The sequence below is a fragment of the Ursus arctos genome, unplaced genomic scaffold (assembly GCF_023065955.2).
Source record: "Ursus arctos isolate Adak ecotype North America unplaced genomic scaffold, UrsArc2.0 scaffold_13, whole genome shotgun sequence".
Taxonomy (NCBI): domain Eukaryota; kingdom Metazoa; phylum Chordata; class Mammalia; order Carnivora; family Ursidae; genus Ursus; species Ursus arctos.
The window spans coordinates 8,467,196-8,611,374 of record NW_026622797.1 but is presented as its reverse complement, the minus strand read 5'-3'; the positions used below and the strand labels follow the sequence as shown (position 1 = coordinate 8,611,374).

Below are 144,179 nucleotides of genomic sequence, written 5' to 3'. Positions count from 1 at the left end.
CCTAAAACACGTTACATGCGATTCTTGCCCAAGCACGGTTTATAATTAAATTTGGAGGAAAGACATGCATTCTTAAAATAACTGATGACAGCGCCCAGAGTAAAGTGGGAACCTGCCATGTGTCTCTTAACACTACTTGGCGTCTTTACGCCCCGCCGTAACCTGTCGGAAAGTCTCCCGGGAAGTGGAGAATGAAACCCAGTCCCCTTGGTGCCTCGGGTGCACTTGTCCACACCCTGGGGCCTCCACTCCTGCCTTCAGAAGTGGCCCGGGAGCATTCCTCAGGTCCGCGCGCGGGCCGGCCTCCAGGGGGAGCTCGGCCTCCCATGAGCACACTGCTTGCGCAGTCACGGAGTGTGCGAGGCTCCTCGGAAGAGGCCGGGTCCCTGCTGGTGGAGGGCCGCTGCCGTGAGCAGCGGCTCTGCCACCACCGGTCCACTGGGCTCAGCTAGGAAGGCAGCGAGCTCCTCCTGGGGTCGGCCAGTGACCCTTGTCACCAGCGGGGCTGCACATGCCCAAAGCGCCGCACCCACTAAGTGTGTGTGTGTGTGTGCGCGTGTGTGCCTGAAGGTGTGCACGCACATGTGAAGACGTGCGTTCCCAGGAGCTGGGGCCAGTTTCCAGGCAGAGTTTGGGTTTTTCTGGCCTCGAGTGATGCTTCATCTGGGGACCCCCAGCGTCATGACGGGGCTGTTCCTGACTCAGTGTAGACGCTCCAAGATGATGCGACTCCAATCAAAATCCCCAAACACCGGTAGGTGGTGTTTCCTAAATCTGGACTAATCAGCTACAGATCCAGTGAGTGTCTTTTGAAAGTGTGGCCTTATATCTCTGGGGCCTACAGATACAGGTCCTGTATCTCTGACATAAGGAAGTGTGTCAGCAAGGGGACAGAGTTTGTGAAAACTAGGACAATCCCCATCCTTTTCATGTGCAAATTATCCGTTTATTCTAAACAAGTACATTTTATTATTTTTCACCACTCTCTTGGGGGGATGGTGGTTAGGCCAGCTGGGCCTGGGTTGACAGTTGGATGATGTCATCCCTTGTCCTCCAGCTGGCCTGGGCTCCTTCAAGAAGCACCTGTCACTTTGCTGGTTTCCCATTGGCCAAGACGTCACATGACCAAGATGCTCTGGCAGGATTTCGAGTCTGGGTGGGCGGCAGGCGGAAGGATTATATGGACCCCGGGACCCAGTGTCAGAGTTGGATAAACCCAACAGAGGCCAGCAGTGGGTACCGCCTGGTGTGGGTGGGAAGGTGAATCTGCAAGCCCAGTGATCAGAGAGGTGAGGGAGGGTCTGCAGCCCTGAGCAGGTGGCACAGAGCACGAGGTGTCTGGGACGGGACAGTGGGCTGAAGTGGGGCTTGGGGGCCACAGGGAGGTGAGGGGGCAGACAGGCCACCACAACAGTAATTTGCCATTACTGCAGAGGATGGGTCCAAATTATTACTACTTCTAGTCAGGCTCACATTCTTGCTCAAGTGACTAGACATTTTACTTACAAAATTTCAGGTTTGCTGGAAAGTTGTACAACTCTGTTTTTGGCATTTATCGGTGCAAGTGACACAGCAGAATGGAAAATATGTGGATCAATTTCTTTGTGTGGATGAATTTATATCACCAGTCGAAAGATGATTCGTTTCATCTTTCAATTTCAGATGTGTGTTGACATTTCTGTGGGAGTTACCGTTTTTATCCCAATTATATGGTCAAAGGAAAAACACATTTAAAAATGGGTAGCTCAGGCGGTTGAAACTTCAACTTTTTGGATGAAATTTGGCACAAGGATTCTGGCAACATTATGAGCTGAAGTTGCTGGAGATGTATTTATTATGGCCTGTGGCCACCTCCGCAGAAGTGGAATTTTGTTTGAGGTCGTAAAGAAAAAAGGCTGGAGGATTTATGGACGCACAGGTTGCTCGGGTAGTAAGTGTAATCGGCGCTCCTGGTGATGAGGGGCGCAGGGCGGCAGCTCTGTTTTGCTCCCTGCTCCAAAACGACACAGACCTCTGTGAAAAGTTCCCGTCCTCCTCCCCCCTCCCCCGCTCTGCTCCTTCCACCCTCTTCAGCTCCCCTCTCTGTTCCTCTTTCTTTCTTCTGCCTGGCTTTGCCCTCCGAGAGGAAGTAGCCACTCTTGCGCCCTTGCAAGTCCTGTCCCTAAACTGAATGACATAGTGATGAGATCTGCCTTGCCGTTCAGCTGGTATGGGAAATGATGTGAGCCAGTTTTCCAGAGGGGGAGGCAGGGTTTCCTTGGGAGACAAGGAGAAAATACAAGGCATTTTTAACTAGAGTTTCTAATGCAATCTTTTCCTTCTGTGCGTTCGCCTCTCGCCCAAGTCTCTGGCATGAATTTTAGGGTTTGGCACAGAGGGAGGCAGAGTCCAGGTCCGTATCCTCCTGCGTGAAAAGCTCCTGCTTGGGAGAGGCTGAGAGAGGAGGGGAGGGCAGAGAGAACTCAAGGGGGAGCTCAGATGGAGAGAGGGGGGAGAGGGAAGGAGGGGAGCGGCCGGGAGAAGATGCAAGAGAGGGGTAAGGCAGTGATGACATTTTGTGCCCCAGCATGGTGGCTTACACGTGGAGGTAGGATTATATAATTTGGGAGAGAGATCTGCAAGACATCGACTCAACCCAGCACACAAAGGCGTTAGTACAGGGATGTTCATTGCAGCGTTGTTTATAATAGTTTAATGTTGGAAATAACTTGCACGTTCAGTGATAAGGCAGTCGTTAAAAATTGTGGTTTTCCTTCCGATGGGATACTATGCAGACATTAACACAATGTAGGAGGCCTCTACCTGTTGACATTAAAGAGATCTATGATATATTTTTATTTTTATTTTATTTTTTTCAAAGAGAGAAAGAGTGAGTGTGAGTGGGAAGAGAAGGGGCAGAGAGAGAGGAGAGAAAGAATCTTAAGTAGTCTCTACACCCAGCATGGAGCCGGATGCAGAGCTTGATCTCACGACCCTGAGATCATGACCTGAGTGGAAATCAAGAGTTGGACACCTAACTGACTGAGCCACCCAGGTGCCCCTCTACGATATATTTTTAGATTTAAAAAGTACTTTGCAAAAATTTACAAAACAACATGTCTAATATGATCCTTTATTTTGCTAAAATATATATATATATATATATATATGGAAAAAATCTGGAAGACATACACCAAAATGTTAACTCATTTTGTTTCCTAAGTGGTAGGATTTAAGGGAATGCTCATTCTTCCCATATATGTATGTATATGTATATAAAGAAATACATAATTCCTTTCTGTAGTGCCTGAAACTTTAAAATAATGAACATGAAAGTTTTTGGAATGAGAAAATCATTAAAGGTGTTATAATTTTTAAAATAAAATCTGTCTTGTGTAGCTTCAATAAGGTTAAGTTTTCTGAGAAATTTAATTCTAAGTTGATAGCGAGAACTCTTTCCCGTGTACGTTTCCCCCTTTCTGTATGGTAAACTTAAACTCAAATAGCTGGTTTTCTTTCTTTTTCTTTTTCTTAAGATTTACTTGAGAGAGAGGGGGCGGGAGGGGCAGAGGGAGAGGGAGAATCCCAAGCGGACTCTGCACTGAGCATGGAGCCGATGCAGGGCTCGATCCCAGGACCCTGAGATCTTGACTGGAGATGAAACCATGAGTCTGACGCTCAACCGACTGCGCCATCCCGATGCCCCTCGGAGGCAGCTTTCTAAAGCAGTGGTTCCCAAACCCCAGCGTGCACCACAGTCACGTGGGGCTGTGAGCTTGCAGGGGCCTGGGCCGCCCACAGATGCAGGCTCAGCCCCAGAACTTGCATTTCCAGCGACCCCCAGGTGGGGCTGCTGCTGCTGGTCCAGAACCACACCTCCCACACTTTGAGAACGATTCCTCTCAGTAAGGGGAAAGGTCTCCAAAGTTAGAAGTCATGATCTGTTTTCCAACTTTTCCAGAATAAGTGGGGCTCCTTTAAAATATCGTATTCAAAATAGAGTAAAAGAATTCCTGAATTTTCACAAGACCGTTTTCCCCATAAACTATGTAACGTATCTGTGTGGATAAATATCATGGACATACTGTGTCCAAGCACCTGTCGGTTGAATTTGAATTCTCTTCTGCGTCCTAGTGCGTGCCCGCTGCCGTTCTGAAGTGACAGTCACTGTCACTGTGAGAGTTGTGCAGCTCTGTTTGATAAATTCTTGGCCTGAAGCCATTGCTCAAAAAGTCACACTGCTGCTGACGTTACGCGTTAAAGAATCTCAGTGAACCGGAGGTATTCACACCCTTGTTTGAAGCTTTTTAAAAACATTGTCCTGTCCTGGTTCTGTTTGTCTTACAGCTACAGCCACTGTATGGCATGCACCAGCGTGCCTTCCCAGCTTGTCCTCACCTGTCAAGTCAGTGGGGGGCACTCCACTGGCCAGTGCCCAGGCTCTGCTCAGACCCCCTGGATCCTTTCTCACCATGTCTGTGTGCTCCCCAACCTTTTTAAAGAACTGCCCTTGGGAGTCCTGGAGAAGGGGACTTAGCTCCAGCATCCACGACTCCCTTGGGGAACACCCCTGAGGTGTTGTTTACCGGGATTGGGCTACAGCTACCCTCGGTGGGGCTTTGACCCGAGAGTGAACCTTTACTGGGCCCCCCATCTCTTCTTCCTTGCTTCCCAGTTCGCCCTGGGAGCACTGCTTTCATAATCAACACATCACTTGCATACAGATTATCACAGGGTCCACTTTTGGGGCGTTCTGACTTAAGACATGGGTCCCCTGTCTAGTGAAAGCCCCCAGAAATACCCAAGTGTGTGTGACCCATACAGGATTATTGTCAACAGCACAAGTGTATCGTTGGGAACCTCTGCTGACTGGCGAGCACGTATAGAGATTTAAGGCATAGCTGGTGTCCTGGAGGGATCAACTTCTTGCTTGAGAGATGGAGACAAGTAGAACAAAGTTTAATAATACGCCAGGGCCAGATGTTATTTGAGACATAGTAGCCCATGTTTTCATCTTCAGGGCATTCTTTGCCACCCCGTGGAGTGCTGGAGCAGCCAGATGGTCCTTTTGTCCTAAGTATGACACAGAAGCCACAGGAGGACCCACCAAGAAGAAGGACGGTATGGTCAGGGACATGAGCTGTCTCAGTGGGGACTCTTGTGGAACAGATGGAAGAAAGGTCTCATGGCACCTTCCCAAAGGCTCTGCACCCTCTAAAGGTCCTGCCCTTACATGCAACTCCAGGGAAAAGAGAGAGAGACTCTGACCAAGGTTTCGTGAGATGGCGTGAGTTTCTCCTCACCATGGCAGCACGAAGCGTCAAAAGAGAAATCCAGTTGCGGCACAGAAAACGAGGGCTGAGATCCATACCCCCCCAAACACGGGGCACGGGCCAGATCGGTGATGCCGGAGGTGGCCCCGTGACGGGGAGCACATGCAACTCTCTTGGGTTCAGGGAGGCTCTGCGACGCAGGTGTTTTCTTGCATGAAGTCTCTAGTATCTTAGACCTTCAGGGGAGTGAGAGAGTTGGTGAAACCAATAAATAAGAAAAACCCTGTGCAAAATCACACCCTCACTTTATGCTTTGCTTTGACTTGCTCTACTTTGAAGCTTGCCCAAGGCCAAGTCATTCCTAATTCAAGGCTGGTTAGAACTAATCAGAAGAGTTTTGTTTAACCAAGCAGAGGGAGGTCAGCCCTTTAAAAGCAAAACATTCAGAGGATTGAATTTTTTATGTGCACAAATGCTTCCAATTTACTGAATCCCTCGTGTGGCCCTGAGCTGAGCTGAGGTGGCCCCTTAACCTCTAACAGATAAACTAAGGTGGGAGACCTGTTCACCTGGCTAGTTACAATTCCCCTTTCCTTCGTGGTAAATTTTGGAATGAAAAATGTGTATGTCAGACCTTTTTCCTTAAGGGGCTTCTGTTATCAGTTTATTTAACTGTTTGTAATATGGAGAGAATGATATTTGCCTTCTAATTATTAAGGCAATAGAAAAGAAATGAATCCTTTTAAAGACTTTGGCTTGTGTAGAATATTACCTGATAAAACCAAAGCTTTTATGATTGATAACGTTGAGGATGACATTGACAAGGCCCTGGTAGCAGTTAGGGTTTGGTCAGAGAAGCAGGACTGCTAGGGGAGAGAACAGAGTTCCCTGTCTATCTATTCACCAATTATTCATAGCAAAACTCCAAGACTCCCAAGGAATTTGTATTTGATGAATAAAGTATCTCTACATTCAGTCAAGCCTTCTTTCAAAGTTCTAAATAAAGATTGATAGTTTTCCACATGTAGACCTCATTAAAGTTATTCTAAGGTAATTTATGACTCGATTGCTTTATAAATAGAATCTTTTATATTTTGATTGGCGATCAATTATTGCTGGTATATATGGGAAAACCATAAATTTTTAATTTACCATATATTCTTCATCACTTCACTTACTTTTTAAAAATTGTTAGGTTGTTGTTCATTTACTTTTTTCCTTTGGTTTTTCTTTTTCATCATGAAAACATAGGATTGCTCAGTACAGATTTGACTGAGCTTCGTAAATTTTGAGATTTTTGGTTATACCAAAAACTTCTATCAAGCATCCACGAATTGTGGGAAAACTCTGTTACAGGCTATGGATTCGAAGGTGAAGAAAATGCTCTTCTCGTCCTCAGGACTTCATACCAGTAGTCTGAAAGACTGGATTATTTGCATTTTACTGAAATGACGTGTGTCTTGTGTGTATTTGGAACAACATGCCTCAAGGAACCTTCGCCGGACTGAGCAGCCTGGCTGCTTTAAAGGTGATGTTGGAAGTAGGTAAAAACAGCCTTTAGGGCACCTGACCATTCTGCTCATTATTTCACCTTTACTTCCACTTGACATTTGGAATATTTTCCTTAAGTTACATTTCTCTGTCTTTCAAGGACCAAGGACTGAGTGCACTGTGATTCATGGTAATTGGCATTCCTGGCTATCTGATGTCTCAAAAGTGCCTCTGCGTTTCTAGTGAAGTTCTGGACTACACATTTTAGCCAAATGAAATCTGGCGACAATGATATTTCCTCTACTTTGGCTCTGAGTATTTAATTTCTTTTGGAAACCGAAGCGGATTTTTAAAACTCCCTTTCTGTCTTTGTGTCACCTGACTCTGCAAGTACTGGACTATTACCTGCCATGTGAAGAAGCCAAACACTGTCACACTAAGCGTGAGTGCCTGGGCTACAGTCTCTGCCTCTGCGTAAATGACAGAAGCTCTGTCTTTGATTTCTCATGCACATTAGTGATTATAATTTCAGAAGCATCAGATTAATGTCTCCAATAACAACTCTTACAAGCCATGCTGTAAACACATTCTTTCCTTTGGATTTTTTTTTTAGAAAAAAAGCATACCTTTATTCTGCAAGATCTGAGAAAATCATTTTAGGACAACATGAGCATTTGTGATTAAAAACTGGTCCTGACAAAAATTGACAAGGCAGGTAACAACAAATGTTGGAGAGGATGTGGAGAAAGGGGATCCCTCCTACGTTGTTGGTGGGAATGCAAGTTGGTACAGCCACTCTGGAAAACAGTGTGGAGGTCCCTTAAAAAGTTAAAAATTGAGCTACCCTATGACCCAGCCATTGCACTACTGGGTATTTGCCCCAAAGATACAGACATAGTGAAGAGAAGGGCCATATGCACCCCAATGTTCATAGCAGCATTGTCCACAATAGCTAAATCATGGAAGGAGCCGAGATCCCTTCAACAGATGACTGGATTAAGAAGCTGTGGTCCATATATACAATGGAATATTACTCAGCCATGAAAAAGAACGATTTCTCAACATTTGCCGCAACATGGATGGGACTGGAGGAGATAATGCTAAGCGAAATAAGTCAAGCAGAGAAAGATAATTATCATATGGTTTCACTCATTTATGGAACATAAGAAGTAGGAAGATCAGTAGGAGAAGAAAGGGAAGAAGTAAGGGGGGGTAAACAGAAGGGGGAATGAACCATGAGAGACTATGGACTCTGAGAAACAAACTGAGGGCTTCAGAGGGAAGGGGGTGGGGGAATGGGATAGGCTGGTGATGGGTATTAAGGAGGGCACGTATTGCATGGTGCACTGGGTGTTATACACAAGTAATGAATCATGGAACTTTACATCAAAAACTAGGGGTGTACTGTATGGTGGCTAACATAATAAAAAAAATATTATTAAAAAAAAAACTGGTCCTGAGGTTTCCATGATGGCTTCTGATCATTAAAATCCCTACAGGAGTCCATGTAGAAGTATGAGCTCCTTACCATCTAAGAAACAGAACTCCCTGTGTTAGTCGAAGCAAGCTCCTTGCTTTAGCAAACAGCTCCGATGTTTCAATGATTTACGGTAGCAAGATGTATTTCTTGTTCATGTCGGAGTGTAATGCGGGTTGGGGTGGGGGTTGTTCTGGGCCCTGGGGTCCTCTCACCTATCAGCTCAGCCATTTCCAAGGGCCTCAGACTCCCCTGCTGGATTCACTCCGTCCTCCGGGTTGACCAGCAGAGAGAGCATGGGGCATCCTGTGGGATGTTTCAGGGGCCAAGACTTGAGGTCACGCCTGTCACTTTTATCTATTCTCTGCTGGCCAGAATGCAGTCACTTTGCCCCCCGTCACTAACTGCAAGGGGTCTGAGAAATACAGGGCGGGACACAAAATTAGGTATGTGAGTTTCCGGTAGCTTCTGTAACCGGTGACCCCAGTCTTGTGGGTTGAAACAACACAAACTTACTATCTTTCCATTCTGAGGTCAGAAGTCCAAAGTGGGTCTCACAGAGCCAACTTCAAGATATTGGCAAGGGCATATTCCTTCTGGTGGCTCAAGGGGAGAATCAGTTCCTTGCCTTTTTCAGCTTCTAGAGGCTTCCTGGTCTTCCCTGGTTTGTGGTCACAGCACTCTGACCTCGGCTTCCACGGTTGCATCTTCTCCGACTCTCCTGTTGCTGCCCTCTTCCACCCTTTAAAGACCTTGTGATTACACTGGGCCCACAGATGACCCAGAATAATCTCCCTATCTCGGGATCTTGAATCACATCAGCGAGGCTAAGGTAGCACGTTCACGGGTCACAGAGATTAGCACGTAGACAGACGTCTTTGGGGGCAGTTATTGTGCTCTCGCAAAGGGTGAGCTCCGGCTGTTTCCATCACACTCCCCGTAGGAACGCCGCCGCGGTCCGTGCTTGGCTCTCGATATCACTGGAGTTTACTCGACTCTAAGTGCTAGTACGCCCTGATGGAGCGACTCCACGCGTCCCGAACTCGCTCGCTGGAAACTCATAAGCTCGGGAGTAGAATCCCTAAGGCTGCGCACAGCGCCACCGACCGTGTGAAATCATGCAGTCGTGACTATAACTCCATGGGTTCTTTACTTTCTGAAAACATTACAAAAAGAATACATCAAGATATGGTTGTTATAAAAAATTTAAAATGCACAATACGAAACTAGAAAGAATAAAGGGAAAAAGTCATCTTTCACTTCTCTCTCCATAGAGAGAGTGCTGTTAGCGTCTGGAAGGTGTGCGGGAGCCGCTTCCACCTGCCCTCCTAATCTCTTCTGCACCCTTCTCCACCCTGCCTCAGGGTGGCTGACCCACACCAGACTGCATGGGTGATCCTTTGCTCTCCGGCCTCTCACTGGACTTGGCCAAAGGGAGGCACTAGTAGGAGATGGGAGGGTGGGAGGCAAGGGATGTCAGGGTATTTATTCCCTCTTGTTCCCTCCCTGTTGGGTTACCATGAGTTGGTTTCATCTCCGCCAAAAGCCAAAGTGACATTTTCCATAAAGCCTCCTTCTCCAGGTTATGTCCGGCTTGGGGGTTACAATGGTTCCATGCTCTTATTAGTCTGGGGGCACTGCACTAAACCTTATTCTTTCCCAAAATTCCACCTGTACTTTTATCAAATTCTTTTCATATTATCCAGTTTCAATGCCAGGACCCTGATGGATACAGAGTTTGCTATGACTTCACACACACGCACATGCTCACGTGCATGAGAAATAAGATGGTAAACTGGATTTAAAGGGTGTGTGTGTGTGAGAGAGAGAGAAAGAGAGACAGAGAGAGACACACACAGGGAGACAGGGAGATAGAGACAGAGACAGAGAAACCCATGGCAACAGGGTGGTATTTGAAATATACCACTGTGCAGGTATTTTAAAATCGGTGGTCAAGAACTGGTTGAACGGCTCCCATGAAGGGTACGGTAGAGCTAGGTCATTGCAGATTAGAGAGTACCTGTCGGGAGAATCACTTTGAAAAGATGTAACTCCAGTTGCTCTGAATACCTGTCCTATCTCCTAAGGGTGGAAACACAGAGGTGATTCCCCTTTATCTCAAGCCAATGGGAGCTTTATTTTTTAAAAAAATATTTACTTATTTGACAGAGAGAGAGCACAAGCAGGGGAAACAACAGAGGGAGAGGGAGAAGCAGGCTCTCTACTGAGCAGGGAGCTTGATGTGGGACTCGATTCCAGGACCCTGGGATCATGACCTGAGCTGAAAGCAGACGCTTCACCGACTGAGCCACGCAGGCGTTCCCCCCCCCCCACCACGGGAGCTTTAGTGGGGCCCTTCCAAAGGCAGGGGCCGCCTCTGACACACAGTTAGGAGAGAAGAGGTTCTTTCAGCCAGAGTAGGGTGACCCGGGGTGCACTGTATGCATCCAGAGGTGGCTGGTGGGGAGGGCGGGAGGTGGGTTTATGAGTGCTTCTCATGGACCAGATGTGGACTGTATGGGAGGGAGAACTGGCCATTTTCAATCATGTCCAAGAGGGCCGCCTAGAGGGGCAATGGGTGTCAACCACGTGAATCCACCTGGCTCTGACTCCCAAAGAAACAAACATGAGAGGATAGCCACCTGGAGAAAAAAATGCAGCCAATGTCACGTAAGGTGCTGTTGCGTGTTCTTTACAGGAGGCCTGTGAGGCACTCCTAAAAGCACCCAGAAGAGAGAGGCCAGCCTACAGGATCCCCAGTCGGGCAAGAACCCTCTGCTTCTGAACCTGCAGGGGTCAGAATCCTTTAGCAAGCTGAGGGTTGGAAAACCGTACTGAAGGAAAACAGCACAAGGAGCCCTCAACGTCTGCAGGCTCCAGCTTGGGCAGGTTGGGAGAAAATCTACTTTAAATCAAGTTTGGGATTTTTATTATTATACAGGATTAGACATCTTCAGTTGCTAAGTTCAGGCTGGTTATGACTTAAAGCAAACCGTAGCATTTGTTTATTACCTGTGAGTTCATAGAGGCCGTGACACCACCTGAATTCTCCCCTAGGTAGAGAATGAACTTTTCTCACTGGATATATTTTGGTGGAAGACAAAAATACGGCAGTTTTCTCATTAGACCTTATGAGTCTTTCCTGTTCCATATGCATCTTTTGAAATTGTACGTGATCATTATTATACTTTACATCCCCTTCTGGAACTTCCTTGATCACTTAGGGATGAATGTTAGAGATCTTCATGTATCCTTTAACTTCACTGACCAGTGACAGCTAGAATTCCTGTCTGGATGTACAAGGATGTACAATACCTTATTTAACTACTCCCTTATTGATGGACATTCCTATTATTTTTATTTTTATTTTCTTACCATTAAGAACCATTTTTCACCATCTATGTGATGTAGAAGAATAGATTCTCTGATGTCAGGTGCTGTTGCAAAGAGATTGACCCCGTGTTGCTTTTGTCTGCCTGTCTGCTCTTCTCCTTTCTGACAACAGCACCTCATTTTCCTTTGGGGAAAGAGAGATGAAATAAGAATGCATCTCAAATTGTTGTCTTCCACTGTGCTTTTTTATAGCAAATTCAAAGTGGGGCCAGCCCGTGCCCTTCCTGGAGAGGGAGCTCTGTGACTGGCCCTCTTGTCATGTGATCTGACTAAGCCAATCAGATACTCCCTCCTGGGAACTTGATTCTCGAACAGAGGGACACAAAATTGGAAAAGGGTTGGGGATGACTTGTCCTGAAAGGGATCTTATAGAAGCTGGCCAAATGTAGGGGCGCCTGGGTGGCTCGGTCCATTAAGCATCCAGCTCTTTGTTTCTCAGGTCATGATCCTGGAGTCCTGGGATCAAGCCCTGCATCAGGCTCCCTGCTCAGAGCCTGCTTCTCTCTCTCCCCCTGCTCTTGTTCTTTCTCTCTCCTTCACATAAGTAAATAAAATCTTTAAAAAATAAATTATTATCACCTCATTTAGCCTGAGCGTGTCTCTATTGTTTGTGGATGATATAAACAATATGCACATTTAATATTTTGGCAAATATCTCTGGTTGCCCTCCAATCTGAGGGAGCAGTTTAAACTTCCACCAACAGTTGGAAGCTTCTGGATTTCTTTCTTTCTTTTTTTCCCCTTTAATTCGCTTTAAGCAGTTCTGTGGTGATATACACAGAGATTCTCCTTTTATTCAATTTTCCTGATACAATACCACTTTGATTTCCTGGTGGAGTGAGTCTATCTATTTCTAAATGAGCTAAATGATATTTGCTGCAAGGGGTTGGCCAACAAATAACTCATTTATTATTGCTAGAAAACAATTGGCTTGTACTTAACTTGCCAGAGGTAAAGTTGATGAAATTACCCAGTGTCAAATTAATTTTATTTATAAGTGGAGTGATTCACAAGGATATGAGCCACAAACTTGGACTCCAAGTGTTCTAAAACTGAGTATTCTCACATGATCACCTTAGCAACTCTAAACAATGACATAATCGTCAAATACCAGCAAAAAGAACAGTCAAGCATGCTATGAAAAGTTCCTCTAATTAACATCATGTTTGCCAATTACTTTATTCTTACTGAAATGTATATTAGAAAAACCAGCTGTAGAAGTAGAAGAATTCGTTATTTGAATTGAAGGCATATGAAAAAGAAATCAGGTTCTCCAACTGGGCGAATGCCATCATTAAAAGCGATACATACAGGGTTCATTGCCCTGCGTAAAGAGAAATGTCCAGGTTATTGATAGACGAGGGGAACCATACATAAGAATGAGTGATAGTGAAGAATCAATCACCAAGAAGTGTATGTACCAGGAAGAACATGGAGAAATGGAATCATGCCTACCACCAACTTCTTGAAATATTTCCTGCATCGTGAACGGGGGAGGAAAATGTACACATATGACTTTTATCCCCTCTCCTCACTCCAACTACTTTTGTTGAAATTGAAAGAATAGAAAATGTCCAGAGGAGAGAGAATTAGAATGTGGGAGCAGGGGCTTTGCAAGATTTTGTATAGGAGCTGGAGATAATTAAATCAATTACCACCATGTGTCTTATAGGGTCTTAGAAAGGAAGATTGCTTAAGTGAATAAAGTTGTGTTGTTTTGTTACTAAGATACATGGAAAAGATTGCCTTTTGTGTGCCAAGCAGTGCAACCGACAGGCGGGGAAATTGCCAAGTGCCTGAAATAAAGGCTCGTTGCCAAGGCCTCCAGTGTAGTGAGTGGGCTGATGAGAATGGACGTTCCATGCTTCCCGTATTTCACAATTAAGAAAGGTGTTGCTGTGTGCAGGTTCTTTATAGATACTATCAGTTTAAGGAGCCTCCCTTGTGTTTTGAATTTCTTAAGAATTTTTTTTAACCTAAAGGCATGCATCTAATACTTTTTCTGAGTTAATGAGAAGACCATATGGTTTTTCTCCTCTAATTTATTAATGTGGTTAGTTATATTTATTCTAATGTTAAACCTCCCCTGAATTCCTGGGATAGAGCAAATCTGGAGAAGATATATTTTCATTCTTATACTTGGCTGGATTGGATTTGTTCTGCTGTTTAGGATTTTTGTATCGATGTTTACAAGTTAGATCGTCTGCTTTTCTTTCATCATATCATCATTGCCTAGTTTTGGCATCGAGGCTCTGTTCACCTCATAGAATGTTACTGGGGCAGTACTCCCTCATTTCCATCTTCTAGAACACTGGAATGATCTTTCTTAGAATTTGCTCATAAAATTGGCTGAAGCTGCTATTTTGTTTTTGGAAGATATTTAACTACAGATTAAATTTCTTTAAAAATTGTAGGACCACTTAGACCTTCTCTTTCTTCTTGAGTCAAGTTCAGTAAGTTATAATTTTCCAGGAATTTATTTCATAGAAGTTTTCAAATTTAACATTATATTTATGAACAGATCAAATAATGACGATGAGCAAACAATTATGATAATCCACAATATTCTCTTTTCTTCAGGGACTTTGATTGGACAGGTGCCAGATCTTCCCGTTCTTTTTTTAAATGTCTTTTTCTTTCTTTATCTTTTCCATCTTCTTTTACCTCTGTTTTATAATCTTGGCAATTTCTTCTGACCAGTCGTCCAGTTACCTAATTTTCTCTTCTGCCATGTCTAAGCTACTATTTAACCATGGACTGAACTTTTATTATTCATGGTAATATTTTTTATTTGTAAGTTGTTTTGGCTATTGTTCAAAATATTATTTATTTTATTATTTTTTAGAAGATTTTATTTATTTGTCAGAGAGAGAGAGTGAGAGAGCACACAAGCAGTGGTGGGGGGGAGTGACAGACAGAAGGAGAAGCAGGCTCTCCACCGAGCAAGGAGCCCAATGTGGGACTCGATCCCAGGACCCTGGGACCATGACTTGAGCCAAAGACAGACGCTTAAATGGACTGAGCCACCCAGGGATCCCCAAACTGTTATTTATTTTTTATTCTATTTTTATTTCTTTAAACATTTCAGGTATAGTCATTTCATATTTTGTATCTAATAATTCTAATATCTAAAGCACTTAGGAGCCCGAATCTTGTTTCCGCTGATTATTCTCATGGTGTTTGTTTCTTTGAAGGTTTGTGATCTCCTATCTGATTAACTGTAAATTGTGGAAATTGAGAGGGCCTAAAACGGGGATGCTTTCATTTGAAGAGGTTTCGTGTTTGCTTCTGCCGGGGACAGAAGATGTCTCTGACCTGGGTCACTGGGGAGTCCAGGCTGATGTTGGGCTTGGGGGTGCTCAGATTCAGTCTCTGCCTCGTGGTAAGCCCAAAGATTGATCATGGGGCCCCTTAAAAGCCTCTTCCCATCACACATATACCATGTTCTGTTAATGCTATCTCCCAGGATCCTGTGAATGCATTTCATGCATCCTCCAGTCCAGCCAACCTGAACTTCTCAGAGCTCTCCTCTTCCTTCCTCATGTCAGTCTCTCTGATGAGAAGGTCCTGTTATCACCGTTTCCACTTGCAATATCTCTCCTTCATGTCTGGCTCAAATGCTCACTCTTCTAAGACACCTGTTTTTGTTTCCTTAGCTTAGCAAGCTCATATCTCCTGTGCATTAAGCATCATGTGCACACACACACATGTGCACACACACGCACACACAGATGCACACACAGACACACACGCGTGCACACATACAGGTGCACACACACAGACACACAGAGACACACAGGTGCACATACACAGACACACACAGACACACAGGTGCACACACACAGACACACAAGTGCACACACACACACACACACAGATGTGCACACATGCAGAGGCACACACACACAGGCAGACACACACACAGTCATATCCTTCCCTCAGGAATTAATTCCTTTGTGCTTTGTCTCAGAGTTTCTTTCCTTCTTTTTCCTACTACTTTGAAGTTGCCCTTTTTAGGTCAGGTTCTAGTTCATCTTTTTTTTTTTTTTAAAGTAGGCTCCCCATCCACTTCAACATAGGGCTTGAACTCACGACGCTGAGATCAAGATCTGAGTTGAGATCAAGACTCAGACACTTCACTGACTGAACCCCCCAGGCACCCCTATATGTCACCTTTGTAGCCAATCCCCTGTTTTTTTCACTCCAATCCCATCTTTAATAATTCTTCCCATAAAGATGAACTGTGTTTATAGGATCCCATGTGTTTTAAAGGGAGCGCAGCGGAGACATCCCTGAGAAGACTGTAGGGGTTGTAACTGCATAATTACACCCAGTGGCTCCCTGAAGGCTTTCTAGGCGGAGGGTTGGACTGAAGTGGGGTGTATTCAGTGGATGCTGTCAGGGGACTTAATTCTGAAGGACTAAAAGGCTAAGGGCTCTCCACTGATGTGTATTTTATATGGAAAATAGAGAAGAAAAACCCCAGAGATACAATTGTGAATGAATGATTCAATCTCAAATGTGTGCATGGAGCCCAGGGACCACATTCAGAAGGACATCAGAGCAAAGACAGGGGAGTGAGGGGAGTGGGCAGAGGGTCCTGCTTGCCAGAGAGATTCTCTGTCCTCATTTGGGGAACCCTGGCAGTCTCTCTTCTCAGAGAAGCTGTAATTTGGTGGCTCAGCAGTTTCAAGTTTTCCTTGTGATATTTGAAACTTTGCATATTTTCGTTCTTGCCAACAGTTATAACAAGACATCCTGCTTTTAAAAATACATTCCAGTGACATTTTCATGTTAGGCTCTGCCAACCAAGCAGACAAGTGCCTGAAGAGAATATCCAGCTGATTAATTAGCTTTATTTAGGAGTTTGCTAACTATTGCAATATGCAAAGTGACCACTTTGCTACATTTGAACTTCTCTTTGATATAAAGTTTACTAAACCATGCAGACAAGTCACGCATTAAAGAGAATGATACATGATTGGACCTTGTGCGATTTGCCACCAAAATATAATTGTTCTGAAAGATCATTCCAGACATTGTGTCTTATTCACGCTTGTGCCTCTGGTATTTATCTTAGTGCTTGACACATAGTAGGTATTCCATGCATGTTTGTTGAGAAATCAATTAAGGTATTTAAAAATGATTTCTAAAGCCTAGAATGTTCTCTGCATTCTTCATGCTTCCACGGGATACCAAAGAGGCAGAGGAGTTTGCCCTCAAGCCAGGAACAATAACACATGATTACGAATGATGTGATGCAAATATAAGTGCTAAAGGAATTTTCAGGAGAAAATTCTTTGAGGGTCTATTCAGGGAAGGCTTCCAGGAAGAGGTGGCATAAGATTTGAATACATGCTGCAAAAAAATATTTGTTGACGTGAACTGATTAGGTGAAGGAAAAATGGGTGGGGGCCTTCTAGGTTAAGGGAGGTGCATGAGGGAGTACGGAGAGGGGGAGTTGGCCAACGGGAGCAATGAGGAGAGAAACTGCGTCATTTCCATTCACAGGACGCTGTAAGGGGGCCCTGCTAAATGCAATGAGGCCGCAAATGGAATGTGTCCTGGATGGGCCTCTGCATAGAGTTTATGAGCTACAATATAGTCATATTTTATGTGCATACAACAAGGATCCTTGCCATAAAAGCAAACCAGAAAGTCATAACCTCGCAAAAAACATGCTCAGGGACACTGGCCACTGGGACATACTGACAAAGGACACCACAGGCACGGAAGGTAGGATGTCGTGTTCTGTGACCCCGTGGAGGAGGCTTGGGCAGGTGGTGTGCCTTTCCCAGCAGCACGGCCTCCACTGGAACAAAGGGGAGTGAGCTCGGAGTAAAGATTCAAAGAGAAACAAATCACTGGTCAGTGAACCTAGGCAGGAAAGCAGGGATGTGGCCACAGGGCCAACCTGCGGTTGCTAGCCTCCATGTCGACCCTCCGTGGTCTGCACCCCCGGTTTTCACCCTGTGTAGCCGCCCCCCAAGCTGTGTCAGGTTGGTCTGAGTCACCGATAGAATATGATGTAAGTGGTGACAGGTGACTCCCAAGGCTCACCACTAAAGGCTGTGCCGCTTCCTCGGACTCCTGCTCGGCTGCCGTAGGGAGTGCCAACCTCATGCTCTGAGCATCTGGGCTCCGCTAGGGGCGCAGATGGAGAGGAGCTGAGGCCATTAGCCAACAGCCAGCGCCAACCTGCCAGCCATGTGAGGGAATCCTCTTGAAAGTGGGTGCTCCGGCCCCAGCGAACCATCACATGACGGCCCCCCGAGCTGACGTTCAGACTGCATCTCATGAGACACCTCCAGCTAGAACTGCCTAACCAGACGCTTTGGGGTTCCTGCCTCACAGGAGCTGGGAGGGACAATATGTGAGCACGGCTTCAAGTCACTAATATTGGGAATAACTGCAACACAAGCCTTCTGAGAAAAAATACAAAAAAAAAAAAAAAAAAACGAAACCTGTCATATCTTTGGGTAATTATTCAGTCATGGACCAGAAGAGGAGGAGATCATGTGGAGAGTGTCCCCCGGTCTGTGCCTTTCTGATGTGACAGTGTTGGTCAAGGGGATCACCGACATTATGGAAGTACAAGGACTCCTCGCTGGCAGCAGTGGGAGTATTGAATACACCAAACCAGCTGAAGGGCTGATTGGAGAAATCATGGTGTCTGCAAATCCCAAGGCACTCAACACCCATCTGTTGAATGAATTCAAGAAACAGCAAACAGGATGTGTGTCACCAGTTAATGAAAAAACTGAATTGTCACACAACTACTTGCCTCTCATTCCTTCCCCACCTTGGAAACAATAAATGAGTATTTGCTTGTGATTATTAGACTCACAGCACTGATCGTCCAGAATGGGAAATCTAGTCTTTTTTTTTTTTTTTTTTTTTTTTTAAGAGAGGGGGAGAGAGAGAAAGAAGGGGAGAGGGACAGAGGGGGAAGGAGAGAGAGAATCTTGAGTAGGCTCCACGCTCAGCCCAGAGCCTGATGTTGGGCTCGATCTCATGACCCTGATCGTGACTTGAGCCGAAATCAAGAGTCAGACCTTCAACCAACTGAGCCACCCGGGCGCCTGGGAAATCTAGTCTTTCTAAACTGTGCTTGTGGGAGTGTCTGTCAGCCTGAGGACGTCTGCCCACTGGTTCAATGAATCCCTGGTTACGCATGCAGGGAGTTCAATACAGCCAGGATTTGGATGGGAGTGGAGTGGCGGCAGGGCAGAGGTCCAAGCTTACACTTCCTTCTTGCAGAGGCCCGTTCCACCAAGCTTGTACTACTGAGTACGGAATGTCCTCCGGCCCAAATGCACTCAACCCGTGTTTGCTGTGCACCTGTGTGAGTCAGGTCACAAGCCAGTTCCTGCGCTGGGGGGGGAGCAAACCCAGACACGGTCTCTGCCCTAGTGGAGCTTACAGTCGCGCGGTGGCGATGCACCGTGGATAAGCACACGGAGAAATGCAAGCACGCAGCCGTGAGAAGGGCTTGCAACGGAAAGTCATCTGGTGCTTTGAGTGGGCGTTGGGGGGTGGGGGACAGTTTATCAGCTGGCAGGGGTCGGGGGGACTTTGATATGAGCTGCTTTGTGAAGGATAGGAAGGAAAGCAGAAAAGAGTAGGGGAAGGATCAGCTGCTGCCAAAGCCCCTTGGGGGGAGGCGGCACGTCAAAGTGACTCCGGGACTGAAACACGGCCGGTGGTGGTGTGACAGTTACTGTAGCAGGAGTCCTGGACTAAGTCCCTTCCAGGAATGGAGGTAACCCATGAAATAGCTCAACTACACCTTTTCTTTTCAAGAGCACCATATAAACAATCACCAAGCATAGTTCATGAATTATGTCAGAGAATCATGCAGATTCGCATGGTACAATGTCATAGAAAGTTTCTTCTTGGGTGCACTTTGGTGCAGATTCTGAAGGATGTAAGAAAAACGGGCTTAGTTTGCTTCTCAAATGTGGCCTGAAAGAATTGGTTTTGAAGCAGATGCAAAAAAAAAAAAAAACAAAAAAAACCAAAAAAAGGTGCCTTTTCTAAAGTATAAATAAAAGACACTCTAGTCTTAAATGCCCCCCTGCTGATATTTTGTTGCTGGTAATTCACATAAGTGTTCTTTGTACTGGCCTATAATGCAGAGTGCTGAGTTTGCAAAGGAAGTAGCACTATTTGCTCCTGCCTTTGACACTTACTAACTGTGTATACATTGGCTGGGCATATAACCTCAGTTTGTACCTCTGTAAAATGGGCATAATAGTGTGTCTTCCGCCTTCATGGTTCATGAAGGTGAACAACATCACGCTTTGAGAGTTGAAAATCACCATATTCTTACAGGTAAGAGTCCCTGAAGCCGTATCAGTCACTTACATTTCAGCTAGAAGGAGGTAGAAGAACATCCTTGGGGGCGCCTGGGTGGCACAGCGGTTGAGCATCTGCCTTCGGCTCAGGGCGTGATCCCAGCGTTCTGGGTTCGAGCCCCACATCAGGCTCCTCCGCTATGAGCCTGCTTCTCCCTCTCCCACTCCCCCTGCTTGTGTTCCCTCTCTCGCTGGCTGTCTCTATCTCTGTCGAATAAATAAATAAATCTTTAAAAAAAAAAAAAAAAAGAAGAACATCCTTGAAGGCAGGTTTGGTGGTGGTAGTGGTGGTGGGGGGGGTTGGTAGGGTGCCCATGGGTGCTGTGTGCTGGGGTGAGTGGTATGAGAGGGGGTGCCACCCACGAGGAAAGGGGGTGGGGGTCACTGCTGACGATCTCTCTTCTTCATCCCCTTTGCCAGGGCTGGTCACGCTGGTAGCATGATACTACCAGGTATGTGTTCCTGGTGAGAGAAGGGTCTTGCGGGGCACCAGGATTATGCTGGGCCTTTCTGTGGCTTGCCCAAGGGTAGCCCACTGGGCTGTTGATGGCAAAGCCCCTGTCAGCTGTCAGCTGGCCCATGGCATTTCAGAGGTGACCACCGGTCTGTGCTGTTGAAGATAGGCTGGGTATGCAGTAGGAGCTCATTAAAGGCTTACTGAAGAAATAATTAGTTTTCCCATTTTGAGCACGAGTACCTGCCTACCCACATGGGGTCTTTGTAGGCCTGTGTAGCTGGTGTGACATGCTCCGTGCTTGGCAGCTCTGTGCCTCTGTCGTACCTACGGGATTGCAGCCCTGTTCTGCTCTCGACAGGAGGCGGGGCTGGGCCAGGGCAGGCTGGACAGCAGCCAGACGTGTGTTTTGCTAGCATAATGCCTCAGTCAACTTCTCAAACTGCCAACTGCAACTCGAAGACTGGACATTCTGAGCTTTTGTTCCATCCCGGTTTACTAATGCCTTCTCCCCAAACCAGACTTCTTAATTCTGCAGGGTTAGAGTGAGTGCACCCTGAGTGACGTCTGCCTACAGCAATTACATGCAGGGTTAAAGCCCTCCTTGGGGAAAAAAGTGAATGAAGTAAGAGAAGGGATAGGCAGCATTTAGAACGATGCCCGTAAGCTTCACGGCTGAAATAGCACGGTGCTCCAGATTGTCAGTTTTTGTGTGTTTCTGTCCTTGACTGTAAGTTCTTTGAGGCAAGGGGCTGCTTGAGCTTCAGTCACATTTTATCCCCAGATTCTAACACATTACTTGATGCAAAAACAGCTGTTCAACAAAAGTCATATAAAGGAATAGATTAATGAATGATTTCTCTCGACCTAGCCCAAGTCCTGTGCCCATTGACAAGTGGCAGGTGCTAAACTGGATTATCTAGCTGCTTCCATTTGCAGTGTGTCTGTCTAGTGGCCTGGGGCCACCAGGCAGAAACTTAGAGTAAGGTCTGTGGGCTTTCCTATCATGGCAATCAAAACATCAGAATCTTCGATGATTCGTAGGCTAGGTGGGGTATCTGACATTTTCATCCCTTATGTTCCACCAATTCGCAGTATTTGCACAGAAGAGAACTTGCCTTGGCATGCTTTGCAGTGGAAACTAGTCAGAACTGCGCAGAGGAAGTATGCTTTAGGCAATGATGGATTTACAGAAATGCAACCACCACTTCTCTCCTGCATCTTCCAAACCCCAGGAAGGTGAATGATGTAACATCAAGGTCTTGTGTAATTGTCTGCTAACGAGGATTGCTCACCATTTGGATGATAAAGAGGTGTCTCTGTTCATCTGTACTGCACACGGGGAATGCAAAACATACTTTTATTTGTAGTCTCTGCTTGGATCCTGATGCTTTTGCTGAAAATAGAATAGGAGACATCTGGTGGTGTCATAGTGTCGTGGAAAAGATATGTACCTGGAGTCAGACAGAGGGGGGGGGCTGTCACCCTTACTTGTCACTCATGAGGGTGGACAAGCCACACAAACTCTCGGAACCTTGGTTTTCTCTTTGTAGAAGCAGAGAAGTGCCTCTAAGATCGTTGTGGGATTCAGAACAAAATAGGTACCGCTCAAGAAAAGTTTGGCCAAGCATTATTTTATTTTACTGCTGGTTAGAAGCAATCTCCATCTTTTTTCTCCCTTGTCAAGCTGAAGCCTGCTTGCCTGCCTCTTTTTTTCTTTTTTCTTTGCCCCTTCTCCTCTGTTTATGGCGTCCTGTTTATAGAGACTGAGTCTCTCCAGCTGCCTTGTGCCTGCGTCCGTGGTCTCCTCCCAGTCACTGCAAGTGCTGTGGGTACTCCCCCTTTCATTCTATGCTCTGGGGAGTCTTTAAATAAAAGCTGTGTGCACATCACCGTTGTGGAATGGGGATTGTACCGCGTCCTGATGCTGTGGCAACATACAGATACAGTCAAGTGTGCTGCTTAAAAAGGAAACGAAAGAGCCATGTGAGCCAAACTGAAGCCTGAACCCGATTTGATGTCCGATGATGGTATGAGACACGCACTTTCAGAACTACACGGAATGTATCCTGGATGGGCATCAGAACTGGTTTCCGCTTACCCACATGAGAATAGCATTGTAATCTCCCCACCGCGTTGGAACGCCATGACAATGTGTATGGAGATTGCTCAACTCTTTGAATGTACGGTTAAAATTAACTAGAACCAGACATAGTGATGTGGACACGGACAGATTCATAAAGCTAGAAATAAGCCAGAGAAGCAACCTGGAGGCTGGTTAGGAAATGGTCACAATCAAATAGCTGATAATCCATCTGGCCCAAGAGTGATCTCTACTCTGTTTCGTTTTGATAAATAAAATAAAAGCAACAACCAGGAGCTTAAGAAATTATGTGAAAAAAAACCCAGAAAAGTCTATCAGGATGATAGTAAAATAGAGGGGAAGAAAACTTTGGAGAGCTTGTATTTTTGAGGTGCTCACATCCAGGATAGAGGACTATGACTCTTAGGTCAGATTTCTTTGAGGTCTTTCTGTTCATTTATTTGTTTTTGTTTTGTTTGTTTCTTGTTTTGGTCTGTTTGTTTTTCTGAGGTCTTTTAAACCTCAAGTTTGCTGTTTCCTTTTAGGACTTTTAAAATGAAATGGACTTCCAAATTTGTAATCAAATCAGAATCTAGACTCATAAATGTTAGTAATTTCATTTACTATCTCACAGTCCCTGGATGATTGTTCTGATCTAGTTGGAGGCAATGTTGCCTTGTACTTTACTCTGAAAGGCCCCAGAAGTAAGCTGCCCTCATAAGTAATATGCTGGGGAGGCAGATGCATGCACATGCATTTCACAAGGAAGGAAGGAATGTGCTGGTCAGGACTCAGTGGTTACATGGGATGGAAATCCCATTCCAATTTAGCAAAAGGGTATTTTTGTCTCCTGGAACTTAGGAAGTGCAGGGCTGGGGCTGGAGCCCAGGACTTGTACACCTGCAGACTCTATCTCCCTGTTGGGTTGTTCATGTGTTGACTTCATTATCTCTGGATGGTGCCTCTCAAGGCTGAGCCAGAGACACAGACACCTCCTGGCTACTGTATCAATGTCCTGTGGCTGCTGTAGCAGCTAAAACAACTGAAATGTATCCTGGCAAAGTTCTGGAGGCCAGAAACCTAATATTAGTGCCACTGGAGTCAAGGGGCCCAGGGCTGTGCTCCCTGCAGAGGCTCTCTGGGGAGAATCTGTTCTTTGCCTCTTTTGACTGCTGGGGGCTGCCCCCTACCTTGGCTCATGGCTGCATCGCTCCCATCTCGGCTTCTGTGGGCACATTGTCCTCTTTTCTGTGTATGTCAAATCCCCTTCTCCTTCTTGGAAGGATGCATGTGATGGCATTTAGGGCCCACCAGATAATCCAGGATAATCTCTCCATTTCAAAATGCTTAATTTAATCACATATGCAAACACCCCTCCTCCCCCAATAAGGTAAAATTCATGGATTCCAGGGATTAGGGCATGGATATCTTTTGAGGGGTTATATTTCAGCCTACCATAGATGCGGTCCTTCAACATCCCTGAATGACTGGAGAAAGAAGACTTTCCACCAGCTCGGACTCTGACCCTGCTTGGGCCACTACGGATACTTGGACCAATTTGGGTGGGGAAAAGTGTGGTTGGGAGGGGACAGGTCCCACTGCGGCCACTTGGTCAGAGTGGGGGAAAGGGCTACTATTCCCAAAAGAAGAGCAGGACCTGGGGTGGGGGGGCGCTGCTGGACAGACAAAAACCACAGCTCCATTACATGGCTTATGGAGGAAAGGGCGAAATACTGGGGAGTAATGGAAGAAAGTACATATTTAAACATTAAAATACTCGCAAACTACAAGAGCTCTGGGAGCACAAAGAACTCTCAAGATGAATGAAGAACAAACGGTCACTGGGAACCAGGAGAAAGCTTTCCCAAAAAGAAGGTTGAAGGAATTACGGGTTTCACAGCCAATCACTGGGCAAGAGGCACCAGCCAGGGTTTAAGGGCAAGGATGTGTTGTTGCTTTGTTTCAGAAGAGAAGTACTATGTTTCTCTTTTTCATCGGTCTACAATTCATTTAACAGTCGTTCCCTCTCTGCGGTATCTGGTCAAGTTTTGGGGTGTCCCGATGGAGAGCCGCCTCAGTGTTAGGTTGTGAGCTGGAGCGCGAGCAGCTTTGAACGGAAACCGCTGCGCAGCGGGCAGCACCGGCGCCCCAGCGTGGGCCTGCCTGGAGCAGGTGTCCTTGTCGCCTCCAGGGGCGCTCCCAGCCCGCTTGGAGCGGCTCGAGGCTTGCGAGGGTGAGGGCTGGCCACACACCGGTGGGAGTCCGGTACAGGGAGCCACCTAAGCTGTGTTCATACCATGGATACTGGAGGAAGCAAGGCCAATCAAGGCCTCGGGCTGGAGGCTTCCGTACTTCAAGACGGATTCCTTTGAGACGAGTTGATGCGCTCCCCAGAAATGACAGCCAGGAGCAGCAGTGTCTAAGGACATCAGACCCCCTCTCCCGGGCGTGCGGGGTGTGGGAAGTCCGGGGTGAGCCGCAGGAAAGACCGCAACGTGCAGACAGAGGTGAAGGGACGTGGCTCCAGTCCCCAACGTTGAAAGTGGGGGTTTTTATTCAAGGGATCCTAGGGCACTCTTGGGCTTAGCAGCGATTGGACGCGATGAGCCATTTCCCGAGCAGAAAACGAGAGATGTTAGACAATGGGAGGAACTTCCCAGTCCACTTTGCCGCGCATCGCAACCACGAATTTTCAGAACCACCAAGCGGGGTTCTGGGATGCTGGAGCACCCGGAGCCCCGACTCTGCACCCGGTGCCCCGCCCTCCTGGGCCAGCCGCCCCGCCGCCCGCCGCCCCCCGCCTCGTGGCCGGCAGGGGGCGCCCGCTCGCGGCTAAAAGGCGCGGCGGACCGCCGGAGGCCTCAGTACACAGCGCTGCGGCCGGTGCGCGGGCGGAGCGATTAGCGCGGGGCCAGGGCGCCGCGGGAACGGCGCAGAGCGCGCACACCCACACGGACGGCGGGGACCCGACGGCGGCGCCTCCGCGCTCTCCGACTCCCGCCCAGCGCCCATCCGCCAGCCGGCCCGCGCAGCTCGCCGCGTACCCCGGGCTCCCGATGGCGCCCGAGGCCGGGGCGGCCCCGCGCGCGCGGTGCCCGCTGCCCTGGGCGGCGCTGCTGCTCCTGGCCGCGCTGCTGCCCGTCGTGTCCCCGGCGGGGGCTCCAGGTATGCGCAGTCCCGGGCTCGCTGCCTGGCTCTCCGCGCCTCCTCGCCGCTTGTCTGTCCACCCTCCGTGCACCACCACCCACCCTGCCTGTCGCTCCGGGGATCGCCGTCCGCTCTGTGCTGTGCGTGTCGTGTCACTAACCTGTGCGTCCTCATCGCTCGCGGGTCGGGGCGCGGAGGGGGCGGCGGCAGACTCGGGGTCTGGGCACTTGGCGCTTCGCGCACGGGAGGCGGACGTGGGGACACCGTTGGTGCCGGGGACCTCAGTGCCCTGGTTTCAACTTTGCCGTCGAACGCCCCGGAGTCCGGAGACTCGAGCAGTCAGTCTAACTTCCCCAAGAGAGTCGGGCAAATGAAAAAACAAACAAGAAAAGAAAAAAGCGACCCTTCGGCGTTGCGGTGGAGGTGGGGGTGATGTTTCCCCGTGGGCATCCTTTCCTCCGGTTCACCTGCCCCGAGGTAGGGTTGCCTGTTGGAGGGTGGCACTCGGGAGGCCAGTAGGGAGGCAGGGAGGGGGGACTTTTCTAGAAGCGCACGGGGAAAAGCTTCGAGCTGCCCGGGGGCGGTCGGGTACCTCGGCGCCCAAGCATTGGTGGCGCTCGGACGGAGGCCAGTACCTCCCGGTGGGAACTCTGGAGCTGGGAGACCTTGGTCTCGAGAGGAGGGAGAGGGAAGGTGCGAGAGCCGATTCGGGAGAAGCTCGCCCTTCCCCGAAAGAGACTGAGGACTGGAGATGGGATGGATGCTTTCTTTCGGGGCTGAAGTGTGAGCAGCGCTTTTCAGAAAATGCCAGCGTGCTGGTGTCAGATTTTTTGAAGGTTTCCCGCAGAGAGTTAAAGCTTGTGGTGGGGTTTTCATCCCTAAGCCTTTGGTGGCCCTTGTTCCCACCTCCTGTGCAGGCATTTTCACACTTGAAACGGTGTGGCTTTTATTTATGCATCAGTTTGTAGGAATCCAAGAAGTCCACATTTTTGTTGATACTATTCACTCCCAGCTGGGTTATAAAAATTCAGATGTGATTCCAAGGAAGGCTACTTGCTTTATGATGCTATTTAGTGTCCCTATTGCCCTTTTGAAAAAGGGAAATGAGGGACAGTTGGGGGGTCGCACTGTCTTGCAGTGCTTTTTGGTGGGGACATCTGCATCAGGTTGATGCCACATGGTGGGATGCCGGAAGTCACTTCTTCATGCAAGGCAGTGCCACTGGTAGATTTTGTTTTCCTCTGTTAGCAATCTCTAGGAAAGCATTCACTGAGTATTTGGTGCAGTAGTTAACAAGAATAAAACTCTTTTAAAGCCTTTAACTTCCCTACCTACCACCCATGGCTTCCCCCCCCCAAATTAAATTTTCTGAATGTTGAAAGAGTTTTTGTTTCAGAAAATGGGCTGGCACTGGAAATAATGCTAAACTGGCTTCATGACAATTCCAGCTTCACTCCTGCTGGATCCCTCTGCCACCTGCCCATTGGGTTACATTTGTGGGTGCCTGGAGTCAGGGTGCTTTGTGGCAGCTGCGGAAACGCTGCCATGTTCCCTGTTATTCCTTGTCTTGCCTCCTGCTCTGTAAATCCACTGAGCTGTGGAATGTGGGAGCTGGAATGCTTGCTGGCACTTCTCTCAACTGTGTTGACGTGGGATTTGCAGTAAAATGATGATCAGACTAGAAATGGACCAGCACATTCCGAAATGAATATCTACTGTATTTAAATGCAATTAATAGAAGGAAAGAAACAGATATAATCTGCAGATAGCTCCCCAGTGCTGTGAAAGAAATCATGGGGCCCATAATTTATTTCATCTGCTCCTCTGGAAGGCTTCCTGTCTGTCCTGCTGCACATAGCTACAGTCACTGCTCCAGACTTGGATTCTGGGTCTGACAGCAAGGCCATGGACACACCACTCCTTCTCTGGCTGAATCAATGCACGGGCCCAGCAAGCTCCTTGAGTCAAGCCTTTCCCTGCCCCCCCCCAAACCTTTGGGGGCCAGAAACCCTATAAAGAAAGCACCCAGATCCACTCTAAATGGCAGGCCACCACAGCTCAGAGGAACTTTTCTTAAAACAGAGGAGATTTGCAGGGCATACTGAAGATCTAAATAAACCCTTTACCTTGGTGGTCCGTTGAAACATAAAATAAGCAAGTGAAGCCTCCGCCATCCATCCCTACAATAAAGTGCTAGGCAACCATTGAGATTATGGTGGCATTTGCCAGTCCGATAGGATACATATCTCTAAAAATGTGAGGACGCACACACTCACAGACATTTCAGCAGTTACCTTAGTGTGGTTATGGGTGACTTTAATTTTTTTCTTTAGAACTTAAATACCCTTTCAGAGAATCTACAAGGTCAAACTATTTTCAAAGAAATGCCAAGATACTATTTGCCTTTTTTTTTTTTTTTTTTTTTTGTACTGTGTTGACATTTGCAGCAAGGGTGGAAAGCTTGGTGGGTGAAACTGCTGGTGAATCGAGGCATTGGCACTATAATGAACTAGTAGTCATTGAAGTGAAGAAAAGATATGCCAGTTTCGATTACGATTGTCCTGTGCAGAAATTATTAATTTTACCAAATCTCTACCCTTGAATGCATGTCTTTTTAATATTCTGTGTGATGGAACGGGAAAGGGACATAAAGTACTTCTGCGGGCTGCCCAAGTTCAGTGGTAATCCGGAGGAAAAATCCTGAGGAAAATCCTGGTAATCCTGAGGTAGTCCTGAGGAAAAGCTCTTGTGTGATAGTTTGAGTTGTGAACTGAACTACCTTCTTTTTTCATGGCACACTGACCATATTTACCAGAAAGAATGACCACAGACAAACTTGGGTATTTGGCAGACATCTTCTCAAAGATGAACAAGGGGGCCTGTCACTTCTAGTAAAATAACTGATAGTATGTCTTGCCAGTGATAACATTTGAGCTTTCAGATGAAAATTAGAATTTTGCCAAGTCATCTCCAACATCATTTGAAAGCTTCCCAATGCTTAAAAACTTTTCTAACGATGTCGGCATTTAGATGACCTGCATAACCAAGTGAACCAGTAAATTCCAAGTGGCCAGTGCAAGTTACCAAATCTTGCCTGGCTAAAAGATCTAGCCAAAGTGCAAGACAGCCCAGTGGATTTTTCATGTAACAAAATGTGAAAAATTCTTCATATGGTTTCAGATTCTACATCACGACCACCCTTAAAGAACTGCTACTTGATGAGTTTTGGTGTAGTACCAAAGATCTTCCAAAATGATCCACAAGGCTGTTAAGATACTTCTCCAAGTACAGAGCTGTGTGAGGCTGGATTTTCTTCAGGCACTTCAACCACAGCATATTGTAATAGACCGAAGGCATAAGCGGAGAAGACGTCCTGCTGTCTCCTGTTGAAGAGATGTGCTGAAGTGTAAAACAATGCCACTCTTTCTTTTTGTTTTGGAAAACAGTTTTTTTTTTTCATAAAATACAGTTTTTTTAATGCCACTATGAAACGGCTTCCTGCTGCTATTTTTAAATGATTTAATACATGCACAGGAACACGTGCCTACTTTACATTTTGGGTCAGTAGATCACAACAGATGAAACCCACATAGATATAACTGTGAAATCCTCATTAATTTAAGAGTTGACAGGAATCCAGAGACTAGGTAGTTTGATAACCACTGAGACAGAAGGAGGTCCCCCATCAAGGGGCCTGGCTGGGTGTCTCAGTGCTGTGTCATTCACACACTGTGTGACCAGCCCTGGGCCAGCTAGTCAGTCTCCACTGGTCCAAGTGAATGGAAAGATTCCTTCCATCTCCAGAAGTCCTCAGGGGCTTTCCTGTGGCCCAGCCTACACCCAGCTCTGCAGGGTTTCCCTCCCACTTCTGTCCTCTTTGAGAAGAGAGGGTGGATATACCGTTTCCTTTTATCTTGAGCCCACTCAGATGAAAGCACTGTTCGATGCATGCACTTTGGTACTGTGGAATCAGAGGTCGTAACAGAATTGCAGAGTGACGGTTCATGCCCTTGGGGAGTTGTCCCTGGACGGTTCCAGAGCATTATCAATATGTCTTGCCAGGGCCATTCATATCTCTAGTTAAGTCATAAAGGCCCATTCCCTGAAAACAGGCAGGGGAGGAGGTGAGGAGTGTGTGTGTGTGTGAGTGTGTGTGTGTGTGTGTGTGTGTGTAGGTATATTAGTTTTCTATTTACTGTTGTAACAGATTACCACAATTTTAGTGGTAAAGCAACACAAGTTTTTTATTTTGTAGTTCTGGAAGTCTGGAGTCCGAAGTGTGTCTCATTGGGCTAAAATGAAGGGCCGTGTTCCTTCCGCAGGGTCTTGGGGAGAATCTGATCCTTACCTTTCCCGGCTTCTCGAGGAGCCCATGTTCTTCTAGCGGCCCCTCCCAGCAGTCCTATCACTCCACTCCCTCCCACACATCACCTTCTCTGACTCTGACCTTCCTGTTTCCCTCTTTCACTTATGAGGACCCTTGTGGTTCTCTTGGTCCCAGCGGGATAATGCAGGATAATCTCCCCATCTCCGGGTCCTTTACTCAGTCACATCTTCGAAGTCCATTTTGCCATGTGAGGTCACATATTCGCAGGTTCCAGGGATTGGGAGATGCACAGGGTCGTGGGGCTGTTATTGTGCTACTGCAGGGGTGAGGGTGGTGGGGGGAGGCTAGCAGCAAACATTTCAGGAAGGACCCATCTCCCTTCACTGATTGAGGAGCAAACCTCTCTTCATTGTTCCTATGGAACTGAGGATTTAAGTTACCATTAAACCTCTTATCAGACTTTATTTTAGTTTGAAAATATAGAGGTGAGTATTTAAAGGTATACAAATAAAGGAGAGAAAAATACGTATATTTACTTGTTAATCCATAGAATATTTATGTTAGAACATACCCGAACCTGAAATTTTAGGTGCCTTGATGAGAGCCAGGTAGCTGGGGGCAGGGACAGATATTGCTTATTTCTTTTACCAGTTTTAGTAAGCACATATCAGGGCATTTGGATCGGGGTATTGGTTATACATACGAGCTAACATCTTCTTTTCCTTCTAGAATTTATTCTTGTCTTGTTACAAAGAATATGCATTTAATTCTATTTTGGGGAATTAGGTTATTATTGATTTTTCAATAAGGAAATTTCTCCAATATGGGCCAGATGGTTAAAATTTAGAAATTTTGAACAAGGTATCTTTGTGCCACTGAGCGTTAGGTGACGTCACGAGGAAGACACATTTCGCCCCATCCCCCACTGCCTTTTTCTTTGGGCCCCGAGGGCGGCCGCGCTTGCGCCCCGCGGCCCTTAGAGGGCGCTGCTGGCCTTCTGGCGGCGTTTCCACCGCCCGCCGGCCCCTTGCGCTGGCGCCCCAGCAGCTGTGGCTTCAGAGAGATAAGCAAATTAGGATAAACGTGCAGTTATCTGCTTTGGGTTTCCCTTAATGTTTGCCTTGTCAACTTTGCTCCTCTTCGAAGCTTCCTTCAGACAGTAAGTCAGGAAGGACAAAGCGTGCGTTAAGAGTGGAACTGAGTGCTTCTTAGTAATTTTCAGCTGATCATTGGTGAGGAGGAGCTCGAAAGCCTAGAGCTAAAGCAGGGGCCGGCAGCCCTTGAACGCTGGGGGACCCCCCCGGCATCTCTGCCAGTCCCCCAGAGCTGCAGCAGCTGGAAGGTGGGGAGAGACAAGGGACACTGGAGGAAGACACGGGCCTCCAGAGCACCGCGAGTCAGTTTTGAGTGAGTTGATTAATCAGACACAGTTTCTCCCCGTTAACCTCCCTGGAAGCTTTTTGTATCTGGGGAGAGTAATGCACGTTTTAAGGCAGATTTGTAAGTCTAGCAAAATAGCTGGAGAGCTGCTCATGTTATTCCTCACATTTTTCTGCTGTGGTCCCTTGTATGTGGAGGAAATGATTAAATTATAATAGCATCATAATCTATATGGTATAACCTACACAATTCTGTTTTCATTTTTGCGTGGAGTTCTTCGGTGTGCGTTTTAATTTCCTTTTAATACTAACTGGTGATTAAAAGTGCCACAGAGTTTGTCATTTCTCTCTATGTCATATCATCTGATTTTCATGGCAACTTTGTGAAGTTGGTAGCATCCTCCCCTTACCACGAGGGAACTGGGTTCACAGGAGTTAGCTGATTTTCCCAAAGGAGTTAGCTGATTTTCCCAAATCATGTAGTCTGCAGTATCCCAGGATTTGGACCCCAGTTTTCCGGATCCACATCCTCCGTGCTTCCTGCAGACCAACCCAGCTCCTGTTCTAGTGTTTGCTGAATTCCTCGTGTTTTTTTCTTTGGGGTGGCGGTGGGAGCTGGTTTGCTCAGAACACCCTTCTAAGTCTACGCTCCAGTAACACTGCCGTTGGCTGTTGAGAAATGAGCCTGTCACGCACCAAAGCGTGTTGAACTCTAGTAGGGCTTAACGTCAGATGAAGTTGCAGGGAACCTGTTCCCTGTGACGAAATATATTTGGCATTGGGGCATAAGCACGGTCTTCATGGTAGGCAGTGTCCCCTCCTTAGTGGCTCCTGTTAAAACTTGCCCTTGAGATCAGTGCTCTGTGCCTAGCTGGTTACAGAAACCCTTCAGCGTTTAGCGCAGTGGTTCTCTGTGGAGGCCTGATCTGTGTGATGGAGCCTGTCAGCCTTGTGTTGCAACCACAAGGTTCCCAGAGTTGAAGTTTGTTTACAGCAGACGATTTAGATCAAGGAGCAGTGCTGACAGACATTAGTTTTTTTTTTTTTTAAAGATTTTATTTATTTATTCGACAGAGATAGAGACAGCCAGCGAGAGAGGGAACACAGGCAGGGGGAGTGGGAGAGGAAGAAGCAGGCTCATAGCGGAAGAGCCTGATGTGGGGCTCGATCCCATAACGCCGGGATCACGCCCTGAGCCGAAGGCAGATGCTTAACCGCTGTGCCACCCAGGCGCCCTCCTGACAGACATTAGTCATTAATCTGTGGGGTTGACAGATCCTCATCTCAGAGGTGGCAGGACTGTAAGAGCATTACCGTTTTAAGGTGTTTGGAACGTCTCAGAAAACTGTTCTCTAAATGCTTGAATTTGTTTTTTAGGGATTATTTTACAGCGTTACGTCTCTACCCATAGTGGCTTCACCTGACCCAGCTGCTAAGTTGCACTGCGTGAACTTGGGCAGGTCATAATTCTGCAGGCCTGTTTCTCATCTGCAAAGTGAGGGATCAGACGAGGGACATCGCTAAGGGCCCCTTCGGGCTCTAACTTTGTGTGAGTCTCCATTTAAAGGCCATCCATTCATTCATTCAGTCAGTCAGCCAGCATTAATGCTTGTCAGATGCAGGGATACAAAGCCTGACAAACACAGTCCCTCCGTCCAGAAGGCATAGGCAGAGGGGGTTGGGGAAGGGGTGCACACAGCGTGGTGCGTATTAGGACAGTCCCTTGGGGGAATCGGACTGGACATCAGGACAGCCATATTGGGGCTGGGTTTTGAGGAGGGGAGTGGGCGTTAGTTAGGCAAGGAGGGCAAGGAAAGACATTTCAGGTGGAGGAACACTGTGCCGTGTGTGTGAAGGCACAGAGAGGCAAGGAGCATCATGACATGTTTGATGAAACATGCGTTTTCTGGTGGCTACTGCAACGTGGCCCCCTGGGGGAATGGTGGCATTCAGGGCTGGAAGGGCAGCCCTGGTCATCAGCTCAGGAAGGTCCTGGAGTTTGACCATAGTCCAAAGTAGCCAAGGCCATTGAAGGAGTGTCCATAGTGGGGGGAGGGGGGCACACGGCTGCTGAGTGGAGGACAGTGCAGGAGTCAGGCCAGAGGGAGGGTTCTTTTATATCTGCTTATTTATTTGAGTAATTTTAGGAGTTGGTGGGGGCGGCGGCGGTGGGTACCTCGGAAATGAGGAAATCAGGCTCTTAGAGTCTAAACAGTGACACTCCACTGGGAAGGCCCCCCAAGCATCCACTAGCTCCGGGGTCTGAAAGCTGGTATGTGGTGCACAGGCGGTGGGTTAGAGCCAGCGGACCCAGAGAGAGGAGCCGGTGCCGTCCGTGGCAGAGGGTGGACGGCGGGTCCCCAAGCACCCGCGCTGCGGCTGTGCTGGCTAGCGATGCCCTCCTCGGGAGGCTGCCACGTTTGTCTGGGGCTGAAATGCCACTGGCAGTCACCGCAGCCAGAGCCCGCAACGCTGGGCAGGGGGAGAGGCCAGGGACCCCGAGAGTCAGGTGTGGTCTCCTAGGAGCTGGGGAGCAGCAACCACAGCCAGGCCAGGTGAGGGCGGCCCTCTGGAGCCCCCCACCAGGGGCTGCTGTTGGCGGGGTGACGGCTGGGCCGGCTGCCTTCTCCGTGGTACCGTCTCACGGGGGCAGCGTTTTATCAAATCAAATCCCTACGGAGAAGACTCAGTCTCTCCAGACCGTGATGGTGCCGCGTGGATGCTTCTCCCTAGGAGACAGAGAGCTCTGGGCGCCTGTCCCGCAGTGAGACCGGTGCGGTGTGCAGTGTGGCGGCTCGGATTCCGAGGCTGCTTTCGGTGATCGTTTATCAGGAGTCTGCCCTGGCGTGCTCTTTTCCCCAAGCACAGGGGGCAGGGTTTGGGACTCCACTGTAGTCATTAAACGGCTTTGTAAAGTGTCATTTTTGAGGTAGTCGTAGTCACGTGCAGTTGTAGGAAAGAGTGCAGAGATCTCCTGTGTCCTTCCCCCAGTGTCTCCCAAAGGTGACATCTTGCATACCCTAGTGCAGGGTCCGTCACGCAGCTGACATTGCTACGATCCACTGACCGTTCCCATCTCACCAGTGTGACGTCCTTGTGTGGATTTCTGTGTAATTTTGTCGTCTGTGTATATACGTTCACCTTCCTTCTTCCCCTCCACCTCGGCCCTTGGCAACCACCAATCCATTCTCCACCTCTGTAATTCCAGCATTTCAAGAATGTCATATAAATGGAATTGTTTAATATGTCACCTTTTGAGATTGGTAAAAGCCTATTTTTAAGAAGTATTCTCGCCCATTCTGCTCGAGATCACTAGTTAGCTTGCCAGTATTTTTGTATGTTCTGAGATATCATGGTATATAATTTGGCATAGCAGGAAAGTACTGCTTGCCACCCTGGTCCAGGTCACCTTACCTGGATTACTGCAAGAACCTCCTCATTGATCTCCTTGCTTGCATCCTCCCTCCCTGCACTCTATTCTCAAAACAGCAGCCACAGTGATTCTTATGATCCATGGAGTCACAGAAGTCACAGTAGCTCCCCATCTCTCTTGGATAAAAACCCAAATCCTAACAAGTTTTCGGGGCTACACATGATCATCTTCTATACCACACCCTCCCTCACTGTCAGCTGCAGCTCCTTGGCTTCCTTGCTGGTTCTCTGATGTGCTAGGGACCTTCCAGCCCCAGTGCCTTTGCACTTACTGTTCCCTCTGCCTAAACAACTTTCCATGAACATCTATGGGTACATTCCTCACTGTCTTCAGGTTCTTTATGTAACATCTCACGAGGCCTTATATGACCACTTCCTCCCCAGTTTAACAGTGTAATCCTATCCCTACTCCCAGCACTTCTTATCCTGGCTTTATTTTCTGCACAACGTTTAGCCCCACCTGATAGTTCATGTATTTAGCTTTCGAAGTTGATAATTGCCTGTTGTCCTCCATTGGACTAAAAGCTCCCCAAGAGCAGGACATTTGTTGGTTTTGTTCACTGAAGTCTCTTCATTGCCTGGAATGCTATGCCGCCTGCAGAGAGAAGATGCGTGGTAATTATTTGCTCAGTGATTGGATGTGTGCTTTCTTTGGTATTGATTACGTGTGGTAGACACCAAATATATTTATGTACATGACCTGACAAGAGCAGGATATGTGGGGGCTGCGAGTGTGGGACAGTGACCTGCCTCCCTCTTACCATAACCCTGTGAGGTCAGCCTGTGAGTTTTGAAAAGTGTCGGCTTGTGTTGGAAGTCCATCAGCAGCTGGAGTGAAGAATTATATTTACGTGGTATACCCATTTCCCAGTGCTGCGTGACTAAGGACTGCACACTGGGTGGATTTAACAACAGAAATTTATTCTCTCATACTTCTGGAGGCTGGAATTCAGAAATCTGTGGGGCAGGGCCATACTCTGAAGGCTCTAGAGAAGACTCCGTCCTTGTCTCTTCTTAGCGACTGGTGGTTTCCAGCAATCCTTGATGTTCCTTGGTTTATAGATGTGTCATCCATTCTCTTGTCTCCTTTGTTATATGGTCTCCCTGTGTGTCTTCTTATAAGGACAGTGGTCATAGTGGATCATGGCTAACCTGAAGCATAACGTCATCTCAACTTGATTACATCTGCAAAAACCCTATTTCCAAATCACATTCACAGGGATTGGGCATTAGCACTCAGCGTGGCTTTTGGGGAGACGCAGTTCAACCCACAACATATGGTATGCCTACCAACACGATTCCTTTTCAGTAGGTGAAAGAATTCTTGCAGCTTCCAGCAGTGGGCTGTAGTTGAGCCGTAGGAAGACATGAGTCACTGTGTCATGCGCTGTGCTCAACTGTCAACCCAGAGTTCCAAAGACCTACGCACGTTCAGTAGGCCTAATTCATAGATCAAACCGGGCTGAATCCTTCATTCATAAAGTAAGAAATTAAGTAATTAACTCAGATCTTCTGTGACCAGTGACTATGCTAGGCTCTGAGGCACAGGGCTACAGAGACTTAATAATGAAGTTAGGATTGATGTAGCAGTAAATCATGGCATCGAATGTGATATTTAGCAATATGGAAACATTTAGTACTTTCTAATCAACTTCTCCTTGTCAGGTATTGTGTTAAGTTCTCAGTGTTTTTACGTCGACATACATAAAATTGTACGATTAGCAAGAGAAATCAGCAAATTTGTGTGAGGACTCTGCCTGGTGGCCTCCCTTGAATATTCACTCAATCTCTATTTTTTTTCCTGTTCAATAAAATTTGGGATGCACCACTGTCCTTCTCTTATCTAGATTGTAGTCTCTAGTCAAGACTTCTGGGGGGGTGAGGTGAGGAGGCCTTGCTCTCTCACAGAATATCCAACTTTTTGACATTCTTTATGTCATAGAAAAACGTCATGTCCTTTTTCTATTGTAATGCATGCCTGGCCCTGCTCTGTCTTTTCACATTTTCCCACCCCACCCAACAGTTGCCTTCTATTATTTTCTGATAGACTGGGAGAATTGAAACCTCTTCTTGTGGTTAATAACTCTCAGAATTCGCATATGTACCTGCAGATATCTGAGCAAACCAGAGCCGAGGGGAAGAGAAAAGAGGGGCAAAGAACACTATGGTCCCCGACTTCCCTGAGTCCCAGGCTGATCTTATTTTATAGTTGTTGAATCAACACCACATTTTGACTCTAGTACCTAGGAAGGAAGAAGTCTTAGAGATAAGCCACAGGCCATTGTCTGAGCAGATTACATGTCTGTCTTGGAGAACATGAAGATTTTGGTTTAGGAGTCTCTGGGATGAATTTGGTGGGGTCTACTGGTGCTCTGAAATTATAATGAGTTTTCATTATAGGAAGCAATTCAGAGCAGTTTCAAGGGTAAAGGGCAAGTTGGGTTAGAGTCACAGAAACGACTTGATTAAATGTCCTCTCACAATTCAAGCTGTGAGACTGAAGCATAAGAAACAAACTGAGGGTTGCTGGAGGGGACAAGGGTGGGTGGATGGGGTAACTGGGTGATGGAGGGCACGTGGATGCAATGAGCACTGGGTATTATATAAGACTGATGCATCACTGGCCTCTACCTCTGAAACCAATACTACGTTATATGTTAATTGAATTTAAATAAAAATAAAATAAAATAAAAAAAGAATTCAAGCTGTGGAAAGCACTGGCCGGGTCTCCCACACATGCGGGAAATCTCTGGCAAAGGCCCTCCTTGAATCCCATTATTAAGTCTCTGTAGCCCTGTGCCTCAGAGCCTAGCATAGTCACTGGTCACAGAATTGTGCTTTGCTCTCTGATCATCCTGACTTGAGAAAGACTTCCTTTCCTCACCCTCTGAGCCCTGATAATGTTCATCGTTAGTAGCACTCGGTTGATATTAAACGTCTGATACCCTCACTCTTCTTTTCATGTGCCCGTACAGCGCTTCCCTCAGAAGCCTGAAGACCACTGCCTTCCTTACACGGCTGTGAATTTATTCACTTGTATTCCCAGGGCAGCGTCTTGCATACTAACTCGTACTAACGTCATACTAACTTCACCCAGCTGAAGTAAATATTCACGGAGATTTACCTTTGAAGAGAGGGGAATGTGGGGGAATTTGACTAGGTAGACCTGTCTAATCACGGAAACTATTGAAGACCGTTTTAGGCACAGAATTGTTAGGCAGATTGAAAAGGGGAAGTTGATCAGATGACCTAAATTTCCTTTCAACTCTTAAGATTTTAAAATTCAATTCCAAGACTATTTCCTAAGGTTGAATAAAATGAAGACCCCAAACCCACTCCTGCTACGTGAGGAAGGAGAATTGCCCGAGAGCCCAGGTACTGGGAATCATGCCCAGTCATTTTCTGTTGGGTTTTAATTAGTGACATCAGCCCTTCTGTGGCTCTTCCTCTTCCCACATTAGCTGAGTGCTTTATGACTTTCTTTCACATTTCATTCTTGCATCAATCCTTTGAGCACAGCTGTCTGAAAAGGAAGTGATTCAGTTTTATATTTTCCTAGAGAAACTTTGATGACCTATTTGCTTTGCTTTTAGGCCTTGAGTGGGGGTAGACCTGTCCTAAATATAAGTGGAGAAAAATGGGCTCTTCTCAGGCTTTATTTGACTTGGCACTGACAGACATTCCCTTCTTCCTGAAAATCTCTCCACTTCTGTCATCCATGATGCAACTTTTTTTCGTGGTTCACCTCTTTATAATTAATGGTTCAAATTAAAATGTCTTCTTTCCAGTCATCCTTCAGACATCTATGTTCTTTGGGTGCCACTGGAGATGTCACATACACTGTTGGACACATTGGAGCGCCAAGGAAAAGTCAGGGGTGCCTGGGTGGTTCAGTCGGATAAGCATCTGCCTTCAGTTCAGGTCATGATTTGGGGGTCATGGGATTGAGCCCCGTGTCGGGCTCCATGCTTAGTGTGGAGTCTGCTCCTCCCTTTCCCTCTGCCCCTTGCCCTGCTCATGCTCTCCCTGTCTCTCTCTCTCTCTCAAATAAATAAGTACAATCTTAAAAAAAAATAGGAAAAGCCAGGGCTGGAGTCATGAATTTGGGAGCCATCATTGTATGGGTGGTATTTGCTATCATAGGACTAGATGTGCTAAGGAGGGAGAGAAGACAGAGGGGGGTGCATGCAGAGAAGAGGGAGGGCCAGAAGCTGACTCTGGAGTACTCTAACATTTGAGTTCTGGCAAAGGAGACCAATGATGTGGAAGAGGTACCAGGGAGGGTGGTGTCCTGGGAGGCAGGTGATGGTGGGGTCAGGGAAGACAGGAGAAGAGGTACCTTTGGGAGAAGGAACTCAGCTGTTGTTGGAAGTAAGTAAAGTCAAGGACCAAGAGATGAGGGTTTGGCAACATGGACTCTTCTTGGTATTTATAAGAGCTCACTCAGCACAATGAGCTCATGTATCTTCATGAATTCTGGTGTCACTGATAACTTTTAGGGGTTTTTTTGTTGTTGTTGTTTTGGTTTTTGTTTGTTTGTTTGTTTGTTTGTTTTTCAAAGTAGGCTCCATGCCCAGTGTAGAGCCCAGTGCAGGGCTCAAACTCACAACTGTGAGATCAAGACCTGAACCGAGATCGAGAGTTGAACACTCAACCAACAGAGCCACCCAGGCACCCTAATAACTTCCAGTTTTATATCTTTGGTTCTGATTTCCCTCCAGGCCTACATTTATCCCTTTCAGTTATAACTGCAGCTGAGAGGCAACAAAGAGTAGTAGAAAGAGCATGGTCTTTGGTTTGGGATTGGTCTGGGTTTAACCATTGTAACTTACTAGCTGTGTGCCTTTGGGGAGAAACTGAACTTTATGAGACTCAGTTTCTTCATATGTAAAAGTGTGGATACCGAAGCACAGTTGATACAGTTTTTATGGCGATGCAAGGGCTGATAGTTACAGTAATCTAGAACTCTTTTTAATCACTTCTGGGTCCCCAGTGCCTAACTCAGAATCTGACACACAGTAGGTATTCAACATATGTCTTTTGTAGACATAAATGACATGTCTGGTTCTTACTAAATGGGTAAATAACAAATATTCATTTCCTTTTTTTCTTTACTTCCCTCTCTATTTTTTCTTGATCACATGTGGCCCCACTACAAAACTTAAACTCCTTGCTTATGAGGTGTGTTGAGCATTTCTTTCCTTTTCATTGGTAGATTATTTGCCTATGCCATTCATAACCATTAAGTGATTATCTGAAATATTAATTTTTTAAATTTGAAAGCATATTTTATTTTATTTTTTCAAAGATTTTATTTATTTATTCGACAGCAATAGAGACAGCCAGCAAGGGAGGGAACACAAGCAGGGGGAGTGGGAGAGGAAGAAGCAGGCTCATAGCGGAGGAGCCTGATGTGGGGCTCGATCCCATAACACCGGGATCACACCCGGAGCCGAAGGCAGATGCTTAACCGCTGTGCCACCCAGGCGCCCCTGAAAGCATATTTTAAAAGGTGATTATTATTAGCAGTCTGGGTTGTCATTGGGTCCATGAGGTCGGTGGCTTCTGGTCATATCTGTCTCGTTTACTCTGTTTCATACCTGCCTCTCCACAACATTTGCTTGGCTTGTCTTCTAAGGGTATTTTTCAGGGAGCTTTCTGAGTAAGATGAGTGGTGATTTCAGTGACAGTAATACCCAAGTGTTTAACATAGTTAGACAATGACTTTCACATTTTGGGAAAAGGAATGAATTTTCAGGGAGTTTTTTTTGGCTGGCATGTCAAGCAGTTTATAGTAGGCTGAGTTTAAGCTGGACCAGCAAACAATGGTAATTCTTTGAGAAACTATTTCTCAGTTGCGGATTGAATTTGAAGAATGTGCAAGAGATCCCACAAAAACCTGGAAAGTACTGGTGTCTAGTGGGATCTCTGCTGCCAGTCAACAGCAGGCATGAGTCCTGTATTCCTTTCCAATCCATAGGCATTTTCTCTTCCAGGTCTCTTGTTTTCTTGTTGTTTTTTTTAAATAAATATATCTGTCCAATCCCTCCAGTTCCATTTCCCTAAATCATTCTGGAAAGCTGGTGATTTAGATGGGGAAACATTCTTGTCTCTTCTCTGGAACAGTAGCTTTGCTTACATTAGTTCCTGAATAAAATGGCCAAGAGTTTAAAACTTTAAATCCTAATGATCGGATTCTGCCAGCTCTGTGGGTTAAGTTTACTCTAATTTTTGGCTGCATCATTTTCTGGACAGATGTACTGACTCAAGTCTGTGGCATACTGACAAATAAAGCATTGACATTGTCAAAATTAAATTCCCAGAGCAGGTCCTTTAACAACAACAAGAGAAATAAATTAAAGTTAAAACAAAGCAGCTCTCATTTAGAAATCAAGAGAAAAAGTGACTTGATTGTATGGATCCAGAAATGATGACACCAGTTAGCAATGGATTGAGTTGCTAATAGCACAATATCTGATGAACAGTGGCTAAACAGGTAAGAGAACTGCTTGTCTCACTCATCAGTAAACTCAGGAGCAGAGAGGCTAACCAGGATCTTTCCATTTTTCCAGTCTGCTGTCCCAGGCCACGTTGTCATACTCAGGCTTGTCACTTCATGTTCCAAGATGGCTGCTGCATGGCTAGGTGTCAGGTTGACATCCTGGAGTGGGGAAAAGCAGGAAGGTACAAAAGGTCAAGAGCACATGACAGTGGATCCTGACCCCTTTGTAATGCTTTCCTGGAAGTGATAGCAGTAACTTCTTCATAGGTGTCATTGGCTAGAATTGATCACATGACCACCCATAGTTACCGGGAAGGCTGAGGGGTCATGAATGTTTAGCATCTCAGTTTCTATTGCGGAAGAAGGCAAGGGAGGAAGAAGCTGGGAGTGGATCTGCCATGACACTTTCTGAATTCAGTGCAAGTTTTAAACTGTTATAAATTAGCTGAGAAACTGGCCATTCTTGAGTGAAACTAATAAAAATTCAGCTCAAAACATCTCAGAAGACATCTTGAGGAAGAAGGCAGATTCATTTTAAGAGTATTCTTTGGTCTTGAGAATTTGATTTTAGTTTTGCCACTTGCTGCTTGTTTTGAAACAATTCCCTGCTGCTTCATTTTGTTGTCCATTTTGTGTGTTTTTCTACTTTATAGATCTTCCCCAAAGTGGCTGACAGGGAGGAAGGAAGATAATGAAAGGGAATAATGTGAGGTAAACTATATTAACAGATATTCTGCCTGTCTCTCTTCACCCCACTTTCTCCCCAAATACAAATAAACAACCTAGAATCTAGAACATTCTAGGCAGAAATTTCCCATAGAAAGCCATTAACCCTTGAGGGTAAGGAGATGGCATTTGAATGACAGCCTTTGTTGGGTGCAGGTGTGGGAGCTTGGGGGACAATTCCTAAGGAGAAGGAGACACAGGAAAGAAAGTACAGCCCATGCGGCATTGGGGCTCTTTCTTTGGGAAGTCCCCACGCCCTGGCAGGAGTACTGGGCAGCCTAGGACATGACCAGCTTACGTGCAGCACTCCCCACCCCCTGCCCCGTGACCCAGGGGAGCAGTTTCCTGAAGCCACATATGAGGATGTGTGACATGTGGGCACCTGAAACTCGAGTTAAGGTGGAGGATGGCGGTGCTAGCTGTCTGGAGAGGATGGAAATGGACTCAGACAAACTCTACGTAGGTTTAGCCAGTGGCTTGAGTTTTGAGATTTGGATGGCTTCACCATTTGGCTTCTTTGAGCTGATGGAGAAAAAATGTGATTCACAATTGTATTCAGTGACCATCTAGTGCCCTTATAAGCTCATTGGCATGTAGGCCTGTGAATTTGGCCATTTAGTCTGAATAAAATGATGCTTTGTTGTGCTCAAAATACTGGAGTACGCCTGAGGGCTTGGGGACGAGGGCAGGGAACTCAGGTTTCGCTGAGGCTGGGAGAGGTGAGCAGAGCACACACTGAGCCTAGTGGCCTTGCTCACCCCTCTGTTCATTAGCAAACTCTGCGGGCAGCGAGGCCGGGGTGCTCCAGCCACACGCCAGAGCTGCCCGGGGCATTCTGAGTCTTCTGGTTTCTCACTCTACTTGTCTATGCCCTCAGCAGGTGAACGTGATGGGACACGTTGGGCATGGGGGTGGAACCCAGTAACATGGGGAGCATGTTGTGACAAGGGAAAATGGATTGGGTTTTGAGGAATGCGAACCAGGGATAAAGTCTGGAGAGCCCTGGCTGCCCTCGACCTCCCGAGGGACCCAGGACATCTGCTTGCCTTGGTGTTTCTCTCTGACTCGAGGACAGTGCTGTGTGGCTTCCCCAGGGTGGGGTCAGAGGTTCTGTTTGCAACGTTCTTTCAGCTCTGTGGAGTGTTTTTTAAGTTTAAAGACTCCAAAGACCTAGACTCCCAGACGTAGGTTTTATTTTTTTAAGCAGTTATCCATAGAGAACCATGCCAACTGTGGAAAACACTTTTATTGAACCCCATTCATATTGTGAAATGTCAGAAGAGGAGCCAGGCCATTATTTTAATACTCAGACTGTGTCTACCCAGCCCCCGTCTTCCAGGTGGAAAATGCAGTCAACCATATGTAGATTTGACTCGTAGCGGTTTTACTTCACACCGTTGCAAAACCACCTGTGCTCGCCCTGTTTTGTTGCTGTTCTTGTTTGTTTTTTAGGGGACCATCATAGTTATTTGGCAAATATAACTCCATTCATTTGACAAATTATTAAAACTTGGCCGGACGTTCCAGTGTTTTGCCCATGTGTTGCCAACCATCTGGATGTTTCTGCGTTTGTGACTATTCCTTTGCTGTCTGATATCTTATGGACAGAGCCAAATTTTTCCACCTTTCCTTGGAATTATAGTCTCAAAGTTGCAGATCATGTTGATTCCTACCCGCTCCCCCCCACAGTTTACATCCGAACCTTTTCTGGCTTATCGATTGGATTTTTGGTCAAACACTCATGGTGGCAGTGAGATCTGTGTTTTCTTCATTTCAGAGTCTGGGAAGTATTTGGCAGTTTCCAGTGGAAAGTAAACTTGCATTTCAAACAAAGACGAAGTAGGGAGACTGACATGAACATGAAGGTTTTGTTGCATTAAAGAGCAATCCTCAGTATACTTAAGAAATAATTTTAGAATTTTGGGGGTTTTAAGGGACTAGTTTATTTCAAAAGCTCTTAACATTCCTTTGGGGGTTTCCTTCTTCACCAAGGTTGTCCGCTTCTGCTCCCCAGCACCGACTGCCAGGCGGGGTGGGCTGCACGGAGCGCTCAGCTAGGAATGGCAGCCATCCCTGGCTGGTATTTGCCTTAATTTTTTTTGGGTGTGTCTGCACACTGGCAGCCTTTTGTGACTAAATGTACTGGCTACTGGGGCAGCTTCAGAAAGTTATTTTTGACTTTTGTAGAGATCTTGATTGATCCATCAGGGTCTGACTGCAAGTGGCCAAAAACCCAACTTGAACTCATTTAAGTCCCAGAATTCATTGCTTTGTGGAACTGTATGTTTGGTAGTGCAGGGGTTGAGCTGGCCTTGGGGGTTGAGCCCTAGAACCAGGTTCTAACAGCCCCCGGATTCTCTCTCCGTCGCTGGCGTCTTCTCCACGTGACGCGAGAGCTGTCACTAACAATTCTAAGATGCTCCCTCCACAGCCTCATGACTGGAAAGCAGAGGCAGTGCCCAGGGTCTGGCCCCAGTTACAATGATTCCAGTGAGGTCTCCAGAGACATCTGAGCTCACGTGAACAGAAGTCTGTTACCAGAGTTGGGGGGATCTTCATCGGATACATAAAAAAAATATGAGTCCTTTACACTGCACATTTTGGATTTTCTGCCTCACAGAGATTTTAGGGACTTGGGGCTCTTTAAGAACCTAGGCAGATGGAAGACTTTGGGTTTGATTATTTTTACGTCAGGGAATCCTGAAGAAGTCGCACCAGTTCCAGTGAAAGATGGCAGAGGCTGGAGTTGCCGAGGGAGCCCTGACCCCATCAGGACACTAGATGAATCTCCTCTGGCCGAGGCGAGACAGAACAGGAAGTAAGAGCGGAAAGAAACTTGGACTTCAATTTCTTTAGATTTTAAGCTATAAGACCCAGAAGGCTTCACTCTTGGACTCTGAATTTTTCATGGGAATTTCATAATGGGAAGGACTTATATTGAAATTGGGACATTTTTATTTTGCTGGTACTGTATTATCAGAATATGTGTTTGATATTTCAGCTCATTGCTTAAACTCTGGTGGGGTATTTTGGACATCATGGCCTGGGCAAAATAGGGGATTGGGAAAGGAGAGGCAGGAGTGGATTTTCAGCCTAGAGGTCAGTGTGGCTTTGGAGTTGGCTAAAGAACGAGCCTTCCTCATTTCTGAGCCTTTTGGGGGCTGGAAGGATCCCATCTGTCACCCCAGGAGGATACCAGTGGACAGTGATTAGTCCTGAAGGTGGGGCAAGTGGCCTTGACCCTCACTCTGAAGAGGCAGCCACAACTTGACCTCGGGTTAATGGTCATGCCCAGTGGGGCCAGGGAATAGCCTGCTGGAGATGTTAAAGGGACTTCCATTTTCCTCTCCTTGTGTTTCGCTTCTGGCCTCTGGCCTCATCCTGTGCTCCCTGTCCTCCCCGAGGCTTGCTGTCTCCGAGGGGTGAGTGGTTAGAGCCCAGTCTGTGCTGGTCTGCTTTCTCTACTGTGCGGCATTAATGCCTTAGAAACACAGACATGTGAGTCTCCTCTTCAGGTCTGCCTTCCTGCAGGAAGGCTGCATTTGGCTCCTCTCCGGCTTCCACTTGGGATGGCACTGGGTTGTGGCTCAGGCCTGTTGCTTTCCCCCCACCTATGAGGCAGCAGCCCTGACGGGTTCTGCTCTGTAGGCTGGGCTCTCCCCTCTGTGTTCACCCGAGGGTCTGGAAGTGGAGAGGGGAGGGAGACAGGAAGCATGGTGATGGTCCCACTTTAGATCTACCCTCTCTAATGTTTATCAATAATAAACCTGATAGTTTAATTTTTTGCCAATATGGAGAATATGATGAAGTCACTATGTTATTTTTTTAAAAGTAAAATGAAACAAAGAAACAAGCAAAAGCAACGCTTTGAATCCAGAAATATTCAGTTACTGTTTTGAATCACAATCTTCAAAGCATGATTTCTCCATGGATTGTGTCCATTTTGGATTACTTTTACCATTGATTCATTTTATCAACTGATTCTGAACTTTCCTTCCCTTTATTCTGAGGAAGAGCCCTTCACGGAATTCCCTTTCTAGGAATATATGTATTTGCATTCGTTTTGGATATGCCTGTATACTTACGGATGGGTGGTGATGTCTGAAGCAAGGCAATGAGAAGTGCGAGACTGAGTTTCACCTTGAACCTGTTCCACTTGGAACTCAACACGGGACTATCACATGGGCAGTGGGGACTGTTGGTCTGGGATGGTTAGGTCAGTGACAGACATGCAGTGGTCATCAGTTTTGCTAGTAGCCAAAGCCTAGTAGCATCCCGCTCTCCCCTGGGAAGCCATCTGGGATGGGCCTTCCTTTCTTCTCTGGAACCCAGGCCAGTTTTTTTCAGAGCCTTTATGCCTCTCAGGGGACAGAGGGAGGTCTGGCAGCGAGATATGGGTCCTTGAACAGATCTGTATCCAGGGTGAGACTAAATCGTGCCTTTAGACACAGTGGACAACACTCCTTAATATGTCTTCACTGTTTGCTTGATCTTCCTGGTCCTTAGAGGTGTTTGCGTTGGAAATCCTTGGTGGACCTTGTGAATCTAAAACCTCCTAGCATCCTTTTCTTCGATCCGTCAGCCATGTAAGTGAGCACCAGGTAGGTGGTCAATATCTGGCGTCAAGAAAGACGCCAGAGGGGGAAGGTGAGCAAGGAGCAAGTGGGTTATATGCCCCCATCTACTGTGAGAAATGGGCCCTGCAGATGTTGGTCAGGGCAGCCTGGCCCTGGGAACCTAGCTCTGGCATCTCGAGGACATTTGTCAGCCCTGGAGAACCCCTCGAGGTCACTCTGCAGAAGCTGAAGACCTTCCAAGGACAGACATTCCAGAGCCATTGGGATTTTGATATTCATTCTTGAGCAGAAAGGGATCCATACTTTGAACCTTGAACCAAACTGGCCTCCTAGAGCCCTCTTGGATAGGACCTGAAGTTTGGACCTAGACCAAAGTAACAACTCTAGGTGCTGTGTCCTTGTTGCCTGTTCCCAAACAAACCAGTAGAGGTCTCATAGGAGCCACAGCTCAGAAATGTCCATCCTGGCAGTGGCTGGGTGTCTGAAAGATCACCAAAAAACCATTGCCACTTGGTACCTGACAAAATATTCCTGAATCTGGATAATGTTTACTGGCATGAACTATGGAAGTGACTTTCTCATGGTATGAAATTGCTGGAGTCATAGGAGACTCTCCTAGCTTCCTTCTTCTGTCTGGAGCATCTTAACACCTGCTCCGTTCAAAGATGCCTTGAGTAGGGAGAAATGGGAAAAGACATGGACAGGAAATTCTTTTTACTTAGCCTAACATCCCTTAGGCTGCAGCTTTTGCTCATTTCATCATTTTGTATCTTGGGGAGAAGGAAAAAACAGCTTGTCATGGCCCTAACCTGTCATGCGGGCTCTGTGAGGTTACCACCCGTGTTCCCTCTGTTGGGCCATAGAATTCCTGTTGTACTGACTTTGGCTTTGTCCTTTTTTCTTTTTAGAGAGGCAGTTCTTGGGATTTATAGCTTTAAAGGATGTACCAGTACCATCTTTATCAGACGAGAATACGGAAAACTATTGCAAAAGGTTATGTGTTGCATTTATCTAGCAGAGAGGGTGGTCTGGTCTAAGTTTCTAAAAACAGTTGGCATAAATCAGGAATCACTTTGTCATATTTCATCCTTATGCTCCCAGAATACTGATCCCACAATACAGAACCAGAATGCTGTCTGCAGACCTGGAAACCAATCTCACAGCCTTTATGCCTTTACTGCACATTTAAGGAATGAAATCAGGAGACCTACAGAACGATGATCGGGAATAGAACATACTGTCACGTTTCTAGTCCCAGGAAGAAGCTTTCTGTCAATTCAAGTGCGTGCGCGTTGATTTGTGCCCGCTGGTTTGGTGAGTTCGCAGAGAGCTCAGGCACGAGGGGTGCTGGGTGGGGCTGGAGTGACAGCAAAGATTGTTTTCTATCCAGGCCCCCCTTCTCTTCCAATTCTTTCTGAGTGGGCGCAGATGATGTTCACTAGGAGGCACCAAAAATGACATCAGGTTGAAATATCGAAGTTGATAACAATCCAGGGAGTGAAACTATCTGCTAATCAGGCCACCATATGATTCGTTTAACGGACCCAGTTTGCGTGTGTTGGGGGGAGGGTGGGAGGCAAGGTCATGGTAGATTAGCCTAAGGCCTTTGGAAAACCGTAAATTCAGGAGAGATCTTCAGGAGATTGACCCGAAGGCTGCCTTGAAATTATGATTTCTAGGTCTCCCAGAGGCCTTTGTGTTCACAGATGACCTTCATTAGGTAACTCTCTAAGGCCTAAGATGTCACAATTAGAATAGTCTCTGGTCTTAGGTTTTGTCATAAGAATGCAAATGTCCCTGAGAGAGCACATCGTCCACTTCTTCCATCCCTTCCAGAGGGGGCAGAGGACGAGGACACCATGATGGTGTTGGGGGGGGGCAGGAGTGCCCCCCAGAGAGGAAAGTGGCATGGTGGCAAACCCAACCCTAGAGGCCTTGCGATTTGTTTTAGACGGGTGTTGGCTTCCTAAATTAATTAATTTTCCAGGGCAGTGCTCACAGGTCATATCTGAGCAGGGGTGGATTCTGAGGGTCTGTGAGCTGTGGGGAGAGCTGGGCTCTGGAACTGGACGAAGCAGGGCTTGCGTTTGGCTCCGGCTCTGGTGCAGCTGTGTGACTCTGGGTGAACCCTAACCTTGCTCCCAGCCTTCTTCCCTCGCCTGGAACATGGAGGGAGTAAATGACACCTCCCACGTGGTGTGTGTTCTGAGCACTCATGTGACGTGGGCTTAGGCTCTCAGAGCAGTGGGCAGTGGGCGGCAGACACTCCATAAACCCCCTCCTCCTGTCCACCGCCCTCTCCCGTTGGTACTGACTAGCTGCACACCATGTGGCTTCTCTCAGCGTACGAGTGCTGGCTCAGGCAATTATCGCGTTGAGACACACCGATGGTACTTGATCATTGGCAAGAGGAGAACAAACTCGTGCACAGACACTGTTGGAAGCTCCGATTGTGTAAGCACAGTGAAACGATAGTCATTAGGTTTTGGCAACCCAGCGGTATCTCCCCCTTGCCCCTCTTTACTTTGCGTGTCTCTTACTGGAGCCCCTTGAAGGTTTGCCATATCTCCCCACATGCTGGGCTGATGCACCCGTTTGAACGTGGATTCTCGTACGAGTTGGAAATTCTATGCTGGGTCCAAGGATAGAGGCAAGGCAGGGCTGGGACAAACAATGAGTATATTTATAAATTGTTCTTCTTTCCGGATGATCAGTAATGAAAGTCAATCATCTTCAGGCCTAGGCAGTTTTGTACTGATTGAATCACAGGTGCCCAAGAGAAAAACGTGACAGTGCTTAGGGGTCCGTGGCCTCTTGTTTCAGCTGTCTGTCTGGGAGCTGACTTTCCTTAAGGGAGATTTGGTACCAAACTAAGGAAAAGCGTCATTCCCATATTCATGCATTTTCTTCCTTGGGAGAATCACCCAACATGAGCATCCTTTTGCAGTTCGGAAGGGGAGGGGCCTCACTTTGCTCTTGCACACCTTGCGGTCAGTGTGAAATACTGGATTCCTGGGGCTGATTGCTGCGCTGGGGGAAACAGGGATCACACCGAGAAAGAGCTGGGTAGTCAGAGGGCAGAGAAGGAGGAGAGGCTTTTGTAGTGAAGCCTTGGGGGAAATAAGGGGAACCAAGAGAAGGGAATCCCAGTCCTCTGGCTAAGTCCTGGAAGGTTTCTCGTGGGCGAGGAGGGGTACATGAGAATTATTGAAGAGTAGCCATGATTGCTAGTAAATGCCCAAAAAGTCACCAACGTGCTGTGTGTACAATCTCTTCAACTCAAAATTGTACAGAGAGCCCTAGGTTTCTTGTCTGTGATTTCTCCCATTGTGGGTTTATGGGACCCTCATCCCTGGAACTGGGGAGGGGAGGCTTTGTGGGTTTTGCTTCCTGGCCCAAGTCTGACAGCATGCTTTTGTCTCCAAAGTAGGCCCCCCTTCTTTACTGCTTTGAAATCATCAGATTCATTCTCTTCTTTTCCATTCCTTGGATTTCTCTGAGTGAGACCACATGAGCTCTCTCCTTTTCTCATCATTGTACTCCTGAGGCAGTGGGGCAGTTTGGGGAGGAACGAGTGATGTATGCTAGCATCGTCTGTGCTTATGGTGTTCAGAATTTTCACCTGGTGTTAAATCACATACTAACCAGTCCACGTGTTGTCACAGAACACTCCTTCCCCTTTCTTCTTCCGTGAGGTTCCAAATTCATTTTTCTTCATGTTACTCAGTTTAAGGGTTTCTGGGCTGTTTAGATTATTTTTCTCTTTCCTGAGAGTGCCTTGCATCATTGAATAAACAGTTTCGGATCAGGTTTGCCTAAAATTTGTTTGACTGTTGTGTGAATGTTTAGCGTCTATATATGTTATGTAATGTGGCAGGATCCGTTACAATGTGAGCTGAGAGATTTTGTTTGACAAAATGTTATGTTTCATTTGGGTTATTTTTCAAAATCAAGAATACGTTTGTGGAACCTCATAACTGAAGATAAAAATGTAATTATGCTTCTTAATAACTTGTTTTTCTTCTTCTGGGACAAAGCATGGAAACAGTTAAATTAGCTCCATGCAGATGAACCAGAGGCTTACCTCCCTTTCAAGGTGTTGACGATCTTGGTTTGTTTTCTTTGTGGAAATGAATGCTTCTGTTATCTCACTGTGGATGCAATGGGTAGTCATCCTTATCATGACAATTTTATGTCGTTCTTCTTGGAGGTATTTTAAAGATTGTCCAACTGTACCATGCAAGATACTGAAAGCGTATTTGATATATGAATGCAAAAATTATGAATTCGTTATTCCTGCACTAGCGAGCAACATAATCAAGCCAGAGAATGCCTAGAGTCTGTTTTGATTTGTTTCACTTTTGTTTTAAATTTACCACCCACAGTTATCCAAAATACATGAAAGCTTGTGGGTTTGATATGTTTGTTTTGCTCTCATACTGTAACGATGTTCAAACATGACCGTACTTAATGTCTTTAGGACCAAATTGAAAGTCATTTGCTCTTTTGATAATAATATCAGAGAACATTGGGAAAAAATTCCTTTTCACAATCTGCCATTCCCGTAAGTTGATAGTTGCGCTGTTTGCATAGCTGACCACCCACTGAAGCCAAGGCACGTGAAACTGCTGTCCACTAAAATGGGCCTGAAAGTCACGTGGGACCCACCCAAAGATGCTACCAGTAGACCCGTGGAGCATTACAACATTGCCTATGGGAAGTCACTGAAAAGTCTTAAGTACATCAAGGTGAATGCCGAGACGCACTCCTTCCTTATTGAGGATGTGGGTAAGTGACACTCTGGTCTTGTTGCCAGTCAGAACTAACTGTACATCAACATTCTCGGTTCCCTCCTCGGGTAGGATGGCTGTTTGTGAAACACAGTGTGACCAGGCTCCAGCGATCTCATGGTTCTTTGGGAACAGGTAGCCAAGGTCATGAGGCTGTTGCTTAACCTTTATCTTGCCCCTGGGCTTCTTCATTCTGCATTTGAGCTCAGGTATTTCTGGATAGCTCTCCAAATGGACGTAGGAAACCGAATGTGCTTTTGGAAAACATGTTGGTCTTTTGTTTGTTTCAGAGAAACTTGACTACTTTGTAGCCTAATCTTGAGATGTCTAATTTATAAACCAATTAGAGATTACTCAAATAATATGTCCCTGTGAGGGTGTGTGTGATGTCATGCCTACCCACATCTGGTTCAAAGATGTGACATTCTCCCCGTTAAATTTGATTCTGGAAGTCTGTATTATTTAACAATTTCCCTACATATATTGTTTTATAAGTGCAGGTGTAGCTGGTTTTGAACATAGGCTTTGAGATGCCTCCTCAGGATCTTCTATCTTTTGCTTTTTTGATCCTACAAGCCTGAAACTCCATTTATTCTACAGTCCAACCTCAGGATGGATTGTAAGGAAGTAACAGAAGTCAGCATCCCTGCCAACCAGGTCTCCTTGTGCCAGGTTACCATTTCCCTGCCTTCCTTTAGTGAATTGAAATCAACTCACGGCTCCTCAGATTCCTGGCCATAGTCTGCACCCTTACTCCCTCTCCACCTCCTGCATTTTAATGTTAGGCTTTCTGAGTAACGGAGCAGAAAGCATATAGAAGGGACATAAAAGGAGCCAGATTTCCTTCTTCATAGTTCCAGCTAAACATATATTTCTCTGAATCTTTTCCACATCAGTGTGGCCGTACGAAGTCCAACAGTGAGGTTAAATGGAGATCCTGTTGGACCAAAGGCATGAGCAGGGTCATCTTTGCTTGTTCAAACCTTGGGTTGTTAGGATAGCTGCAGAGAAGAAAAACATGCAAGAAGAGAGCCCTAGAACCCACTGAAAAACAAATAGTGTCTCCCAGTAACTCGCTGATGAGTTAACGGGAATCAGAGACATGTGGATTAAATTTCTTTGAAATACGAATAACCTCAGAATAGAGAAAGTGCCTGGCGACGCGTGCTTTTGCATGCTGTCTGACCCTAGAGAGAATTTCCCAGTCAGTCCAGCAGGCCGTGCCAAACCCTGAATGCCACCAGGCCCTGCCGCAGTCGGACAGAGGTCCTACTGACCTTGAGCACAGCGGGGGTGCTAGATGGCATCACCGTGTCGCTGTTGCTGGGCCTCTGGCCCAAGAACTAAAGTTCCGTTACGGGGACATTCCTCACCTTGGGCAATGTACACATGCTTCTTGCCTTTGACTCAACTGACTTTTATCTCTCCAACCGTCCGTCCCATCAAATGCCCACAAACCCTCATCTTTCCAAGGAATTGGCGCCTTCACTTACCTTTCACAGTAATTCATTTTGAGGAAAACCAGCGCTATTGGAGTTTTCCTTTTTGCAGCTGCGAATTCAGGACTTATCACCCAGTTAACGTGGCCTCTCCATTTCCCTTCCTGTCCCACTGACTTCAGGAACTCGGCCAAAGAGATCATGGCTATTTGACCTTGACCCCTAGATTCAAGTCAGCCCAGTTATTTCAAGATTAGTATGTCCAAGGTTCCAACAGCTGTTTCTCTGGATTTTTGTTGAAACGGTCAAAGACAACATGCAGACCTAGTAAAGGGAGTATTTTACTGTCATAAGGAGAACATTTCATGAAGCTTTATGTGTTGCAATGAAGATTTCCCATGTGCTAAATTTTATGAGTTACACTTACATTTTCTTTCTGTTTTTTGGAGATTTCTGTGTGAGGCATCCAGGGGGAGATATTATTTGCAGTTACTGACGCTGTAGGCTATAAAACACCTAGTTAGTGGATAGTGCGTTCCTATTGCCTATATTAACTTCACATTAAAAAGCTCAAAAACCTTTTCTGTGGACTGCTTTATTAGACATGCCATGTACTTTGTACTAAATAAATGTGTTCTTTGGGTCAGGTGTATTTTCGTTGCACGAGAGGAATGTTAGTGATATTGATGAAAGAGAGAGAGAAAAAGCTGCAGTTAGACTTGTCACTTAATTCAGATTTTTTGTATTTGGTTATACATAAGGGAGACAGTTAGTGAATCAAACTGTCATTCTTGGAGATTTGAAATGGTGGCTTGATATAAACCATATGTTTCAGAGCCGGGGGTAGTGTACTTTGTGCTGGTTACTGCAGAAAACCACAATGGAGTGAGCCGTCCAGTTTACAGAGCTGAAAGCCCGCCTGGTAAGTCTTACCTAGCATTGGAGGCTGTATTTTTGTTACGTAGATGGGGAGAAACATCCCTCCTTGCTTTCTCAGATCTATACAAATTTAGAATCTTTAAAGAGTTCCTGAGCAAGAATGACTCGTATAGCAAGCTGAAAGATAGAAGACTAGGACAGTCTCATCCCTTCTTTTAAAGTAATTTTAATGTAGGTTGTTAGCGTTTTGTCCTACATTTTTTGAGTACTCATTAGAGTAAGCCATGTGCAAAAGGCCAAAAAGATGTGTTGTCCAGAAAGCTTAGGTGCCTCATTACTGATGTGGCCTGAGTGGCTCCTTTTGTGGACTGTTGAAAAGACCACTAAACGCATGTTAGGGCTGCACTGAAATGTGGAAAATCCAATCGTCCTCGTTTCTAACTATGAAGTTGCATTTTCCTCATTTAGGAGGTGAATGGATCCAGATTGATGGTTTTCCCATTAAGGGTCCAGGACCATTTAATGAAACCGTCACAGGTACTACGTGCTCCTTCGGTTCATGTCTTCACTGAAGCACCGTCTCGCAAGAGGGTCGTGCTTCTGTCACACACATGTGCTCACCAACCTTCATTCAGTTCCCATCGCTAAACTAACACACATGCCACACGGTTTTGGTCCATCTGCTCTGCACCTGATGACCCAGACTGCAGCCAGTGTTGCTCATTTCGCACTGTTCTTTCATGTTCTGGTGTGGGGACGTGTCTGCGTCTACATCTGGGGATACTGTTGCACTGTTAACAGGCAAATATGGTGGTTGAGATGGCAGCCCTGGCCTGATGAGGATATTTAAGCTGTTACCTGTGGATGGTATAAATGAATGGAATCCACCAAGAAGTGGTTTTTATTGGCTAATACGCTACATAAGTCTTTCTCTCTTTTCTCGTAAGCGTGGGATATTTTGTGATATGTTAGAGCACCTGCCTTCCATCTCTGCTCCATATTTGTATATATGTCTGTTTTATCATTTGGATGTTGATGTTGTCTAGTCATATTGTTTTACTTGTTGAGAGAAGTGTTTACATTTCTTGTATGTTTTTTTGAATATATTTAATTAATGGTGAAAAGATAGTACAAAACGAATGCAGTTATTTTGGAGTGTGGTTGGATACTATCCCAAAGGCAAAATGGTGAGGACCTGTATTCTATTTTCATGAACCATGTTTTTAAGTCCGTCAGTGTGGTGGTGGTGTTGAGAGGAAGGTGAGTACTTTGAAACCAATGACCATAATCTGCTTCTCAGATCAGATTTGGTGGGTGTAGGCACTTTCAAAGTCCCCTTTTCATAGAAAGGGGGTGGAAAAATGAAACCACCAGAGAAGGAAGGTGGCTTTCAAGGAAGGGTGATATGCTTTTGTTCTAATAGGCTGGACTTGCGGTGACCATGGGGTGTTGGAAGGGAGACATCTCGGTGGTGATTGGAGGTGGGGAGATGAAAGTTGGAAGAGAGAAGTAAGGGGCAGACATGGATTCCGGAGTCATGCTCCAGAGTGAGTGGAAACCGAGAGTGTATGAAGGAGACAGGAGGGACAAGAGCAAAGGGCCAAGGTCAAAACTGAAAGGATGATGACAGTGCAGAGTAGCCAAGATGGTAGTACACCTAGGAAATGTGCAAAATAGGCAGGGTTGTTTATTCCGAGACTGTCCATCCCTGAAGAGGTGCATGTAAACTTTTTACTGACAGAGGTTCAGTGCCTTATATTGGAATCTTGTATTTTAAATGACCATTTTATTTTTTATAATCTTTCCGATAAAGTATTCTGAATGACAGTGGTTTTAGAACAAGTAATTTTCTTTTGCTTTTTCTTAAATAATTAATTTCTTATGCCTTCTTTAAAAAAGTGTGTGTGTATATGTGTGTGACCTTTCTGAGTGAGCATGAGTTACAGAAACGCTGGCAATTGGGACTCATGGACAATTGTGCTCCGACATGTTATTGGTTTTGCATACTGTGAAATCATTTAACCTCTCTCTGTAGGAGACTCGTATGCCCTCATTGCCAAAGAGCACTCTTCTGTGATATATAATACTATGTTTGTTACACATTATGATAAAAAAGATACTGGAAGAAATTGCTAGCTGAAACCATTTCCAGCATATGATATAAAGCAGAACTTTTTCTTTTAAAAAAATGAATGCCAGAATGCACAGACTTGGTTACAATGCTCCAGAAAAAAATTACATTTCATTGGTAATAAAAATAATAAGAATAATTTATGAGAAGTTATCAATAAATGGTCAGCATGCATCTATGCCTTTTCTCTAAGGCTCGGGAAATACGCTGTGCTGCTGCTCTGAGGAATAGTTAAAGAAATGACAGTCCCATTAACCAAAGTAGGTATTCCGCGTTCCAGGTATCTTCATTCAAAGGAGGGGATTTGCCCTCAAAATGTAGACATTGGCATTGGTTCCTGGTGGAAGGCCCCAGAGTTCCCTGTAGTGCTTTGACTGGTAGCATCTCACTTTCTTTAAGGGTTTTATTTGAAACCAGAGGACAATCTATCTTTTTGCTCTGCCAGAAACAGTAGTTTCAGTTCAAATCCCAGAAGGCCTCCTTTTGGGGTGGAGACCTATCTTGACCTCCTTGTCTTTCCCTAATTATTAGATTCATTTATTCAGTGCCATTGGCTTTCCAGGGGCAGGTCTGGAGGCTACAGATACAATAGTGGGTAAGACAACCAAGGGTTTGGCTGAACGAAGACTGGATTCTAGTGGAAAAGAAAGACAATAAACATGTAAGCAAAAATAACGCATATAATCTGTATTAGTCTGTGAGGGACTCTGTAACAAAATACCACAGAGGGTGGCTTAAGCAACAGATGTTTATTTTCTCTGACAGTTCCAGAGTCTGGAAGTCCAAGATCAAAGTATCAGCAGGTTTGATTTCCCCTGAGGCTTCTCTTTGGCTTTTCTTTCCTCTGTGAGCGCACATTCTTGGTGTCTCTACGTGTCTCTGACTTTCCTTTCCTTAAAAGGACATCAGCCAGATGGGAGTAGGACCCACCCCAGTGGCCTCATTGTAACTTAATCGCCTCCTAAAAGGCTCAGACTCCAAAGACAGTCATATCCTGGGGTAATTGGGGGTCAAAACTTCAACATATGAATTTGGGGGGGACACAATTCAGCCTGTCACAGAATCATAAATTCTTTGAAAAATGAACAGCACTGAGATACAGACTAAGGCAGGTGGGCGAGCCGGGGAGGCTCTAAGATGGTGGCACCAGGCTGAGTTGGTATGGGGACTGCTGGCTGGGGTGAGAGTGAGGAGGAAGAAGAACATGGCAGGCAGACTTGACTAATTCTCAGACTAGTCACTCGTCCAAATCTGATAGCGCTCAGGACTCAGAAAGTAGGAGGACTAAGCAGAACTGTAATTTTCCCGGAAGTTCTGGCTTTGGCTTTGGGCAGCTCATCTTATATCTGTTAGTTAGAAAGTTTTCTTTGTATTTCAATGTGAAATCCCTTCTGTTGAGATGCCAACCCATATCCCTTTGTTTTGTCCCCAGGGAAGAGAGGTCCCAAGTCCATTCAGATATCGGAATCTTATTTACCTTCCCTGCAGACTTCTTTTCTGAAGTTGTTTTAGCTTTTAATCCTGTGACCGGCTGTGGGGTCATTTGGTCTGTGCCGAGCCAGACAGTGGGGTCAGAACAAGACCACGGCCCAGCTCTGCCTCCAACCAACCCACGGACTGGGTGTGCAGGTCATTCTGCTTTCACTAGGCTCTTCATCTGGAAAATTTTTGTTCTCAATAGGATCATGTGTATTTTTAATAAGGTGATGGTTTTCTAAAAATCTAGTCATTCGTGCTGTCCTTAAACAAAGGCGCCCAAATTAGACATAGTACTGAGATAAAAGTTTGATTTCTCCCTCGTATTTTCTTACATTATATTTTAATCCATGAAGTTTGCTCATTTTTTAGACAATTAAATTATAGCTCTGACTTGAGTTCAGTTCTCCTTGGCTGTTCTCAACCAACACTGGCATACCTGTGCCCAGCCATTCCCTGACCTCCAGGATGCTCCCCACATACAAATAACACGGCACTTGGCTCATAATGGCCGGTCCACACTGGTGTCCTCCATGACGGTGGCCCACGTGACAGCCTCACCTCATGGTTTCCGGCTGCTGCCACCTGCTGCCTGTGGTAGAGTTGCTCCTGTCCACAGTATCTCGCTTTTTCAACTCCCTTACTGTCCTGAGCCCCCTTTTGGACCTACTCAGGCTTTGAGTCCATAGACCCTTCCCAGTTCCACAGTCTGAAGTCATCTCCTGCCTCATTTCTTGTGTTATCCTGGTCCCGCTCATGTCAGCTCGGCCAACTCCCCTGACCGTGGGACAGCCTCAGCGGCCTGCTAGTCCCCATACCAGGGCCCCTACCTCCCTGGTTTCCCTCCTGCATGTGGATTGCTGGGCCTTGTGGGAGAAGCAAAGAGCTCAGCTGATCTGGACCTTTGTGACTCCTTACAGCTGGTCTGCTAACTCCAACTGGGTCCTCAGCACTGCTTGGCAATTGTTCTAAGTGTCCTTACTCAAGGTACTTCCTTCGTTCCATGGGTTGGCAGTTTCAAACTGTTGCCACTTTGCTCAAGCACCTTCCTCCTGTCCTCCTCTCGCTTCTAGCCTTGTCTCCTCCTCCTAGCAGAATAAAGGTCATCAGCATGACACCCCTCCTCTTATTTCCCATGACTTCCAAACCCTCATCTCCCTTCCCTCTTCTTGGCTCTGAGGGGAACTGCTGTCCCTGTGACTCTTCAAGGCTGACTTCGTACGTGTGAAGCTGCTTTGCATGCTGGTCAGACCCGAGGGCAGGCCCGAGGTCATGGAGGCTGCTACTCTCCTCAGTGCCTGCCTCAAAAAGGTGATAGTTGCTGTTGAATAGGTATCAAATTATTTGACGTAGAAATAATGAAACTAACAAACCATGCAAACCACAGTTTGGCATCTTTAATTCCTTCCCTGGTGTTCCTTTCATAGGAAATACCTATGGAATATGAGAAATGGGTATTTCATAATCTAGAATTATGAATTCTGGGATGCCTGGGTGGCTCAATTCGTTAAGCGGCTGCCTTCGGCTCACGCCATGAACCCAGTGTCCTGGGATTGAGTCCTGCATCGGGCTCCTTGCTCATCGGGGAGCCTGCTTCTCCCTCTGCCTGCCGCTCCCCCTGCTTGTGCATGCTCTCTCTCTCTCTCTCTCTTTCTCTCTCTCTGATAAATAAATAAATAAATAAATAAATAAATAATAAATAAATAGACCAAAAGAACTTAAAAAAAATAATTATGAATTCTGACCTTTTCTATCAATAGTTCATCAAAACGAGCACGGACCTTCGGGTGTATCTTCTTGCCAATTTATTTAAATGTGACTGATGTGGAGAGTGGAAATTCTAACCCTAGTGTCCTGCGATGGGCCCTTTCCTGACCTGTTGACTTGAGAGCACAGTCCCCATCAGGCTGTAGTCCCCACCCTGTCCACTCCGCATGGCTGGCTCGGGCTGCAGCTGCAGCATATTCCTGTAAAATCCTGCAGCTGTGAAATGCTGGGACTTGATGGGAAGGTTCTAGGTTCCTTTCTAAGAACGGCCTCAGGTTCTGAGTTTTATTCTAAGGTTCTGGGGTTCCTTTCAGCTGGGAAATTTTGTGAATTTAGGACACGAAGCAGATCGATTCCACCACTTTTATTGGGTGATTTTGAGCTTTGCAAGCAATTGGGAACCATCTGTAGTACTGAGAAATGGCTCTGTGCCTTTTTCTCCACCCCTTTTACTGTTTTAGGTCAGCAAAATAAAAAAATCATATTATTAAAGGGAGAAACACTGAGTTGCAGTTTCTAGGTGTTGAATCCGTGCCCGAGTGCACAGAGCTGCTCAGAATAGAGAATTGTCACCAGCGAGCCACTGGACACACCTGTCCCAATGGCCCCGTTGTCTGTGCCGCCCCCCCTTCTCTGTGTGTGACGGCATGCGTGCCACCACGTGAGCCAGGAAGAAGGCCCCATTACCATATCTAGACTGTTGGTGTCACTCTGGGTAAAAGTGCCGGTGTAGCACCAGTGGGCAGATCACACACCGTGCTGCTGCGTCCAGGGCTCTAGCCGACCATGCTGGAGCCGGGCCAGGGGGCTGCTGTGTGCCAGACTCGCGCTTCAAGCGTACCCCAATCCAGACTTCTTAAAGTAATTACAATCAGATGGTCCTCTTTTCACACACTAGTTTCAATTAACGCCCTGACCAATGGGGACTTAATAATGTCGGTGACCTGATTTTCTCAGTAGCTTTCTCAGGCAATCATGAGTTTTATTAAGTGCAGTTTACAAGGCAAAAATCAGTTTCCGCACCCCAGCCGAAATGGTGAGCCACCTCAAAGGCAGGGTGCTTTGATTTACTCATCTTTGTATCTCCGGGGCCTGGGGCAAGCACACAGTAGGTGCTCCATCGATGTGTGTTAAGCAGAAATGTATTTGGAGGCTGCTTCCCCTCGGTGTCTGTGCCTTGGCGGAGGAGATGGGCAGTGACAGGCGCGAGGGCAGTGCGAGATGCAGAGCGGGCTGTCAGAAGGTCAGGGTCGCCCCTGGCTAGTTCAGCCTCTGCTGCTGGGGGTGGTCCTGGGCGGGCCAGGTTGTCGGCCACAGAGGGGTGCTGTCCTCAGTCAGAGATCCTGATTCGTGCCTTCTGTGTCTTGGAATGACATGAGGGCATTTGTGGATTGGAATTCCTTGAGGCGGCTGGTCTGTGAAGACGAGGTGTGTACACAGCAAGACCTGCTGTGGGGATGCCCCTTCTTCCCGGGGGGCTCCCATCTTATCAGAGTGCCTGCTTCAAAGTTGCCTCTCCCATTACAGTGTAGACTTCCCCAACCTTCGAGCCCATTCTTGAACAGTGAAAAAGTAGGCAGTGGAATCTTGTGTGCGGTGCTGTGTAACTTCTCCCATAGCTGAATGTTCTAGGGTTGGAGCAAAACTCTCAGGGGTTCCAGCCCCCACAGAAATGCCTTGGAAGGGACTCAGGAGCTGTGGTTGACTGGAGAGGCTTCCCAACTCATTCTGTGGTGTTTCCTCTGTATCGATGGATGTGAATGTGTGCTCACAGATTTTCCCATCAGCGAGTGGCCAGGAAGCCGGCGACCAGGAGTGAGGCCGTTTCCTCGGGTGTGGGGTGGGTGCTCACTTCAGAGGCCGACGAGTGGCTGCTCTGAGCGGCAGGACAGGGCCCAAACGCTGGAGAGAGGAACTGTCCCCACATGTGTGGCCTTGAGTGAAGGTGCTGCTGACTTTGCCTTCACGTTCTGCACCTGTTAATAAACCCAATGCTCCTGACAAGGTCAGCATCTTGGGGGCCAGCTGCTACTGTCTGACTGCACAGGGTCTGTCATGGGCTTTTCCTTCCACGTCTGAGTGGAAAAGAGGGCAGGCATGTCCCTCATGAGGTCTCTGAAGAGGGATGTGGTCCTTATGTAGGATCCCTGCAAATGCAGATATTAGTCCTGAAAGAAAGCCCTTCTCTTTTAACTTATCAACCTATTCATATATCATGACTGGGTCTTCTGTTTGCAAAGGGCATGTTGGATCGCAGTAAAAAGTTAAACTAACCAGTTACCACTCAATAGAAACAAGGTCTTTCATTTCCGGAAAACAAGTGCGTTACTTACTGTCCAGCTCCCGAATGAAAGCAATGCAGAAGAGCTTTAGACTATAACAAATAAACCAAACAAAACAAACCTTGGAACTGAGACACAGTTTTCCTCAGAATACTTCCCACTCCTTTATCTTGGTTTCCATAGTCCAGGAGGCTGTCCCCATGTTACACTGAGGAGTGAAGAAATGCCAGATGTCTGCATCTCAGCTGCTAAGGAGATCAGGAAAGGGCTTTTGCTCCCTTTGCTTTCCGTGGCCCTCATGAGTCCTCAGGAAGTGCTTCTAGAAGTGACACTACCCCCAGAGGGATCTAGAGCAGATGCTTCCAGTGACTGCACCTGCCCATCTCGAATGGAGGAACCCTCCGCAGCTGGAGAAGCTCCCTGATCCCCTCATGCTAGGTCCGTGGGGCTGGGCCAGGACACCACCCTGCCGGGAGTCCATGAAGACATAGGATACATCGACCATGTCGACAGGAAGTGCTTTCTGGATGATCTTTCAAAATGTTACTTTCTACTTTAAGACAAACACCAAGATATTTAAGAGTAGTCTATAAAATTGAAGTGAGATTTTGAGATAAAGTTTGTGAATAAATTGCCTTGAGCCAGGCTTCTGGGACTGTGCCATCTTCTTTGCTATTAAATAACTTAGACGGGAAAGTTTGAGGAGCTCTCCTACGTGATAGAGGGATTCCACAGTCTTGTGCAACAGACAGCCGAACAAGACAAAATGGCCTCTGTGGCGTGAGCCCGGAATGGCTTACAGTATTTGCTTTGTTTCTGAGACAGTCCTCCTGGATTTTGAGGGCCACCGTTTAGGGCACAAGTGCTGGCAGCCTCGCAACAGCCCATGAGGTTGGCCTCTGACTACTGTCCTTTCTCTGCTCTGTGCTGAGTAGGATGCCCTGTGGCATCTCATCTGGGGACAGTCTGGACATTACTGTGTGATCCCAGAGAGCAGGAGGGAAGAGTCTGTGAAGAACTGGACAGGGCCAGGGGGCAGGTGGAAGCTTGACCGAAGACACTCAGGTTGGCTCGTTTTAAGAGTTAGTGTTTGATGTTTTAGAAAGGCTCTTTGGGTTTCCACAATCCATAACATCATTAGACATTGGCATTGGTGAGTTTGGGGGAGATCAAGGTTGTTTTTCTTTCTTTTCTCTTCTTTTCTTTCTTTCAAGATCTTGTAGACCTTTGAAGATCTACTGCCTCTAAGTGGGCCGAGGGCTGCTGTTCTAGTGTCTCTGAGGGCAGAGAGATGTGTGTAAGTTGCAAAAATTCTCTCCTTAATGTCCTGACTGCTTCCCAGGATGAGTCGGGCAGCCAAGCCATCAGTGTGGCTGCCCAGGTGCTGGGCTGTTCATCACATGGTCTTTCCTGGAGTGTTGAAATGTACAAATGTCAGGGGAATCGTGTGATGAGTGGCTTCTGATGGAACAGATGGACTGACTTCCCTCAAGAGCAGCTACGTCCTTGGGGATGATGCTGATGTTTTCTGTAAGTGGGTGTACTCGTGGCATGGAAGTCATGGGGTGATTCCTGGAGCAGCAGACCAGATCCTTCACCCCAAGTTGTCTGTGAGGCACCAAAAGGGACCTTCTCCCAGGGCAGGCATCATGCTTATGCCATAGCGTGGCTGCTGGTGACACCAACTCTGCAGCCACCAGGAGCTTCTGAACAAGAGTGAAGAGAGAATCAGGGCTACAGATCCAACAGACCGCAGTTCCAGGCCAGCTTCGTGCCCCTGCTATCTGGCTTCGAAATTCCCCTTTAAGCATCCTGAGCCTCACTCTGTCTGTAAATGGGGCATTACTGGGTGATGGTGAGGACATTTGTCAAATGACTTCTACCTGGTAGGGATCCAATGACTTATGAAGGTTGGTGACATGGTGACAGACACTATTCTAAATAAAGAACTAAGATACCCATTCTCCTTATTATTAAATAGCTAGGCATATCCAAATATCACACAAAAACCCAGAAGTCAGAGTATTGAGGATGTTTATTGGAAAAGAAAACAACGGCATTCAAAAGACTTCAGTGTAAGTGTTGCAAATGTTGGTGTGTGGAAGGAGAGTTTTGTGAAGCATTCATAGGTCTCTAAGGAATGATGTGTCAGAACTTGCTCAGGAAGGAGCCCTTGGCAGACATCACTCAGTGCCAGGCCTGGGCCTGTGTCAGTGGCAGGGAATCCATACTCCATGTGGGGACAGCAAAGCCCATGTCCTGTCTCTGTTCTGGCTGTCCACAGTTCATCTTCACCCCCTCTAGTGCTCCTTCTCTCCCCTTTTCCTGCCCTCCCTCCTCTTCCTTATGCTTATTCATCAAAGGACACATAAGCTGGGGCGCCTGGGTAGTTCAGTTGGTTAAGCATCTGCCTTTGGCTCAGGTCATGATCCCAGGGTCCTGGGATCAAGGCCCACGTTGGGCTCCTTGCTCAGCAGAGAGCCTGCTTCTTTCTCTCCCTCTGCTGCTCCCCCTGCTTGTTCTCTCTCACTCTCTCTGTCAAATAAATAAAATATTAAAAAAAAAAAAGTACACAGAAGCTTTGGACTCACCTGGCTCTGATAGAGCTGGGGGCTGGGATGTGTTTTCACAAGCCCTGCAGGTGAGTCTGATGCACACTGCGGTGTGAGGGCCACTGCGCTGGCCTCACAGGCCAGACCCCTTCCTGCTGTTTGGACCAGTGCCCCTCCTGGCCTTGGGGTCTGATGTTTGGGATTGTGGGGAAGCTGCTGGGGGCAGAGGATGGGTGAGCGGAAGGCCAGCGAGCACACAGGCCTGCCCTCTCAGGCCATGAGGATGAGGGTCGGGACTATTGATCTCTGTGAAGCCGGGAGGTCAGTGAAGCAGGGTGTCAGGTTGCTCAGCGGAGCTGTGTGCTGAGTGACAGCTGGCGTTCTGCTGGAAAATGAGAGTGTCCTGTTAGCCGAGACCAGGCCAAGGAAAGTGGTCACCAGACAGCAGTGGCCGTGGACCCTTTTATGCCAACAAAGAGCCGGGGCTTGCTCAGAGCAATTGGTCATTGTTAGGTGGTGACGAAGAATAGCGCTGTCAGTTTATGGTGCAGAAAAAGGGGTCTGGATTAGACCACCTCATAGCTGAGAAGGTTTTCAATGTAGAGAGTCTTTGACAATACTGCGTTCTTCTGCTTATGTCTGGTTCTTTGAGACACGTTTTTTTTAGTGCCCCCTATGTGCAGGGCATCACGGTAAGCTCTGTGATACGACCGTGGCTCATGTCTGGAGGGGGCGGCCCGCCCATCCAGACAGTCTGATAAATGAGGGATTTCATTTTTATCACAGTCACAGACACAGCTAGCACCTCATGGGTGCTTAATGTATGCCGGGTACAGTTTTAAATGCTTTACATGGATTATATTACAAAACTCGATATGCTGGATATACTTTACAGAGGAGGAAACTTGAGCTTCCATGAAGGTTCTCAAAGGCACCCAGATAGCGTTGGATTGTAGACGGGCACAGCATCATGGTGATCTTTTGATTTTTTAATTTTTTTTCTTTGTGAAGAGAACAGATTTCGATTCTGTATAATTTCAGGATTTTTGCCAATTTGCGTAGCTGGCAGTACAGATCAGGAGAGGTGTTCTAATCCTGTCTGGCTTTCTGAAGTCTGCTGTAATCCAGGTGCTAACTGTTGCACAGCTGACCGGCCAAGTGGACAGTGTATAATTAACCGCTGTGGGTCTCCTGTGATTGGTCAGTTCTGAGTACGATCTACCTGGTTCTGTTGTACCAAGAGCAATGGAGGGAATGTGTCCCGCCAAGTTTAAAATACACTCTGCACTGGTCAATGTGAACGTGATGACTCATGGCAATTATGACTTCCTGTTTTCAAGATAAAAGACTTACAGAGGTTTATCAGAAAAATTTCACAGGGCTTCTGTGAAGCTATCACATACAGCTTAGAGAAAACACTGGAATAATTTCATGGCGAGTGAATTTGAACCATATGGATAGGTTTTTCTTAAAATGTGTGCATCAGCTTAAAAGAGGACTACCAGATGACCTATAAAAGATCTATAGAAGATGTTTGATGGTATGAATCCCAGAATATTAAAGAATGGAAAATTTCAAAATACTTGAAAAAAGATTTCTAAAACCAAGGTTTGAAAGATGGGGGGCTGTGGTTTTCAGAGTCAGTGACCTCCGTGTATGGTGGGAGAGGTCTCGGGGCGTCCTTGGCGAGAGGCCTTCTCTTACTCATTTACTGGTACTGTGTGTACTGTCCGGTCCATTTAAATGTGTGCTCGCGCCCACACACACACACCCGCACACTTAATACCTACTGTGCCAGACATTATGCTCACACCCTGAGAAGGGCCTGCCCAGCTCAGAACCTTGCTTCACATTCATTGGCGGAAGAGGTTAGGTGGTTGTGGGATGGCATGTGGGCTGAGGAGAGAGTGGAACTGGAAGGTGTCTAGCGAGATGAGAATGGAACCCAGCCCACATGCTTGAATTCAGGTCCTCACTTGGCACTTAGTAGCCGTGTGGACTTGGGTCAGCGACTTCACCTCTTTGAACCTCAGTGTTCTCTTGGGGATTATGACATGTATCCTACTTAACCAGGAAGCTCTTGTAAGGACAATTAAACCATGAGGGCCTGTGTAAACTGTGAAGTTCTGTGTAAAGTAGGCAGCACGGTTGGTGGCTGGGGCTAGCCGCAGCCTGCTCCCTGTTCCCCGAGTTCCTTGCTCAGCAGGCCCTGGTGTGGGGCGGCTACACAGCAGGTTGGAGCCTGGGGTGAAAGCCTGTATAGTTTGAGGGGGGCTGTGTGGCTGATGCCTAGGGGGCCTGGTGGGAGTCGAGCCAGAGCCACAGGCTGGGCACCTGAGGCAATAAACTTGTGTTGTCTGAGACTGAACTCCGTGTCCTTGGAACCTTAGCACTTCGTGCTCCTCAGGGACCCTGTCACTGTTCCAATGGTCTTTTTCCTTCTTACAGTTTTGTCAGCGCTTTACTGTGGAGTGTCGGGGAGCAGAGACCCGCCACGTTCCAGCAGTGACAGCACGCCCTCCAGGAACACTTGACCCTGTAGTGTGTGTGGCCGGAAGTGCCCCAGAACTGGAGCGGAGCCGCAGGGCAGAGAATACCATCTCTGTGCAATAATTGATTTTTTATCCGACTCCTGTGAGACCCATGTGTGTGTTTTCAGTACATTTGCCCATTTTGCCAGAGGTCACCCAGAACTCCCACGCTGACGTATTGCTTCCTGCAGGGGTGCGAGCGTTGCCGGAGGCCACAAAGGGATTCAGAACGAGAGCTGGGGAGGGAGTAACACTGAGGACAATCAAGTTGATAATAGCACCATGGACATCTGTCTTGTTACTGCTGCCCCCCAGGAAATACACTGTGGCAGCCATGGTTGGGTGGTAACCCTGTCATTTCTGCCCAAAAACCAAGCAGTGCAAATGGCCTGTGGCAGCTTGAGCAGGCGTCATTTTCAGGCCCACATCACTGAGAGGTTCCCTTGAGGAGGATGAGCTTTCTATAGAAGTAAAATAAACATCACATGCTATTGGCAGAGATCATTTTCACTTTATAAACTTCTAAAAAACACAGTACTAACCCTTGCCCAAAGCTGGGCACCCCCTGAAAACAAACCCCAACCTCAGATGGTTCACCCTCAGAGACTCGATGCCATTACTCATGGGAGGGTCTTCAGTTAAAGTTGGATTTGGTGTGTGTGGTGACAGTTTGTATGAGAGGCACACAGGGGAAAGACGATTTAGAAGCTGTAAAGACAGAAGGAAGCAACGATTTTTGCTTCCTGTGAAATTTTCTCTCAACTTCTGTGCCCTTGCTTGTGGCTCGTGTCAAGTCTATTTCACAACTTTGCGCAAAGCTGAAAAAGACACGAACACTATTCCTGAGAGTGTCAACTTGGTTATGTGTTTTGTTCTGACGAATGTCCTCCACAAATCTGCTAACTTTGAAAACAAACCAAAACATCATTGTTGATAAATGAGACTGATTGTGCTCCTTGTTATTCAGATTTTGCTTTTCATACGTGGTTTTTGAGACATTTCCCCCGGTATTTAGAAACAACCTTTTCATTCAGGCCCCACACAAGGTCTAGTCATCAGTGACCCATGCCGATAAAGGAAATTCACGTCCACCTCTGTGACACAGTCACCTGTGTCTTAATAAGTTTTGGCAGCCTGGATCTTTCTAGAAACATGGGCATCACATTATTAAGGGTGTGAACGAGAGATCCCCATTGGGAACTCATAAGAACAACCAAGTCATAGGATTAATATAGAAACTCAGGCAGTTACTCAGTGCTGTGTCATTAAAGACTTGGGCTCTCAGTATTGAGCACATTTGGCAAATTATTTTCTTTTGAACTATATAAATGAGCATATTATTCATTTCCATAATCACTTGGTAGTCCCTAATTTTTATAGAGGCTAGTCCTTGAAATTGAGAACCTACCTCTTAACTTGGATCAAAACAGAGATCAGTTTAGTATAACCCTAGGGGAAGTGATTACACTCACAACACCAGGCTGCCAGGGAAAGTCCCATGTAGTTAGTCCTTTGGCTGCGTTACTGGGTCAAAACTGAAAAATCTTAATAATGACTATTTTGTATATTGGGGAAAATATTTACCGAACCATAATCTGGTGTTCACTTAGAAGCCTTTCGGAATGGGGGTGCCCAGTAACGGAGCAGGTTATCTCCAGCCAGTGTACAAAAGGATATTCCTGTTGATTAGATTCAAAACATGGGAGCGTGTGTCTGGCTTCTCAGAATAACCATCTCCAATGGCTCTTGATTTATTGTGCTACTGAAGCTCACGCTAACTCATGACATTAGATTTTGTTTTTATGTCTTTGCTTAGCTGGGAATTTTCCAGTCTAAAAAATCAGTCAAGAATTGACTAATAACGGAAGTATATACTGTATGGTGACTAACATAACATAATAAAAAATTATTTAAAAAAAAAAGAAATCATTGAGATGATTACAAACCCATTAAAAAAAATAAAAGAATTGACTAATAACGGGGCCGATGGAGATGGTTGAAGAGCAATGCCTGGGAAGTACCTGGCTTCTGTAAGTGAAGAGATGCTTATTAGCCAAATTGTATCCCTGATGCAGGGCCAGAGTGTGGCTGGTGTCAGAAATAAGCAGTCTGGTCGTCACTGCCTTGTTCCCAAACTTACCAGCTCTTACTTGATGTAAAAGCAAGACTTTAAACACTAAGTATTGGCCACCAGAATGCATTGCTTTAAGTTAACAATCAGGGTGTTTCTTGAGATTGGTCATTTAGCAAGAGGGTTTCTCGACACTGATTTCTCAAGGAGGAAAGAGCAGAGACTGGGGATTGCAGCGGCATTCGTCTGGAGGGGCAAGACAGCTGTGTGAGAGAAACTGAGATAAAACACAAAAACCGGTTAGCATTGCAATCTTAGCGATTTACTGTAAAGACAAGGAAAGCCTGTGTGGAAAAAAGCTTCCTGGAGGACCGTTTTAAATAGCACAGAAGTGTGTTTGCTCTATTTTTACACTGACCTTTAGCTCTCACCAAAGAATATATAGTTTTGGCCTTAAGAAGGCAAAATAGATGAGAAAGAACGTTGTAAAACATCCAAGATTTCTGGCTGGCAGCCGCACAATGGCATGTTTTCACTTGAAGTTCTTGAGCCCTCTCGGTCTGAAATGCGGGGAGGAGTGGGTGCATTGAGTGTTGATACCCTTGGGGGATAAGTGCTCCTACTAGAATTGATTTACCAGAAATGGATGTTTGGAGCCCGGCTGCTAATTGTCGCAGCTCCGTCTTCGGACAGACTCTGTGGACTCAGAGGTTCACTCTCAGGGGTGTACTGTTTAGTAATTTCTGTGTCATGTCCTCTTTAAGAAAAGGAAGTGCCCAACAAGCCCTTGCGTGTCCGGGTCCGATCCTCAGACGACCGGCTCTCCGTTGCGTGGAAGGCACCGCGCCTGTCGGGAGCCAAGAGTCCACGCCGATCGCGCGGTTTTCTTCTGGGCTACGGGGAAAGTGGCCGGAAGATGAATTATGTCCCACTGACAAGAGATGAGCGGACACACGAAATTAAAAAGCTGGGTGAGTTTAACGTTAATTGGTATCGATGTGTTCATGACCTTGCCATCATGTCAGTATTTAGAAGCTCGTTCGTGACCGGAAATGATATTTGAGGTGTAGCGTTCATTTTCCAGGTGTGATGATTATTCACAACCGTGTTCTTGGCTCCATCCTCCCTCCATGCCTCTGTCCTTTCAACCTTCAGTTAGTGGCAGGACGAGACCCCCTTCCCCGTGCCCATCAGCTGCCGCCTCATGCCATAGCCCCAGTCCCTTCGGCTGGGCCATTTCTCTGCACGTCGGAGGGAAGCTCATACTCTTCTCGTCTTGTCCCTGCTTTCACCGTTTTATTCTTTTAAGCTTTGTCTTAGCTCCCAGGACGCTGGACTTTGAGTCCTTTCAAGAGGAATTGTGGCCGCTGAGGGAGCCTGAACACCACGCCCGCCTTCCTCCTTCTTTGCAAGCCCTATTGTGTGAAGGAAGCTCTGGCCATGGGACGCGGACGGGGACGTCTGCTGGAACGTGGAGGTTCCAGCTTGGGTTGAGGCCTGACCTTTTGTTGCTCTCACTCACTGACAGGCCCAGAGAGTGGCACAGGCCACGGTCTAAGCAGGGTGATGCTGCAAACTCCTCCTTTTCTCCCCCTTTCCTCATGCCCCCTTATTGACCTGATGAGTTTGGCGGGAGGTGCTGGGAAAATGTGGGTTGCCCCTTTGTGTGTCCTCCTCTTGCAGGGAAGCCAGGCTGCACAGAGCACGTGATCTGCTCAGCTCGTCTGGGCCTATGTCACATAGGCCCCCGGGCTGTTGGGCAGCAGAGCCTGGTAATTCTGGGGCTCATTACTAGGAAAGCACACTTGCCCCATGATCTCCAACGTAGCTTGACCAGCAAGAAATATGTTGGCCCCACTGCTTATTCTTCAGTCGCTTCCTAATTGGGTCAGTACTTGAGCAAGGAAAGGGAGTGATTTTTTGGGCCCTTCCAGAAGACTCCAGTGGGACCTGATGATCTCTTCACTTGCTAACGCGAGCCAGGCCTCACTCAGCTTCCAGCCTCGGCAAGATGGGCTGGAGGTGGGAAGGAGAACCGGCTCTGGGCAAGGAGCCCAGAAGAGCACAGAGCTGAAGGTCTGTGCCGGGCACAGAGTCACCCGTGAGAAGGCAGTGATGCCTGTGGCGCCTCCTTAAGTCTTCTGTCAGACACGACGAGGGACAGGCAAGTGGCGGGAAATGAGACCGGCGAGACAAGACAGAGAAATGGGAGGAGAAAGGGAGAGGAGAAGCCAGACTGAGGGCTGCAGGCTTGCAGCAACGATGACCAGCAGTTTGGGGCTCAGGAAACAGGCCGGTGAGAAACGGGGCTGCCTGTGGGAAGCAGGTGTGCTGGCCCCCGGTGCCTCAGGTGCTCCGAGAACACAGTCCCCCTGCTCGAGGCATGACCACAGATTCTGGAATTTGGACAAGCAGCTCTGAGTTCCTCAGGACTCCCAAGGCCGGCCCCCTGCGCCACATGGCAGGCACTGCTCGGGGCCAGATTGATCTGGTTGGAGATGCTAGTGGAAGGCCAGCCTGGATTCCCTTCCTGAAACAACCCAGAGTCACCGTCTGAGTCACGGCTGTCTCTTCAGCCACCTGTTGAACCTTGGACAAGTCTGATGGGTGTTCTGCTGGGCAGAGCGTCCAAATCATCTCGAAATTCAGACTCCAGACCTCCCAGACAAAAAGACCAGCTAACTCTCTGCTCCAGAGCCACCAGAAGCCACACGGGATCACAGCAGGCAGTGCTTGGGGAGGCTTCGGTATTAGCCGTGAGACCTAGAGCCAGAGGCCCAGTCATCGGGAGACTCTTCGGTCATTCGTTCCCAAGCCTACCCTTTGCCCTGAATAGTTGAACTGTGCGGGGGTAAATGGGCCAAATTCTACCCAGAACATCAGCAGCAGAGGAGAGGCCCTCCTTCTGCATTCCTGAGACTGCAGGGGAGCGTGTTTCCAGTGCGAAGTGTTCATCGTTCTGAGTCTTCCATAGACACCATGCAGTAAAACCTCGTTTGGTGCGGACACGTTTCTCATCTGCCTGGGAGTGACCCCTGGCTCATCTGAGGGCAACAGAAGGATTTGATTGCTTCTTGAACTTGAGCCAATGTGGGAACTGAGGTCAGGGCTGGGCTCTAGTCCGAGCCTGATGAACAGTGTGCCCCATGCCTCTGCGACAACGTGTTGGCTTTTGAATTTTCACCAAAGTGTTGGACTTGCCATTGCAGACACTCTACGAGGCTGCCGTGAGGAAGAAGAGGGCTTCCCAGACGATTGCTCCGTCATGATGGGGAGGGTGCAGTGAATTCTGGGGAGGATGTCCCAGTGGGCCTACTGTGTCATGGGAGGAGTGTCCTACATAAGATTTTAATTCTGTTTATGACCGAGATGCCATTGAGAGCATGGTGCCCACAGAGAATGGCCAAGGAAACTTGGAGAGAGGTGAGCCCAAGGTCCTGTCAGCAAAAATCCCACCCTGCCAGTCACTCACGAAGCACATGTGATTGGATGTCTTCTGTGTCAGGCCCCTCAGGGGGCACCGGGGCCCCAGCAGTCCCTCACAGAGACAGACCACGGACAGGGTGTCGTGAAAGCAGAGACCATAGAAGCAGACACGGGAGGCCCCAAGTGCTGCGGCGGGCGCCCAGGGCCAAGTCCTATCCAGGGGAGCAGGGGCAGCCATGGGAGACAGAGGCCAGAGGATGTAGCAAGCCCCGGGGCTCACATGGGAGCAGGACAGTTATAGAGGAGGAGTGTGTGAGTTTAGGGGCCTTCAGGAAGTTAGGACTCTGGACGAAGTCCAGCGTTTCTGCCGAGTCACACACTTCAGATCAGGGAAGTGAGCCGATACACTGGCTCTGATGAGGGGCCGTGGTGCCTGGGGTCTCAGGGGGCACTGGGCTGGTGACGCTGGGGTCATTTCGGATATTTTATTTCCAGACTACCAGGGGGCACAGAATGGAGCGTGTTCTGATACCAGCGAGTCGTCATTATTTCTGTGAAAAAGAGATGGTTGTTCCCAAACCAGCACTTGGCTCTGGGCCCTGCTCCCTCGTCACCTGCCGTAGTAAATCCTGGTGTCACACTGACCCTGCCACGTCGGCCGTGACCGTGGGTGGGTCATCCCATCCCCCTGAGCCTGGTTTCTCGTCTGTGAGAAGGAGACCGTGAGAGTAGCTTCCTCATGGGGCTTTCGTTGGGGCTAAATGAGGAGCTGGGGTGACACATTCAACACAGCAGAGACCAGGGCCACACTTGTGGGCTGTTCTGGTTTATTCTTCCTTCGCGGTAATCTTGGGCCAGGTTTAGTGTGGAGAGCTCGCAAGTCAAGAATCTGGGTGTTAAAAACAATCTAGGAACTTTACGAAATACATGACGAATATGTAAAAACATCAATTGTGGGAAATTATTCATTTCTTGGGGGCTCTTGATGGGCCACTGCTTTTTAAGAGTTTTCCTATGTGGTCCTGGGTTGTGAGGTTGGATGGGGGAGTTTTTCTTTGTTGCCCTTTGGCTGCTTCCTTGTCAATAGCACCAAAAAGTTGACCATCCGCAGAGACTCCTCTTTTTGGAAGCTTAGTCTGATGCTCTATGAATCCCAGTATTACAAACTTGAGTTTTCCATTTATAAAACATACATTTCAAAATTCGATAGTAGCATGTCAGAGCCCTAGTCTAAATAATAATTTACTCATCACCGCATGCGTTTCACCTGCCGTGTGTGTGTGTGTGTGTGTGTGTGTGTGTGTGTGTGAGTGAGTGGGGAGAGAGAGAGGTAGGCTATTCGAGGGTTGTCAAATAGTACCCCCTTCCCCTGAAACGTGCCTGGTCTACAGCAGTTTGTAAGTTTCTGTGTGTGAGGTTTTTGAACACTCATCTCCTTTTATGTTTAATTGACATGCTGTTTATACAAACAAAAGGTTTATTTTCCCATTGCTGTGAAAGTTTGCGAGGCCCGAAGGAAGACCTCCAGTGTTGCAAGTTCTAATTCGGATCTCTGTCCCCTCTGCTAATCTGCTCAGGTGCTAGCTGACGGTGTAGTTACCTGACGGTTTATTACCTAATGGCGTGTGGTTAGAAACATGTCATATTGGGGCGCCTGGGTGGCTCAGTTCGTTAAGTGTCTCACACTTGATTTGGGCTCAGGTCACCATCTCGGGGTGGTGAGATTGAGGCCCAAGTTGGGCTCCACACTGAGCATGGAGCCTGCTTAAGATTCTCTCTCTCCCTCTCTGCACCCTGCCCTCGCTCTATCTCAAAAAATTTTAAAAAATAGAGAAATATATCATATTGCCTCATTTTTATTCTTGAACTTAAAGGCTGCTTCTGGAAGCTCAGTCAATAGAGTCTGGAGTTAGGCATTAGTGACTCTGGATTCAGAGGACATTATGAGTCCTTCTCAGGGGCATGACCACGGGCAAATCAGTCAATTTTCCCATGGCTTTATGTCCTTATTTATAAAATAAGGTCAAATTGGAATTTAATCAAGGTTTCATCTGGATCCCAGATTTTATGATTCCATGGTACTCAAGAGTTGCAAGTTTTATTTCAACATTGTGATTTTTTTCCAAATACAGTTTTCAAGTTTAGGTTTGTTTGGATACTGCTGCGCCCAATGTACAATTTGCAGTGTGGAGTAGAGGGAACTAACTGAAAGAACAATCCAGAAATAAAGAATATATTTAAACTCTTACATTTGCTCTTAGCAAATCTTTGGAGGCTCAGTTCTGAGGATTTCAGTTTCTGAGGGCCCAGCATCCTCTCTGGACTGCTTACCTGGTACACTCACTGTTCTTGTCTTGCTCCTGTCTTTTGATGACAGATTAAAACACAGAATGACCCCTCTTCTCTGTTTTGGAGGTAAAAAAAAAATTGGGGGAATTCTATGGGCAAATATACTGTTCTTTTCTTTTTTAAACATTGTTCATCTTTCTTCGATGTTTAGGAGATAGAAACCCATTTCTCAACAACTATAGGTAATAATCACTTCCACATTTTCTCACATAATAGTGTTCTTCTTAGGCCTAGTTTCTAATGTTCTTGGCTCATCTTGAATTGTCCTGAAGAAGTTGGAATGCCCAGAAAGACAAGATGGGAAGGGTGGGGGGATGCGGACAAAGAGGGTGTGCGTTCCGGAAAGCCAAGTGCAGAGCCTCATCCCTTGCCGGTTGGTCCACAGCCTCGGAGTCGGTGTACGTGGTCTCCCTGCAGTCCATGAACTCACAGGGGCAGAGTCAGCCTGTCTACAGGGCTGCCCTAACGAAACGGAAGATTTCAGGTATGTTTCCAAGGATGCACCTGCTCACGCCATGGTCTGTGTGGATGCAGGATTGTTTCCAAATGATGCCGCATTGCGTGATGAATTACATGGATTTCGCTGAGTATGAAGGAAACCACAGGACCGGCTTGGTCACGTTTCGGACACGAGCATGTTTCTTTTATACTCAGAGATGAGAGTGTTCTTCCAATGAAGTGTATTTCCCTGTGCGTTTTGAATGGCTTCCCTGTGCAGCAGATTTGCCGCAAAAGGAGCAGCCAAGCATTTGCTCCATTTAAAGTCACAGTCTAACCCACACAGCAGTTGCCCTTGGCGGCAGACCGTCAACAGAGAGAAATAAGAGTAGGTGTGGAGGGGACAGTCTGCAAGATCTGTACTCATACTTCATTTTAGCTAAAATCACCTAAACAGCATTGAGAAGAGTGAGAAAAATGTAGTAGAGGCTTGCTCATAGCCTGATCATTGGTCATTTACTAAGGGATGCTTTCCGCCTACATCCATTCACAGATTATTTTTTATGTTACGTATTAATAAATTACACATACCTATTCTGGGTTCTGCATCTTAATTTAAAGAGGCAGCCTGCAGCATGGTTATTTTTATGAATTCACAATTTATTTGTGATTACAGTTTTATATGACAAAGCAGATATTAAGTTATTATGTATCTTTCTATATTATCGTTTTACATTTATGATTATAGTTGCTTACGTTGTGTGACAGAAGTCTCAAATACGTGATGTTGCATTTTTATTTTTCGTATTTACTACTATTGAAAAAGTGTCTGCATTGCCTTTTTAACGGGCTATTTACATCTTCCCCTACTTGTAGCAAAAATCGCATCCCTTTGGTCCCTGAAAGGTGAAAAGAAAAAACAAAACAAAACAAAAAAACCCCAAGAGACTAAAAGCAAAATTGAAGCCTATAAGTCTTCATTTTGGGTAGAGATTAAACAGAAACTTAGGCTTTGTGAGTATGATGTATTCTCTTGGAAAGTGGCAAATTGAATTCTATTTTATGTCTGAATGTAACTTTTAATATGTCTTGGAACCACATTTTCTAAAATGGGAGGACATTGAACCGAATGTAATTTGTGCATTTGTTTGAACCAGAATTTCATTTCATGCCATGATCGCTAAGGAAATGCTCTGGCTTGCCATTTTCTCCCCCCAAATTTTGCTTCCTGTAAATCTTGTATTATTTCCCAGAAATTTACAGTACGTTTTAAGAAAACATTGAATTACTTGGAGTATCCTGGGCCAAGGCAAAGCATCCCTTTTGCACTGTTCTTTAGGTCAGTTGAATTGGGCAACTTTTCAAGTGAACTGCCCATTTCTTAGACTGTGGGTAAGAAGAAGAAGAATGGAGATTTGGGTTTTTCTACATTGACCAAGCAAACAATTGCTTAGCTTTCTATTAATTTCACTTTATCAACATCAAGTGTAAGCAATTGAAAAATTATACAGCATGAATAATGAACTCTGAAGGCCAGAGGAACTCAGGGCAGAGCCTATTGTAGAGATAGCCTTTAATGTGTCCCGTTGTCTTTTCAGAAGAGGATGAACTAGACGTGCCTGAAGACATCAATGTCCGGGTCATGTCATCCCAATCCGTGCTTGTAGCCTGGGTGGATCCTGTTTTGGAAAAACAGAAGAAAGTTGTTGCATCAAGGTACTTTCCCTTATTTCTTTGTCTTTATTTGAAATACGAGAGATGTTGTTTTCTGGCCCTGAAGAGACATGTGTTTATTTGAATGACTGTATCTTCTGACATATCTGAATGCTGGCCTCTGAATGGTAGACTATTCTATGACAATCTAGCTAATCTCGGGTGTGGTGACACATTTTCCACAGATCAGATATGACCAGGGCTTCGTGTGTAGTGCACACAGCAGGACCTCACCTCTCACTTGCTCAGAGTTTTATCTTGTGTCTGGAAATTCCCTAGATTCCATTTCTTTCTTTGCCCCATTTGTGTTTTGCTTTATCTCACTACGATCTATTTGTGAGCAGAAGATATGGCCCCAACTTCGAAGGAGTCTTACCTTTCCTCCTGTTATCCAAGAAGGGTGGCAGTAGAAAGGATTTTTATGTAGAGAAGGGGACATTTGTCAAATGCCTTGTACACAGCAGTTCTTCATACATTCTTCTAACACTGAATCGCTTTATGTCCAGCTCATTTGTGCATAGCAGAAGGCATGTTTTGTCTCGTAAGCCATGATGTTACGCCGTTACACTGATTTACAATAGCAATAGAAGAAAAGCAATCATAAGGTTAAAATAATTTTTGTGTTTAAAGAAGCCACTGGTGAACACCATTCCTTTTAGCGGTAGATTAATCTAACCAGCAATATTTTATGTGTTAAATGACTGAATAGTTTATATTACCAAGAGAAAGCCAAAGATTTGGTGGTCACTAGGGCACTACGTATTAACTTTTGAACCTATCTACAACCAGGAAAAGTGAATATCCTTTAAAAAATGAATGGAATATAATGCTGAGATTATATATGTATTTTATCTATATATTTTTATTTTATATTTTTATTATATATATTTTTATCATATAATTTATTTTATATACACACACATATACCGTTATTTGTATTAGATATAGTTTCTGTTACTATCTGTTAGTAAAGAAAAAGAAAAAGAAATCTGCTTCTTTTGAAAGACCCGAGAAAGCTCATAGTGATTCTCTTCCTAACCATTTTGTTCCTCATTACCACTGGACTTTGATTTCCAACATCTTGATGAAAAGGAAAAAGCGCTTGAGTTTTCTTAGCAAGACTCTTGAATTAATTGGCAGGCTGTGTCTGCAGCTGAAGTCTTATCTTGACTTATTAAATATCAGCTTGTTAATGCTTCAGATGCTTTCTACTGCCAAGTGGCCGCAAAGAAAATTTCTTGGCAAAGGAATACAATAAATGGCATTTGCAACTCTTAGAGTGTGGAGGATGTCTTCTGTCTGGGATTGTTATTTCCATGTTTGTTCACACTGTTTCTCTCCCTGATAATCACACAGTAGAGTTCCTTTTGTAAGCTCCTCTATCTTGCTCTGTTTATTACACATTTTTGCTCCTTCTCATGGTGATAAGTCTACTCCAAACCACATGTTGCCTTTCCTCCTGAACCTACAGAAAGCATGCCTGCTTTGGCATGAAGTGGATCTTCTTGTCTTTCTTTTCTGGAGAGCCAAGATACCTTGGGCCAGTTTCAGTTCTTAATATTGCTTTTTCCACACCACATACATGCACACACATACACACATATCCCTCAGAAGGCCCTGCCTGGTCAAAACTGTCCTGCTTGTGTCCCTTTCCTTCTTAATCTCTGCTTGATCTCGTGAGCAGTAGGACACTAAGCTTCATCTTTTCTGGCCAACTTTAGGCACCTTTCCTGGATCTTAGGAGTAAATTCTTTGACTTAATAGCATAGTCAAAAATGTAGATTTTTCTCCTCTTTAATTTCTCTGCTTAACCTCCAAAGTCATTACTTATGGGGAAGGAAAAAGAGCAAGGAACCCAACGTTTAGTTGCAGAGAATTGGTCAACGGGGTGCATTGTTGCCTTGCGTTTTCTTATAGACAGTACACTGTGCGCTATCGAGAAAAGGGGGAATTGGCAAGGTGGGATCACAAGCAGACCTCCAACAGACGCGTGTTGGTCGAGAACCTGATTCCAGACACCATGTATGAATTTGCAGTCCGTATTTCACAGGGTGAAAGAGATGGCAAATGGAGTACATCTGTCTTCCAGAGAACACCAGAATCTGGTCTGTATTTAAAATGGCTTTTGGATCTTCCATTTGGGAAATGCCCTGAAAATAAGATTTAAAGATGGTTTAAGAAGCCAATGGTGATAAAGGCCAGCAGAGGCATTTTTTTAAAGTAACATTAACCCTAAATCTGGGAAGTGTTTCTATGTACAAGCGGAAAGAAGTTCAGGAACTGTTGCCTTGGGTCCATGTTTGTCCTCCACTGGCCATCTTCATTAGCAGGTTATTCGGACATGTGGAGCACATTACATCCCAGGATAGAGCATAGTCATAAGTCCCTGCTGGATATGTACATGCCCCTGGGTAATTCATGGCTCTGGAGGGTAAGGGAGACTCTTCTTTCCTAAGGCTGAGCTTTTGTTTGATTCTGGGGGAGAATTTTGCTCTGTATCAATTATTTTCTTTTAAATGATGTCTTTAAAAGCTTTATTAAAAAAGAAGTTTAAACTGGATTTTCATCTTTTTTATATATTTCAACATTCAGCAATGAGAGAAATTCTGAATTTCTAAAAGCATTTCCCTGGATATGTCTAAACTCACTACATGAGGTGGTAGCACTGATATAAATCATCATATTGCACAAAGAGTAATGAGAGTGTAGAATTTTCTGTCATGTATAATCAAAATGAACCTAGTAGTAGCTTCAGTGAAAAATCTATCTGTAGGGACCATACGTCACTTACTTTTAGAATATCCATAAAGGCACTTTAAACCTTGGGTCCTTGTCCTTTTGTAGCTCCTACAACAGCTCCTGAAAACTTAAACGTCTGGCCAGTCAACGGCAAACCTACAGCGGTCACTGTAGCTTGGGACGCACTGCCTGAGACCGAGGGGAAAGTGAAAGGTAGGAACCTCATTATTTAAGGTATCAGGTGCACACAGGAGTGACATACCCCAAATAAAGATGTGTACATTGACTCTGATAAGCACCAGGTCTAACAGCAGGCTTGATGACTGGAAGAGCAATAGGGAAGCAACATATGTATATGGGGCACTAACCCAATGGACAAGGGTATTTCTTGTAGGGTTCTTATGTCAGTAAGATCCAGGTACTCATGAAGATGATTTTGCATCTTCTCTATCCACAGCGATTTGGGTGCTGCTGTCAGGAGGGGTGTTTTTGATGGTATGGGTATGACATCATAACCTTTACCCATACAAGTAACAGCCTTGTGTTGCATGCTATGGATCTTTTCATTGTACCAATAAGATCATGGAATGTGGGAGTAAATAGGAACCCTGTGGGACCACAAGTGTCTTGAATGAGACCATAGATATTTAATGGGTTTGAAAATCAAGTAATAAAATAAAATAAAAAATGGATTTTTTTCCTATTTTTCAGCCTTTTAAATTAATTATTATTATTTTTTTTGGTTGAGGAAAATGTGACCTTAAAATAGAAAAAAATGCCAAAGATAAAAAGGAATTAAAATAGAATAAAATGTCCACAACTACTTAAATTTAAAAATAATCTGTTAAGAATATTAAATAAAAACACAACTTCCTTTTAGTGTAAAAATATTTAAGAACCTTTCAGAAGTCTTTTCAGAGACATTTTAGAAGACTGTGTGAAGGTTTTCCCCTGACATTGCCTATTCAAATGTACCCTAAGGGTACGTTTTATTATTACTTGATTTTGGAAGACAACTTAAGTCTATGTCCAGAAACTCTGAAAGGTTTGTGTAAGCTTAAAGAAATCGAGAAAATTATTACTAATCCCCTCTGGGAATTTCTTAACTGAAAAAACTGAAAGGTTCTCTTGTATTCAACTGTAAGTTATCTTTGAGGACCTGTAAAGATGTCTTTGCATGGAACAATGGGGTAGTAGTTTCTAAACTTAATGCTTTCTCATTTGCTTGCAGTTTGTAAAGAATATATTGTACTATTCTTGCTCGTTCTTTTCCCAGTGGAATAAATCAGAAGCAAATGAAGAGAAGAAATATTGAGTTGGCCCTTTAAATCATCCTTTTTATGACAGTTTGTCGTGATGCTGGCAAACATTCTGAAAATCGCATAAAGACGTTTTTGGCTGACTTTTGTTACTTACAAAAAAGTCAATTGTTGCTCCTTTCATGACTTTATTATCATGCTACTTATTTGCTTTCTTTCCCTCTCCCACATCTTAGTTTATATTTACAGCTCTTTGGCGAATGAACCTCCCTGGTAGTCAATGAAATATTTTCAGAAAATAATAATAGCTACTGAGTTTTTTGTCCAAAAGAACTCACGTATCTTAACCCTGCTTAGGTAGTTTTCATAAAGGGGTGGTGATGGGACTGAAAAGTCATAATTACACTGGGGAATTTATATGTATGACAAATATAAAACATAATAGAAGAATATAGTTTAACATGGTTACATTTTTTCCAGATGAATTAAATTCCTAAAAAAATCTGTATTACCAAATTTTATAGACAGTGGGTTCTTTTAATTCTTACTTTGACCACCACAAATGACTAGTTTGTTCATTTTCAAAGAGAAAAGAATGTGGGTGTTTTTTTTTTTTTTTTTTTTTTTTTTTTTTAGACAAATGCTGCAAAGGCATTTTTGGTTGAAGTTTTTTAATTAATGTACTTTTTAAAGATTAGATCTCAGGGAAGAGAAAAGGTCTTCTGTGCTCTTCTACATATGACAAAGATAGTATGACAGTTGCTTGGTTTTTCTGTGATTCAAATAATTTTTCGTGGTTAGCTCCTACTCACATTAATTTGATAAGTTTTGTAAGTCTTAAGTTTATTGAGAGGAAAATAGGCAAGACAGTTTTTAGTCGAGGGTGGAAATTCTGCTTCAATACATGGCTTCCTTACGTTACGGTATTTCCATAGAAGCATAGAGCTAGCTATATTAGGTCCTTGGACTGAGTTTGCTCTGATTTTCAAAGTTCAAGGGCATTACATGTTTGTAAATATCACTGATTCGAGATGGAAACATTAGACATCACATAAATCTATGAACTGGCAAATTTTCCTCACAGTTTTAAATACTGTGAAATATCCTTACCTAGATATATTGAGTCAGGATTGGAATTTCTGCAAAAGTGAAATTATACTCCAAATATGGAATTTATCTGGCTTAATAGACAAATAGCCCAGATCAATACACCGAGACTCTCAAAGGTGTTGGTAGCGCTTCAGATTTAGTTCCGACCATTGTCATTTAAATCTTCCACGGCTTCTTCTACTCAGAATATATTAATGCTGACATAGTAAATTAGTAAAGGAACACAACGAAGAAGAGCTCCCAATGCAGTGTAAACGGTTTGGGTAAGTTGTATGAAGACTGGCCTCCTGGGTTCCATTGTTTAATTTGCTGGAAATGGAAAACTGCCCACGAATTCACTCCAGGGCCCGTTCTGGTAGCCTGAATGAATGGGAGTTGACCTTCCACTTGTCTTTATGCTCCAGCTGCTGACTTGGCGTGCATTGTTAGAGTATTAATTTTAGTAATGCACGTTCTAATTCATCCTGCCCATACAGTCTGTCTGCTGGACACAGGACTGTTTTCAGTTTCCTCCTTCCAACCGTCTGCCAAATCATTTCAGAATACATTCTTTCATACGCCCCGGCTCTCAAACCATTTGGAGCAAAGTCCCTCACCTATCCTGGAGAGACTACTTCTGCCCTAGTGGATGGTCTGCAGCCTGGGGAACGCTATCTTTTCAAAATCCGGGCCGCAAACAGGAGAGGACTGGGGCCTCACTCCAAAGCCTTCATTGTCGCTATGCCAACAAGTAAGCATCGTGTGTTCGTGGCTCTCTCTCTCTCTCTCTCTCTTCATTACCGCTAATTGTGATGTGTTACTTTGAATCATGCTCGTGGATTTAGAACTGCTCTGTTGATGATTTGGGGGGCTAAATTTGGTGATTTCTAAAATATTTTTATTGTCCCTTTAAAAATTCTTCTCCCTGAAGACTAAAAGATCGATTGCCAGTCATATGAATTACTATTACAATATTACAGTAACATGAATGTAATAATTATGTGATTAATCTTATATCACTGTGTAATTTTGGGCTTATGATGACAGGGAAAGAACATATTTACAGGTGTAATGTGACATTTTTAATTGTTAGCTCTCTTCAATTTCTAGATAGCACTTAATATTTTTAGTTTATATTCCATTATTTTGGAGTGTAGCTTTAGTCAGAAGAATTTCAATTACCTCGTTATCTCACCACTATCAAAATCGAGCAGGTTAATAAAATCCCAAATTGGAGGGAGGTGTTTTGGGGCTGTGTTTCCTTTTCTGCTTCCCCATATTTACACCAGATATTGGGAACTGTCTCCTGCGTGGTGTGCGGTGAGGATCCCCAGTATACTGCAATATTAAACAGTTCTGTGCTGGAAAAACTGGAATAGATAACGTTTGCTCCCTCTGGGTCCCCCCTTGCCATATATATTTCCCCCCTCTTGCAGCATCCCTTCCTGCATTCAACCTGCTCTCAGGAAAGGATAAATTGTAGGGCACCTGTAATATAATGTTTTGCCTACCCCAGGAGTCTTTTTAGTTTAGGCCTTATTTTGGGATTATGAATGTATCCATTATTAAGGGGATTTTACATAAGAAGGAGGAAGCTGGTACAGACATGTTAGGGGGGATAGAGAACTCTTTGTAATGTCTTAATAATGACAGATTTGTTGCTCACCTGTCACTTGCAAATCCCACACAACACATCCCCATTTAGTTTTGTGTATAGATCATTCAGCATTTTGTACCAGGCTCTTGTGTATTTCTTTCCTACATCACGAACAGTAGTAGTATCCCAACAGTTATATTAAGAAAATCCTACATAAGATTTTGCATTCACAAAATCAATGGATTACTTTAAAGTACTCGTTTCAAAATTTCTGCAAATAATAAGCTGTGCCGTAACTTGATTCAGTTTATAGAAATTTAATACACATTTTCTGGGACTATATTGTTACTTAAAGCAAAAAAGAGATCTTTAAAAGAGATTGCCATAATTCGGAAAATGTGTTCAATGTCTAAATAATGAGAAGTTATTAATTATAATGACTAATTAGAAATGCCTCCACACTGCCATCTTAAACACTTACCTGATGTTTCTCAGCTTTCAATTTTTTTGACGGCAGAATCTTTAAAATCTATTTTAGCTGGTTCTGGTGAGTCCGATGTGCAGCAGAAGACCCACCCCGAGGATGGCTGGAAATCTGAAAAGCCAGAGACTTCTCCCAAAGCGCCCGCTTCCTCAAAACACACTCATTTGCCTATTTCTCCCCGAGGCAGAAATGTCAAGGACCCTCTCCTTGACTTGAAGAACAAAATATTGGCTAACGGTGGGGTGCCTAGAAAACCCCAGCTTCACCCTAAGAAGACTGAAGGGCTGGGTCTTCAGTCGACAGAAATCACCGATGAGGAGGAGCTGGATTCCCGGGGGGACCCACCAACGTTGCCCTCAGAGACCCAAGACCGGAAACCACAGCAGAGGCTACCAAGTAGATCTGTCCCCCCAGTCCTCACTCTCGGGAGGACCCCAGTGAAAGCACAGACGCCAGTGCTGTCCCAAAAGGAAGGTGCAGAGCGGGGTGGCTCCTCTCTGGCTTCCCACCCTCGTCCAGGGGTGTCCTCCTCTGTACCCCACACACGCATCGAGGGTAGCTCTCACCGCCCTTCGGGGGGGCCCTCTACCAACCTGCCCCCCAGCTCTGCTGACAATGACTCAGTGGGCCAAGAGGAGGACGAGCCAGCCGCAGGCTCCCGGGACCCCAAGGACGCCGCCTCCCAACGGCTGCCTCCCAAGAGCACTGCCCAGGCTCGGCCAGCCCTGTGGCCCAGCCGCCAGGCCACCTCCAGTGCCCAGCGGGACAGAGGCCCTGCGTACCACAGCACAAAACCAGCCTTGCCCGCGCGGAGAGCACCCCATTTTGGGGGTAGGGAGGAAAATTCAGGCGCTTTAGTCTCACCCTCAAAGCTTTCTCCGCCCCAGGGAGGGTTGTCTCGGCTGCTGCCCACCCCACCACACCCTGGGGCTCCACTGTCCAGGGGCTGGAAGAATGGTCACGACGCCCCAGCCACCAAGTCCAGTGCACCGTCACAGTCCAAGTCTTCCTCGTCTTCTGGTCTCTCCTCAAGGACACAGGTCCCTGAGGGAGAACATGCCTCTGATGGCGAAGGTGACAATGATACAGAAGATAGAGGCAGGCAGGTCTCAGGTCCGCCTGTCTCTGGACATTTCAGTTTGTTCAGAAACAAGCCCTTTGCTGCCCACACGAGATATCCAAGTCGGTTTGGCAGCAGCCGAGGACCCCGGTTGCATCCTTCCAGCTCCTCGCCGTCCACCGTGTCCCCCCGAGTCCACTCAAGGGTGAATTCTCACCCAGCTTCGGACCACAGGCCTGGCTCGGGGATCCATGGAGATGGAGCAGAGAGCGAAGCTGAGGATGAGAAGCCGCTTCCTGCCACCGTGGTAAACGACCACATGGCTTCCTCCTCCAGGCAGCCTGCCTCCCTGGGCGTGGACCACCTAAGAAAAGGCCCGCAGAGAGGGGCGAACCTTCAGCGGAAGGAGCCCCTGGCGGAGAACCCCAAATCCGCAGGGATTGAGGCAGGCGCGCACCCTCAGGGCAAATCCCTCCCTTCCAAGGCGCTGGATGTTCAACAGAGCACAGAAGTGGGCGTGGACGGCGGCTCTCCTAAGGCGCAACTGGCCCCCGCTCGGCGGCCCGCGACGCGGCCCCAGCACCACCCCGGGCCCGGCGTGCCCAAAAGGATGGCACCCGGCCAGGGCCTGGGTGCGGGGGCCGCCGCTCCGGAAGGGCAGCCTTCGCCCGCGGTCTCCGTGTCGCAGCCACAGCCCCGCGGCCCCGCGAGCAAGGACGTGGGGCGTCCGCTGTCCAAGCCCGAGCTGCCCCAGGCTGGGCGTCCCCACTCCGCGGTGCAGGAAAGCGCCTCCTTCTCGGACCCCTACGCGGCCAGAGGCAGTCAGTCCCCCCACACGGCAAGCTCCCGAGGGGTGCTCCCCACATCTCCCCACCATCGGGACGAGGATTCCGAGGGCAGATCCGTTGGAAACCTCCACGACAGCACAGAAGCGGAGGCTGGAGGCTCCCAGGCGCCCGCACACCCGGCCCGGGCCAGGGACCCCATCTTGTCCCTTCCCAAGCACCTCCAGCTGGAGGCTCACGCAGGAGGCGCGGGCGACAGTCACCTTCGCAGACCCCCAGGCTCCCCATTGAGGCCCGGCAGCCCCCGCCACTACCCCCACGCCCGCCCTAGGGTCCCGGGCCGAGCCGGGCCCCAGGCTGTGGGGAACAAGGACCGTGCTTCCCAGGCCGTGCCGTCCAAGAGGGAGCCCCTGACCTCTAAATCGCAGCAGTCGGTCTCGGCGGAGGAGGAGCGTGAAGATGCCATGGTGTTTAAAGGAGGAAAGGACGAGGACCCTCTGTCCTCCTCTGTTCCAAAGTGGCCTTCCTCCTCCAGCCCCAGAGGCAGCAAGTATGTGGATGGGACCATCGCTAAGGACAAGACGGACCCTGCCATTGTGCTCTCACTTCCCAGGGTGAGCTCCCCGCAGGACGAGAATGACACTCCTGTGAAGCATCCTCCTCCTCCTCCCCCTGCGGGCAGCTCCCCGAGAGCCTCACACCTTCCGCCCAGACACCCCCACCGCAGCCCTGCCACCCCAAGCCCCACCGCGGGCACCCCGGCCCGGGTGCAGTACACCACCCGCGCCCCTCCTGTCTATTCTTCCACCACCCCGATGCTCTCCTTGCGCCAGCGCATGATGAACTCAAGATTCCGGAACCCCCTCTCCCGCCAGCCTGCGAGATCCCCTACCCGACCAGGTAATTCGTTTGTAACTGAACATTCTCTTGGCGGTTCTCCACGGGGTTCAGAGCCAATTCTTGAGAGGCTTTTATTTTATATTATTGAGTGTCTGCTATGTCCAAGCCTGTGTTAAGAGTTTTTCAGATGTAACGGGATTTCATCCTCTTAACCGCCTCTTGCATTGTTTCTCCTGGTTTTCAGAGGAGCAGACTAGGGCCCAGGGATCTGAGTGGTTTGGAGAGAGGTCAGACAGCTATGTGGCTGAGTGGCAGATCCCATCCCAGACGTGCTAATTTCCCAGGCCTCTGCCATTCCTCTATCACATCCTGCCTCTTCAAATTCCCCAGCATGCGCTCTTAATCTGTGAAAATGCATCACAGTCATGATGCCAAACTAGGCTTCCTGTATTTTAGGTTATTTTTAGTTGCTCACCTGCCAGGGTATATTTAAAGAACCCACAGAAAGGAATTAGGTAACTGTGTAGGCTGGATCTTGTTCTTGTAGATTCTGCATATAAAACTCTCAGCATACACCCCGAGATAAACTCAGATGTCTTGGATGCGAATTGCTTAAACATTGCAATCAGTGAATGTTATTTAAAACCTCCAGAAAATGCATGTTAAAGATGATTGTCACACGGAGGAGTGAGAGGCAGATGTGTGACTTACGTTGAGGACTCAATGTAGACAACTGTGAATTGGAGTCTACATGGACCCCAGGGCAGGATCTAAGTTATTTACTCCAAGTTTGCATTCAGTTTAGTGACACCTTGCACTCTCCTTGCCTGGAATTGGTGCTTAATGGGAGATTCTTGAATGAATGCATTAGTTTTGTTAGTCTGTACTATTATTAGCTTAGCAAAATGTAAAGACACAGAACAATGCCCTATACAGAAGTCAGTTTTCTATTAAAATCACTATTGTAAGCAAACATAAGAGCCTGATAATAGATGTAAAATCCACATTCCCTTGTATATAGCAGAAATTCAATAAATATTTAATTCTCATTAGCTATTTGAATGATAAAAGTAAGTCTCTGACCCACAGAGTTGTAAGAAAGTCCAAGTACTTTATGCTGTGGGTGGGGTTGGACCAGAGTGCTCCCAGCGCAGACCTCGACTCACTGTAGCTGATCAGAAATGCCAAGAGATGAAGAGGGAGGACAGATGCTAGGAGCAGACAGACCAGCAACCGAAGGGGCAGCTAACTGGACCTTCTACTTCATCTCTGAGCAGACGCTTCTCCAGCAGCCCCACGCAAGTCAGCACTGAGCTTTTACACTTGGTGATTGATGGACCCGATTCAGCTAGAAATACTTTAGTATAATCTGCTGAGAAGAGCAGGACAGCATCTAGTATATTTTAGAGAGATTTTTCTCCATCCTTCCAACTTTCCTTCCCTCTATCTTCCAACTGGCTAAAATAATGCTATAGCCACTACCGTCCTTAACTTTATCTAGAAAATTTACTTATGCTGGACTCTCTCCTTTTCCCTGTATTGTTGGAAAACTGTGACTTTAGTGTACTCTTCGTAGACATTCATATTTGGTATTTAGAAGTCACAATTTAAGACTGTCTTCTAATATATGCAAGTTATTCGTTTAAAATTCTGTTTAGTATTTCTGTTCAAAATGGTGCGTTACTATTTAGAGGTTAGTATGAAGTCAACTTTACAGGAGTGTTGAATTTACCAGATGCTGGGTTTTGTTGTTCTTGTTGCTATCGTTTTCTTTTGTGTGCATGTAGGTTATAATGGCCGACCAAATGTAGAAGGGAAAGTGCTTCCTGGTAGTAATGGACAACCAAGTGGACAAAGAATTATCAATGGCCCTCAAGGAACAAAGTGGGTAGGGTAAACTTCTTTACACATACCAGTTGTTTTGCTGTTGGGAAGAGAAAAATGGTGGGCATTGTACAGCAATAAGTGAAATGGTGTTTCGTTTATCTCCTCCAGTTTTAACCACTCCTATGTCAGTATATTCTTGTATTGCTTCTTCCAGTGCTCAGAAAGATCTTTTATTCTCCTGAGTAACTAGTTTGCTTTCTTCTCATAACTAATAAGACGAATGGGTCTTTATTTCCTGTTTGCTTTGACTGGTTAGGAAGATCATACAAATGTATGTTCCAGCCCCACAGCAATTACATAGACCCTGATGCTTAGCCCCTCAAATGGACTTCTTTTTTCCATCTCTGATAGTTTCATTTTATTTTTATTTTGTATTTTTATTTATTTATTTAAGATTTTATTTATTTATTTGACAGACAGCCAGTGAGAGAGGGAACACAAGCAGGGGGAGCGGGAGAGGAAGAAGCAGGCTCCTAGTGGAGGAGCCCGATGTGGGGCTCGATCCCAGGACTCTGGGATCACGTCCTGAGCTGAAGGCAGATGCTTAACGACTGAGCCACCCAGGCGCCCCTATTTTTATTTTTTATTATTTGATTAACTAGTATACACATTTTTCTGTAAATTGTCTCGAATCCTTCGTAAAAGAAAGCAGGGTAAAAACAAACAAACAAACCAAAAAAAGTTGGCTCAAATAGGCAATTTTCACTATATCACCTTTTGAATTTTCCAACGATCATTGTTTGACCGAAATAAAAAATAATTACTAGTATTTTATGTGTGTTTAAGCTAATTGACTCTAACTTCCTGGGGTTAAATGTTCAGCAGTTGTTGGTGAGGTAGAGGGTAATGGGCAGAACACCTTTACAATGTTCAAGGATTTAAAAGATTTACTAGAGAATCACAAAATTATTCTTATTTTGACTAGGAATTCCCAGTCAAAACTTCCCCTTTATTGCAGTAAGCTTTAGGAGAACATCTTGAGAGAGTTCATAAAATTTTTAGTCACAGGTAACGATACATTTTATCATTTCTCCAAGGAAAAAGGAATTGATAAAGAAAGAATGTATATTAAAGCGAAATGTCATTGTAAATAATTTTGCATTGGAACAGTATGGAGTAGAGTTCAGAAGAAGGGTTTATATAAATACATTTTATTTTAATTACTGAGACATCATCCAACAAAGTGGCATCCTGGCAGGTGTGGCCTGCTGTGCAGAGTCATGGTTCTCAGACATTAGGGAGCATCAGAGTCCGCTGGGGGCTCGACAAATAAGACTTGGGGTAGGGCTAGGTAATTGGCATATCTATCAAGTTCCCAGGTGACGCTGAGGCTGATGGTCCAGGCCACACTTTGAGAATCACCAGTGTAGAGCATGAGCTTGTTCCTTAACGGGAATAATAATAGCTTCCCCCCTCCCCAAAGTATCATAAATCGTAAGAACATGACATTTTTGCCTGCATTCTATATTAGGCAGTTTCATTACAAATTAAATGGATTTTGTTATATAGCAACTTCAGTTTTTGACATTAACAGCCAGATGGAAACATTTCATGTTTTTAATACACTAGCAATACGTGTTCATGGCAAGAAGTTAAAGCAATTCAGAAATATATGAAAAAGATCATTTCTAAGCTAAGAAACATCCCAAACCACTCCCCAGCGGTAACCACTGATAACAGTTTGGGATATGTCTGTCCAGATTATTTTTCTCTGCAGTTTTAAGCTTATATATACAAATGAATATATTTTTATTTCTTCCAAGTAGTCCTGTAATCTGGTCCATAGCAGTTAATATATGTAGAATTTCCCAATCCTTTTCATTGGCCGCTAGCAGTCCACTGTGTGGATAGGCCACGTTTTCTTTATCCCTCCTCGCCACCGGTAAGCGCTTAAGTCATCTGCTGCTTTCAGCATTACACACAGCGTACTAAATGGTAGCAGTACTATGAATATCTTTTGCATATTTGAGAAACTTAAAACAATTTATATATTCTGTGGTTAAGCAATTATAGTGTGAAATGGGACTGTTTTGCACTTTATTCTTATTAGACCTTGTGAATGGTACAGACAAAAATAACATTTCCTATTCACATTATGGTTTCCTTCTGTGGAAGCTTCGTGGATATGTTCATGTAGGTGGATTCATGCTCAGTCTATTCTTTAATTTGTGTTATGGATTTAGGTCGTGGATCTCAACCGTGGGTTAGTACTGAATGCCGAAGGAAGGTACCTGCAGGATTCACAAGGAAATCCTCTTCGGATTAAACTAGGAGGAGATGGTCGCACCATTGTGGGTAAGTGAGAATGGTGTTTAGGCAACAAAAAGTGTTCCGAGTTCACAATTAACAGCCACCTACCCTTTTTTAATGGGTGCCCTAGGCCAGTTACTTTTAGCCATGTGGAAAGGAGTCCCCCAAAGAGGCAGAACTTAGCTTTTTCCCTGATACAACTGTAGTTCTACTCTTCAAACAGACTCCACCTTCCAGAAAAGGTGGTGCTTGACTTCCTTCTTGAGAAAGGGCAGCTGAGAGCAGTAGGAGTCAACAAACGGCAGCACAAAGACCAAACCCTGTCTGCTGCCTGTTTTTGTACTGCCTGCGAGCTCAGAATAGTTTTTGCACTTTTATTTTGATTTAAATTCGATTAGCCAACATATAGTATATCATTAGTTTCAGATGTAGAGTTCAGGAATTCATCAGTTTCGTGTAACACCCAATGCTCATTACATCACGTGCCCTCCTTAATGCCCGTCACCCAGTTACCCCATCCCCCCACTCGCCTCCCCTCCAATAACACTCAGTGTGTTTTGCCATAGTTAAGAGTCTCTCATGGTTTGTCTCCCTCTCTGATGACTTCCTATTCCGTTTTCCCTCCCTTCCTAGTTTCTGCATTTTTAAATGATTGCAAAAAAAATATAATAAAATAAAAAATCAAAGAATAATAATAGTATTTGTGACATGTGAAAATTATTTGAAATTCACATTTCACCAAGTTGTATTGGAGCATAGACACACTCATTCGTTTGTGCACTCTCTGTACTTTTTTGCCCTACAATTGCAGGGTTGGGAAGCTGCAACATGCAGCTTAAAATATCTGGCCCTCTATCTTCTCTGGCTCTTTACAGAGGAAGTTTGCTAGCCGGGTACAATGTAACTCTTCCTCCTTAGATGTAGAAATCAAGAGGAGGAAAGTGTTACTTTCCTGACTAGAGACTAAGAGTTATGTCAGGGTAATTGATGAACCTGATTATGTAAATTAATACAGAATAAGGGACAATATAATAAGCCCAGAAATTTCTGGAGGGCAGCAGATATTGCTGCCTCTGCTGGATATCCTTTTAGTGCTTCCTTTGCTTTTTGCTGATTGGAACATAAGAATAAATAAGCTTGGGAAAGACACTTTGCATTTGGTTTTTACTTCCTCTGGATGATTTCATCTCATTGTACGGCTTTTGTCTGATTTTGTTTCAGATCTGGGAGGGACCCCTGTGGTGAGCCCTGATGGCCTTCCCCTCTTTGGGCAGGGGCGGCATGGCAAACCCGTGGCCAGCGCCCAGGATAAGCCCATTCTGAGTCTTGGAGGGAAGCCTCTGGTGGGCTTGGAGGTTGTTAAAACAACCACCCGTGCCCCCACCACAACTACACGACCCACTACGATGACCCCAAGGCCCACGACCACCACCACCCACCGCACGACCACCACTACCCGCCCAACGACCACTACCACACGCCCAACGACCACCATTCGAACCACTACACAGACGACCACCACTACGACTACCACCCCTGAACCCACCACCCCCGTTCCCACCTGTCCCCCTGGGACCCTAGAACGGCATGACGAAGATGGCAACCTCGTAATGGGCTCCAGCGGGGTCCCCGAGTGCTACCCTGAAGAAGGTAACGGCCTTCATTGTAATGATGGCCCACTTAACTAGCATGCTGCATTTCCAAGTCGGGTCACAAAGGCTCCAGGGAGGGGTACATAGGGGGCACAGTAGAATGGTGACTAAAAGCATTTCCAGTCCCACAAGGTTCGTTCAGGGGTATGTGTCCTAACTGGGGTTGTCAGATTTAGCAAATAAAAATATGGCATGGGACATACTTCATATGAAAAATTATTTGCTATTCATTTGAAATTCAAATCTAAGTGCACGTCCTGTGTTTTATCTGGCAATCCTTATCACGACCCAAGTCAAAAATTTAGCTGGAACATGGAACATTATAGGAATGGATTAGTGTGTCTCCAAGTGTGTATTACTGGACATTCGTAGATTTGTACGTGTTATATTTTTCTTTAAAAAAAGGTTCTGTGATTCGCTATGTGATTTAAACAAGGCTAATTTCTTCCTGTTGGATTGTTCTGATCCTTGAATAGTCTCATTGTGAATTTCCAAGAAAAATAGAGTGTCCTAAACTCATTTGCTGGCCGAACACTTTCTTGATCAGCTCAACCTTTGCAAAAGCTAATCCTTGAGTAGCTGGGCTCTGGTGGCAGCAAGGGCAGGACTGCTTTCCACCAGGTAGGACTGTGCTGTTTCCTCTGCTGTGGGGCGCCCCGTCAGGACGGTCCTCTGCCCTTGCTGTGTCTTCCCGCGGAGAATGCCCAGTTCCCCTGAATGGAAGCGAGGACACTTTGGTCAGCTCACGGTGGAGCTGCAGAATCATCACCTTCTGTTCAGGCTGCTTTGGAAGAGGTCATTCTGCATTGGTGTCCCGCTCAGAGGAGAAAAATTCATCTTCTTTCCCTTAGGTGGAAAAGAATCACCGTGGACGCTGTAAAACTTAATGTCTTTTTAAGCTGATGCAGGGTGAAGGCGCTTCGTTTCAGGAATCATTTTATGTGCCCGGCATTCTTTATGCAGCCTCGTTGACTGTGATAAACTTGAACTTGAATGCCGTATTCAAAGTGGGAATTCTCTTTGAAGTCGCTCTTCCCACAGAAAAGCTCCAAGTAAACAGGAACGTTGGACACATCTGAAAGTTCACACCAAAGGATGAGGAACCATGCTGAGAGGAAGGCCGTTGGGAAGAAGATCCGCACACTATCATCTCCCCAGGGAGCACGAACTGGAATTTACCTTTGGATTTCTGGTATGAAAACATTATGTACTTCCTTTGACCTTTCACTTCCGCATATATTGATGTGTTTGTTTTTTTTTAAATCTAAGTATAATTGGAAGAGCTATTTACTTAATAATTGTCTGCAAACAGGAGAGTGACTATTTTGAATTTGGATTGAATTACTACTATTATTATGAATATTTTGCATTTTCTTTTGTCTACATTTACAGAGGGCTTATAGCATATTCTTTTCATTTACTTTGAATTTTTGGACTTTCATCTGGCATGAAAGTTAATGTTTTTCCTGGTATTTTTGTTTCTTCCCCTTCTTCCTCTTCTTCTTCTTCTTCTTCTTCTTCTTCTTCTTCTTCTTCTTCTTCTTCTTCTTCTTCTTCTTCTTCTTTTGGCAAATCATAATGAATGTGTATGTTTTTCACTTCCCTTACGTCATCCTTCCACTTCCCTGGCACAGGCCAAATTAGTAGCCAGGTGTTAACTATAATTTGCCTCTAGGCAGCATTTTCAAAATAAGTACAAATCAGTACCAAGTCTTGGGAAAAAAGTAAACTCGCGGAGTGCAACGTATCATCTTTATATAACATTATAATGTACTATAATCATTATTTTAAAAATATTCCTGTATGGCCGATCTTCCTTTTTTACTTATGCTGCTCCACTAACAACTTAATTTTCTTCCTTGTGTTAATTCTAATCATAGTTATTTTTATTTATTTTAAATTATAGCTTTCTTGAGATTCAATTCACATACCATAAAGGTCACCCTTCTAAAGTGTATGGTTTAGTGGTTTTTAGTATATTCACAGGGTTGTGCAACCATCACCACTATCAAATTCTAGAAGAATTTCATCACCCCAGAAGAAACTCCATACCCATCAGCCCGTCACTCCTCATTTCCCTTCCTCCTAACCCCTGGGTAACCACGAGTCCACTTTCTGTCTCTATGGGTTTGTCTCTTCTGGACATTTCATATAAATGGAATCCTACAGGATGTGGCCTTTGTGTCTGGTGTCTTTCACTCAGCATGGTTTGTATTCAAGTTCCATCCATGTTGTAGAGTAGATCTGTACTTTATTCCTTTTACTGCTGATCAGTATTCCATTGTGTGGATAAACCACATTTTATCCATTTCTTGGTTGATGTATGTTTGAGTTGTTGTCACCTTTTGGCTATTATTACGAATAATGCTGCTCTGAACAGTGTGTACAATTTTTTTAAACACCTGTTTTCCATTCTCTGCGGTATATGCTTGGTAAGAGAGTTGCTGTGCCCAATGGTAACTTTGTGTTTAACTTTGGGAGGAGCTACTAACCTGTTTTCCCTAGTGGTTGCACCATTTTGCATTCCCACCAGCAGCATATGAAGCTTCCGATTTCTCCATATCCTCACCAACACCTGTGCTTTTCTGTCTTTCTGATCCTCACCATCCTGGTGGGTGTGAAGTGGTATCTCTCAGTGGTTCTGATTTCCAGTTCCCTAATAACTAATGCTATCCGCATGGCGATTTTGTATACTTTCCAATGATAGGTTCTGAAAGGGAAAGCGAGCAAGATCACATCTGGTGCCTTAGGTCAGCCCTGATGTAGAATTGAGTAAATTGACAAATGTTTCATCTTTATCATTGTGGCGGTGATGTCGTTGTGAGAAAGCCCATGTGGTAAACTAGAAAGGATGCAATGGCTCTTGTTTTTGTTATCCTGGCTTCATTCATAATTTTGTAAAATGAAATTAGCGAATGATGATTAACCATCTGGTGCGTGTGGATGGGGTTCTCCGTGAGCTACAGAAGAGCCCTAGGTGATCTGCCTCTGCCCCCGAAACTGCAGTAGACAGAAACAGCTCACTCTCTTGTCAGAAAACCAAAGCGTTCATTTTTTAAAAAGATTTTATTTATTTATTTGAGAGAAAGAGAGCACAAGTGAGGGTGGGGGCAGGTGGGGCAGGGGGAGAAGCAGACTCTCTGAGGAGCGGCTCGATTCCAGGACCCCAGGATCATGACCCGAGCCAAAGGCAGACGCTTCACCAACTGAGCCATGCAGGCACCCCCCAAATTGTTCCTCTTTACAATAACACAAGACAGGGTAAATAAAGATTGTTTTGCAGTAACCCCGAGAGCTCTCCAGGCCTGAAGCCCCGATGTCTCCTTGGACTTCTTTGAACTCATTGCCAGGCCTCGTTGCCCACTCACTCTTCCTGCAGCACGCTTCCTTTTTTTCTTAAGTTTTTATTTTAATCACCAGGTGCTCAACATGGCGTGTGCACGCCTTAATCCCCATCACCTATTTTCCCCACTCCACCCCCACCTACCTCCCCTCTGGTAACCATCTGTTTGTTCTCTAGAATTAAGAGCCTGCTTCTTGCTTTCTCTTTCTCTCTCTGTCTTTTCCACTTTGCTTGTTTGTTTTATTTCTTAAATTCCGCATATGAGTGAAATCATATGGTATTTGTCTTTATCTGATTGGCTTATTTCAATTAGCACTATACTCTCTAGCTCCATCCATGTCATTACAAATGGCAAGGTTTCATTCTTTCTTATGGCTGAAAAATATTCCATCGTATATCTATACCACTTCTTCTTTATCCATTTATGTATCAGTGGACACTTGGGCTGCTTCCATATCTAGGCTATTGTCAATAATGCTGCTATAAACATAGGAGTACATGTATCCATTTGAATTAGTGTTTTTGTATTCTTTGGGTAGATACCCAGTAGCGCAATTGCAGGATTGTAGGGTAGTTCTATTTTTAACTTTTTGAGGACCCTCCCTACTGTTTTCCACAATGGCTACACCATTTTGCATTCCCACCAATAGTGCATGAGGGTTCCTTTTTCTCCACATCCTGTGTTTCTTGTGTTTTTTCATTTTAGCCATCCTGACAGGTATGAGGTGATACCTCATTGTTGTTTTGATTTGTGTTTCCCTGATGATAAGTGATGATGAGCACCTTTTCACGGGTCTGCTGGCCGTCTGGATGTCTTCGGAGAAATATCTTTCATGTCTTCTGCCCATTTTTAATTGGATTAGCTGTTTGTTTGTTTGTTTTGGTGTTGAGTTATGTAAGTTCTTTATATATTTTAGATACTAACCCTTTATCAGATAAGTCATTTGTAAATATCTCCTCCCATTCAGTAGGTTGCCTTTTAGTTTTGTTGGTTGTTTCCTTTGCTGTGCAGAAGCTTTTTATTTTGATGTAGTCACAATAGTTTATTTTTGCTTTTGTTTCCCTTGCCTCAGGGGACATTTCTAGAAAAAAGTTGCTATGGCCAATGTCAGAGAAATTACTGTGTTCTTTTCTAGGATATTTATGCTTTCAGGTCTCATATTTAGGTCCCTAATCCACTTAGAGTTTACTTTTTGTGTATGGGGTAAGAAAATGGTCTGTTTCATTCTTTTGCATGTCGCTGTGTTGAAGAGACTGTCTTTTTCCCATTGGATATTCTTTCCTGCCTTGTCAAAGATTAATCGACCATATAATTGTGGGCTTATTTCTGGATCTTGTATTCTGTTGTATTGATCCATGTGGCTATTTTTGTGCCAATACCATATTGTTTTGATTACCACAGCTTTAAAATCCAGAATTGTGATGCTTCCAGCTTTGCTTTTCTTTTTCAAGATTGCTTTGGCTATTCATAGTATTTTTTGATTCCATACAAATTTTGGGATTATTTTTTCTAGTTCTGTGAAAAATGCTGTTGGTATTTTGATAGGGATTGCATTAAGTGTGTAGATTGCTTTGGGTACCATAGACTTTTTAACAATATTTGTTCTTCCAGTCCACGATCATGGAAGGTCTTTCTGTTTGTGTCATCTCCAATTTCTTTCATCAGTGTTTTAGTTCTCAGAGTACAGGTCTTTCACCTCTTTGGTTAGGTTATTTCTTGGTATCTTTTATTTTTGTTGCAATTATAAATAGGATTGATTCCTTCATTTCTCTTTCTGCTGCTTCATTACTGATGTATAGAAATGCAGCACTTTCTCTATGTTGATTTTGCATCTTGTGACTTTACTGAATTTGTTTATTAGTTCCAGCAGTTTTTTGGTGGAGTCTTTTATTTCCTGGTTGACCCATTCATTGTTTAGTAGCATGTTATTTAACCTCCATGTATTTGTGGTCTTTCTAAAAGAATTTTTTTGTGTGTGTCGTTGACTTCTAGTTTCATAATGTTGTGGTCAGAAAAAATGCATGGTATGATTTCCATCTTTTTGAACTTGTTGAGGCTTGTTTTGTGGACTAGTATGTGATCTGTTCTGGAGACTGTTCCATGTGCATGTGAAAATAATGTGGTTTCAGCTATTTTATGGTGGGATGTTCTGAATATATCTGGTAAATCCATCTGGTCCAGTGTGTCATTCCAAGTCATTGTTGCCTTGTTGATTTTCTGTTTGGAGGATCTGTCGTCAATTGATGTAAGTAGGGTGTTAAAGTCTTTTACTATGGGGGCGCCTGGGTGGCGCAGTCATTAAGCGTCTGCCTTCGGCTCAGGGCGTGATCCCGGCGTTCCGGGATCAAGTCCCACATCGGGTTCCTCCGCCGGGAGCCTGCTTCTTCCTCTCCCACTCCCCCTGCTTGTGTTCCCTCTCTCGCTGGCTCTCTGTCACATAAATAAAATTTAAAAAAATCTTTAAAAAAAAAGTCTTTTACTATAATTGTATTATTATTGAGTAGTTCTTTTATGTTTGTTATGTTATGTTTTATGTATTTAGTTGCTCCCATGTTGAGTGCATAAATATTTACAATTGCTGTATTTTATTACTTGATTGTCCCTTTCATTATTTTGCAGTGCCCTTCTTTGTCTCTTGTCGTAGTCTTTGTTTTAAAGTCTCTTTTGTCGAATTTAAGTTTTGCTACTCCAGCTTTCTTTTGACATGCATCTGTGTGATAAATATTTCTCCGTCTCCTCATTTTCAATCTGCAGGTGTCTTTAGGTCTAAAATGAGTCTTTTGCAGACGGTATATAGATGGGTCTTGTTTTTATCCATTCTGTCACCCTGTGCCTTTTGATTGGAGCATTTGGTCCCTTTCCATTCAAAGTAATTATTGATAGATATGTATTTATTGCCATTTTAATATTTGTTTTGTGGTTGTTTCTGAAGATTTTCTCTGATCCATTTTGTCTATCTCTCTTTCATGGTTTACTTCTTTTCTTTAGTGATATATTTGGATTTCTTTCTCTTTATTCTTTGCATATTTATTAGAGGCTTTTTATTTGTGGTTACTATTCGGCTTGTATATAACATCTTCTGCATATAGCAATCTATATTAAGTTGATGGTCATTTAAGTTTGAACCCATTCTCTACTCCTCTCCCTCCCATGTTTTAGATATATGACATCATATTTTACATCCTTTTATTTTGTGAGTTCCTTGGCTTATTTTTTTATAGAAATATTCATTTTTACTGCTTTTGTGTTTCTTACCTTCATACTGTCATTTTTTGGTCTTTCCAGTCAAAGAGATCCTTTTAATATTTCTTGCAGGGCTGGTTTAGTGGTTATGAACTCCTTCGGTTTTTATTTGTCTGGGAGACTCTTTCTCTCTCCTTCTATTCTGAATGATAGCCTCACTGGATAGAGTATTCTTGGCTGTAGGTTTTTCCCACTCAGCACTTTGAAGATATCATGCCACTCTTTTCTGGCTTGGAAAATTTCTGCTGAAAAGTCGGCTGATAGCCTTATCAGGTTTCCTTTGTATGTAACTGTCTTCTTTTCTCTTGCTGCTTTTAATATTTTTTCTTTATCACTAGATTTTGCCAATTTAATTACAATATGTCTTTTTGTGGATCTGCTTTTGTTGGCTTTTGGCAGGGGGAGGGTCTCTGTGCCTCTTGGATTTGGATTTCTGTTTCCTTCCCCAGATTAAGGAAGTTTTCAGCTATTATTTCTTCAAATAAATTCTCTGCCCCCTTTTCTCTCTTTTCTTCTGGGACTCCTAGAATACAAATGTTATCACATTTGATGGAGTCACTGAGTTCCCTAAGTTTATTCTTGTTTTGCATAATTCTTATTTCCCTGTTCAGCTTGATTACTGGTGCTTCTGGGAGTATCTCCAATGTGGGCTGCTTATGCTCTGCTCTTGTGTCCTGGCCACTTTATCCTTTAGGCTAGCCATCTGCAGAGGCTTTCTTTGCCTGTTGTGGGCAGTGTTTGGTCCCTGGCCTGAATGTGGTAAATTTTAACTAGGTGTTCTCTGGTCTGCTTGTGAAATGACACCTGTCACCGCCACTGCCAGACTGAGGCCCTGCAAAACTCCTAGGTCAGAAGATGTGGTGCTAGCAGGGGTTTGGGCTGGTCTTCTAGTGGAGGGTTCCTGCCACAAATGGAACTGAAGCAGTTGTGATGTGGAGGAGTGGTTCTTCCACAGTGGAGGTGGTTTGGGGCTTAGTGTAAGCGAGTTAGGTAGCCAGTGTCAGCACTGTACTGCTTCCTGTAGGTGGCCCTGTGCTTACGCTGAGGGGTGGGAGAGGGAAATGATGCCTGCCAGTTGCTTTGTTCCTTGAGTGGTCTCTCTGTGAATGCTGTCTCTATGGGATACATTCTGAGATGAGTGAATAGCCTCCTCATTTTGTGCTCCAGGTGCTTTTCAGATCACTGTATCCATGCTGTATGTCCATGGCCATTTGCCCAACCTTCTCTCCAAGGGCAGCCTCAATGTCCTCCTGGCTCTCCCAGAGCCAAGCCCACTGACCTTTAAAACTCTAGGCTTTAAGCCCTCCTGGTTGCCAAAAGTCACAAAATTTGGCCCCTCTCACTTTCTAAGCCAATTGCTATGGGGATTCATTTTTCCCATGCACTCCCCTGTGTGCTAGTCTGTCTCTGTGCCCTTCTCTGTGACTGTGGCTCCCTCCCCACCACAGTAGCCATGATCTGTTTCTCTTCCAAGCTGCATCTCTGTACTTCTTACTTTCTTCAGTGTGGCCTCTTCTCTCCCTTTAGTTGTGGAGTTTTTTCTGCCAGTCTTCAGGTAGATTTCTGGGGTATTTAGAATGATTTGATAGTCATCTAGTTGTATTCGTGGGACAAGGGGAACCTACGGTCCTCCTACTCTGCCACCATCTGCCCCTCCCCTTCATCACACTTCTTAGATTTGCTTTACTCTTTCCATCTATAGGCTAGCCCTGTTGGCCCAATACTCAAATTGTTATTCTTTATCGGGCTTCCTTCCACTAGCCTCCACTTGCCTGGGGATACCACACAGTCCCTGCTTCATTCGTCATTGGAATGAAACGTGTCAGGGCCAATGTTGGAGAGAGGCAAAGGAGCAAGCATCTTGGGTGGGAATTAGCTTCTAAAGTGAAATAAGTCAAGCAGAGAAAGACAATTATCATATGATTTCTCTCATCTATGGAACATAAGAACTAGGAAGATCGGTAGGGGAAGAAAGGGATAAAGAAAGTGGGGTAATCAAAAGGGGGAATGAAGCATGAGAGACTATGGACTCTGAGAAACAAACTGAGGGCCTCAGAGGGGAGGAGGTGGGGGAATGGGATAGGTTGGTGATGGGTAGTAAGGAGGGCACGTATTGCATGGTGCACTGGGTGTTATACGCAACTAATGAATCATCGAACTTTACATCAAAAACCAGGGATGTACTGTATGGTGACTAACATAATATAATTAAAAAATAATAATAAAGATGGCTTATAATTTGAAAAATGGAAAATGCTGTGTACTATCTATGAAATACAATGGAATTTGTCATTTATTGGTAAAACAACTCTTAGTGGCCTTGATATTTATTTTGTAAATGCTGTAATGATCCTGAAAGCAGACGCATGCTTTCAGTAGGAGGCTCTGAAGTCAGCTGAGGGGCAGTCCCAAGGCTCCCCTTCACACATGAACTGCGGAACCACCTGTATCCTGTCTCCATGCCTCTTACTCTGCTCTCAAGTTCGTGTTTTTCTCATGCCCCTGCTCTTTTGTTGTATTTAGTGCAGTCCATAATGTACACTCACAAGTGCCAGGGCTCCATGTGTACATAGCCAGTACTTAGCAAGCAACATTTTGGCCACGGCCCTTTGCAGGCCAGTAGCCTGAAGTGTTTGTTGCAGTAGTGCTAATGATCTATCACCTGCATCAGCGATCAGTGAAGGACACCTGCCCTTCAAGGCCCCTACTCCGCACCGCCCCCAGCTGGTCACCCACTTGTTATTACATTCCACTGGTGAAGTCCAAAAATTTTATTTCTAGCCCTCCAATTTTAAAATCTTTTCAAATCTCAAAGTCTTGGCTCACCTGGTTAAATCACATACCCCTTTCCTTTAAAACACTGCTTTAAAATAACATTCTAGGGGCGCCTGGGTGGCACAGCAGTTAAGCGTCTGCCTTCGGCTCAGGGCGTGATCCCAGCGTTATGGGATCGAGTCCCACATCAGGCTCCTCCGCTATGAGCCTGCTTCTTCCTCTCCCACTCCCCCTGCTTGTGTTCCCTCTCTCGCTGGCTGTCTCTATCTCTGTCAAATAAATAAATAAAATCTTAGGAAAAAAAAAATAAAATAAAATAAAATAACGTTCTAGGAATAACCTTGTGTCATTCAATCATTCCAGTAATTCAAGCAGTATTTACGTACTTCTTCATTTGTTATGCATGCCATATGTGTGTGCATATTCCTGGAAGCAAAGATGCATCTTATGTGCTTGTTTTCAGTGTTTTGTTGCCTTTACTCTTCTCTCTTTCTTGCCACACACACACACACACACACACACGTGCGCGCGTGCGCACACACACACTTTTTTTGCTTAATCTGACTCCCCCGTTAAATAATAAACTCCTTGCAGTAGAGACAGTGTCTTCTGCTTCATCTCACATTCTTCATGGTACTTAATTATTCATCTTTGGGTATCTAAGCAATATCTTAAGCTATAGACATTCTCCATTTTTCTAACTCAGAAGTAAAAGCCAGTGGTCTTTGTTTTTCAGGTTCGTTTCTACAATGGATCAGATGATGTCATACGTATTTGGAAATGTTGAGCCAGCTGAACATCTTCAATAATTTGTAACATGATCTTGGGGCATGTTTCAGAAGAACATCAGTCATTTTGGAAAACCATTCCACTCACCCACAGCTCACTCTCAAGATAGAAAATACAAGAGAATAATTGAAAATTCATTTGAGCTGGACCAACTTTGCAATTTACAAATATCCTGGTTTTCAAATGGCTGTCTTTAACCTTTTCCCTAAACTTCTACTCAGAATTTTTCTTATAGTTTGGTTAAATATCTCTGGAGTCAAGGCCCTAATTCTTTGGTGATATCTTGCACTCATTTTTTTTTTCATGACCACTTGGAGAAACTACTCAAGAGAATGAACGACGCCACCATGTTGGTGGCTGCCAGCTGTGGCTCTTTGATGTGAAGAGTTGGAAGCTTTTGACAATGATGCTGAGTTGATGTATAAAGCATATAGTTTTATGTAGTTCCAAATGCTTCAAAATAGCAATCAGGTGTGACAAATTCTGATGGCCAATTTTGTAAAAAAAAATAAAATAAAATACACTTCCTTACATCTGGAGGTTACTTTTACTTGGAGCCAAGATGGTGCTATTTTAGGAAAATTATGCCTGACTTTATTTGAGCCTAAGAAAAAAAAAAAAGAGCACTAAATCGTTCAGCAGGATGTTTACTTTTGCCGGAAGACTTAACTGATACTTATTCAAGAAACGATGCCAGTTTGCAGGTAAAAGGCATCATCTCTGTGGCCTGCTGCATGTACTGTGGTGTTCCGGCACCTCAAGAATTACATTCAACAGTGAGACTCCAGCAAAGAAATGGTATCCTTTTCCCTTTTCTTCTTTACTCTGGGATGCAAAAGGTATACAATTTATTCATTTTTGATCTGGCTAAAAATAAGGAAAAGAAACAAATGTGAACCAAGAATGAGGAAAAACAAGACCATGTTGTTAAAATCAAATTGACAAGGGAAAGAAAATGGTAACCAAGGAAGTAATGGCAAGCCCCGAACTGGGTGGTGTGAACCTGAAAACTGTCTGATTTGAACCAACCAGAAGTAATTCCGCTTGGATCCAAGAACATTGACATTGGAGTGACCTAAGGAAAAATTATGTCTTAATAGTTGTTCTTGAAATGAGAGTCCTGAGCCCTGAAAGGGGTGGACTGTAATTTACAGCCTCTGTCCTGCCGACATCCATTGGCCCCATCAGAACACACCGAGGGTCACCACCTCAATGGTGAAGCAGGTGCCAGGGCATCTCATAGGCCCTGGGCTGCGGGCTTCCCACCAGAGAGGGTGGGAGGTTAGAAGGGAAGCAGTGAAGCACAGGGAGCTCATGTGTGTGTAGTTTGCCAAGGTAGAATGTAGGAGAGGCAGGAAGTCACCCTGCTTCCGGAACATGTAATGGTGGCAAGATCGAGGGAATAGGGAGGATGAAAATGTGATGAACAAGGGACATCGCAGGTGGGGGGATTTTTGTCCCCACCCTGAGCAGGAGTCTCACACTCTCCTGCTTCCTGAGAATGCACGTTCTCAGTCCTGTGACCGCTGGGCTGGCCCTTCCCACAGCCTCCTGAGAGCTGCCTGGGCCGGTGGGTGGGTGGGCACTGTGTGCGGAGGGGAGGTCAGAAGACGCTTTGTGCTGGAGAGTTGGCATGCTGCCAGGGGGCGTTCTGAGCACCCTTCTCTGAGTGTAAAGGAGAAGAAGTCTGGGTTTCTGGTCAGGGTTCTAATGCTCTTCCTTCTGAGAAAGCTGGGTGACCCTGGCCTGGCCACTGACCCCTGCAGAAAGGTGGCGGGGACTGAATGCCGTGCCCGGGGCACGGTTCCCAGCTGCTGAGAGGAAACCTTTCTCCCCTCTTTCTTCACTAGATGAATTCTCAGGATTGGAGACTGACACCGCGACACCCACAGAAGAGGCGTATGTTATCTATGACGAAGGTGGGAACTGATTTTACACTGTTTGGATTTGGACAGTTTCTCTCATTTTAATTACTAAGTGGATGATCTCAATTTTCTGAGTTTCCCTCAGAACTCGGGGCTGCATGGCAATGCTCAGGGAAGATGGTTGTACCCCAACTTCCAAGTTAGCCCCCAGTACATATTTGATCCAAAGAACAACAGTGGGCTTCATATGTGAATGCAGCCTCCAGACAAGCCCCTGTACCCCCAACACCCAGAACCCTGGAGCTGCTTGTCTGAGCCTCCATTTCCACCGCCATTTGTGAACCGACTTGTTTAACCCATGACTCCGCTTCCTCTGTTGGCTCCTCTCATTGTTCCCTTTTCTCTCCTTTTCTAATTATGTAAAAAAATGCAGTGCTATGGGGGCGCCTGGGTGGCTCAGTCGGTTAAGCATCCAACTCTTGATTTGGGCTCAGGTCATGATCTCAGGGTTGTGAGATCAAGCCCCACCTCGGGCTCCGCACTGGGCGTGAAGCCTGCTTGAGATTCTCTCTCTCCCTCTGCCCCTCCCCCTCCACCGCCCCCCCTGCAGTGTGCATGCCCACGCTCTCTCACTCTCTCCCTTAAAAAAGAAAAGAAAAGATATGCAGTGCTATGCAAGTGTTTTTTTTTTATCACAGAACCTTTTCAAGCAGGGATAAGCTTATAAGATTAAGAATGCAGTGTGCCTTGGGTAGAATCTGGAGCCAATGCAGTTAGTCTACTTATGACCCTGTGACCCTGCGATGGTTCTGTGTGTTTTATAAATTGCCTGTGCAGTTTTCCCGTGGGCATCTTGTCCCCACCGCAGGGCTGGCCTCTGATACTCAGGATATTCTCACTTCTGTGCTTTCTTGTCTGCTGTTATCTGTAGCTCCCGTGGCCTCAAACCACTGATGTGAAAATAATGTCACCTTTGATACAATCATAATAAAGTTCGATACATTGGTTTCGTCCCAGAGTTTAAGAAAAAGCTGACTTAAGAGAAAAACAACAGATGTCAGAAGCAAAAGAAAAGTTTCTTAGCACCTCTGAAAATACTAAGCTCCTTTCTTACTTTCTTATTATCTTTGAGCAGTTGAAAGGGGAGCCGAGTTCTCTTTTTTAAATATTAAAGGATTAGTTTTTTAAATAGGATTCATGCCACCCCTCTCCCCAGGAAAGAAGCCCATACACAGAAGGTGAATTTTTAAGAAATCAAGTTTATATTCTGATGTGAATCTTTTATGGCCCTGAAAGAAAAAAATTACTTAGGCAGCGAATGGCTGGGGGCCAATAACAGGACGCAAAACTGGATGATTCTAAGGTTCTGTCCAGCTCCAATTGTAAAACCTCATTTTTCTGCTCCTATGTGTTTCCTTTTCCTCTTCCTTTTCCCTGCAGCTGCTCTCGAGGGGAACACTGTTTCATTGGGAAGAAATTACGTTCAGGCACAGCACTTATTTTGGGGGTGTGTGTGCGAGTGTGCTTTAGTCTCGAGTTGAATGTTGAGAAGGTATCTCTTGGCGGTACATGGTGCCCCGTTTCTGGAAGGGCCCAATTGCAAAGCCTTCATATCATTTCAGATTATGAATTTGAGACCTCAAGGCCACCGGTCACCACCAGGCCCTCCACGACGGCTGCGACACCCGAGGTCATCCCGCCGGATGGCTCCATCAGCTCCTTTCCTGGAGAAGAGTTCGATCTGGCTGGAAAGAAACGATTTGTTGGTAAGTAGAACTTTCTTAACCAGAGAAACATGGGTTTTTAACTTTTCTCTTTGAGGAAGAGCATAACTAATTTCTTGGCCTGGTCGAGGCAGCACATTTGGAGCAGAAGCTTTCCCAGAGTGAAGTTTCCATCTGGGGTGACTCAGTCAGTCCTGCTTGAAGGCACATTAGCTTGCTTTCTGCAGGAGTTGGGGAGGGGGTTGCAGGAGAACGTCTGGTATCTAACCAAGTAGAGCTTCAAGAGGCTGCGTCACGTAGACCAAGAGGAAGGAACACTTGTAAACACCTTCAGGAGCAGAGAACATGACTGTTTTTGTTCTAGCAACTTCTCCAAGCCCGGGCTTCTGCTGGGACTCGCGTATACATTGTTAAGTCCTTCCTCAAAGATGAGCAGCTTACCGAATTGAGCCATGGTGCTTCTTGTGCTACCACAGAGCCAAAGCTGGTTTTCTTCCGTCGTTTCCTGTAATTTTCATTAGCCTCGGACTAGGGATCTAGAAGTTTACTTGATTCTTCTTTCTCAGTTGTTAAACAGCTTCAAGAGGAAATTCTATTTCTCTAAACTGTGCTTCACTCCCTTTGGGAGTCTTCTTTTCCCATGCCCTTAATGAACTTCACTAACGAGACAGTTAGATTAGTACATTACTAAGTGGAAAAAAATATTACCAAGTGGAGACAGGCAACAGCTTAAACTAATATCACACTTTTCTGTTTCCAAAACAAATGTTCTGCCATAAGCAGGGAACAGCGCTTGCCAGCCAAGATGTAGTATTGAGTGTCTGAATCTCACGTGCCTGAAGCACAAGAATATTAATTTGAGGTAGCATTCCTGAGGCAAGCGCTGATGCTGGCCCCTGGCATTAATCAGGCTGGCTGAATTCGCTGAATGTTCTGGTCGTTCTCTCTGTGGCTCCATGACAGGAATGAAAATGCTTTTGGTGCTATCATTTGCTGTTCCATAGAACGCTTCTCTAGACCAAAACGCTTACTATCGTCCGGCTGTTTTCCTAAGTCTGTAACTCTACAAAGCATAGTAGATTACTCCCCAGAACTTCCTGATTAGATCCATCGACAAACTCTCAAGGCCTAATTTTATACAAACTATTGGAAAGTAGAGGATCTAAAAATTGCTTTTAATCCCAGTGGCCACCAAGAATGAGCACCTGTACCAAAAAATGCAGTGGAATGTTTAGAAAGTACTAGAAATTGTTACTTGAAAGCACTTGAGAGTTTTGCATGTATGAAGCCCCAGCTCCAATTCCTTGACGTTTCTATCTCCTACAGAGCATATGTAATAAAGAGGTGTGGGCTGGAGGTAGAGTCTTCTGTTTGACCCTAGCTTCGTGGGCCCTGTCAGCATCAGTAGGCTCAGTGGGAACATGGGATATCAGTCCATGTCCTGCTTTATTCCCAGGGCCCTTGTATCCACTGAGATAATGTGTGTAGAAAAACTTGAATCTGTCCATAAATGTGAGTAGCTGTATTGTACTTCGCAGTAATGTTGTAAAGGCGTCCAGGGCTGGCCTTATGCAAATATCCCAGATGGTTATGGGTATCCCTGAAGCTCTAGGGAAGGCCATCCAGGACTGGAGGCTAGAAGCTGTACTTCCTGATCGGGGTATTTTTTTTCTGGTTCCAAGACAGTCTAGGGAGTGAACGGTGCCACGAGAGCTCTAGTTAAGTGTCAGCTGGGCTTGATTCATACCTTGCCAAGTGTCTGGGCATACAAACAGCAGAGCGCTGCAGACTTATACTACACTGAATTATAGTTTGGGGGTCTTTCAAAATTACTTTGAAGACGTAGTCATTGATGTTGATGGGGCAACAGGATCTTTTGAAACTACCAGATTGGAAGATGTAAATGCGTGGGTGCATTAAGGAGAGCTAAGGGAGCGTTTCTGAGTTTAGCATCAGGGCTGAGGGCACTGGATTCTCTGTCTGGCGGAGAAAGACTGAATGGTAAGTCTGCTGTATGGAGCAGACATTATGTTTCTGCTTCTAGAGAAAGCTTTCAACAATACAATTGGCTGTCTCTCTTCTTTTCCAGCTCCTTATGTGACATACCTAAATAAAGACCCATCGGCCCCGTGTTCTCTGACTGATGCTCTGGACCACTTTCAAGTGGATAGCCTGGATGAAATCATTCCAAATGACATGAGGAAGAGTGACCTGCCTCCTCAGCATCCCCCCCGCAACATCACTGTGGTCGCTATGGAAGGCTGCCACTCATTTGTCATTGTGGACTGGGACAAAGCCACCCCAGGAGATGTGGTAACAGGTGTGTCCAAGGCAGGTGCTCAGAGTCCTCATTGATCTGTAGGTGGAAAATGCAGACTGTAGGGGATGGATAGATGATGGATAAGTGGATGGATGGATGGATGGATGGATGGATGGATGGATTGGATTGGGTGGATGAGTGCAAATGCCTCCTTTCAAAAGGATGAAAAATAGGCCACAAGAGAAGCCTTGTGAAGTAGCATGAAGAGTACTGGGTGGAAGACAAAAGTCCTGAATCTTAGTCCCACATTGGTTTGTATGACCTTGAACTAGCTACTTCATCTCTCTGGACTTTGGTTTCTTCCTATGCAAAATATGATTACATCTCTAACATTCTGTAATCCCACAAATGGCCACGGAGTCCACATAGCCACTTGTAAGGTCAGATCCTGCAGCACAGGTGCTGAAAGACCTCCTAATGTGCAGTGCCCTGTGGAAGAGTCAACCCTGGGATCAAGACTCTGCCTCTGCACTTAACTGAGATGAGATTCCTGTATTATCCTGTAGGGGGTATGTTTCTGAACCATGTGCTCTTGTTAATATGAATCCCAAGCCGTCCAAAGCTCCCTGGAGAATTTGGTATCATCACATCATCATATACCCTACACCTCGTCTGAAACCAAACCTCTGTGCCCCAATCACAGGTACCCATGCCCCTAGCATAAATAATATGGATGAGGTATTTATAGGCACTTGGGCATTCCCAATTTAAAGCTGTGCCTGCTAAATTGATGACCATGGAACATTCCAGCGCAGGACAACCCTACAATATGCAGGAAGAACAACAGACCACATTGAGCACCAGCTGTTGTTACCTATAGCATCACTGAAAGCGCTCATGACTGATGTCGCTGTTACCAGAGGAGGAGGAAACCCTGTGAAGGGAGCAGCATCCCTTCACGAGTTCTCACACAATATTTGTTGAAAAAGAGAATAATGAACTCCTCCAGGGAACAGTGTGGAAAGGGCTATGGAGCCCAGCCTACCTGCTTCTGCTTCTGGTGTGCCTGTTGGTTAGCTGTGTGGCTCTAATCCACTCTCTTTATGTCACCAAAATCGCTCCTGTGAAAGTAATCAGCAGTCACAGGTTGCTAAATAAATTAGCTTGACTCTTCGATACATTCAATGCTGTTGACCTTCTCCTCCTCCTTGACTTATAACTTGATTCTCTCAACCTCTGAATCTCTCTCACAGGCTTGTCTGCTTTGCTCCAGCATTAAATGTTGGAACTTCTCAAGGCTTGGTCCCAACTCCTCTTTCCTTTTTGCTCCATCTTCTCTCCCTCCAGGATCTCACCCAGGAACATGGTTTTAATTCATCCTGGAGATGAGTCATTGATTGATAGCTTGAGGCTAGGCCTGCCTCTCCTCTGAGCTTCAAACACTAAAACCAGATGGGCATTTGATATCATCCCCAGGATGTCTCCAGAGCATCTCAGACTCAGCATATCCAAAACCAAACTCCTGATCCCTCTGATTCCCGAACCTGCCCATGCGTGTTTCCTGTCTCAGAGAATGACCCCTCTCCCCACCTCATTTCTGTAAGCATGGGATTATCTTCAAATCTTCTTTAATTTCCCCCACCATTTTCAATTCATCACTGAATCCTATCAGTTTTGCCTTCCAGGTTTCTCATGAACCCATCCGTTCTCTCCATTAATGACCAGATTTACCTGAGCTCTTGCCACCTGTCACTTGGATATTACAGTAGCTGGCTGGCTGGGCCACCTGATCCACACCCCCTACCTGACCCATTTCACTGGGCTCCGGAGGGAGGCATAGAAGACAGTCTGGTTGTGCTGCCCTGTAATGTCTTCCCCTTTCTTTTAGAATGAAAAGCAACACTAAGGGCACTGCGTATTTCTCTGTTCTGTGCTTCTTCAGCTTCATCTCATGCTTTAACCTCTAAGACTCCATTTTCCCATGTGTCAAAACGGGGATAGCGATGCCTACATGCTAGGAGCAGGAGAGTGAATCAAAATAAAGCTTGGTTGAATGTATTTAGAGTGTTTGGCACATGGGAAAGGCCTGATGGACGTTTTCTTCCTCTGTGTGTAACATAGGAGACTGTGGAGGGTGCGTGAGCCATGACTTCACTGGCCTCCTGAAGCCTCCTTGAAGGCTGAGCAAGTGTCAGGGCCTGCTGGGGTCCCTTCATAGCAGAGAAGGCAGAAGACATGGCCTGACTGCTGTCGCTAGACATCGAGGTCAAGGGCAGGCACAGATATTCAACAACTAGCCATCAAAGGAAAGCCTTGACCAGTTGGGTGAGGAGACCACTGCGAGTCTGGAGTCTTTCAGTCCCACACACGCGGGCGTGTGCACGCACGTGCACACACACACACACGCACACACATGCACACACACAGCATTCACCATCAACAGTTTTGTCATTTCATGTAAGGACAATTGTATATATCTCTGCCAGGAAATTCTTAAATACTTGTGCGGAGGTCACTGCTTTTTCTTCTGCCACCTTTTTCTCTGCGCTGTCAAGGTCAGTCAAGGTGATTAGTTCCGAGGACGTGAAGAAGCCAAGAAATGTGGAAGATATGGAGAAGGAAGAGAAGTAGGGAACCAGCAGTTGTCAGGAAGTATGTTTAATTTTGTTATCCACATCGGCATTCACCAGCAGGTACCGATGTTATACCCATCCAGACGCGACATGCAGCTTGCTCCCGTTCTGGAACTTTTCCCTCAGACAGCAAAGCCTCTGTGCTATGGCCTCCTCCCCATCCTGCTCCATCGGGCATATCTCTTGGATGATGTGGTTCCTCGACGCTCAGTGGTCCTTCTGTATCTCCACTTGCAGGTTACCTGGTTTACAGTGCATCCTACGAAGACTTCATTAGGAACAAGTGGTCCACTCAAGCTTCCTCAGTAACTCATTTGCCCATTGAGAACCTGAAGCCAAACACAAGGTACGATGTGTCAATCATTAAAGAGATAGGTGGGGGGGGAACCTGTGTGCCTGGTCACGGGTATCCTCGGGTTGAACATGAAGAGAATGATGAAAAGGTTTTATGATTTCTTGTGTAGTGTCTGTTTACTTCTCATGGAATATCAATGAATACCCACCAATGTCATTATATGTCTCTTAAAAGAAATTACTGTATCTATTAGAGTTGTTAGTCTATTGTGTTTATATCTTGTTACCAACGTTTCAGAGACTAAACACTACCGACTGTTGGGGAAAGAAAGGTTGCTCTGTGTGTCGAAGGGACTCGGATGCATGTGCAGGCACCCAGGGGGCCGCGTTAGGAGCACAGCCTTCATATGTAGCCTCGGTGGGGCAGCAATCGCTGAACACATTAGTGAACTGGTGCTCACACTCTACGATGTGGAAGTTCAGACCATCTAGAAAGATGCATTTTACACGTTAATAAGGTTACAGACATGTCTTCCTAAACTGGGCAGTGGCTGGCTGGCCAGAGGCCCCTCTGGGAGCCAGAGTTTGTGACGCTCAGTGTGAAATCTACAAAACTTGTTCCCACGGTTACAAAGAGAGTGACTGCATTTCCTCTTTCACACTATCTGGTTTTGATAGCAATGATCATCAGGAAAGCTTTCCTGGTGGGTGACAATGGGCAAAGGGCCAAGCAGGTGAGGGTCAGGCATAGTGTGCGTGTAAACCAGCTCTCTGGGGAAACAAGTCCCTGGTTTATGGTGCTTACCATTTTCTGTAGCGTGAACACTCCCACCATGGCCAATTCCAGGCTCCCAGTGGGCCTGCAGGATTCTTGAATATTTAATGATTATCTCTCTCAAGCCCGTGCAAATGAGTCCAGCATCCCACGGTCATATCAAACCCAATCTTTAGGGAGCAAAGAGCTCTAAATGACGTGTCTGTGGGTCTGAGAGGTCTCTCATTTCCTGTATAATTAGACGAACCTGGAGAAGGTTGAAACAAAACACTCTCTTTAAACAGAAATGTGCCAAAGCGGATAGAAACTAGTTAATAGCCTTGGGTACTGGGACACTTCTGAACTAGCTGAGAATTTTCCTCAGGGCATTGGAGGTGCTGTGTGGGCTTCCCTGAGCTAAGCGTTCACAAACTATTATCAATTTGAGGATTTGGCAAGTAAAAAGCAAGGAGCAAAACAGGAACCTGAGAAAGCACTTTCTTTGTTTTTCCCTAATAGTGAGGAAACATGAATTAGTTAAAGCAAACAAAAGCAACAGATTTAAGACAGTGGAGTCGACACCCGACTTTCTTTATTGTGTGTGGACTGACGGTGCTTCCCCAGCACAGCCTCAGTATCCCACCACTAAGAGAGGCACTGGAGAGCTTTTGCTGCGTAGTTCCTTGTGGTAGAATTTGAATCCCCATCTCCTGACTGCCCCGTGCCCGCCGCCCCCCCTCACCGGCCAATGTTCTTTCTACAACTTTTGCTGCCAGGCTGATCTTGAGTTTTGAATGTCAAGGAATGGTTATGTAAGAGAAGGTGTATTCATTCTTCCAGCAGGTATGGAGGAGCGCCCACAACTCCCTCTGTACGTACGTCACCAGGTGACGCACTGAGGGTAGAGCGGGGATTCGGAGCAGGAGGGTGAGGGGGTGGAGGGAGTGGAGTAGGGTCCGGGAGGTGGGCTATAAATACGCCATGGCCCGGTCCTCACGGAGCTCACACTTTGGTAGAGACAGATCGTTCAGCAACAGCATAAATATAAACTTTGACCAGTCAATATCCGGAGCGAGACTTTTTTCCTAAGCTTGTGGGGAGGGGGTGGGGTGGTCAGGTGAGCTTCCCTGGAGAAATAGATAAGCAGTGGTGAACTTGGAGAAGGTGGATAGGGTAAGGCCAAGTTGTTCTGGCAGAAAGGATGTCCGACAGCCTGGTGTGTTCTAGGAAGGAAAGGAGGCCAGGATGGCGGGAGCAGGAGAAAGAGAGGAGGCTGGACAGGCTGGTCCCAGAGCCATTGGGAGTCCCTTGTGCCTTCTGTCCTACCCTCCACCTACATTCAGTGCCCTGATAGCCAGGCAGGGAACAGCAGGTGCTACTGTAGCCTTCTCTCTGGGATGCCTGCTTAATTATTCCTGCTTCCCATGGAGGGCACTGGCGGGGGCACGGAGCACTCGCGGCTCCTCGACACAGATTTCCTCAAAACCCCTGTGAACAGCCTAATGTAAGGATGCTCATTGTTTCCCTGCGTTACTCTGATGCAGAACATCTCTAGTGGGCCCACCTTAGTGGTCCACGTCCTTCTTCCACAGAGGCTGCGTGTCCCAGTTGTTAGCACTGTCCTCGGGGCTTCTCAGGAACCCACCTCAGAATCCCTGTAGGAAACACAAGAAGTCACTCCCCTCAAGATGAGCCGGAATGAAAGACACCAGACAGAATTTTGTATTTGACTTTATCTAGGGATTGCCCGCCTTGTTCACCCAACTCAGTCCCAGACCACTTTCTGGAATCTGCATATTTCATCCATACTTCAAAGCACAAGAATTGAGACTGGGGGGGGGGGTGTTATTCAAAAGAAGGTGCCAAGAGCTTATGTATGAAGGCAAGGCATGGATCGCTCTTGTTACTTGGGTGAGACAGAGACTGGTCATAGTATGAGATATTTTAGTTTCTAGAAGAAGTTTAATGTGGTTTGGAAAATAGGAACCTTACTTTTTCCCCATAATTTTATGTTTTTCAGCTTCATGCATTTAAATTTGCTTTGACACATTAGGTGAGGTTCAAATGGAAGTATGTCTTTGGAATTGGGCCATGTGGGCTTTGTTGGAGGACAGGACAGAGAAAGTAGAGGAGAACACTTGGGTTTCAGTGGGGAGACAGAATTGGTACAGTGAAGGAATCAGACCGGTCGGGCATCCTGTACCCTCTCCACAATTGTAGAGCTGTGAGTCCCTCTGTGGACCTTGGGAACTGGTGTCAGGACCACTCGATAATGGCTTAAGAAATGTTCAGCAGAAATGTCTCATGTAGCCTCTGAGGATGTGTCATTCCTTGGGTTTTGATTTCCCTTTTTAAGGAAAAAAAAAAGTATCTGTAAAATTTGACCAATATCACTGACGTATGCCAAACCCACTGCCTGCAGAATTTTGCCTTAAATAACTCCATAACCACTGAATAAAAGTATGCATAATTGGGAAAACACAGACTGCTGAGTGAATTGAGATTTGGAAACTCATATGTTCTTAATTGTGCATATCTTTTTTTAAAAAAATGAAATTTAAAAAGGATTCTCTTCTAAATGAGATGTGAATGACTTTCTTGAAAGGCTGAAAAGAAGACTAAATTTACCAAATGAGCCTTTCTTTGCTCTCTGTTTAATCAAACCCAAAGTCAAATATTTCTGTGTAACCGGGAAGCCTGAGGCTCCCGTGGTGATCTCAGGAGCTCTGGAGGCTTGGCGCTAGGACAGGGGTGTAACAGACATACGCCTTTGCTCTCCGAATAAATAATTCACCTTTTGAAAATTTAGTGCGTTTTAATTAGTGCATAGAACCTGTCTGTGTGCCAAGGCTGACATAGGAAAAGTCTTGTCGGGAACTCTCTGAAATGGCAGAGAGCCACCCCTACTGGGGTTTCTTACCCTCTTCTTCACCTGTAAGTAGCTCAGGACGTCGAGAGCACAGATAATGCCTGGTGTCCCAGAGGTCAAGGAAACACGGAGATGAACAGTGGCTGTAGTGGGTCGCAGCTGCGGTGTTGGTCTCTAGTATTATTTAACCACCACTTTTTGTCCTATAGTTCATAAGAGCACAGAGCAAGATGTTTGGGGACTCCCCACCCACTCAGCCTATTAGTCTCCCTCTAGGCAAGCGAGTACATTCTCTGTTCCAAGACAAGGATAAATTCGACAGTAAAACCTCTCCCGGCCTTTTCCACTTCCCCTTCTTGGACTTGCTTCTCTTTCCTGGAGGCCCAGAAGCTCGAAACTCAGTGACTTTTAAAGCCAACCATAGCACTTGTCACGCGCCCAAAATATCATTGTCATGTTTGTTGCACTGAGGAGGCCAACCTCGGGACTGGCTCGCCTTCGTTCCGCCAACAATAGTTGCATCATTACTGGGTCAAACATCCTGCTTTTTCACATGGAGTCCAGTGACAAGAATTAGGTTAAGTTTGAATTTTGCTCTGGAAGTGTCTTGCTGCTCCAGCGTCTCCGTCTTGAGCTGTGGAACTCAGGTGGGACAAGAGCAGGATGGGAGGGGCATCCGTCCAGGGGTGAGGCTGCGTGGGGCCAAGCAGCCTTAATGCCCTAAGGAACATAACGCTCTCTACGTGGCTTATTTCCCCGGTATGCTCCTTCTGCTGCCATCAGCCACATTCATCAATGCTGTGAATTGTATTATTTTGAAAAGTTATTGAAAAATGAGAAAATTCAGAAAAAATATGAATAGCGGCAATGTATGCATTTGTTACGAAATAACACTCAAAACCTGCCACAGAGTCAGTGCTCAATAGTTTGGGAATCTGTCTTACTACACAGAAATTAAACAAGCTTCTCTTTCAAAAAAAATCTTTTCTTCCAATTCCAGGTATTATTTTAAAGTTCAAGCCAAAAATCCCCATGGCTACGGACCCATCAGCCCTTCGGTCTCATTTGTTACAGAATCAGGTATCTGCATCTTAACATTCTCGTTTTTTTCCTTTTCTCAAAGACAAATAATTTGGAATCATGACTACAATAGAATAGAAACTGAAGAAGTAAAGTCCTTACTTTTCTATTTAGTGAGTTCATATTGGAAATCACTTCATAAAATAAACATCGTTTTCTTTGTGCTGTGTTAAAATCTGGATAATAAAATTAAAAGTAATCTTCATTGGAACTGCCTGGAAAGTGGAAAGGTCACATTCCAATGAAAGGAAAAAATCTAGTTTTCAACCATGTGGGAAAGATAAGTTTGAATCTCTCTGTAAAAGATTTAGTTGCAGAGCTAATTTTTTTTTATTACAAACAGCTGAAGAACATAAATGTCATGTGGTCTGAGAGGCATTTGCTTCTTCCAATTAGTCAGGTCTCGAAGATTGTTCTTTTACTAGGAGACAAAGATGTCCTAATATGGAGAGTTTCATTAGAATACTATCCAGTCTTACAAGCAGTGTTACTCGGACGATGGCCCTGCACTGGCATACAGAGCTCTCCAGCCCTCTGTAAGATGCTCCTGTGGTCATGGTCTGAAGCAGTATGCCCAGAGCTGGCTGTGGTGACAGCCTTTCCTTTTTTGTCCTGGGTGAACAGCCTCTCCACATAGGAAGCCACACTGAGAGCTGGTCCCTATGCCTCTAAGCCAGGCCACCTTCAGAGGTCCAGCCGGACCAGTTGTGCACTTAAGTTGCTCTAACTTCTATTTGGATTATTTCCCACATATAGCTTAATCCCAGAACACTGATCATTGGCAGATACTTTTAAGTGTGATGCTTTGAAATCTACCTAATCACAATAAGGGGGAAAAAAAACCTTCTGCGAGAATATGCTTCATATTGGAAATGTTGGCAAAGGACCGCAAAAGTGTTTTCATTTTTTCATTTAAGAAGTGTGTTCCTCATTAGTAATTAAGAAAGAGTCAAAGAAAACCATTTTCAAGGGTTAATTTGCTAAAATAGGGAACATGTCTATGTTCATGGCTACCTTTCCTAAAAAGAGAACGGACCTTTGGCGACTACCAAAATTAACATGAATAAAAGTCTGTAGAAAAAAAAAATAATTCAAATCTAGAAAGCTTTCAAGAAATTGGCCTGAAATCTGAGAAAAGAAATATAAACGTAATTTCTGAGACTACAGTATGAATTGGAAGAGACAGCTCTCTGCTACTCCCCCCTCCCAAGCAAAACCCCACCATGATCCTACCCTATCCTTTACGGCCTGCAAAGGGTGGGTGAGGGCACTCCAGGGGCCCCCACACAGACCTCTTTTACCGTCAGCTCCCGGGATATCCTCACTCATCTGACAATGGACAATTGTCAGAAATTGACAATTTGACAATTACTTGAAACTTGACAATTATTTGCTCTGGCCGTCTTCACTCTATTCAGTCAGTTTGTTCGAGTTTCTTCTTCACTTTGCACAACCCTGCTGTGAGTGGTTAGGTTAACAGCAGAAAATTATCAGGTAATTGAATTATGGCACTTGCCACACATAAAAATACCTGAAGTAAATGCATGTGTGAGCACAGGTTGCAGCACGGGGTCCGCTTTCCATGTTGTTTGTGTTGTGTCGTCGTTCTGTGCGTTCCCCTCCCCTCCACCCTGGAGCATTTGAGATTTTTTCAGCAGACTCTTGAAACTTAAGAGCAGGAGAGCAAAACAAGTGTTTACACTGACAGCTACTGGGGGGTCACTCTTCTGTGGGAGTAAATGAATGGTCTGTACAAAGACCCAATTCTTGCTACCCCAAAGGGGCAGCTCAAGGGAGATTTGGGGGATGGAAATATTCTGTATCTTGATTGTAGTTAGGGTTCCATGAATCAATGCATGTGTTGAAACTCACTAGATACTTACCCTAAACAAGTAATCTTACTCCATGATAATTTAAAAAAAAAAAAAAAAAAAAAAGAATGGCCCATGTCATTTTATAAAAATGAATTTTTTCTAAAACAGAATTCCTTAAAAGCTAGTTCCATATTTTCTTTTTTTCTACAAAGATTTATTATTTTGGCTATTACAAATAAAACTACTGTGAACATTCATGTACGAGTGTTTGCTCAGACATGTGTTTTAATGCCTCTCAGCTAAATACTTGGGAGTGGAATGGACAGATCATAGACCAGGTGTATGGATACCTTTTTGAGAACCCACCAAACTGTTTTCTCAAGATAGACACATCTTTTAAAAACAACGAGTATTGAATTATTCTGTCATACCCCAAATCAAAATCTGACTATATTGACCCACAACTTCTGTATAAATAGCGAGGCAGTTTAACTAGAAAAGGATATTTTTCAGAAGGAAATGCTTAGAAAATGAAAACTAAGGAAAACATTGGCATCGCTTGAATAAGCTGTATTTGTATCTATTCCAGGGGGCTCTTTGGTTAGCTCTCTCCGCCACAATAAACATTTCAACAATTGCATGGCTGTGAAATAGGATAGTGAAGTCAATTATTTCTTTTTCATTTACAGACAATCCTCTGCTTGTTGTGAGGCCACCAGGTAAGTTTCTCTTCTTGACAAACTTGACGTTCTAGTAATCAAGTTGGATATTGACTATGAGATTGCTATGATTGCTCACAAGTAGAAATGCTAGACCATTTTTGCATTTTTATGACTTAATGACAACTTCCTTGGTTTCCTTGACCCCTTTATCCTGATCTAGGGAAAAGAATGATCTGGGAATTTTTTATAGGACCATAATTTATTTACATAATCCCTTTGAATATTTTAAATGGCTGAAAAGGTAGCAAAACGCATTAAACATACAAGAGATTTTTACTTTGTATTTCAAACAAACTGTGAAAGACCTATTTCTTAAGTTCAAGACAGGTCTTAGGAGTGATGAGAACAGTGAGTCTATGCTGAGGGACTTCTGGAAGGGGCAGCTAGGATGGCATATCCCAAAAGATCAAATATGCCGTTACATCTTATTTTCCTTAAAGCTTAAAGGCTTTTTCTTACTTCAAGAATCCCTTATAGAAATGTAAATAAATATGTTCAGGTAAAAGGAGCTCCTCAATTGTACTTCAGTGCCAAGAAAGAAGGGGAGTGAGGGAAAGAGTGCCCACTGGGGAGGTGAGAAAAGCCCTGAGAGGAGGGGAAGGGCTGATGAATCAGTCAAACTCTCTGATACTTTGCGTGAGAATAAACATCGTGGAATGCCATGACTGAGAGAGTGTGTCTTGTGTTGTCAAGGTGGTGAGCCCATCTGGATCCCATTTACTTTCAAACATGACCCTAGCTACACCGACTGCCACGGCCGGCAGTATGTGAAGCGGACATGGTATAGAAAATTCGTGGGAGTTGTTCTTTGTAATTCACTGCGGTATAAGATCTACCTCAGTGACAATCTGAAAGGTAGGTCTTTAAGAATGGCGTGGTAAGGGAAGGTATGGAAATGTTTTCTCTTACCGAGTACTAGCTTGACATAGTAGGTGCATCGGAATGTATTTGAGCTGTGGACCCATTATATCTCACTGTGGCTCAAACACAAATCAGTTTTTCAGGCTCTACTTTGGAGTTACTAGTTTTTACTTTGACACCCAGAAATATATATATAATTTTTATTTTAGTTTTTAATATATGTAATTATTATATATCACTATATATAATATTTGTATGTTATATATAATTATTTTATTTTTATATATAATTTTTCATTTTCATTTTATTTTAATATTTATTAAATAATAAATATTAATAATAAGGTTTAGTTATATATGATTTTATATATAATATGTATTATTTTAATTAGATATATAATTTTTAAAAATCCACTACATTTTAGAAATGAGGTCCAAAATTCTGTTAGAAATGTAAAGGCCAATTTTCTTTGCCATTAATTCAATAACACTAGGTATGAGTGTAAGCTAGTAGTATAAAGGAAAAGATCCCACCCCCCACTCCTGTCCTTGCCATTGCCACACCTTTATGAAGAAAAAATGTAGATGGTGAAACGTGTCAGTATTACTTTTCCTGTGTCTGAATAAAAATGACATTGTTTCCATTATGGTAGGGGGTTAAAACAAAGAATACCACGAGCACCTTGAACTACTAGATTTCAAAATGCCGTCTCTATCCAGCTGGCTTTGATTCCCCCACCACACAAATCTGTTTTTCATTTTTAAAACTTGTACACTTTTAATTTTTTAGTACATATATTTTGAAAACTTTTCCTCGGCTGCTATAGATTTTTTTCTCGCTTGTGGTGATCATTTAAAGACAATGTCAGGGCACCTGGGTGGCTCAGTCGATTAAGCATCTATCTGCCTTTGGCCCAGGTCATGATCCCAGGGTCCTAGGATCAAGCCCCACATGGGGCTTCCTGCTCAACAGGCAGCCTGCTTCTCCCTCTCCTGCTCCCCCTGCTTATGCTCTCTCTCTCTCTTTCTGTCAACTAAATAAATAAGATGTTTTTAAAAAAATTAAGACATTGTGTCAAAACAAATTCTTCCCTACCATTCTCCACTCTGGCAATTTCTCAGTGTATATGTCTCTCCCAACACCTATTGTCTGTCTGTTTCTCTCTGCTCTTTCTTTTCTCTCCCACCATTGTGCTTTACCTCCTCTGCATCAGAATTCCTGGCAGAAATTACACAGCCAGCTCCAGTATCCCAGGGTCTACAGAAACAACTGCCCTACTGTGCAGCTGTGGTTCAGGACCATGGACAGCAGCTTATGCCACAGACACACACCCTACTTCTAGTTATGTATGAAAATAGGTTCTTCTATTTTTCACAGATCTTCATGCCTTTTGTAATTATTTCATAATATACCCCTATTACAGTTTCATCTATTCCTTTTTTAAAACCAAGGAGTAAAGAGGCCTACCATTTATAGGCTGAAACTTCCTATAATATTAATAGTTTCCGCTTATTGAGGACTTAAGTATTTAGCATACATGATCTTACTGAATCCTTACAACACTTTGATGTTGGTGCCATTATCACTCTTTTTCCAACATGGAAAGTATGACACACTGAGTTTAAGTACCCAATTCAAATGGTCTCCAAAGCTTGTGCAAATTCTTAAAAAAGGTGTACATTTTTTGACCAGTCACTAACCCGTGATATTCCCTTATGCAGACACATTCTACAGCATTGGGGACAGCTGGGGAAGAGGTGAAGATCATTGCCAGTTTGTGGATTCACACCTTGATGGAAGAACCGGGCCTCAGTCCTACGTAGAAGCTCTCCCTACCATTCAAGGTAATTCAAACAGAGGCCTGATTAAACTACCCTGGGGGTTGGGAGAGGAAGGGTAATATAAGGAGGAGATCACTATCGCGCTCTCTTTTGTTCACCTTTTAAAGATAGATGTTTTAAAGACAGCATTTTGAATCATATAAATAAGGAACCATCAAAATATTCCAACCATGTGCTGGAATTCGGAGAACCCAGGAGAGGCGGGGACACAAAGGAATATAAGATCTTGTCCCTACTCTTAGAAAAATCTCTTCCCTGCTCCATAACTGGGAAGAGAAAATAGACATGTAAAAGGTAACTGAGAGTGAATGACTTAAAATACAGATAATGACAGGAGTTCTGTCACATAGTTGCCCTATTGTGAGGTAATTGTGCAGACTGTAGTCACTGTCTGAGTTCAAGCAAGGCAGGCTACTTGAGGCTGTCAGGAAAGAAGGAGTGGATACTGGGCTGAGTCATTAAGAAACCTAGACATGCGGAGATTAGTCTTCCGGGCAGAGGACAGCAAGAAAACAGGTGTAGAGAAGGAAAGGTAAACAAACATACAGACTGGCCATAGCTTATCATATACTTCAGGAGGTGACGTAGTAACTATTTCATTATGGTATCACAGGGTGAGAACAAAAATACTAATCTCAAATGTTAACAACGTGCACTATGCTACTAACTCCCTCAACTGCCAAAACAAAAAAAATAGAACAACTGAATAAAGTCCAGCACTGTTTCCATTACACACTCAACTCTTAGTCAGTCATCTGGCAGTTTTAAGACATGAGATGTTCTATCAACTTTTTTAATTTGGAAAAAAAAATACCATAGGCTGATAAACACAGATTACCCGTTTTCAAAGAATTAAGATAGATTAAAATACACAGAACAGGAAAGTAAGTGTATTAGTCAGAATTCTCCAGAGAAACAGAACCAGAGAGAGAGAGAGAGAGAGATGGGGAGAAAGGTGTCCTAAGGAGTTGGCTCATATGATTATAGAGGCAGGCAAGTCCAAAATCTGCAGAGCAGGCTGGAGACCCAGCTAAGAGTCTGGGTTACAGTTTGAGTCTGAAGGCAATCTACTGGAAGAATGCCCACTTTGTCAGGGAGGTTAAACTTTTCCTGTGAGGGCCTTCAACTGATTGGATGAGACCCACCCACATTATAGAGAGTCACTTACTTTACTCTAAGTCTGGTAATTTAAAGGTGCACCTCGTCTAAAAATATTTTTACAGAAACCTTTAGAATAATATTTGGCTTAATATCTGGGTACCATGGCCTAGCCCCATTGACACATAAAATTAACCATCACAATTGGTATACAAAATATATCACATTTCTTCCTTTATTCAGGATCTTGCATTGATCCAGGGTTACTATGCATTGTTTATATTTTACTGTTTCTGTGACTGTGGTCATGGTTTTGGTTCTGAGCAGAGGTGCTCCCTCTTCAGCTGCTCACTGGTAGGATGGCGCGTATCCTTTCGTCTGGCAGGAGTAAACAGGGCCAAAGAGGAGTTGCCAAAATTTTTTTGAACAGCCTGGGGACCTCAGTTACTTGAAGGGAGAACTGCTCAAAAATGCTATAGCATTCTTTCCTTTGAGAGGTTTACCTGAAAGATCTAAAAGCCAGACTTCAAGAATTAAACCTGGAGGCTTGAGGTTCTAGGCGAGTCGCGAGGCCCTAAGTGCTGTGAGGAGCAGGTGGGAATCTTGCTGACAGTTGTTCGCCCTGCAGGGAGTGCTCCACAGAGAGCAGCTACAATGATCTTCTTTTGTGGAGAGAGAGAAATAGGGCACTAATGAACACGCTTTCCCACCTGTGTCACACACCTGTGGGGACTGGATTATCCCCCCAAATCATGTGTGGTAGAAACCCCAGGGATTCTTGCGACCCTACATAGAAATGGTAGTGTTTCTTGGGAGAACAGTTTCTCAGAGGTCTTCTGTCTGAACGAAGGTTCTGAGGATGAGAATTTTTTCTTGTGGTTCGGGCACTTTTGATGCTACCATTGTGACACCAATACCATGTGTGGGTTGCCCCTCATACCAATAGCGATTCTCAGACACCAGCGGGGTGTCCTATGGTTCAAGTCTGTCCTGACACTATACCCAGAGGTGGCGTCAGATCACACAGGTTAAGGGCTCAGTCCCACAAGACCGATGCCCTCCGCCCACCAACTTCAGGTGCGCGTCACACGTCCAGAGTGCCATTGGGCGTCTGACCTATTGGTCACATATTAGAGGTTCCTACTGCCCCCTTCTTGGGTTCGATTAATTTGCAAGAGCGGCTCATGGACTCAGAGAAACATTTTACTTACTAGACTACCTACCAGGTTATTATAAAAGTACACAATTCAGGGGCTGCCAGAGGGAAGCAGGGGCTATTCAGGGCACAGTGTGGGGAAAGGACATAGAGCGTCCATGTCCTCACTGGGAGCGCCATCCTCCCAGCATCTGCACATGTCCACCAATCCAGAACTTTCAGAACCTGAAAGTTTTTGGGTTTTTGTGGAGGCTTCATTATCTAGGCATGATTGAAGAAATCATTGGCCCTTCCTGATTGAACTCAATCTCCAGCCCCTCTCACCTCCACAGACTTGAGGAGGTGGGCCTGAAAGTCCCACCCTCTAATCCCATGGCTGGTCTCTCTGGTGACTAGCTCCATCCACAGATGCTTTCTGAAAGTAATCCCAGCCGCAGAAACTCAGGTGTGTTAGGAATATTGAGATACTTTCACCACTCTTATCACTTAGGAAATCTTAGGGTTTTAGGAGCTCTGTGCCAGGAACAGGGATGAAGACCAAATCACAGATTTCTTATTATCAATCCCAATATCACAGATGCATTTTCTTTCCCTCCCTTTCTTTTTATCCTTCTAGGCTACTTCCGCCAGTATCGCCAGGAGCCGGTCAGCTTCGGCAACATTGGCTTTGGAACCCCCTACTACTATGTGGGCTGGTATGAGTGTGGGGTCTCCATTCCAGGGAAGTGGTAACCATGGGAAGATGGTGCTGCAAGCTCACCCGTCCGGCCCCCTTGACTAACTTGCACTAGGGACCGTGAGCAGGAAGAGACAGTGTTTCAAGCCCCACCGACCCTGGGTGCCGGCAAGGCCACGGGACGGACACTGGACATCTCCAGTCTGGAGCTCGGTCCTCCTTCGTGGCCAGGACTACACACAGAATTCAGCGTGGCTGTTAACTTTGCTTCTCCACATGTTTTGATTGTAATAGCACCTGCCAGAGAGAGCAGAAACACACAGCCACAAGGGAGCCCCACTGACTCACTGAAGTCTTCACACTTGATAGGCACAAAATTCAGACACGTCCGTGTCTCCAGGGAACAGCATAAAACATGCCGTGCTTGCTTCATGGAATGCTCCATGCTTTCTCTTTTCTCAGCGGACTCTTCCCAAAGTAGCCGAATTTAAGCTTCAGATCTCTAACACTGCAGTAGAACTGAGTTACTAAAAACACCACCAAAGGAATTATATCCTCCCTGAGATTTATTCCATGGGCGTACCCACCGCTAGACCAAATGTATCAGATCATATTTGTAAAGTCTCAATTTTGAGATTTATATATATGTATATAGGCATATACATATCCTCACTTGTCTGCAAGAACATTAATTAAAGTTGCTAAATTTGTACTTGTTCACTAGATAAATGCGTGTGGGACTTTTTGGAGCAAAGGTGCTGCTTATGAACATCTTTTAGAAGCGTCCAAAGGGTCTGTACTGTGCGTGAGGAGAACAACAGAGGGAACGCCGCTGGACTTTGGGAATGGTGGGGACCTGGCGGTGACAGCAGCTGACACCAGTGAGCTAGATGCAAACCAAGTGCTTGCTGCCCAAGGAGACGGTCTGTCCACACCTGGGTGAAGACTACCACTTGCCTCTATGGGGACATATCCAGTATGTTTTCAGAATAATCAAGATTTTAGGGCCCAAATGATTTAAAAATCCAGTTAAAAAATATATATTTTTCCCCTTTCCTCCCTGAGTATCGCCTCCTCGAAATACAAGCCTCTTATCCATTTGGACGACAACATGAGAACATTTATTTTAAGACACGGTATTCTAATTCTTTTTCAAACATGGTGTCCTTTCCGTGTGCTTGGCTGTCCCGTGTCCTCGGCTGTCCCGTGTCCTCAGGCAGCTCTGTGGCATGAAGGTTTTATCTTCTTTCATAAAGGTTTCAGCATAGGAGAAGAAGGGGGGAAATGAGCTAGAGGTGTACCCTTTTCTGGGGCCCCCAGGCCACTACGGAATGATTTAGTGGCAGAATGCTGTCCAGCCTCGTGGAGTCAGTTCCTCTCAGTGCGGGTACTGTGTTGAGGGGCGACCTGATGTATCTGGTGAGTTCAAAGGTAAAACCTACAAGGAAACTTAGCAGGGTCCTTTCCATGGGGCTGTGAAAGCTGATGTTCTCCAATTCCATGATCCCCTTTCCACAGCACAAACAGTAAAGAAAATGCAAGCATTCTGACAGCCTGGAAAGATACTAGAATTCCTTAGGGAGCAGATTAGAGACCCAGTTCATATGTCACTCACAGTTTAGTTTGCAAAACAGGATGGGAACCTCTAAGTAGCTTTTAGGGCTCTTGTTCATGAAAAGGGGATTATTAAAAAAAGGATGTCTAACAACCTTATTTTTCACACAGATAACATTTAAACATACTTCACAATGCCAAGCGAAAGATAAGGTCTTTAAATATAAGTGACTTTTCCCGATAAACACGTAACTTGCTTCCTTCATTTCTCCCACCCACCCCTCCAAACTTCTGTCTGGTTTCAGCTTCCACTCGCCTGCTGTTGGAGACCAGAGAAAGAAGCCAAATGAGGCCCCTGTCGGGGAGAGCACCAGCAGATTGCACATTTCCTGAAAGTGTCTCCTCGGGCATAAATAATTCATTAGCATGTGTGAGAGAAGAGCCATTTGGTCTGTTCCACAAGCCTGTCTTGGTGATGGGGCCCCCTTTAGAAGACACAGAGCTCCAGATCAGCGCTGAGAGGCAGGCACCCCCCCCCCATTTGCAATTCACACACCGAAGGGCACGTTCCCTGCCTCACCCCCCCAAGCATTGGATGCTAATGCCACGTCCTAAAGGACATGGGTCCCTCAGAAGGCTAAGTTTATGCTCACCTCACAGAAATCCAAAGAAATTCCCTGGCATTCACTCATGCAATAGTTTTCAAGCCCTGCCTACATCCTTAGACTGTAATTCATTCTGGAAATCTGAACTTCTATTAAAATGTTGGCAGTTTTTTGATGGAAATTACTACGAACCCCAGATGACAGAGCAGCCAAGGCAAAAACAAAAACAAAAACACTGATTCTAAGCATAGGTAGGTGGTGTTACCGGTATTCTGCCCAAACTAGGTTACGTAACAGTCCAAGTGAGGGCACAGTGGCCCCGCCGAGTTTCCGGTTCCGGGTCAGGTCTGGAGGCCATGCTCTAGGAATGCCGCGGATCTCAAAACCATTTCATCTCGAGTTAGGAGGAAACTAATGTACCGATTCCCTAAAGAAGGCTTCATCTATCTCAGAGGCTCCGAGAAAGAAGAGCTTAACCCTAGAGGTCAGAAGTAGGCACAGGTGGGAATTAAAGGAAAAGAACATTTGGCTCAATGTTTTTTCTTGTTGTTTTAAAGACTTTATTTATTTATTTGAGAGAGAGCACAAGCAGGGTAAGGAGCAGAGGGGGAAGCAGACTCTGCTGAGCTGGGAGCCTGACTAGGGGCTCGATCCCAGGACTCCAGGATCATGACCTGAGCTGAAGGCAGACGCTTAACCGACTGAACCACCCGGGCGCTCAGAGCAGACAGATGAGCAAAAAACCAGTGGTATGTGACAGAGACCCTATTATGTAGTTTGCAAGGCCTAAATTCCTATCTCACCCTGTAAGAAAAAGTTTACGTACCCGTGGATTTGTTTTCTTGAGGTTGAAAGAAGGTTAAACACAGTCCTAATTTAAACACTAGCACATACTACTTAATAGATGTCCTTTCCGTTTTCTGTTACTTGAGTTATGTTTCTTCCTGACCATCTCTAGCATGGAGCACCTGAACTCTCCGAGTGCTTGGATCCTGGGTTCCCGATTTTCCCATTTGGCAAATGCTTTGTTTGTGCTACGGTCTCAGGAGGCAACACGCTCTTTGGGAGGCTTCATGCATATTTATGACCATCTGGTTAAAACATAATTTCCAGCTTTTACCAGATGAGTTTTGACTTATTTTCTCCCCTTTGACCTACCCAAGCTCCATGTCCTGGTCAGGCCAGGAGGCTGGGGAATTTGGGAATGTGATGATGAATGGGGTTATAGTGGGGCTCCTTTCTCCGCACAGAAATCAGCTCCGAGTCCCTATTACGAGGATTCTGCTGATATGCTCAATGAGCCTGTGTTTGTGGGGCATCTTGCACGTTGTGGATGCCTTAAAGTCATCTCCTTGAGGTTTAACTATTTTGCAGTTGGAGAGAAGAAGTGAGTTTAGAAAGTAAGATGACTTCCTGGCCATCCATTTCCAACTGTTCTCAGATCAGGCTGAGCTCAGTAAAATTATATGAAACCACAGAGCTTACCCGATATGAACGGAGGTGTGATTTTAAATCTTAGTTGTAAGCTTATTGTACAAAATTTAAAAATCATAATGAGAGCTAAGCACACAAGGGTTTATGATAAAAGGGAAATAAAATTGATATAACGTTGGAAGCCAATACATTTAGCACACCACACACAAATTCTTGGTCTAGACTGGGAAAGCAATATTCTCTCAGGCTGAGATTATTTGATGGCCAAGAAGAGAAATAACTCGAGAGCTAAGTCAAGGGTTTGCATAAGGGGGGACCACATAGTCTCAGGAGAGGAAATAATGTGTGGCAGGTGCTGCAGGGTTGCAGGGAGTGACAGGTTGGTGAGTAGTGGCTCTTGCCTCCTTTTCTCTCTGGTCTGTTCTCTCTCCTGCTCTCCATGCATGGCCTCATCCTCTTCCCTACAGATGGCTTTCTCTGGACACATGACGCCCAAATGCCACCAGCCCCTAGACTTCACACAGAGCTGCCATGTACAACTGCAGTGTCCAGCGACCACCCTGTGTGCAATGATCTGTCTACCAGACCTTGTAACTCTGCTTCTCTCAACCAGCTCTCCAAGTCTCTCGGTATCCAGTTCTAACCATCCTGACAGGCTCTGATGGGATGTCTTGGGCCAGGGTCCACACCCTGATCCAATCAGCTCTTCTGACGTGGGGTTGTCACCTGGTAGAAACGAGGCTGTCTATGCCTGCCCCCTGTACAGAGGCTATTTGCATGTGGAAAAAGATAACCACTGACGTCTTAGGGCAAATACACATAGGTGAATGAGACGTCAAATAAGAAAAGGGAGTCATTGTATTAGGCAACCGGTCATTTTCAATTTTCACTTAGGATATATTGAGGATTTCATGTTTGTTCACTATGAGGCTTTATGTTTCCTACTCTCCAGTCCTTCTAGCTACCATTGGGGTAGCCTTCCTTCTTAACTGAAAGAAGTTTGAGGACAATTCCAAATATTTATAATTAAATTATGGCCTAGATGCACTCTACCACACCTATGTTTTTCAAGGAAAAAAAATGAGTACATTCTTTTTGCTGTCTGAGATGCTCCAGGAAATTTTTAAATTTTGAACAGAAATAAGAGAGCAATACACAGTCGTGTGCAGCTTTCTGTTATCAGACCAATGATGAAATGAATAGCTGATGTTAAGGCAGTCTTCCTGAACAAGATGAAATGAATTAGCCAGTGATAGAAAGTTCCTGAGGGGCGGCTGGGTGGCTCAGTCAGTTGAACATCCAACTCTTGATTTCAGCTCAGGTCATGATCTCAGGGTCATGGTCTCGAGCCATGCAGTGGGCTCTGCACTCAGAGGGCAGACTGCTTGAGATTCTCTCTCTCCCTCTGCCCTTCCCCCCTCAAATAAATAAATAAATAAATAAATAAATAAATAAATCTTAAGAAGAAGAAGAAGAAGAAGAAGAGGAAGAAGAAGAAGAAGAAGAAGAAGAAGAAGAAGAAGAAGAAGAAGAAGAAGAAGAAGAAGAAGAAGAAGAAGAAAGAAGAAGAAGAAGAAAGAAGAAGAAGAAAGAAGAAGAAGAAGAAGAAGAAGAAGAAGAAGAAGAAGAAGAAGAAGAAGAAAAGAAGAAGAAGAGAAAGTTTTTGAAGGCCCTGAAGTAACTGGCCCTGAACACTTCTGAGGGCTGGAGGGGTTTACTCCGGGCTTTGGAGTTACAAGGGGATGCCCTTTGTTCAGTACTCTGAGATACCCAGCTTCTTCAGGGTAAAATCCTACATCCTTTCCACAGCCTCCAAGGCACCCCACAATCTGGCCACCCCACACTCGCCCCCAACACACCCACTGACACCAATGACTCTGCCACTACTCTGACCTCCCGCCTCCCCTGTCTGCTCCTGCCTGTCACAGGGCCTGCACAGAGTGGGCTCACAGTAAATAGTCATCAAATGGGTAAACATATGGCTAAGATATAGATGGGAAATGAAAATACAAAGCTTTCCAATCCAAGATTCTCAGTGAGCAATACGTACCCTCCAGCCCACCATTCTGTCTGGGATTCCCTCAGCTCCCTACAGGTTTCCACGAAGATTTGTCAGGCTGTCCCCAGGGTCCTGATATCTACTCCCCATCATCACCCAGCCGCATCCTCCGCTGCCCCTGATTCAGGAGATTCCTCACCTCTCAAGGCAGAGCCAGCAGGCGGAGCCACTGGTCTCCCACAAGCCTGCAGCTTGCCTATCCTGTTGTTGAGAAGCCTCCCAGACCGAGGCCCAGTGCCCTATCTCTACACCGTGGTGTCTCCCTCTTGTCCTGAAAGATTCTTCCCCGACATTTAGACATGCTCCAGTCTTTCTTACTTAAAATTTTTTTTTAATTTAAATTAAAAAAAAAAATGTTTTCCATCACCTCAGGTGCCCCCTCAGCTACTCCCTTGCACTATGCTTTGCTTGGAGCTGAGTCCCTGAATTAATCACCTGCCCTCCATCCCCCAGCCCTCCACCTCATTCCCACACATTTGTCTCAGCGCCGCCATACCCGGGCTTCTATGATCCACCTCACACTCAGCTTCCCCAGGCCCCACTCTCTCTGGTGGCTCAACCCAGTGGACACTGGTCAGTATTTTTCAGTGTTGAGGTGAGCTGCTCACCAGCTTGTCCTTCCTGAACTGTTCTCCACATGGTTCTTCCTTCCCTGGCTCCAAAATGGCAGCCAAGTCTTCTTGGTTTTTGTTTAAGGGGCTTTGGATAATACCGGAAGATAACTTTCTCCTCGGAAGTCCAAGCACGTTAAAGAGATATGCAAGGGCAAGGAATGAATGCTTTGAGAGTTACAGGTAGAGGAGACATTTCCCCCAACATGGTGGGTAGATGCTAGATGGACTTTGCAGGCCGTTCCTACCCATCTCCCTGGGGCCGTGGTGCAGTGAGGTTGGCTATAGTGAGCCAGTAAGGCTTGAGCTGGGCTCGTGGAGAAATTTTTGTAAATCTCCCGAAGGGTCACAGCCTTCTAGCTGACCCCATCCCAAGCCTTCTCCCACGGACACGTAGCAGGGAGCAGGAGGATGTTTGCCTTTGGCCGTGCCGGCCTGGGAATGAATGAAGAGTTAGTGACAAGGCATTTCTTCTCTCATTCACGCAGCTAATGTCAGTTAAATTCAAAATACGTGCCAGTCTTTCCTCTAAGTACTATGGCTACACACCCAATCCCTGCCCTCACAAAGATTATATATTATGGAGCAGATGGAAAACACGCAAACAAGTACACCAAACGTCAGCTGGTGAAAGTGAATGAACATAAATAGAGTAGATGATTGTGTCACAGGCAACTGGGGCCCAGGGACCAGAAAGGCCCCCCAAATGCTTCTTTCTAGGATACCTAGGATACCTTTTGGTGGGAGAGAAGGGACGTGGGGTGCAGGAGGGAGCGCCAGTAATGACTGAGCCTGAAGAGTTTCTACCTGGGCATATGGGATCTCAGAATTGACATGTACAAGTAGAAATAAAATAATGCTCATTTCCTGGTCTTCGAACCCAGAAGGATTATCCTAGTTGATAAGGTTGCTGTAACTTGAGCACCATAAGAAGAGAGTCTAGATCCTGTCCCACTCAAGGGACTGCTGACCTCAGTCCAAACCCACCCACCCAACTAGTCACCCATCTTCAAGCCCAGACATCACCAGGGAAGAGGGGAGGCACAGCAAGGCTTTTTCATCCAGAGATCAGAGAGCTAAACCTCATTTTTCCTTTCAGACAGTGACTAGGTACTTACTTTATGTTTGGGTGACTGAAGGGTTCTTCTGTAATCTTCCCAAAACAAAGGGTATCTCCCCTTCAAAAGAGAGATCAATTGATGTCCCCCTTTTTTGGAAACTTGCCATACCTATCTCCACTGCCCACTGAGGCAGAGGCCGTGTCTGCTATTTCATTTACTGTTATGTCCTGGCATCACACGTAGAGCCTGGCCCATAGCAGGTGTTCAATAAATAAGTCTTCAGTGAAAGAACGAATGAGCAAATGAATAACTGAACGCATTATTTATTGCTCTCCTCTGACTGTGTTTCTTCTAGGTGTGCTGCTTCTTTCAATCTACTGGCTCTGTTCAGCTTTTTTTTCCAAAGGACAGAAAATTTGAGACCAGGATCATTATCTCAAGAAAGTCCCACTAGCATGGAGGAATTCCTCCAGTGTCTCCAGTTAGTATCTCCTCCAGGTCTTCAGTTAGCCTTTTTCCAGTTCTGTAACAATGTTTTTCATTTATGCATTTTTTTCCATTTGGAAACTGGAGACCTGATGCCTGAGATACATTATACACAATTGTAACATAGAACCTGGAATATAATTAGTCTTGGTGACTCAAGACTATTATGCTTCCTTTCTTTTCACCAGGAGGCAAGGGAACTTGCAGTTATAGGCAAGAAAAATTGATCAGGGGAGGAACCCCCTTGCAAATAGCAGCCCCTGAAAATCTCCTCCTAGCCTCGTCTTCGAGAAGGCCAGTTGACACTAGGTATTGGGAGGGTCTGGGTTGAAGCTGGGTCTCAGACTGGGGAAGGAGTGGCTAGAAAGGATTCTAAAGATGGGTCTCTATACTGACTGCTTGCCTTCCCACTCCTCCCTGTTCTGTTTTCCTGCCTTTGCAGTCCACTTGTCCTGGACAGGCCAGGACTCCTCAAAGCCCCTGCAAGTTACACTTCCATCTGCTTTCCCTCTCTGAGAAAAGAAGCTTTGTGAAGGAGCTGTGCCACCCAAGTCTCATTGGACAAAAATGATGCTGGAACTAGAGGGTGACGGTAGGGACCCTCAAACGCATCCATCAGATTATCTCTTTAGGGAGATGATTGGTAGATAGATAGATGATGATAGATAGATAGATAGATAGATAGATAGATAGATAGATAGATAGATAGATATAGATAGATGATAGATAGATAGATAGATAGATGATAGATATGTAATAGACAGACAGATATACAGAGAGTAAAACCTACCATGATTTCAACAGTGACACCAAGAGGGAGGCTTAGACAACTAGAGACACATGGGAAGAGCTAAGCTCCTTGGTCCAGGATGTTTGCTCACAATTCTCTATCCTTTCTCCCCACAACCTTAGTCAGACCATTTTAAAGGTGATACAGCCATCAAAGCAGACAAAGACCTTATACATATTTCATCAACTAAGCAAACATTTATTACTAACTTGTATAAGCCACAGTGGATCAGGATTCCAACAGTGAACAGATGTCACATTCAAATTAGAATCATTCAAGGAGGTTGAAAAAAGGGGACTGGTTACATAGCTGCAGGTGGGGACCCCAAGAAATACTGTGTCAGTATTGACTGTGACTGCCCCTGAGCCTGGAGAGCCAGAGGAAGGAATGACTAGCAGAATCCAGAGGGAGGGTCTCATGGAGAAGTCCAGTTTTAGAGAAGCATGACCTCAGTCAAGGGACCACGCCTAGTTTCCTCCTTTTCCCTTCCCACTTCTTCCTATTTCCTGCCAGCTCCCCATCATCCAAACCCATCTGGAAGCCAGGTGGCGAGGAGGCTGGCTGATGCGGTTGCAGATCGCTCCTGCCGCAGAGAAACTGGAGAAACAGATTAGAAGCAGACACCACATCTGGGAGTTGATAACTCATTTTTCACGATCATTAGTTACTCTTAGCACATTATGATATCATTAGCAAAAATGAGTTAAGGACAATTTTTAGAGCACTCGTTTAAATAGAAAGAGACTTCAAACTCCCTCCTCTTCCTGGAGCTGGTGGAGACTTCACAGGGCATCTCACCTAAATCATTGTAGAGTTGAAACTGAGACCCTGAAAGCTGAAATAACCTGTCCAAGCCGCATAGCACATCATGCGTCCCACCCTTCTCCCTGGCAGGTGTGACAATATGAGTACAGACGCTACCACTCAGCTTCCCGTGACCCATGACAGACAGCTGATCAATCAAGAAAGTTTTATCCCCAACAACCTGCATTTGACCAGAGCGTCACTGCCAACGTCTGCCTTTGGGCATTTGTCTCGTTGAACAGCACCAGCAGCTGGGTTCAAACCTGCTTGCCGTCTTGCACTGTGGATGTCTCTTCGTTTGGATTCCTGGCAAGAGCTAATCTTCTACTCTCAAGGCTCCCTGATATGTGGTCAGAATTGAGGGGAAATGATAGTTGGAATCAAATCGGTGTTTTCTACCCCACAGTGTCCAGTGTTTGGATTTAGTTGACAAAGCCGGCTTCCTCCAGCACTAAGTCCTCATTTAGTTCAATTTAACAAGGAGTTGTTACAAGCTTCTGCTATGTAGTTAGAACTACACTAGCTGCCACTGAGGCCAAAGGGAGAGAGGTGCGTTTGTTGCCTTCAAAGGTTTAGTCAAATTTAAGGAAAAAAGCATCCACTGTACTCTTCCTGCGGCTGGGCTGACCCTGGCATTACTTCCGGTCACTCTTCCAGCCACTTCCTGTGACGTCAGGTTCAGAGGAGCTTTCCATCCCTTCTGTCCCTGCCTCAGTGTGGAGCCAGCATATTGTCTTCACTGCTTTCCCACTCTACAGGCATGGCATACAGACCATCCGCCCACCCTACAAGGCCCTAATAAGCCCCATCCCACTACCACTTCCTTGGAAGATTTGGAAATTTATGGATTTGCCTCGGTTGAAAAAGTAGGTGAGTTGCAAGATGGATCTTGAAGGTTCTCTATGGGAGGTAGTCCTGCTCTAGAAGTCTCAGGTTCATTCAGGAATGAGCATGTGTGGTGCGGAGTCCCTGGCGTTACACTTCACTTTGACACAGGATTTCATGGGCTTCGACTTCAGACTTAGGGACATGTTGGGAGAGTGGGTGAGTCTGACGTGTGCCCTCAGCATGTGATGATGTTTAGAAGCAGTGGGTTGATCCATCCCTCCTTCGATTCAACCAACTTTCAACAGCAGTACGTGCCAGGGGGTATGGGCGAATGACAAATACACATAGCTTGTGCCCATCCCAAGTTCACAGTCTACACTGAAACAACACTTGAAAGGCTGGACTTCTTTCAAAGACTGGGAAAATCACACCTACGTGATAGATATTTTGTGTCTATTTGTGTCTCTGTGCTGTCATCTTGATTGTTGTGTTCCATGCAAAGCACAGCTGCTTGGAGACTCTAAATTCCATTTACAGCATTTCTTAGGTTGCCTTGTTTTATAAGAAATATTTATTTGGTGACCAGCATTCTGTTCTGTTTTTGATACTGAATTAGAAAATGCCGTTTCCCCACTGGGAATGCTCTAGTTAATAAGAAACAAATGGTGATCTGAGAGGTACAAAACTTGTTGACCAGTCCAGAAGATTTTCTTGGTATTAATAGAGGGTTTTATCTGTAGTCAGGATATTTCTGAGTTAATTGGTAATTATTGAGTTGCAAAATAGATTGTACGATTGTGTATAGATTGGTTCACAGTTCAAATACAAGGTAAATATTATTAACGCATCCATACACATGTCCATAACAGCCAATTTCTGTAAGTCCTTCCCAAGTGCCAAGGACTCTTCCAAATACAGATTCATTCCTTGTTTTTATTATTAGTTTTTATTTTTTGATTTTTAAATCATTTTGAGGTATGATTGACAAACAAAAACACTGCATATAATTAGATGAGTTTGGAGATGGTATATACTCGAGAAGCCATCACCACGATCTATGCCATGAACGTATCCATCAACTTCAGAAGTTCCCTCCACTCTATTATTATTTTGTGTGATAAGAACACTTAACAGAAGATCTACCCTCTCAGCAACATTTTAGGTATACAGCTCAGTAGTATTAACGACAGGCACTATTCTGGACAGATTTTTAGGACTTCTTCATCTTGCATAATTGAAACTTTGTACCCTTTGACTCAATGTCCCCGTCATCCAGCCCCTGGCAATCACCATTCTACTCTCTGCTTCCATGGGTTTGACTCTTAGAGTCCTCATATAAAAGGTGTCGTGTAATATTTGTCCTTCTGTGTCCGATTTATTTCACTCAGCCTAATGGCCTCCAGACTCATGCATATTGTTGCCAATGGCAAGATTTCTTTCTTTTGTAGGGCTGAATAACATTGCAGGGTGTGTAAGTACCATATGATTTTATTCACTTTCTTTTTTAAAATTACAGTTACCATACTTTACATCTCCAGGACTTATTTATTCATAACTGGAAATTTGTACGTTTTCACTCTTGACCCATTTCACCTACTCCCAACTACCACCAATCTGTTCTGTGTATCTATGCGTTCAGGTTTTTTTGTTTCTGTTTTTGTTTTGTTTTGTTTAGATTCCACATATAAATGAAATAATACAGTATTTGTCTTTCTCTGTTTGACTTATTTCATTTAGCATAATGCCCTCAAAGTTCATTTTTGTTGTCACAAATAGCAAAATTTTCTTCTTTTTTATGGTTAATATTCCACTGTGTATATATACACTATATCTTCTCACGCATTCATCTATGGATGGACACTTAAATTGCCTCCAAATCTTGGCTATTGTAAATAATGTTGCAATAAACACAGGGGTGCATATATCTTTTCAATTAGTGTTTTCATTTTCTTTGGAAAAATACCCAGAAGTGGAAGTACCGTGACATAGGGTATTTCTATTTTTTTTACTTTTTGAGGAACTTCCATACTGTTTTCCCTAGTGGCTGCACTAATTCACATTCCCACCAACAGTGCGCAAGGGCTCCCTTTCCTCCGCATCCTCACTAACTCTTGTTACTTCTTGTCTTTTTGATACTAGCCATTCTGACCGGTGCGAGGTGGTGCTTCACTGTACTTTTGATTCGCGTTTCCCAAATGGTGAGTGATGTTGAGCACGTTTTCATGTGCCTATTGGCCATTTGTATGTCTTATTCAGAAAAAGTCTATTCAGATCCTCTGTCCATTTGTTAATTGGATTGGGGGTTCTTTCTACGGAGTTGTAGGAGTTCTTTATATATTTTGGATATTAATCCCTTATCAGATATATGATTTACAAATACTTTCTCTAATTTGGTAGGTTGCTATTCCATTCCAAACTGCGTGTCACAGTTCGATTATGCATTTACCAGGTGAAGGACGTATGAGTAGTTTCTAATTTGGGGGTAATTATGAACAAAGCTACTATAAGTGTTCACGCATAGGATTTTGTGTGAACATAAGTTTTTATTTCTCTAGAAGGAGACTTCCTTAGTAATGTGGTAAATGTATGCATGTTTAACTTTGTAAGAATTGTCCAACTGGTTCCCAAAGTGACAGTACCATTTGCATTCTTATCGGTAATGTAGGAGAGCTTCAGTTTCTCTACATCTTTGTCAGTACTGGACCTGTCAATTTATTTTTAAAGATATTTTTTTGACAGAGAGAGAGAGAGAGTATAAGCAGGGAGAGGGGGAGAGGGAGAAGCAGGCTCCCCGCTTGGCAGAGAGCCAGATGCTGGGCTTGATCCCGGGACCCTGGGATCATGACCCGAGCCAAAGGCAGACGCTTAACTAACTGAGCCACCCAGGCGCCCCACCAATTTATTTTTAAAATGTTAGCCATTCTAGCAGATGCGGAGTGGTATCTCATTGTGGTTTTCTCCGCATGGAATGATGCTGAGCATCTTTGCACGTGCGTATGTGTTTACATCCTTGTATCTTCTCTGGTGAAATGTCTTTTAAAATATTTTGCCCACTTCTTTTAAATGGTTTGTTTGTTTCCTTATTATCGAGTTATAAAAGTGTTTTATATAGTCGGAAAACAAGTCTCTTGTCAGACATATGATTAATGTACATTTTCTTCCAGTGCATGGTTTGACTTTTTAATTATCTTAACAGTGTCTTCTGTATAGCAGAAGTTTTTAATCTTGCTGAAGTTCAATGCATCAGGTTTTTTCTTGTATGGATTATGACTTCAGGGAAATATATAAGAAATTACAAATAGTTTCTCCTTGAAGTTTTATAATTTCTTCTGAGAGTTTCATAACTTTAGTTCTAACTTTTAGGTCTATAATTCATTTTGAGTTAATTTTTATGTAAGACACATGGTATATAAGTTGAGGTTCTTGTTTTCTGAATAGTCAGTGATACTCCAGCATTATTTGTTGAAAGACTAGAATTTCTTCATTCAATTCCCTTTGCATTTTTGTTGAAAATCAATTGACTACGTGTGTGTGGGTCTATATATGGACTTTGTGTTCTATTTTGCTGGTCTTTTGGTCTATCATTATGCCAATACCAGTCTTTTAAAAAAATTTTGTAGCTTTAGAATAAATCTTGAAATCAGGTAGTATGATTTATACAAACTTGTTCTTTTGCAAAATTATTTTGGCTACTCAAATTCCTTTGCCTTTCCATATAAATTTTAGAATCAGCTTGCCAATTTTTACAAAAAAAATTCCCTGTGGGATTTTGAATGACATTGTTTTAAGTCTAAGACAGGTTTGAAAAGAATTTATATCCTAACAATACTGAGTCTTCCAATCCATGAATTTGGTATATCTTTTGGTTTATTTAGACCTTTTTTACTTTTTTCATCAGTGTTTTTAGTTTCCATGATATAAATCCTGCATATATTTTTGTTGGATTTTATGTATTTCATGTTTTTAAAAAAAATTTTTTTGGCACTGCTAAAAATAGTACTATAAAATTTTTTAAATTTCCAATTGCTTATTGTTAATATATAGAATTGGAATGCATTTTGTATGTTGACCTTGTGTCTTCAAACTTGCTAAACTTACTTATTAGTTTAGGAGATTTTTTTTTTTGTTGACATCTTGGGACTTTCTACATAAACAATCATACTACCTGTGAATAGAGACAGTTTTATTTCTATATGCATTTTATTTCCTTTTCTTGCCTATCACTCTGGCTAAGAATTATGATGTTGAATGGGAATTGTGAAAGAAGCTATCTTTGCCTTGTTCTTGATTTTAGGAGGAAAGTATTTAGTCTTTCACCACTAAGTGTGATGTAAGCAAACATTGTAGATTCCCTTTCTCTTGTAGATATTCCCTTCTATTTCTAGTCCCCTTTGAGTTATTATCATGACTGTATATCAAATTTTTCAAAAGATTTTCTGCATCTCAGATAGTTCAGTTTTTATTACTTGGTCTGTTGATATGGTAAGTTATATCATGAGATTTTCAAATATATAGCCAGTGTTACATTCCTGGGATAAACCCCATTTCACCATGATGCATTATTATTTTTAATTTTAATTTGCTAGTATTTTGGTTAAACATTCTTGCATCTATGTTCAGAAGAGATAATGAACTCTAGTTTTCTTTTGATAGGGTAATTCTGGCCTCATAAAATAAGTTCTAAATATTGCGTTCTCTTCTATTTTCTTGAAGAATTTATGTTAAATTGTTATTATTTCTTCTTTAAATGTTAAGTAAAATTCTCCAGTGAAGCCATTTGGATCTGGAGTTTTCTATGTTGAAAGGTTTTTAACTACATATTTAATTTCTTTAATAGGTATGGGACTATTCAGTTTAACCTATTTTTTTATATAAAATTTGGTGGTTTGTGTCTTGCAAAAACTTGATTCATTTTACCTAAGTTGTGAAAGTCAAGACATACAATTTTTATAGCATTCTCACTCTTTTTAAAAGATATTTATTTATTTATTTAAGACAGAGAGAGTGCAAGAGAGGACAAACAGGGGGAGGGGCAGAGGGAGAGGGAGAAACAAGTCTCCTCACTGAGCAGGGAGCCCAACTTGGGGCTTGGTCCCCGGACCCTGAGATCATGACCTGAGCTGAAGGCAGATGCTTAAACTGAGCCACCCAGGTGCCCCAATACAGCATTCTCTTATTATTGCTTTAATATCTCTATGGTCTGTAGTGGTGTCCTCGCATTCATTTCTAACATGAGTAATTTTTGCCTTCTCTTTCTCTTGCTTAATCTGTCTAGATGTTTATTAATTTGATTGCTATTTTTAAAGGAATCACTTTTGGAGACTTCCAGGGAAGATGGTAGACTAGGGGGATCCTAGTCTCACCTCATCCTAAGGATACACCTATAAAACACCCACATCCACGTAAATAACCAAGAAAATGACCAAAAGTCTGGCAGAACAGACTCCCCACAGACAGATGTAGAGAAGGGGTGACATTGAAGGGGGTAGGAAGGGTGGAGACACAGTCGACACAACTAAAAGGACCCACAGGATTGTCTGTGGGAAGGAGGGAAGGATACCTCCAGGGTGGAGAGAGGAGAGGAGAGGAGCAGACCCCACAACAGGCACCCTAAGCATGAGGGACCTGCTTTGGAAAGATGAATCCCCATAAGGTTTGACTTTGAAAACCAGAGGGGCCTAACTTCATGAGTTCTTAAAATCACAAGTGTTTAACATCTGGAACTTTAAAAGTCAGTGGCTCAGTTCTAGGAGAGCCAGAGGAGGCTAGGAAACTGAGTTCCCTCCTTTAAAGAACTAACCCAACAAACTGCCCATGGAGATATAGCATACGAGCAGTAGTTTGGAAAATGCCTGGGGTATACAGGAGGGAGATTTGTTTACTAATCTCAGACCATGTGCTGGAGGGTCATGGATATTTGGGAGACTTCTCCAAGAACAAAAGACTGGCAGATGCCATTTCCCTCCCCCACACCCCAGCCTAGATAACTGGACATCTGCAGGAAACAATGCAGCACCAACACTCCACCTAGCTTGCTAATAGTGTGCCCTGTCCCCACACTCTTTTGTGGTCCTGCTCCCTCCGACACACCCTTGGCAGGAGTCCATCCAAATTGGCCCCACAAGCATGGCAGTGTGCCAGCAGCTCCAACAGGGGTCAGCACCACCCCGAAGTGACTCCTGCCACGGGAAGAAAACAAGAAAATCATACACATCAGTTCAACTGTGGCTCCAATAGTAGGCTTGGGGCTGACATCTGGTCTGAGTGCACGCTCCACCCACCAACAAAAGCTTCTTAGGGGACAATACAGAAAGAGCACCCTGGAGTTTGGTGCTACCATAGCTCTGACAAATACCTAGTCTGACTCAACTCAAGCCTAAGGTGACCCCAGACTGGCCAGCTAATGACCCAGGGACCAAACCCTAACCACAACAGGCAAAGAGAGTCATTGCAGATGGCTGGACTAAAGACAAAAGAGGCTCAGTCACAATAGGACACACACAACACACATAGGAGACACCCCTGGAGCACCAGGTTCTGGTGAACAGGGGACATTGCACTGCAGGGCACTACAGAAACTTTTCTTCATAAGGCCAGTACTTTCTAGAACAAAAGACATGGCTGGCTTTCCTAACACATATTTCCTAAAAATAGAGAGTTAGACAAAATGAGGAGACAGAGTAATATGTCTCGAATGAAAGAACAGGACAAAAATCACAGCGAGAGACCTAAATGAAACGTAGATAAGTAATATGTCTGATAGAGATTTAAAGTAATGATCATAAAGATACTCAATGGACTGGAGAAAAGGATGGAGGGCCTCAGTGAGATCCTCCACAAAGAGATAGCATACAAAAGAACCAATCAGAGATGAAGAACTCAATAACTGAAATTAAAAATATACCAAATGGAAGAAATAGGAGACTGGAGGAAGCAGAAGAACAGATCAGTGACCTGGAGGACAGAATAATGGAAAACAATCAAGCTGAACAGGGGAGAGCAAAAAGAAAAATAAAAAATGAAAATAGTTAAGGGAACTCAGAAACATCATCAAGCGTAATAACATTCACGTAATAGGTATACCAGAAGGAGAAGAGAGAGAAAAGGGGATAGAAAATTTATTTGAAGAAGTAGCAACTGAAAACTTTGCAGATCTGGGGGAAGGAAACAGAAATCCAAATCTAGGAGGCACAGAGAGCCTCCCCCCCAAAATCAACCCAAGAGATCCACACCAAGACATGTAGTCATTAAAATGGTAAAATGTAGTGATAAAGAATTTTAAAAGCAACAATAGAAAAGAAAATAGTTATATCAAAGGGAAACCCCACAAGGCTATCAGCTGATTTTTCAGCAGAAGCTTTGTGGTCAGAACAGGGTGGCATGATATAATTAATCGAAGTGCTGAAAGAAAAAAACTTGCAACCAAGAATACTTTATCCAGCAAGGCTATCATTCAGAACAGAAGGAGAGTTAAAATTTTTCTGAGCAAACAAAAGTTAAAGGAATTCATCACCACTAAAACAGTCCTACAAGAAATGTTAAAGGGGACTTTTTGAGTGGAAAGGAAAAATTATAAGTATGAATAAGACAAGTAGGAAGCACAAAAGCAGTAAAATTAAGTATATCCATTAAAACCAATCAAGGGAGGGGTGCCTGGGTGGCTCAGTCAGTTAAACGTTTGCCTTCCACTCAGCTCATGATCTCAGGGTCATGGGATTGAGCCCCAAGTCAGAGTCCCTGCTCAGCAGGGAGTCTATTTCTTCCTCTTGCTCTGCCCCTCCCCTCGCTCATGCTCTCTCTCTCTCTGCCTCCTTCTCTCAAATAAATAAATAAAATCTTTTAAAAAACTGTTCAAAGGATTCACAAAATAAAATGAAGTAAAGTATGACATCATATACCTAAAATGTGGGAAGGAGAGTAGTAAAGAATGGACTCAAACTTAAGTGACCATCAACTTAACGTAGACTGCTATATGCAGATGTCCTACACGGACCTAATGTAACCACAAATCAAAAACTAGTAACAGATATGCAAAAAATAAAGAGAAAAGTATCCAAGTATATCACTAAAAAAGCCAGAAAACCATGAGAGAGGAGAGCAAGAGAAGAAAAGTACAAGGAACTACACAAAACAACCATAAAACGGGTAACAAAATGGCCATAAGTACACACCTATCAATAATTACTTTAATATAAATGGGCTAAACACTCCAGTCAAAAGACATTGGGTGATAAAATGTGGTAAAAAACAAGACCCATGTACATGCTGCCTACAAAAGTCTCATTTCAGACCTAAAGACACAAGCAGATTAAAAGTGAAGGGATGGAAAAGCATTTATCATGCCAATGGAAGTTAAAGGAAAGCCAAGGTAGCAATATTTATGTCAGACAAAATAGGCTTTTAAATAGACTGTAACAAGAGACAAAGAAGGACACTACATAATGTCAAAGGGAAAATTCATCAAGAATATATAATAATTATTAATATTTATTCACCCAACATGGGAACACCCAAATACATAAAGCAGATAATAGCAAGGATAAAGGAAGTAATTGATAGTAGTACCATAATAGTAGGGAACTTTAACATCCCACTTACAATGGTGGATAGATCATCCAAATAGAAAGTCAACTAGGAAATAGTGGCTTTGAATGACACATTGGACCAGATAGATCTACAAGATAGCTTCAGAGCATTCCATCTGAAAAAAGCAGAACACACATTCTTTTCAAGTGCACACAGAACATTCTCAGAATAGATCACAAATTAGGGCACAAAATAAGTCTCAAGAAGTTCAAAAAGATTGAAGTCATACCATTTATCTTTTCTGATCACAATGCAATGAAACTAGAAACCAACCACAAGAAAAAGACTGGAAAGAACCAAATACATGGAGGTTAAATAACACGCTATTAAACAATGAATGAGTCAACCAATAAATCAAAGAGGAAATCCAAAAATGCACGGAGATGAATGAAAATGAAAACACAATGGTCTAAAAACTTTGGGATGCAGCAAAAGCTGTTCAAAGAGGGAAGTTGATAGCAATACAGGCCTACCTCAAGATGAAAGAAAAATCTCAACCTAACATTACACCTAAACGAGCTGGGAAAAGAAGAACAAAGAAAGCCCAAAACAAGTAGAAGGAAGGAAATAATAAAGATTAGACAGAAATAAGTGAAATAGAAGCTAAAAAACAAATAAAACAGATCAGTGAAACCGGGAACTGGTTCTTTCAAAAGAGCAACAAAATTGATAAGCTTTAACCCAGACTCATAAAGAGAGAGAGGACTCAAATTCAGAAATGAAGGAGGAGAAATAACAACCAATGCCACGGAAATAAAAAGGATTATAAGAGAATACTATGAAAAATTATGTGTCAACAAATTGGACAACCTAGAAGAAATGGATAAATTCCTGGAAACATATAACTTCTCAAAACTGAATCAGAAAGAAATAGAAAATGTGAACAGGCTGATTACCAGCAAAGACGTTAAATCAGTAATCAAAAAACTCCCAACAAAAAAAGTCCAGGACCAGATGGCTTCACAGGTGATTTTACCAAACATTTACAGAAGAGTCGACACCTATTCTCTTAAACTATTCCAAAAAACAGAAGAGGAAGGAAAACTTCCAAACTTATTCTATGAGGCCAGCATTAACCTATTACTGAAACCAGATAAAGACACCACAAAAAAAGAGAACAGCAGACCAATATCTTTGATGAACCGAGATGCAAAAATCCTCAACAAAATATAAGCAAACCAAATCAATAATATGTTTTAAAAAATCAGTCACCATAGTCAAGTGGGATCTATGCCTGGGATGCAAGGGTGGTTCAATATTTGCAAATCCATCAATGTGATACATCACATCAACAAGAGAAAGGATGAAAACCATATGATCATTTCAATAGATGCAGAAAAAGCATTTGACAAAGTACAACATTCATTCATGATAAAACCCCTCAATGATGTAGGTTTAGAGGGAACATACCTCAACATAATAAAGGCCATATATGAAAAACCTGAGCTAATATCATCATTAATGGGGAAAAATTGAGAAC

General features: G+C 44.8%; 1 protein-coding gene and 1 long non-coding RNA gene across 3 annotated transcripts in view; both read left to right on the top strand.

The window, feature by feature from the left end:
• Positions 1–7,932, top strand: part of LOC130543520 (uncharacterized) — an 8,385-nt gene extending 453 nt beyond the window's left edge. Inside the window, exons 2-3 of the long non-coding RNA XR_008958913.1 lie at positions 6,609–6,792; positions 6,904–7,932. This is a non-coding gene — a long non-coding RNA (uncharacterized LOC130543520). The remainder of the gene's footprint in view (positions 1–6,608; positions 6,793–6,903) is intronic.
• A 17,437-nt stretch (positions 7,933–25,369) lies between these two features.
• FNDC1 (fibronectin type III domain containing 1) lies at positions 25,370–124,604 on the top strand. Of its 2 annotated transcripts, none has more exons than XM_026505152.4 (23): positions 25,370–25,672; positions 51,191–51,385; positions 53,662–53,748; positions 54,174–54,242; positions 69,280–69,486; positions 74,676–74,774; positions 76,327–76,444; positions 78,359–78,546; positions 79,286–79,393; positions 82,091–82,279; positions 83,664–86,354; positions 88,082–88,182; positions 90,365–90,476; positions 91,653–92,081; positions 104,085–104,153; positions 105,722–105,865; positions 107,913–108,143; positions 110,954–111,062; positions 115,634–115,713; positions 118,217–118,246; positions 118,943–119,104; positions 120,832–120,954; positions 123,822–124,604. In XM_026505152.4, the coding sequence occupies exons 1-23, from the start codon at positions 25,564–25,566 to the stop codon at positions 123,935–123,937; spliced, it is 5,766 nt and encodes a 1,921-aa protein (XP_026360937.3). In that variant the 5' UTR covers positions 25,370–25,563; the 3' UTR covers positions 123,938–124,604. The 2 variants fall into 2 exon arrangements, with proteins under 2 accessions (XP_026360937.3, XP_044242392.2); XM_044386457.3 differs by lacking the exon at positions 25,370–25,672 and adding an exon at positions 33,502–47,911.
• The last annotated feature ends 19,575 nt before the right edge of the window (positions 124,605–144,179 follow it).

Excerpts from the sequence above, each read along its gene's own strand:
- FNDC1 (XM_026505152.4), top strand. The coding sequence starts at position 25,564 with ATGGCGCCCGAGGCCGGGGCGGCCCCGCGCGCGCGGTGCCCGCTGCCC. Across the intron at positions 90,477-91,652 it reads AGATGGTCGCACCATTGTGG|ATCTGGGAGGGACCCCTGTG; the intron begins GTAAGTGAGAAT and ends ATTTTGTTTCAG. Across the intron at positions 108,144-110,953 it reads CCCAGGAGATGTGGTAACAG|GTTACCTGGTTTACAGTGCA; the intron begins GTGTGTCCAAGG and ends CTCCACTTGCAG.